Source organism: Lepidochelys kempii, chromosome 6, assembly GCF_965140285.1.
Source record: "Lepidochelys kempii isolate rLepKem1 chromosome 6, rLepKem1.hap1, whole genome shotgun sequence".
Taxonomy (NCBI): Eukaryota; Metazoa; Chordata; order Testudines; family Cheloniidae; genus Lepidochelys; species Lepidochelys kempii.
Genome location: NC_136385.1, coordinates 13520402 through 13660240, shown reverse-complemented (window position 1 = coordinate 13660240; position 139839 = coordinate 13520402). Strand labels below are relative to the sequence as shown.

At 53.8% G+C, this 139839-nt stretch overlaps 5 protein-coding genes and 1 long non-coding RNA gene across 12 annotated transcripts; 3 read left to right on the top strand and 3 right to left on the bottom strand.

Annotated features, from left to right (window-relative positions):
• Positions 1 to 57459: 57459 nt before the first annotated feature.
• On the top strand, positions 57460 to 65035 carry RTN4RL2 (reticulon 4 receptor like 2). Its single transcript, XM_073350585.2, has 3 exons — positions 57460 to 58079; positions 61665 to 62152; positions 63198 to 65035. Exons 1-3 carry the CDS (start codon positions 58049 to 58051, stop codon positions 63987 to 63989), a joined length of 1311 nt encoding a protein of 436 aa, XP_073206686.1. The 5' UTR covers positions 57460 to 58048; the 3' UTR covers positions 63990 to 65035.
• A 17765-nt stretch (positions 65036 to 82800) lies between these two features.
• SLC43A1 (solute carrier family 43 member 1) lies at positions 82801 to 97710 on the bottom strand. 4 transcript variants are annotated; one of them, XM_073346782.2, is made up of 15 exons: positions 97448 to 97710; positions 95391 to 95567; positions 93943 to 94126; positions 93527 to 93582; positions 92843 to 92919; positions 90811 to 90903; positions 90479 to 90612; positions 90037 to 90215; positions 87392 to 87538; positions 85842 to 85877; positions 85210 to 85348; positions 84721 to 84862; positions 84433 to 84506; positions 83881 to 84004; positions 82801 to 83007 (listed from the first exon to the last, which is right to left on the bottom strand). In XM_073346782.2, exons 2-15 carry the CDS (start codon positions 95542 to 95544, stop codon positions 82813 to 82815), a joined length of 1734 nt encoding a protein of 577 aa, XP_073202883.2. In that variant the 5' UTR covers positions 95545 to 95567; positions 97448 to 97710; the 3' UTR covers positions 82801 to 82812. The 4 variants fall into 4 exon arrangements, with proteins under 4 accessions (XP_073202883.2, XP_073202881.2, XP_078709248.1 ...); XM_073346780.2 differs by having other exon boundaries at positions 90479 to 90903; XM_078853122.1 differs by lacking the exons at positions 84721 to 84862; positions 90037 to 90215.
• A 9407-nt stretch (positions 97711 to 107117) lies between these two features.
• TIMM10 (translocase of inner mitochondrial membrane 10) lies at positions 107118 to 109632 on the bottom strand. 4 transcript variants are annotated; one of them, XM_073346779.1, is made up of 3 exons: positions 109516 to 109632; positions 109007 to 109131; positions 107118 to 107432 (listed from the first exon to the last, which is right to left on the bottom strand). In XM_073346779.1, exons 1-3 carry the CDS (start codon positions 109615 to 109617, stop codon positions 107231 to 107233), a joined length of 429 nt encoding a protein of 142 aa, XP_073202880.1. In that variant the 5' UTR covers positions 109618 to 109632; the 3' UTR covers positions 107118 to 107230. The 4 variants fall into 4 exon arrangements, with proteins under 4 accessions (XP_073202880.1, XP_073202877.1, XP_073202879.1 ...); XM_073346776.1 differs by having other exon boundaries at positions 109487 to 109577; XM_073346778.1 differs by lacking the exon at positions 109516 to 109632 and adding an exon at positions 109318 to 109480.
• A 610-nt stretch (positions 109633 to 110242) lies between these two features.
• On the top strand, positions 110243 to 113564 carry LOC140912422 (uncharacterized). The gene is made up of 3 exons (XR_012159285.2): positions 110243 to 110960; positions 111677 to 111781; positions 113312 to 113564. It is a non-coding gene; the product is annotated as an uncharacterized LOC140912422 (long non-coding RNA).
• Positions 113565 to 114126: 562 nt separating this feature from the next.
• Positions 114127 to 118303, top strand: SMTNL1 (smoothelin like 1). The gene is made up of 8 exons (XM_073346773.1): positions 114127 to 114447; positions 114799 to 114955; positions 115157 to 115202; positions 115403 to 115570; positions 115993 to 116095; positions 116593 to 116744; positions 117488 to 117683; positions 118150 to 118303. Exons 2-7 carry the CDS (start codon positions 114841 to 114843, stop codon positions 117627 to 117629), a joined length of 726 nt encoding a protein of 241 aa, XP_073202874.1. The 5' UTR covers positions 114127 to 114447; positions 114799 to 114840; the 3' UTR covers positions 117630 to 117683; positions 118150 to 118303.
• Positions 118304 to 119600: 1297 nt separating this feature from the next.
• On the bottom strand, positions 119601 to 123972 carry UBE2L6 (ubiquitin conjugating enzyme E2 L6). The gene is made up of 4 exons (XM_073346775.2): positions 123819 to 123972; positions 121230 to 121325; positions 120868 to 121054; positions 119601 to 120543 (listed from the first exon to the last, which is right to left on the bottom strand). The coding sequence occupies exons 1-4, from the start codon at positions 123843 to 123845 to the stop codon at positions 120389 to 120391; spliced, it is 465 nt and encodes a 154-aa protein (XP_073202876.1). The 5' UTR covers positions 123846 to 123972; the 3' UTR covers positions 119601 to 120388.
• Between the last annotated feature and the right edge of the window lie 15867 nt (positions 123973 to 139839).

Here is a 139839-nt window from a genome sequence, read left to right as displayed (position 1 = left end):
GACCCAGGGTCCTGTGAAACCTCTAACCTGCTTAAGTATTTAAGCGTCGGCTCCCAATGCAGTCTCTGGGTCACTTCTTACCCTTGAGCCTTCCGCAGCTTTGTCTTCCCTGGGCAGTGGCTTGGCGTCTCCGTAGCTGGTGGATCCCCTGAAGGATAGTCTGGGATACCCACCTCAGCAATCTGGAGAGCTGACAGTTCTTCAGCAGGAGCCTGCAGCACATCCATCCTCCTCCTCAGCCAGCCCCGACTGAACTGACCAATTGCCTTTTATTTGTTCTCTCCACCAGGAGCATGCACAGCAGGGGCGAGCGGGCATGGCCTTCTCTGCCCAAAGTGATTTGTTAACCCCCTCCTGACCAGTGCTGGGTTTATACACCCTGTCGCACATCCTCTCCCTCAAGTTAGGGCCCGATGTTACCCCCTCTCACTCAGGAGAAGTCAGCATTCGCATGAGCCCTACCCAGATGATGAAAGACCTGGAACTCATAGGGCTGGAGGGAGAGGTACCACCTCTTAACCCTGGCGTTGGTGTCCTTTGTGGAGTTAATGCACCGAAGGAGTGTGTGGTCAGTGATGAGTTGGAAAGGGCTCCCCAGCAGGTAATACCATAGGGCTTCGACTGCCCACTTGACTCCCAGGGCCTTTTTCAATTGTAGAATATTTAGTTTCATGGGGGAATAACTTCCTGCTTAAGTAAAGTATGGGATGCGCCTCCCCATCCCACTACTGGGATGGAACAGGACTGGTTCCTGACTCAACCGGCCCTTAAGGACCTGGAAGGCCTGTTCAGACTCCTTTGACCACTGTACTTTCCATGGCCAGGAGTTTTTTGTCTTTCTGTAAGGGGCGCAGCTAGGCGGCAAACTCGGGCACAAAGCACCTGTAGTAGCCAGTCAGCCAGAAGCACTGCCTCACCTGCCTCGTGGTCATGGGCAGTCTCTCAGGGCTTGGATCTTGTCCACAATCAGGTGTAACTGACCCTGTCCCACCATGTACCCTAGGTATGTTACCTCCCTTTGCCCTAGGTAACATTTAGCCAGGTTCACAGTTAGCCTGGCTTCCCCAAGTGTTTGCAGCACTGTGGTGAGGTGTCATAGATGGTCTTCCCAGCTGGTATTGTAAATCACAATATCAGCAACATAAGCCGCTGTGTACTGGTTATGAGTCATCATCATCAGGTCCTGTTCTCTCAGATGAAAGAAGGGTACCGTAACGTGGGTGGACAATGGAAGCTGTCAAGGTTCCTTCCCCACTCTGAACTCTAGGGTACAGATGTGGCGACCTGCATGAAAGACCCCCTAAGCTTATTCTTACCAGTTTAGGTTAAAAACTTCCCCAAGGTACAAACTTTTGCCTTGTGCTTGAACAGTATGCTGTCACCACCAAGCATTTTAAACAAAGAACAGGGAAAGAGCCCACTTGGAGACGTCTTCCCCCAAAATATCCCCCCAAGCCCTACACCCCCTTTCCTGGGGAAGGCTTAATAATAATCCTCACCAATTGGTACAGGTGAACACAGACCCAAACCCTTGGATCTTAAGAACAATGAAAAATCAATCAGGTTCTTAAAAGAAGAATTTTAATTAAAGAAAAGGTAAAAGAATCACCTCTGTAAAATCAGGATGGTAAATACCTTACAGGGTAATCAGATTCAAAACATAGAGAATCCCTCTAGGCAAAACCTTAAGTTACAAAAAGACACAAAGACAGGAATATACATTTCCTCCAGAACAGCTTATTTTACAAGCCATTAAACAAAAGAAAATCTAATGCATTTTCTAGCTAGATTACTTACTAACTTTACAGGAGTTGTAAAACTGCATTCCTGATCTGTTCCCAGCAAAAGCATCACACAGACAGACAGACCCTTTTTTCATCTCCCCCCCCCCTCCAGATTTGAAAGTATCTTGTCCCCTCATTGGTCATTTTGGGTCAGGTGCCAGCGAGATTACCTTAGCTTCTTAACCCTTTACAGGTGAAAGGGTTTTGCATCTGGCCAGGAGGGATTTTATAACACTGTATACAGAAAGGTGGTTACCCTTCCCTTTATATTTATGACAGAAGCATTATAAGGACTTGCTGAAGGACAACCTAAAAAAATGTAATATTGACATTGATACTTGGGAGACACTTGCCCAGGATCGCTTAACATGGAGTGAAGTCCTTCGTGATGGTCCCCTTCATTTTGAACTTGCTTGCTGACAAGCCGAAGAGGACAAGAGGCACAGGAGGACGGAGAGACTGGTCTCCAGTCATGGTCAACAGCCTCCTCCTGAGCCTGAAAACATCTGCCCTCATTTAATAGAACTTGTGGTTCAAGGATTGGCTTTATTAGCCACCTGAGGACCCATAACTCCCACGGAAGATGATTGTACTTGGTAATGAGTGATTGCCCATCTTTGGTTATGAGGTGCAGCAGCTGGTCCGTTAGCCATTGAAAGGTCGCTGTGGCCCCACGGAGTATGAACAGCAAGGTTATAAACCGGAAAAGGAATGGCAAAGACTGTTTTCTCCCGTAATGTTGGGGTCAGGGGAATTTGCCAGTATCCCTTTGGATATATATATAAGCATGGATATAAATTCCCTAGAGGTTTGAGTAGCTTGTGGCATTGAGGTTTGAGTAAGCATCGAAATGCAAGACAACACCGACTTTCATAAAGTCGATGCAGAATCTCATTGACCCAGATACAATGGGGCTCCTGCACTCCCTTCAAGACTCTTCTATGACCCGCAGGGCCTGCATTGCTTTGAGCTCCTCTTGGATGACTACCCACATCTTCTTGGGTAGTGGCTGATGATGGTCTTGAACCCTCTTCCCTGGGCTGGTGGCTATGTGATAGTGCGTTAGGTTCATCCATCTGGGGCAGGACGATAGCATGGCTAGAACAGATTGGACCAGTTGTCGCATCTACTGCTGCTGCTCTCCACTGAGCTCATGTATGATTGACACAGGAGTCGGATCAGATAAGCCTAAAGCTATTGGCACCAGTTCTGGTTCAGAGGGGTAGGGGGCAATCAACAAACCATCGTGGGCCTTCCAGGCCTTCAACAGTTTCACATGGTACATACAGGTCTCTCGTCAATGCAACTGGACTTCATGGTCTACCAGCCCCACTTCGGATCACTTCCAATGGTCCTTGCCACTTGGCTAACAACTTGGACTTGGCTGAGGGCAGCAATAATAGGACTTGGTCCCTGGTGTTTGAAGGTCTGTAATTTGGTCCCATGGCTGTATCTATGCTCCTGGGACTGCTGGGCTCATAGTAGTTTCTCCCGGGGAAATTCCCCAAGCTTGTTAGGAATTCACAAAGTTGTAAGATGCATGGAACCAACCCCACGACTCAGGCCTCCTGTTCCTCCCAGGTCTCATGGAGGAGGTACAGGATTCCCCTGGGGTCCCTCCCACAGAGCAGTTCGAATGAGGAGAACCCCATGAAGGCTTGCGAACAATAAGGCAGGTAGTAGTTTTTCCCAGTGTCATGGATCATCGTCGACGAACTTCCTGAGCCTTAATTTCAGGGTCCCTTTCTACTAGGCCATCCGTTTATGGTTGGTAGACAGATATCTTAAGGCCATGGATGTCCAATAGCCTGGACAGTTCTGCCATGAACTGGGATGAAGAGTTAGTCCTCTTGTCCTTCAGTGTCTCTTTTGGTATCCTGACCCAGGTGAAGATGTTCAGGAGCTCTGCCACTATCATAGGTGCCATAGCCATACGCAATGGAACAGCTTCGGGATACCAGGTTGCATAGTTTACCACCACGAGTATATGGCAGAACCTCAACTCGCTTCTTTCCAGGGGCCCCACTAGATGCATGCCGATCCTTTCGAAGGGCACTCCAACCACAGGGAACGGGATCAGGGGGGCCTTGGGTATACCTTGGGGACCAGCATGTTGGTATGTTGGGCATGAGGCACAAAAATCACTCACCTCCTTATGAATGCCAGGCCAGAACCTAGGTGCCACTCACTATAAGGTCTTCTCTCTCCCGAGATACCAGGTCCAGGGCACCAAGTGAGCTAAACGCAGCAGACTCCATCAGAATCTCCAGGTTACCAGTAGCTGTCGGTGCATCTCTTGGGTTTGCAGGTCCCTGGGTAGAACGGGATAATTGGTTGTTGTGGACCTCAAAGCGGGGCCCTTGGGGTATCTGTCAGTTGGTGCTCCCCTCCTCTTCAGAGTCAGTCACTTCTTCCCAGACTTGACTTAATGTTGGGTCTTCCTTCTGCTCCCTCACAAAATCTCCATCAACAGCTAGTCTGGCTCCACCCGGTATCTCTGTCTTGTCAGGAAGTGGTTTAGGATCTTATCATAGAATCATAGAATATCAGTGTTGGAAGGGACCTCAGGAGGTCATCTAGTCCAAAGCAGGATGAATCCCCAACTAAATCATCCCAGCCAGGGCTTTGTTAAGCCTGACCTTAAAAACTTCTAAGGAAGGAGATTCCACCACCTCCCTAAGTAACGCATTCCAGTGTTTCACCACCCTCCTAGTGAAAAAGTTTTTCCTAATATCCAACCTAAACTTCCCCCACTGCAACTTGAGACCATTACTCCTCGTTCTGTCATCTGCTACCACTGAGAACAGTCTAGATCCATCCTCTTTGGAACCCCCTTTCAGGTAGCTGAAAGCAGCTATCAAATCCCCCCTCATTCTTCTCTTCTGCAGACTAAACAATCCCAGTTCCCTCAGCCTCTCCTCATAAATCATGTGTTCCAGTCCCCTAATCATTTTTGTTGCCCTCCGCTGGACCCTTTCCAATTTTTCCACATCCTTCTTGTAGTGTGGCGCCCAAAACTGGACACAGTACTCCAGATGAGGCCCCACCAACGTCAAATAGAGGGGAACGATCACATCCCTCGATCTGCTGGCAATGCCCCTACTTATACAGCCCAAAATCCCATTGGCCTTCTTGGCAACAAGGGCACACTGTTGTCTCATATTCAGCTTCTCGTCCACTGTAACCCCTAGGTCCTTTTCTGCAGAACTGCTGCCTAGCCATTCGGTCCCTAGTCTGTAGCGGTGCATGGGATTCTTCTGTCCTGAGTGCAGGACTCTGCACTTATCCTTGTTGAACCTCATCAGATTTCTTTTGGCCCAATCCTCTAATTTTTCTAGGGCCCTCTGTATCCTATCCCTACCCTCCAGTGTATATACCTCTCCTCCCAGTTTAGTGTCATCTGCAAACTTGCTGAGGGTGCAATCCATGCCATCCTGCAGATCATTAATGAAGATACTGAACAAAACCGGTTCGAGGACCGACCGTTGGGACATCCCCTTGATACCAGCTGCCAACTAGACATGGAGCCATTGATCACTACCCGTTGAGCCCGACAATCTAGACAGCTTTCTATCCACCTTATCGTGCATTCATCCAGCCCATACTTCTTTAACTTACTGGCAAGAAGAATACTGTGTCAAAAGCTTTGCTAAAGTCAAGGAACAACATGTCCACTGCTTTCTCCTCATCCACAGAGCCAGTTATCTCGTCATAGAAGGCAATTAGATTGGTCAGGCATGACTTGCCCTTAGTGAATCCATGCTGACTGTTCCTGATCACTTTCCGCTCCTCTAAGTGCTTCAGAATGGATTCCTTGAGGACCTGCTCCATGATTTTTCCAGGGACTGAGGTGAGGCTGACTGGCCTGTAGTTCCCAGGATCCTCCTTCTTCCCTTTTTTAAAGATGGGCACTACATTAGCCTTTTTCCAGTCGTCTGGGACTTCCCCTGATCGCCATGAGTTTTCATAGATAATGGCCAATGGCTCTGCAATCACATCTGCCAACTCCTTTAGCACTCTCGGATGCAGCGCATCCAGCCCCATGGACTTGTGCTCATCCAGCTTTTCTAAATAGTCCCGAACCACTTCTTTCTTCACAGAGGGCTGCTCTTCTCCTCCCCATGCTGTGCTGCTCAGTGCAGCAGTCTGGGAGCTGACCTTGTTCGTGAAGACAGAGGCAAAAAAAGCATTGAGTACATTAGCTTTTTCCACATCCTCTGCCACTAGGTTGCCTCCCTCATTCAGTAAGGGGCCCACACTTTCCTTGACTTTCTTCTTGTTGCTAACATACCTGAAGAAACCCTTCTTGTTACTCTTAATATCTCTTGCTAGCTGCACCTCCAGGTGTGATTTGGCCTTCTTGATTTCACTCCTGCATGCCCGAGCAATATTTTTATACTCCTCCCTGGTCATTTGTCCAATCTTCCACTTCTTGTAAGCTTCTTTTTTGTGTTTAAGATCAGCAAGGATTTCACTGTTAAGCCAAGCTGGTCACCTGCCATATTTACTATTCTTTCTACACATTGGGATGTCCCTGTAACCTCAATAAGGATTCTTTAAAATACAGCCAGCTCTCCTCGACTCCTTTCCCCCTCATGTTATTCTCCCAAGGGATCCTGCCCATCAGATCCCTGAGGCTGTCAAAGTCTGCTTTTCTGAAGTCCAGGGTCTGTATTCTGCTGCTCTCCTTTCTTCCCTGTGTCAGGATCCTGAACTCAACCATCTCATGGTCACTGCCTCCCAGGTTCCCATCCACTTTTGCTTCCCCTACTAATTCTTCCCTGTTTGTGAGCAGCAGGTCAAGAAGAGCTCTGCTCCTAGTTGGTTCCTCCAGCACTTTCACCAGGAAATTGTCCCCTATACTTTCCAAAAACTTCCTGGATTGTCTGTGCACCTCTCTCCCAGCAGATATCAGGGTGATTGAAGTCTCCCATGAGAACCAGGGCCTGCAATCTAGTAACTTCAGTTAGTTGCCAGAAGAAAGCCTCATCCACCTCATTCCCCTGATCTGGTGGTCTATAGCAGACTCCCACCACAACATCACCCTTGTTGCTCACGTTTCTAAACTTAATCCAGAGACACTCAGGTTTTTCTGCAGTTTCCTACCGGAGCTCTGAGCAGTCATACTGCTCCCTTACATACAGTGCCACTCCCCCACCTTTTCTGCCCTGCCTGTCCTTCCTGAACAGTTTATATCCACCCATGACAGTACTCCAGTCATGTGAGTTATCCCACCAAGTCTCTGTTATTCCAATCACATCATAATTCCTCGACTGTGCCAGGACTTCCAGTTCTCCCTGCTTGTTTCCCAGCTTCTTGCATTTGTGCATAGGCACTTGGGATAACTTGCTGTTTGTCCTGCTTTCTTAGTATGAGGCAGGAGCCCTCCCCTTTTGCATTCTCCTGCTCGTGCTTCCTCCCGGTATCCCATGTCCCCACTTACCTCAGGGCTTTGGTCTCCTTCCCCTGGTGAACCTAGTTTAAAGCCCTCCTCACTAGGTTAGCCAGCCTGCTTGCGAAGATGCTCTTCCCTCTCTTCGTTAGGTGGAGCCTGTCTCTGCCTGGCACTCCTCCTTTTTGGAGCAGTATCCCATGGTCAAAGAATCCAAAGCCTTCTCTCCGACACCACCTGTGTAGCCATTCATTGACTTCCACGATTCGACCATCTCTACCCAGGCCCTTTCCTTCCACGGGGAGGATGGACGAAAACACCACTTGCGCCTCAAACTCCTTTATCCTTCTTCCCAGAGCCACGTGGTCTGCAGTGATCCGCTCAAGATCATTCTTGGCAGTATCATTGGTGCTCACGTGGAGAAGCAGGAAGGGGTAGCGATCCGAGGGCTTGATGAGTCTCGGCAGTCTCTCTGTCACATCGCGAATCCTAGCTCCTGGCAAGCAGCAGACTTCTCGGTTTTCCTGGTTGGGGCGGCAGATAGATGACTCAGTCCCCCTGAGGAGAGAGTCCCCGACCACCAACACCCACCTCCTCCTCTTCGGAGCAGTGGTCGTGGAACCCCCATCCCTAGGACAGTGCATCTCATGCCTTCCAGTCGGCGGAGTCTCCTTCTGTTCCCTTCCCTCAGATGTATCATCTAATCCACTCTCCGCGTTAGTACCTGTGGAGAGAACATTAAAACGGTTGCTTACCTGTATCTGCACTGATGGTACATGGACGCTCCCCTTTCTTCTTCTGGAGGTCACATGCTGCCAAATTTCTTCACCGTCCTCCTGTCCCCGCAGTGCAGCCTGCTCTGAATCTTCAGAACATTGTGCCCATAGAAGCATATCCTGACGTCTGTCCAGGAAATCTTCAGTTTCTCTTGTGCAACGCAGGGTCGATACCTGTTGCTCCAGACCTTGAACCTTCTCTTCCAATATGGAGGCCAGCTTGTACTTTGTACAGACAAAGTCGCTTCTGTCCTGTGGAAGAAAGACAAACATGGCACATCCAGTGCAGGTCACAACAGCTGAACTCTCCCCATCCACATTACCTTTCTTCTACGAGCTTCCTCAGGAGTTGTAGTAACTACTCAGAGAAGCCGGCAAGATGTAAGCCTCAGTGGGCTCTCCCCAGGTGAACTCCCAGGCAAACTCCCTCTGTTAGCCTCTCTGCTGTTTGCCGCTCAGCTGGTTCACAGCTGACTGGCTTTTTATAACAGTCAGGCCCACTCAAGGCTCACCTGGAACAAAGCACTCCCAATTCACACTTTTCAACCAAACAACCAATCAAGCACACGGTCAAACTGTCCCCACAACAGACACTCAGATACTCACCAACACAGCCTCCCTAATGCAGCCCTTAGCGTACCTCCTCTCTTCCCTCTGTTCCTTCGGTCTCCCTCTGGCCCAGGTCTCAGATTTGTTTCTGCCAGCAGTTGGCCACCCCATGTATGCAAAGCCTCCCCAAACTATCTCCAGTCACATCCCAGGATCACAGGTACGAAAGTACCATGGCCAAGCCAACCCAGCACATTTGATCATGTCCAGGATGGTTGCCTTCATTATAGAGTAATCAAATGTGTCCGTGGGGCCTACTTACTGATAAGAGGTCTGTACAGGCCTGGTCAAGTATGGGGCCACTATGATAGACCAATGCTCTGGAAGCCAGCAGATCGCAGTGGTGACCCATTTGATAGAAACCAGAAAGGCCTCCCCATTTTGGCTAGTCATTATGGTAACTCGGTTGAGGTGTTCTCCATCCCGATACACATCCCTCCCACCACCCAACCATCCCCATACACACCCCTACAGCAACCCATCCATCCCCATACACACCCCTCCAGCAACCCATCCATCCATGTCAATACACAATCTCCATCCACCCATTGTGATGGAATAGGGAGTGGGGCGGATTGACTTGGGAATATTGCAGGGGAGCTTTATTGGGACTGTCTGCATTGGTGATGGGATACCAGGGTGTGACTTCACTTGAGGGACAACACCTGAGCATGTAACCTGAACCCAGAAGGGGGGTTGGGGCCAGGTGACACCTTTTTCCTGGAAAACTGGACAAAGGCTGGAGAAGGAGCCAGGGGGAGGGTGGGTGAGACTGCTGGAGAGAGTTTCAGTTTGGAGCTGGCTGGGGAAATGGAGGGAGGCGTAGATGGGGCTCTGGTCTCCCTGCCCCCAAGATGGACCTGACTGAGGGGTCCTGTTGTCTGTACCTACATGCTCTGTTTTGGACTGTGTTCTTGTCGTCTAATAAACTTTCTGTTTTACTGGCTGGCTGAGAGTCATGGTGAATCGCAGGAAGTGGGGGGTGCAGGGCCCTGACTCCCCCACACTCAGTGACAGCCATCCATCCACATACACTCCCCTCAGGCCACCCATCCATCCATTCACATACATACCATTTCAGCCACCCATCCATCCATCCATCAATCCACATACACACCCCTCCAGCCACCCATTCAACCATCCCCATCCCCAGCCCTCCAGCCACCCATACGTACCCACACACACCCCTCCAGCCACCAATCCTTCCATCTCCATACACACACCTCCAGCCACACATCCCTCCATCCACCCATCCACCCACCCCATCCAACACCCCTCCAGCCACCCATCCTGCCATCCCCATAAACAACCCTCCAGCCACCTATCCATCCCCATACACACTGCTCCATCCCCATAAATACCCCACCAGTCACCCATCCATTCATCTCCATACACACCCCTCCAGTCCCGCATCCCTCCATCCCCATACACACACATCCATCTATACATCCATTCATCTATCCACATCCACACCCCTGAAATGACACATTCATCCATCTCCATACATACACCTCCAGTCACCCATCCTTCCCTCCCCACCCCAAAAGTCACCCATCCACACTCATATATAGCCCTCCATTCAGCCATCCATCCATCCCCATACACTCCCCTTCCACCCCCATACACACCCCTCCGGCCACCCACCCATGCAGCCATCCATCCCATTTTCACCCAGGTCACATGGTCCTCCTCCACTCCATGATTGGGTGAAGGGAACTCAGAGTTGGCTTTCCAGTACCCATGCCCTTCAATGCTATCCTGGCCTGGCCTCCTCACTTGACACTGATCTTAGCCCAACCTGGGCCCCTCCACTCCACACCCACTCCACCCCCTAATTTTCCCAGGCTCCCCACTCCAGGCTGTGCCCAAGGCTGTCTGCTCTCATCTCCCACATCTGCACTGACCACCACCCAACCACCCCCGCTCAGCCCTCGATGCCCACCCCAGCCCACCTGCCCCATCCCCAGCGCTATGTCCCGTCACATCCTGCCCGGTGAGTCCCCCAGCTGCATTGCTCCACCCTGCCCACTCTCTGCCAGCTGCACCCACCTGCCCTGTTGCTGCTCCACTTGTCCTCAGCAAAGCTGCTGCCTGATCCCCTTGCCACCCCCACCCCTTAGAACCTACCTCTACCAATCCCTCCCCCCGGCATCAGCCTGGCAACCAAACCCCCCAGAAACACACACACATTTCTGTTTCCTCGGCACTTGCATCCCTGCTGCTCCTCCCCTCTCCCCCGGCCTGTTTTGTCCTCTGGCATGGACTGTGGGAATCCAGGGCAGAGAGCTCTGCTTTATACCTCTACCCAGCACCTCCAACGGGCTCTCCCCACCTCTAAGCCCCCTCCCTGGTTGGGGCCCTGATGGGCTACTGCAGAGAGGGATCATCCTCATTGTCATTACACCAGAGAGGCAGTGTGGCCTAGTGGACACAGTGCTGGACTGAGGTTCACACAACCTGGGCCCTCTGTCACTCTGCCTCTCTCCCATCCTGTGCCACAGTTCCCCATCTGAAGGGATAATGATAGTGACTTTGGAAGTCATTTTGAGGTCTACAGATGGAAAGCACTAAAGATAAGCTAGGTAGTGTTACAATCTACCTGTCTGTCTCCACACACCTAGCTCTATTTTCATGCTGTGCCCCTCACCATGGCACCTGTGCAGCTCAGCCCCTAGAACTTGCACCCCAGCAGATTCTCCCAGGCTCCAAGCCTCTCTGATGAGACAACCCCCCCTCCACACACACACATTGTGTGTGGCAGTTGGCACTTACCAAAGCCAACTTCTAATCCACAGTGCTGCACTGCTCCCCATTGGGTCAGGATCAGCTAGCCATCCCCTTCTCCCCACAGGTCACTGCTGCTGGTCTCTGCCCTGACACCGGAGCCCGGCCCCATGCCCCACTAGGAGCCTCCTGCTGGGCAAGAGCTGAAATCCTGGACAAGTCTTTGGACCTTAGCCCATGGTTATTTCTGTCAATTAACAACTCTCAGTGAGGGCTCCTTATCTCCGGGGTTGAAATGTCCAAACAGTTACATCCCTGGGGATGCTGGGAGCTGCCACAGTGCCAAGAGCTCGCAAGCTTTTGAGACAGTTGGAGCCTCGCACCTTCTATTTCTCATGGGCTATTTTTAGATAACTCAGTAGGCTGGATGCTGGGGTGAAAGTAATTTTGACCCAGGGTATGAGAGAGATTAGGGGAGTGAGGAGGAAAGTTAATGGAGGAAGAAAGAGACAAGCAACAAAGGTAGGCAGTATGGCCTAGTGGGTGGGGAGCTGGGCTCAGACTCAGAAGAGCAGGGTTCTAGTCCTAGTTCTGTCACTGGGCACGTCACTTCCTCTTGCTATGTGCCTCATTTTCCCTAGCTGTATAATAGGAATAATGCTACTGACCTGCTTTGTAAAGTGCAGTGAGATCGATGCATTATGATTGGAAAGGGTGCATTACCTCAAGCCCCTTCAAGATCTGAGCTCATCCAGCAAGCCTGCCACAACATCCGTGCTGCTAGCTTCAGCATGCTAAAGCGTGTGTCTGCCTTACTTGGGCTGGGAAATTGGCGCCCAGATGAAGCCCAGATATACCCTGTGAGCTCTGGGTAATGGATTTGGCTACAACGAAGGATGTGATCGAGTCACATGGCATCATTTTTCCTCCTACAGAGGGAAAGTCCCAAGCCAAGTTGATCCCATGGGTAACTCACCTGATATTGGTTGGGATATAAGGGATGGTTTCATAGAATCATAGAACTGGAAGAGACCTTGAGAGGTCATCTAGTCCAGTCCTCTGCACTCAAGGCAGGACAAAGTATTATCTAAGTATAATCTTATTATAATATTATATAATATATTGTATTAATTATATATTAAATTATATTTAATATTATAATATTATAATACTATCTAAGTATTATCTAGACCATCCCTGACCGGTGTTTGTCCAACCTGCTCTTAAAAATCCCCAATGATGGAGATTCCACAACCTCCCCAGGCAATTTATTCCAGTGCTTAACCATCCTGACAGTTAGGAAGTTTTTCCTAATGTCCAACCTAAGCCCCCCCTTGCTGCAATTTAAGCCCATTGCTTCTTGTCCTATCCTCAGAGGTTAAGAAGAACAATTTTTCTCCCTCCTCCTTGTAACAACCTTTTCTGTACTTGAAAACTGTTATCATGTCCCCTCTCAGTTTTCTCTTCTCCAGACTAAACAAACCCAATTTTTTCAATCTTCCCTCATAGGACATGTTTTCTAGACCTTTAATCATTTTTGTTCCTCTTCTCTGGACTTTCTCCAATTTGTCCATGTCCTTCCTGAAATGTGGCGGACGGAACTGGACACAATACTCCAGTTGAGGCCTAATCAGCGAGGAGTAGAGCGGAAGAATTATTTCTCGTGTCTTGCTTACAATACTCCTGCTAATACGTCCCAGAATGACGTTTGCTTTTTTTGCAACAGCGTTACACTGTTGACTCATATTTAGCTTGTGATCCACTATGAACCCCAGATCCCTTTCTGCAGTACTCCTTCCTAGGGAGTCATTTCCATTTTGTATGTGTGCAACTGATTGTTCCTTCCTAAGTGGAGTCCTCTGCATTTGTCCTTATTGAATTTCATCCTATTTACTTCAGACCATTTCTCCAGTAGGTTCAGATCATTTTGAATTTTAATCCTATCCTCCAAAGCACTTGAAACCCCTCCCAACTTGGTATCGTCCGCAAACTTTATAGGTATACTCTCTATGCCATTATCTAAATCATTGATGAAAATATTGAACAGAACTGGACCCAGAACCAATCCCTGCGGGACCCCACTTCTTATGCCCTTCCAGCATGACTGATCAGTGAACCACTGATAGCTACTCTCTGGGAATGATTTTCCAACCAGTTATGCACGCACCTTATAGTAGCTCCATCTAGGTTGTATTTCCCTAGTTTGTTTATGAGAAGGTCATACGAGACAGTATCAAAACCTTACTAAAGTCAAGATATACCACATCTACCCACAAGGCTTCCCCCCTACCCAGCTGTTGGAAATGGGCCACATCACCCTAATTGAATTGGTCTTGTTAGCACTGACCCCCCACTGGGTAAGGCAACTCCCATCTTTTCATGTGCTGTGTATGTATACCTGCCTACTGTATCTTCCACTCCATGCATCTGATGAAGTGGGTTATAGTCCATGAAAGCTTATGCCCAAAAAATTTGTTAGTCTCTAAGACGCCACAAGAACTCCTCAGAGTTGAATTATTGTTTGCAGATGAGATTACCCAAAGATATGGTGTACAGGGAGAAGAGAAGAGAATCATGGACACTGCCCTGTGGACCCCCACAGAAGGCTGGAGGGGTGATCCTCTGAAGGATGTGCTGAAGGAGTGACTAGAGAGGTAGGAGGAGAATCAGGAGAGGACAGGGTCATGGAAGCCAGAGGAGCAGAAGATCTCAAGAACTGCGTGGTCAACAGTGTTAAAGGCAGCTGACAGGTCAAGGAGGATGAGGCTGGAGTATGGTTCTGAGCTTTGTCTAGGAAGAGCTCAGGAGAGACAGTTTCAGTGGAGTGCAAGAGGCAGAAGACAAACTGAAAGGGTTCTGGGATGGAACTGGAGGAGAGAAGCTCAAGAAGTGGGAGTGGGATCACGTTTTTTTTTTTCCATAGGACCCCGGCCCTGGTGAAGAATCAGGACTGTGCAGGGAAGGGGGCTGCTGTTTGCAAGACCCCTGCCTCGTTTGTTGCAGAAGCTAGAAGGTATGTTACACAAGAGGCAGGGTATCGGGTCGGGGGGCGAAGGGGGGGCAGAGAAGGGAGGGTCTCATGGCCAAGGCAGCTCAATGCCACCCTGGAGAACTGGATTCTAGCCCTGTCTCTGCAAGTCATGTAAACCAAACTGAGAACTCCCAGCTGCATCGGACATCAGTGGTGGCTGCCCTCTGAACACACAAAGTGGCAACCTAGCACTAAGTGTGCTGGTAAGTCAGGACCAGGCACCTCAAACTGGGCACCCACAATTAGTGGCGACAAATGGGTGACAATTTTGGCTTTGATCTCCATGCCTCCGCACCCCACCTGCAAAGTGGGGATATGCCCACACCCTTGTCTCCCACGGGGACAGTGAAGATGGGGTCACCAGTGATTGTGAAGCTCTCCAATGCTATAGTGACAGGAACCACAGAAACGCCCAAGAGGAAATTAAGAATTCTGGCTTCAGAACTGGGTTAGAATAGAAGGCAGTCAATCAGCTCAGGGGTCATGCACTGAACAATGAGGATACAAAGACATATTGAACAGCTACTCAGTGAACAAGCCCCATCCATCCTGTGCGCTGAATGAGGCAGGGACCCTGTGAAAAAACTCTGTGATCATGTAATTAAAGACCTGATTGTAATACACAAGAGGGGTGAATTTAGATTGCTCTGGCATCCTGAACTCTGGCATTTCCTAACTTGGAAGTGCTTGGCACTGCAACCTCAGTGTTCTTTTAATGTAGCTGTTTCAGACAAAATAGCTCAATCGATACGTTTCTCATGCAAGAGAGTTTGGCTCTTTAGAAAATAACACACAGCTTGTCAGAGAAGCTTCTGATAAAGAGCAGAAATACATTATTTTATTTTGTATAAGAAATGTTTTATTATCTTTTTGATCATATCACCCATGGAAACACAAGGTATTAGCTACATCACACAACGTGCAAACCCAATACCACTAGCAGAAGCTCCGACTACCCCACCATTTCCTCTCCACTTCAAGAAGCTATATTACGGTAATGAATTCAAATCACCAAAAGAAAATATTTTCTGCTGCTCATCAGATTGCTAAGCATCAGTGCAACCTTGTGTGGCCATTTATGCCGGTGAAAAGCAAGTGCAAAGGGGAGGGACATTCACATGAGTGAAATTGACACCAGTGCTATGAGAGTGCTGAGTGGAAATGAATAACTGAGAAGATGATAGCTGAAAAGGCTTACAATAAATAGGAATAATAACAACAGACCAGGAGTTCTGAGGAGCATCTTTGGCTATTTGAAGCTGTCAACATGACTCTCATGGATAGACTTTCTTTGCTGAGCATACAGCCACCACACCACCCCAGAGTGACAAGAATGATTAAGGTTCCAACAAGCACTCATGAAACATACCATCTTATCCAACCAAATTAATGAACAGCGCTCCTGGTACCAAACAAAGTCCCATTATAATCTCTTTGCTGGCTAAATCTCCACTAATCAGCTGGCAGAAAGCACAAGTGTCACTGATAAAGAAGATCTAGGCCCCTGCCACCTTGGTATAGCAGGAAACGTTCACAGTATTCTCTTCCAGCAGCGAGAGACATCAGCGCATTGGAGCCTGCGGGTCTGGACAGATTTGCTCCATCATTTCCTATTTTGTTGCTTTCAGAGTTTTTTGAGAACTAAACAGCTCTCTCCAATCTTGGTCCTTTTGCCTCATTGGCTCAAAAAGGCAAATACTTGTTATGCAACAGTTCATAGATTGCAAGGCCAGAAGGGGAGCCAGCAACTGACAAAGTGGGAGTTGTTTGTAATGTTTTTATAAATGCCGTGCATGGCAGTGGCTCACTTATCTAGGGACTGCTCCCCACTGGGTGCAAAAAGGTTAAATAGCTGTTCCTGGGGCAGAGCAAGGGACAGGAGGGGTGTGTGTCACACAGCCGGGGGGGGGGGGGGCTACAAATGGGTCCTTAAAGGCCCGCTTTGTCTGCAGCCTTTACGATGGTGTTAAATATATTTAAAAGTGTTTTTAATTTATAAGGGGGTTTGCACTCAGAGGCTTGCTATGTGAAAGGGGTCACCAGTACAAATGTTTGAGAACCACTGCTCTAGCTTTACCTTTGCTTCTTTCTGCTAACCCAGGGCCTTGAGATGCTGTGTAACAATCACAGACCCTTATTTGGTTTGCAAAGGCTGCCCCGTGTCCCTGCACAATATATGCTCAGGAGCACTGATCTCTGAGGAGGGCAAAAGATCTCTGACCAGGATGCCCGTCTCTGTTGGATTTGCTGGGCAGAGCTCACCGCATGAAGCAAGAGGGCTAGGTACTTATAGAATATGATCAAGTCACCTCTGAACCATTCAGATGTAACCCTTCTGTCCCTCACCAGAACAAGGGCAGGGGTTCAGTATCTAAGGATTCCATTCCAATAAGACAATGTAAAACAGGCTTGAGCCCCCACCCAGTGACCTGGGACAAATATATACCACCCCCGCTGGGCGCCTCCAAGAAGCAATACTTCCCCTCTCGCAAGCACATAGTCTGAGTGTAGCAAAAAGCCTTTTAATAACAGAGAGAAACAATGTGGCATTATGTCGTGGAAACACCACCAACAGGATTCATAACACAACCCATGAGCAAAAAACCCACCCCAAGCAAATTGGGGCATGTCCTTTCTCTTTGGTTCTTGAGTCCAGCAACCCAAAGTCACAAAAGTCTCTGTCCCTGGTCAGTGCAGCACCAGAGTTCAAAAGTTTATCTGCAGAGTTTCACCTCCCAACCTGAGTGGAGATGGGGGGGGAAGGGAGTTAAGGGGCACCTTACACCATCTAAAAGCCAAACGCTCCACTCTCACTCTGGCAGCTCATCTCACTCTGGCAGCTGCTCCCATGAGCCACTCCAGCCGTCCTGCAAACTGCTCTGCAATATATCTTCAGGCCCCAGCCAGCCTGCAAACTGCTCTGCAATATATCTGCAGGCCCCAGCCATCCTACAAACTGCTCTGCAATATATCTGCAGGCCCCAGCTGTCCTGCAAACTGCTCTGCAATATATCTGCAGGACCCCCCCACTTAACACAGCACTCAGTGACTTCAGCTCTTAACACATTTAGCTCTTTTGTGATTTCAGCTTGTAGTAGGGAGCCTCAGTGCTGGTACACCATTGTCCCATAGTAAATACAGCTCACCAGCCTATAACTAGACTCCCAATAGAATCAAAACACTAAGTTTTGGAACCCATGTCCCTTGCCTAGCGACTGCTCCTTAGTTGATGGTGAGTCCCTCCATCATAACAAAAGGCCAAGTACAGTTCCACTGTCCTTGATTCACACAATTATTTATTTATTCTTCCTGCCCCAATAACAGAGAAACTGGGGATCCCACAGCAGCCAAAGTGACCATTTCAGCAGCTATGGGCTCATGCTAGGCGGGGTGGGTGTGCCTATGCAAATGAGATCAGCCCCTGAAGTTCTTTTCCACAACTTGCCACAACTCACCACCAGATGTCAGGGTGGAGCTCATCCTGACTCTTCTTACACAGATAAGGTTTTGGCTCATTCAGTTGCCCTATTAGCTGTGTGAGTGGCAAAAATACAAAACAAATGGTGCAAAAATTAACGTTTCTCTGGGGTTCCAAGAGAATCCAATTATTCCTCCAGAATCCATTTGATTCTGGCATGTTGCTTTTCTGGGCTGTTTTTAAAGTGTCAGTGCAATTAAGAAGGTGGAATTGGTGCTTTTGCATCTCTTAGAGCGTGAGGATTCTCACATGTGAATTTTGCTTGTTGAGCTTCAGGGTTAGCTGCTAAGATGCTTTGTTAATAAATGGGATTTTGAGTGGAAACTCACCCAGGTGCAAGGCGGGTGGAGATTGGGTGGAAACTCAGGCCGGGAATCCACATCACTGCAATGTGATTACCAGGTGGGTGGAAATACACACTGGTTGAGCGAGGACACAAAAGGGGAGAAATGAACACCAATACAAACGGGGTGGAAGTTCACACCAGTGCAAGACGAGCATGAACTGGGTGGAAATTCACAATGGGGAATCCACAGCCTTGCAAGGTGGGTGAAAATTCACACCAATGCAGGGGCAGTGCAAACTGCTACCAGTTGGGTTCAGCAGCTTTCCATCCCATCTTGCGCTGGTGTAATGATGAGGTGAGGGGCAAGAAATGGTGAACCAGGTGCATGGAGCTCCTCGGGCACGGCTCTCACTTACCCCAGTGTATTTTTGGGAGTGCTTCCCATGGGGCCCCTTCAGATTTATAGCCCTGGATCACAGATCAGAATCTCCCCCTCATTGGGTGAGAGTTAATTCTGGGACATCAGTCCCTCGCTGCCTTTCTACTGTGGGTTGCCATCTGGGAGCACGGCCAAGGGCAGTTAACCCTGCCCTTGTTGAGCTGCAGTTCTTGCTCACTCACTGATCTCCCCCTCTCCTCACATTGACGTTGCTTCCGGGACAGTTCCACCATGCATGTGGGGAAGCATCCTGTCTACTCATGGATGGCCCTTCTTCACAAGGCCATTTTGGATAGTTCTGAGCCAGGAGCAAAACAGGGAGGAATTCTTCACATCCAGGAGGGGGGAAGGGGCTGGACACAGAGATTAGGCCACATCAGAACTTGGGAACGCAGCAACGGCCAGGCTGGATCTGATCCCAGCCCCATCTTGCTCAGTCCCCAACACCGTCCGGCAACAGCTGCTTCCCAGGAAGGCGCCAGGACCCTACAGTCATGAACCTGTCATGATCCCAGTGCCCCATGTTGGCAGCAGATGGGGAAACACAGCTGAGTGTACCCAGGGACTAGCTTAAACAGGCCCATCCCCTGTGAGTGCCACCTTCCTGCTATTTCCCCAAAAGGGGCTGGGCATGGCCTCTGCCGAAAACTCAGAGCCTACTGGTTAAGAACAGGATGGACAGACTGTGTCAGAGCAATGGTCCATCTAGCCCAGTGTCCTGTCTCTGACAGTGCCCAGTGCCAGGTGCTTCAGAGGGAATGAACAGAACAGGGCAATTCCATCCCCTGCTGTCCAGTCCCAGCTTCTGGCAGTCAGAGGTTTAGGGAAACCCAGAGCATGGGGTTACATCCCTGACCATCTTGGCCAATAGACATTGACGGACCTTTCCTCCATGAACTTATCTAGTCCTTTTCTGAACCCAGTTACACTTTTGGGCATCACAGCCTCTCCTGGCAACGAGTTCCACCGGTTGCCTGTGTGCTGTGTGTAGAAGTGTTGCCTTATCTTTGTTCTAAACCTACTCTTTGGTTGTCATGGTTATTGTGGGATGCACACACAGGAAACAGTCGAAGCGTACGTCTATATGTACAGCGCTGCAGCGGCTTTGCTGCTCCATACAGCTGCAGCGTGTCTAGGAAAGATGCTCTATGCCGACGGGAGAGAGCTCTCCCGTCGGCATAAAAACCCACCTCTGCAAGCGGTAGGAGCTGCCTTGGCAGGAGAAGCACTCCCGCTGACACAGCGCTATGCACATCAGTGCTTATGTTGGTGTAACTTATGTCGCTCCAGGTGGTGGCATATTCACACCCCTGAGTGACATATTCTTTCCCAACGTAGGCTGCAGTGTAGACAAGTCAGGTACTATGTAGAATATTGTGGCCAAAGCTGCTGGACGTGAAACTGGTCACCGGACAGGCGGGAGCGTTCTCAGACCTAGCTCAAAATGAGAACTGCCATCTTTTGCCCCAGCCTAGCCAAGTGTTCACAGCCTAGACAGAGGCTGGCTCGGGCCTTTACAAAGCTCCAAAGAATCCAGGGAAAAGGACCCTGCCTAGGGGGCCCAGCAGGGGTGAGCTGAAGTTAATGAAACTCCCTGGCTGGGAAAAGAGACAAATATAAGCTGTATAAGATGGGAAAGGAGGGCACAAAATGACATCTGTTATGGAGGGGCACTGCCCACCCGCATGAGCAGAAAGAATCCCAGCTCTCAACTGGCCAAACGCTGTCCAGATCGACTGACCACTGGATGAGAAATACCTTAGTAGGCAGGGCAGGAACTTGTTCCTAAGGAGGGGCTCTAGAAGGTGTTTTCTATTTTTGGTTTATCTGTAACAAGATGTTTCTGATCCTTCCACTCACTTATATTTGAAGCTTTATCTTAAGCTTTGTCACATAAACTCCCAATTGGTTTTACTGCAGACATGGTCAGTACTGGGTGCCAAGGAGAAGCTAGTGTGCAGGGGGTTCTGCTTCCGCAGGGTTAGCAAATCCATGCACATTGCGGTGTCCAGAAGTCAAGGGCCTGGGCACGCAGTGGGATGCTGGGAGATATACAGACATGTTGCGGAGGCTGACGAGCTCCATAGATTTAGCCACAGGGTATGTCTGCTCTGCCCCAAGGCCCCACGTAGGGAGCCCAGGGGCTGAGGAGTATAAATTGTTAGCCTGAGGCGGGTAAGAGCAGGGCTTGCGGAGCCCAGAGTGGCCACCAGCCAGTGGATTGGGGCCAGTTTCCCCCAGTGGGCACGGACGAGGCTCCCTCGTAGTTTATTCACCCTGAACCCCCTGAGTTACCCCATAAGTGTCACACTTCCCCCTGCCCAAGGGAAGTCCCCTCCTGCCCCCCCGTCCTTAGACTGCCACTCCCAGCACACCACCAGGCCAGAGTCACAGCCACAGCCAGGACCGAAGCAACATGCCATTGTCCAGTCAGGGCCCCGCCCGGCGCGGGCTGGGGGCGATGCCAGCCTGCTCCATCGGGCTGCCTGCTCCATCAGCAGCCCCTTACTTCCAGGACCTTCTCCCAGCCCCACCCCGGTGCCCAGGGCTCCCACCCCCACTTGCTCCAGTCCCCTTCCCCAGCCCCCACATACACTGCCCCAAGCCCCCTCTGTCTCCTAGCCTCCGTGCGCTCCCCGATCTGCCCCCTCCCCCCGGGGCGGCGAAGCCTCCAGCGGCCCCAGCCCAGTGGATCGGCGGGGCGGGCTCCCCCGGGGGCTCCAGGCCGTGCCAAGCACACACCGCCCGCCTCACGCCACGACCCCCGCGGCTCCTGCCATCACCCCCTGCCGCCGTCCCGCGCGGCCACTCGGGCAGCCGCCTGGCCGGCCCGGGGCGTCTCCTCCGGCCAGCTGGCCCCGGCGCGGCGCCACAGCATCGCCTCCGCGGGAAAGGGGTTGGCAGCACAGCGGGGGACTCTGCCGGGCGGCCAGCAGAGGGCGCCCCGGGATCGCCAATGCCCCAGGCGGTAAGGAGGGAGCTGAGTCCGGTCCTGGAGGGACGCCGGGGTCATGGGCGAAGGCGGTGGCAGATTTAGAGTTAGTGGGGCCCTGTGCCCAGCTTCATTTTGGGGGGGGGGCCTCTGGACCCAGCCAAGAAACAGAACATTCCCTCTTATCTTCCCCCCTTCTTCATTCTTTTTTTCTTCATCCTCCTCCTGTATTATAAGTAATAGGAAGTAAATGAAAATAAAAGTGAGGCACCTTGATTGGGGCAGGGGGTTGGGGTGTGGGAAGGGGTGAGGGGTGGGGGCTCTGGGAGGGAGTTTGGGTGTGGGCTCTAGGCTGGGGCAGGGGGTTGGGGTGTGGGAAGGGGTGAGGGGTGGGGGCTCTGGGAGGGAGTTTGGGTGCGGGCTTTGGGCTGGGGCAGGGGGTTGGGGTGCAGGAGGGCACACCGGCACACTCCTCTGGCAGCGGCTTCTAGGTGTGGGGGGAGGGGGTCTCTGTGCACTGCTTCCAAAGCTCAGGGCGGGGGCAACACGTAGAGACACTCCCCACCGCCAGCCGGGACTCGGGGCCAGGTTGTCAGATGAGATTTGTCATGCATTTTGGGGGCCCCTGTCATTGGGGGTCCTGTGCCACCACACTGTTTGTTTCATGATAAATCCACCACTGGGCGAAGGTGACTGTGTATGCCTATCCCCTGAGCACTGGTTCCTAGCCACAGACCTCAGCATCCCCAGAGCATTGTCCGTCTATCTGTCCCCAGACCCACTGGCTAGCTAGCCATCCAGACCCTCTCACTAGCCTTCCCCAGAGCATCATCTGTCCATCTGTACCTATACCCACCAGCTAAACTAGCCATCCAGAACCTCTCACTAGCTATCCCCAGAGAATCATAGAATATCAGGCTTGGAATGGACCTCAGGAGGTCATCTAGTCCAATCCCCTGCTCAAAGCAGGGTCAATCCCCAACTAAATCATCCCAGCCAGGGCTTTGTCAAGCCCGACCTTAAAAACCTCTAAGAAAGGAGATTCCACCACCTCCCTAGGTAACCCATTCCGGGGCTTCACTACCCTCCTAGTGAAAAAGTTTTTCCTAATATCCAACCTAAACCTCCCCTACTGCATCTTGAGACCATTACTCCTTGTTCTGTCATCTGCTACCACTGAGAACAGTCTAGATCCATCCTCTTTGGAACCCCCTTTCAGGTAGTTAAAAGCAGCTATCAAATCCCCCCTCATTCTTCTCTTCTGCAGAGCATCATCCATCCAACTTTCCCCATATCCACCAGCTAGCTAGCCATCCAGACCCTCTCGCTAGCCATCCCTGGAGCATGAACTGTTCATCTGTCCACATACCCACTGGTTAGCTAGCCATCCAGACCCTCTTGCTAGCAATCTCCAAAGCATCATCCAGCCATCTGTACCCATACCCAGCAGCTAACTAGCCATCCAGAACCTCTTGCTAGTCCTGCCCAAAGCATCAACTGTCCATCTGTTCCCATACCAACTGGCTATCTATCCATCCAGACACTCAATAGCCATCCCCATAGCATCATCCATCCATCTGTCCCCATACCCACTGGCTAGCTCACCATCCAGTCCCTCTTGCTAACCTTCCTAGAGCATCTATCTATCTATCTATCTATCTATCTATCTATCTATCTATCTATCTATCTATCTATCTATCTATCCCCATACCTACTAGCAATCCATCAATATATACCCTGTACCTATCTATACCCCATACCTGTCCATCTCCAGAACATCTATCCGCACATACCCAGCTTTCTATTGCTATATATGTAACCCTTCTGCCCGTCAGAGTTGGCAGCAACAAGGGCCGGGTTCAATATCTAGGGGTTCCATTCCAATAACACAATGCAAACCGGCTCGAGCCCCCACCCAGTGACCTGGGACAAATATATACCACCCCTGCTGGGCGCCTCCAAGAGGCAATACTTCCCCTCTCGCAAGCACATAGTCTGAGTGTAGCAAAAGTCTTTTAATAACAGAGAGAAACAATGTGGCATTATGTTGGGGAAACACCACCAACCGGATTCATAACACAACCCATGAGCAAAAACAACCCCACCCCAGGCAAATTGGGGCATGCCCTTTTCCCTTTGGTTCTTGAGTCCAGCAACCCCAAAAGTCCAATGCCCCAAAAGTCTCTGTCCCTGGTCAGGGCAGCCCCAGAGTTCGAAAGTTTATCGGCGGAGCTTTACCTCCCAACCTGGGTGGAAATGGGACGGGGGTAAGAGGCACCTTACGTGATCTGAAGCTGACCGCCCCATAGCTCCATAGCTGCGCTCCGCTCCGCTCCGCTCCGCTCCGCCAGCCGCCCCATGAACTCCTTCGCTCAGCTGCGCTCCGCTCCGCCAGCCGCCCCACGAACTCCTTCACTCAGCTCCACGGCCCACAAGCAGCTCCTGCCATCCACACACTGCTCCGTGTCGAACTGCTTCACCAGCCGTCCGGCAAACTGCTCCACAATATATCTTCAGGCTCCCCCACTACTTAACACAACACTCAGTGATTTCAGCTCTTAGGTGAATTCAGCTTATAGTAGGGGAGCCCCAGTGCTGGTGCACTGTCAGCCCAAAGTGAGCTCAGCAGCCTATAACTAGACTTCTAATGAAATCAAAATTAGCTCTGATATTCCACAGTGGAGAGAGGAGGAAGTGCAATCAGCATGTAAGGCCCTCACCAAGGGGCCCATGCCACCAAGTATTAATACTTGTCCCCAGCCTCTCTCCATTCACACAGTTTTGGAACCCATGACCCTTGCCTAGCGAGTGCTACTTAGTTGATGGTGAATCCCTCCATCATAACAAAAGGCCACGTACAGTTCCAAGCACAGTTCCCATAATCAGGGTAATAACAATTTATTCTTCCTGCCCCAATAACAGAGACACTGGGGATCCCACAGCAGCCAAAGTGACCATTTGGGCAGCTATGGTCTCATTCTAGGCGTGGTGGGTGTGCCTATGCAAATGAGATCGGCCCCTGAAGTTCTTTTCCACAACTTGCCACACCTCACCACCAGATGTCAGGGTGGAGCTCATCCTGACACTGCTTACATATACAACCATCTATCTGCCCCATAAACATCTGTCTATCTATCTATCCCCATACATATAATCTATCTATCTATCTAAAGAAAACACCTGCCTGACCACACAGTGTATATACAGTGGTCAAACTGGTGGTGAGTGCAAGCTGAAGTGAAGGAGATTACATGTTGAGGAGCTCCGTGCTGGGAAGCAGTGGTTCTGAAACAGATTTTGGGTAGGGATAGAAAATCAGCTGAACATGAGCTCCCAGTGTGACACTGTGACCAACAAGCCTAATGCAATCCTGGGATGCATAAACAGTGGAATCTTGAGTAGGAACAGGGAGACTATTGTACCTCTGTATGTGGCTCTGGTGTGACCGCTGCTGGAATCCTGTGTTTAGTTCTGGTGCCTACAACTCAAGAGGGATGTTGATACATTGGAGAGGGGTCAGAACAGAGCCATGAGAATGATTAAGGGATTGGAAAACCTGCTTTATAGTTGTCATAAATATAAAGGGAAGGGTAAACACCTTTAAATCCCTCCTGGCCAGATGCAAAACCCTTTCACCTGTAAAGGGTTAAGAAGCTAAAATAACCTCGCTGGCACCTGACCAAAATGACCAATGAGGAGACAAGATACTTTCAAAGCTGGAGGGGAGGAAACAAAGGGTTCTCTCTGTCTGTGTGATGTTTTTGCCGGGACCAGAGCAGGAATGCAGGTCAGAACTCCTGTAAAAAGTCAGTAAGCAATCTAGTTAGATATGCGTTAGATTCTGTTTTGTTTAAATGGCTGATAAAAAAAGTTGTGCTGAATGGAATGTATATTCCTGTTTTTGTATCTTTTTGTAATTTAAGATTTTGCCTAGAGGGATTCTCTATGTTTTTAATCTGATTGCCCTGTAAGGTATTTATCATCCTGATTTTACAGAGGTGATTCTTTTACTTTTTCTTTAATTAAAATTCTTCTTTTAAGAACCTGATTGCTTTTCATTGTTCTTAAGATCCAAGGGTTTGGATCTGTGTTCACCTATGCATATTGGTGAGGATTTTTATCAAGCCTTCCCCACGAAAGGGGGTGTAGGGCTTGGGGGAATATTTCTGGAGGGAGACATTTCAAAGTGGGCACTTCCCCGGTTCTTTGTGTAACACTTTGGTGGTGGCAGCGTTTAACCTAAGCTGGTAAGAATAAGCTTAGGGGGTCTTTCATGCAGGTCCCCACATCTGTACCCTAGAGTTCAGAGTGGGGAAGGAACCTTGATATGGTGTTAGAAGTGGGATTTATTTGAAATCATTTTGAGATTTTTTTTTGAACCAGAAACACAGAAGGATTTTAAAAGAGTTTAAAGGGTTTTATAAAAGAGGACAAAGTAACAAGCATAACAAAAGGGATTTGTCTTTTGTGAGCTGGAGTTTCTCTACCTAAAGGCAAGGTAGTTAACCTCCTGCAGGGAAATTGCCAAGTTTTTCACAGACCTGAAGAGGTTTTTTTGTTAGTTTGTTTGTTTTAGCTAAGAGAAACTAGAGGATTTTTCTGTCTATTTGCCTGGAGACAAAGATGGTGTTAGGGTTTTTTTTTAAAAGGGTTTTTCTGTTGGCTGACAATCCCTATCCAAGAACATCAGTATCCGGTGACAGCACAACCTATTTTTTTTTTTGACAAGCCAAGTTTTTTGTTTGTTTTATATCTACCTCTCGGGTGTAAAGTTAGTTAAAAGCAGAGAGGCAAACATGACAGAGCCCAAGGCAGAAACAGCCAAAGAGGCTGCCCACAGGAGAGAACTGGAGGCAGCAAAAGAGGCAGAAAAAAACCAAGAGGCTGCCCACAGGAGAGCTATGGAGGAAAAGGACAAAGAACTGGAGGAGAAGGAAAAAGAGGGGAAGCATGAACTGGAGTTGGAGAAGGTAAGGGCTGAGCCTAATCTACTGGATCACCCTAACCATCTTTCCCCAACAATCCACAAATGGGAGCGACTATGTCCACAGTATGATGAATCCAGTGATATTGCTGAATATTTTCTCACCTTTGAGAGACTGTGCACTCTCCATAAAATTCCTGAAGCTCACAAGATGACCACTTTGGTCACAAAATTGACTGGAAGAGCTCTGGACATATTCAATAAGATGCCTATTGATGAGGCTTCTGACTATAATAAGTTCAAGGATTTGGTTTTAAAACTATTTCAAATTACACCTGAAACTTACAGAGTAACATTTCAAACCCTTAAGAGAGGGCCTGGACTAAGTAATGTGGCTTATCTAAACCAGATGAAGGATCTGTTAGATAAATGGGTCCAAGGAAGGGGTGTCACTAGCTTTGAAGGAATGTGTGATTTGATAGCTCAGGAGCAATTCCTGAATATGTCCAAGGAGGAAATAAAACAGTGTTTATGGGATAAGGAATTGGACTCAGCAGAAAGTCTTGCTTCTTATGCTGATTGATACAAGCAGTCCCAGACCGCCAAAGAGGCGAGGCAAGCTGGAACAAAACAGGTGGAGGGAGGAGAGAGGAACAACCCTGGTCGCAGTTGGAGCGAATACCAGAAGGGACACCCTCAGACCACACCCTACTACCAGGGGCAGCCCAAGGCCCCAACTACACACCAAGGAATACTCCAGACACCTTATTGTCCTGCCACACCATTCTCCAGCAAGCCACCTCGCCCCAGTGACCCATCAGCTGGATGATGTTTTAAATGTAACAAAACGGGGCATGTAAAGGCCAACTGCCCCAAGAACCCCAACAGATTATGGTTCATTGCACGGGAATCACACCAGAGGTCCTCAGGCCCAGATACCTCCCAGATATCCTCAGAGCAGAGGGAAACTGTGAGTGTGAGTGGGAAGAAGGTCACCGCATGGAGGGACACCAGAGCACAAGTGTCAGCTATCCATGCTTCCTTAGTGGACCCAAATTTAATCGACCCAGAGATCCAAGTGACAATTCAACCCTTCAAGTCCAACTCTTTCAATTTGCCTAGAGCCAAGTTGCCTGTCCAGTACAAGGGCTGGTCAGGAACGTAGACTTTTGAAGTCTATGATGATTATCCCATCCCCATGCTGTTGGGAGAAGACTTGGCCAACCATGTAAAGCTAGCCAAGAGGGTGGGAATGGTCACCCACAGCCAGGCTAAACAAGCCGTCACGCCTAGCTCTGTTCCGGAAACTTCTACCAGGTCCCAGTCAGAGGTGATGGAACTGGACCCCATGCCAACGTCTGCAACAGCAGTAGTGGATCCAGTCCCAGAGACCCAGACAGAGCCAGCCCCAGAACCGGAACCGACGGAACAACTAGCACCAGACCCATTGCCAGCATTGAATCCACTACTTGCAACCTCAACACCAGAGGGCCCCACCGAACCTGAACCGGCAGCAGCCCATAACTCTACACAAGAGGCTCAGCCGGAGCCTGAACCCCAACACAGTGCACCAGCGGAGAGCGGTTCACAGACAATGGAAACAGCCCCATCACCTACATCGCTTCCAGAGGGACCAAGCCCAGGTCCACAATCCAGTGAGGAACTGATGTCTCCAGCATCAAGGGAACAGTTCCAGACCGAACAGGAAGCAGATGAAAGCCTTCAGAGAGCTTGGATGGCGGCACGGAGCAACCCACCGCCTCTCAGCTCTTCTAATCACTCCAGGTTTGTTGTAGAAAGAGGACTTTTATGCAAGGAAACTCTTTCTGGTGGACACCAGGAAGACTGGCATCCTCAGAGACAGTTGGTAGTTCCAACTAAGTACTGGGTAAAGCTCTTGAGCTTAGCCCACAATCATCCTCATGGCCATGCTGGGGTGAACAGGACCAAAGACCGTCTGGGGAGGTCATTCCACTGGGAGGGAATAGGCAAGGATGTTTCTACCTATGTCCGGTCTTGTGAGGTATGCCAAAGAGTGGGAAAACCCCAAGACCAGGTCAAAGCCCCTCTCCAGCCACTCCCCATCATTGAAATTCCATTTCAGCGAGTAGCTGTGGATATTCTGGGTCCTGGGTCGAAAAAGACACCCAGAGGAAAGCAGTACATACTGACTTTCATGGATTTTGCCACCCGATGGCCGGAAGCAGTAGCTCTAAGCAACACCAGGGCTAAAAGTGTGTGCCAGGCACTAGCAGACATTTTTGCCAGAGTAGGTTGGCCCTCCGACATCCTCACAGATGCAGGAACTAATTTCCTGGCAGGAACTATGGAAAGTCTTTGGGAAGCTCATGGGGTGAATCAATTGGTTGCCACCCCTTACCGACATCAAACAAATGGCCTGGTGGAGAAATTTAATGGAACTTTGGGGGCCATGATACGTAAATTCGTAAATGAGCACTCCAATGATTGGGACCTAGTGTTGCAGCAGTTGCTCTTTGCCTACAGAGCTATACCACATCCCAGTTTAGAGTTTTCACCATTTGAACTTGTATATGGCCGTGAGGTTAAGGGGCCATTACAGTTGGTGAAGCAGCAATGGGAGGGATTTACACCTTCTCCAGGAACTAACATTCTGGACTTTGTAACCAACCTACAAAACACCCTCCAAACCTCTTTAGCCCTTGCTAAAGAAAACCTACAGGATGCTCAAAAAGAGCAAAAAGCCTGGTATGATAAACATGCCAGAGAGTGTTCCTTCAAAGTAGGGGACCAGGTCATGGTCTTAAAGGCTCTCCAGGCCCATAAAATGGAAGTGTCATGGGAAGGGCCATTCACGGTCCAGGAGCGTCTGGGAGCTGTTAATTATCTCATAGCATTCCCTACCTATAACTGAAAGCCTAAGGTGTACCATATTAATTCTCTAAAGCCCTTTTCTTCCAGAGAATTAAAGGTTTGTCAGTTTACAGCCCAGGGAGGAGACGACGCTGAGTGGCCTGAAGGTGTCTACTACGAAGGGAAAAGATCCCCTCTGGCAGTGTCTGGGCATCTCCAGTGGTTGGAGCTCCCAAACCAGAGGGGGAGATACGTTTCTGCGTGGACTACCATAAGCTAAATGCTGTAACTTTCCCAGACAACTATCCAATGCCATGCACAGATGAACTATTAGAGAAACTGGGATGGGCCCAGTTCATCTCTACCTTGGACTTAACCAAGGGGTACTGGCAGGTACCGCTAGATGAATCCGCCAAAGAAAGGTCAGCCTTCATCACACATGTCGGGCTGTATGAATTTAATGTACTCCCTTTCGGGCTGCGGAATGCACCCGCCACCTTCCAAAGACTTGTAGATGATCGCCTACCGGGATTAGGAGAACATGCAGTAGCCTACCTTGACGATGTGGCCATATTTTTGGATTCCTGGGCAGAACACCTGGAACATCTACAAAAAGTCTTTGAGCGCATACGGGAGGCAGGACTAACTGTTAAGGCTAAGAAGTGTCAAATAGGCCTAAACAGAGTGATTTACCTTGGACACCAGGTGGGTCAAGGAACTATCAACCCCCTACAGGCCAAAGTGGATGCTATCCAAAAGTGGCCTGTCCCAAAGTCAAAGAAACAGGTTAGGCTTGGCCAGATATTACAGGCGATTTGTACCTCAATACAGCCAAATCGTCGCCCCACTGACAGACCTAACCAAAAAGAAACAGCCAAATGCTGTTCAGTGGACCGAAGAGTGTCAGAAGGCCTTTAACCAGCTTAAAGCGACACTCACATCTGACCTTGTGCTAAGGGCCCCAGACTTTGACAAACCGTTCCTAGTAACCACAGATGTGTCCGAACATGGTGTGGGAGCAGTTTTAATGCAGGATGGACCAGATCAAGAATTCCATCCTGTTGTGTTTCTCAGCAAGAAGCTGTCTGAGAGGGAAAGCAACTGGTCAGTCAGTGAAAAAGAATGTTACGCCATTGTCTATGCTCTGGAAAAGCTACGCCCATACGTTTGGGAAGGAGGTTTCCACCTGTAAACCGACCATGCTACACTACAGTGGCTTCATACCACCATGGGAAATAACAAAAAACTTATTCGATGGAGTTTAGCTTTCCAAGATTTTGATTTCGACATCCAACACATCTCAGGAGCTTCTAACAAAGTGGCTGATGCACTCTCCTGTGAAAGTTTCCCAGAATCAACTGGTTAAAATCATCCTTCAGATGTGGAAAATATTGTTAGTCTTTATATATTTTGTAGTATATTTAGAGGTGCATGTGTCTTATTAACTCTGTTTTCTCCTAGAGCTCCAGGAAGAAATCACACCCAGCGTTTCACCCTATCTGCGATTTGGGGGGCATGTCATAAATATAAAGGGAAGGATAAACACCTTTAAATCCCTCCTGGCCAGAGGAAAAACCCTTTCACCTGTAAAGGGTTAAGAAGCTAAGATAACCTCGCTGGCACCTGACCAAAATGACCAATGAGGAGACAAGATACTTTCAAAGCTGGGGGAGGGGGGGAACAAAGGGTTCTCTCCGTCTGTGTGATGCTTTTGCCGGGACCAGAGCAGGAATGCAGGTCAGAACTCCTGTAAAAAGTCAGTAAGCAATCTAGTTAGATATGCGTTAGATTCTGTTTTGTTTAAATGGCTGATAAAAAAGTTGTGCTGAATAGAATGTATATTCCTGTTTTTGTATCTTTTTGTAACTTAGCCCTGGTCTACACTAGGAGTTGAGGTCGAATTTAGCAGCGTTAAATCGATTTAAACCTGCACCCGTCCACACGACGAAGCCCTTTTTTTCGACTTAAAGGGCTCTTAAAATCGATTTCCTTACTCCATCCCCAACAAGGGGATTAGCACTGAAATTGGCCTTGCTGGGTCGAATTTCGGGTACTGTGGACACAATTAGATGGTATTGGCCTCTGGGAGCTATCCCAGGGTGCTCCATTATGACCGCTCTGGACAGCACTCTCAACTCAGATGCACTGGCCAGGTAGACAGGAAAAGGCCTGCGAACTTTTGAATTTCAATTTCCTGTTTGGCCAGCATGGCAAGCTGCAGGTGACCATGCAGAGCTCATCAGCAGTGGTGACCATGATGGAGTCCCAGAATCGCAAAAGAGCTCCAGCATGGACCGAACAGGAGGTACGGGATCTTATCGCTGTATGGGGAGAGGAATCCGTGCTATCAGAACTCCGTTCCAGTTTTTGAAATGCCAAAACATTTGTCAAAATCTCGCAGGGCATGAAGGACAGAGGCCATAACAGGGACCCGAAGCAGTGCCACGTGAAACTTAAGGAGCTGAGGCAAGCCTACCAGAAAACCAGAGAGGCGAATGGCCACTCCGGGTCCGAGCCTGAAACATGCCGCTTCTATGATGAGCTGCATGCCATTTTAGGGGGTTCAGCCACCACTACCCCAGCCATGTTGTTTGACTCCTTCAATGGAGATGGAGGCAACATGGAAGCAGGTTTTGGGGACAAGGAAGATGATGATGATGAGGTTGTAGATAGCTCACAGCAAGCAAGGGGAGAAACCGGTTTTCCCGACAGCCAGGAACTGTTTCTCACCCTGGACCTGGAGCCAGTACCTCCCGAACCCACCCAAGACTTCCTCCCTGACCCGTCAGGTGGAGAAGGGACCTCTGATGAGTGTACCTATTAAAATACTATACATGATTTAAAAGCAAGCATATTTAATGATTAATTTGCCCTGGCATTCACGGCTCTCCTGGATGTGCACCCAAAGCCTTTGCAAAAGGTTTCTGGGGAGGGCAGCCTTATTCCATCCACCATGGTAGGACACTTTACTACTCCAGGCCAGTAGCATGTACTCGGGAATCATTGTAGAACAAAGCATTGCAGTGTATGTTTGCTGGTGTTCAAACAACATCCATTCTTTATCTCTCTGTGTTATCCTCAGGAGAGTGATATCATTCATGGTCACCTGGTTGAAATAGAGTGCTTTTCTTAAGGGGACATTCAGAGGTGCCCATTCCTGCTGGGCTGTTTGCCTGTGGCTGAACAGAAATGTTCCCCGCTGTTAGCCACGGGGAGGGGGAAGGGGCTAGCCATGCACTGCGGGAGGCAAAATGCGACCTTGGAACGGAAGCACATATGCTATGTATGTAATGTAAACAGCAAGGTTTACCATGAAAGAGTGTACCCATTGTTCTATAAAATGTGTCTTTAAATACCACTGTCCCTTTTTTTTTCTCCACCAGCTGCATGTGTTTCAAGGATCACAGGATCTTCTCCTTCCCAGAGGCTAGTGAAGATTAGAAGGCAAAAAAAACGCACTTGTGATTAAATGTTCTCTGAGTTCATGCTGTCCTCCCACACTGACAGAGCACAGACGAATGTGTGGAGGCAGACAATGTCAGAGTGCAGGAAAGCACAAAATGACCAGGAGAAGACATGGCAGGCTGAAGAGAGTAAGTGGCAGGCTGAAGAGAGGGCTGAAGCTGAAAGGTGGCGGCAACGTGATGAGAGGAGGCAGGATTCAATGAGCTGAGGCTGCTGGAGGATCAAACTAATATGCTCCAGTGTATGGTTGAGCTGCAGGAAAGGCAGCAGGAGCACAGACCGCTGCTACAGCCCCTGTGTAACCAACTGCCCTCCTCCCCAAGTTCTATAGCCTCCTCACCCAGATGCTCAAGAATGCGGTGGGGGGCCTCCGGCCACCCAGCCACTCCACCCCAGAGGATTGCCCAAGTGACAGAAGGCTGGCATTCAATAAGTGTTAAAGTTTTAAAGTGCTGTGTGGCCTTGTCCTTCCCTCCTCCACCACCCCTCCTGGTGCTTCTCTCCTCCACCACCCCTCCTGGACTACCTTGGTAGTTATCCCCCTATTTGTGTGATGAATGAATGCATGAATGTAAAGCAACAATGACTTTATTGCCTCTGCAAGCAGTGATCAAAGGGAGGAGGGAAGGGTGGTTAGCTTACAGGGAAGTAGAGTGAACTAAGGGGCAGGGGGTTTCATCAAGGAGAAACAAACAGAACTTTCACACCATAGCCTGGCCAGTCATGAAACTGGTTTTCAAAGCTTCTCTGATGCGCACCACACCCTCCTGTGCGCTTCTAACCACTCTGGTGTCTGGCTGTGCGTAACCAGCAGCCAGGCGATTTGCCTCAACCTCCCACCTCTCCATAAACATCTCCCCCTTACTCCCACAGATATTGTGGAGCGCACAGCAAGCAGTAATAACAATAGGAATATTGGTTTCTCTGAGGTCTAAGCGAGTCAGTAAACTGCGCCAGCGCGCCTTTAAACATCCAAATGCACATTCTACCACCATTCTGCACTTGCTCAGCCTGTAGTTGAACAGCTCCTGACTACTGTCCAGGCTGCCTGTGTACGGCTTCATGCGCCATGGCATTAAGGAGTAGGCTGGGTCCCCAAGGATAACTATAGGCATTTCAACATTCCCAATGGTTATTTTCTGGTCTGGGAATAAAGTCCCTTCCTGCAGCTTTTGAAACAGACCAGAGTTGCTGAAGATGCGAGCATCATGAACCTTTCCCCGCCATCCCACGTTGATGCTGGTGAAACGTCCCTTGTGATCCACCAGTGCTTGCAGCGCTATTGAAAAGTACCCCTTGCGGTTTATGTACTCGCCGGCTTGGTGCTCCGGTGCCAAGATAGGGATATGGGTTCTGTCTATGGCCTCACCACAGTTAGGGAATCCCATTGCAGCAAAGCCATCCACTATGACCTGCACATTTCCCAGGGTCACTACCCTTGATATCAGCAGATCTTTGATTGCGTGGGCTACTTGCATCACAGCAGCCCCCACAGTAGATTTGCCCACTCCAAATTGATTCCCGACTGACCGGTAGCTGTCTGGCGTTGCAAGCTTCCACAGAGCTATTGCCACTCGCTTCTCAACTGTGAGGTTGGTATTCTTGGTATTCATCTTGGTATTCTTGCGCCTCAGGGCAGGGGAAAGCAAATCACAAAGTTCCATGAAAGTGCCCTTACGCATGCGAAAGTTTTGCAGCCACTGGGAATCGTCCCAGACCTGCAACACTATGTGGTCCCACCAGTCTGTGCTTATTTCCCGAGCCCAGAATCGGTGTTCCACCGTATGAATCTGCCCCATTAGCACCATGATGCCCACATTGCCAGGGCCCGTGCTTTGAGAGAAGTCTGTGTCCATGTCCTCATCACTCTCGTCACTGTGCTGACATCGCCTACTCGCCCGGTTTCGCTTTGCCAGGTTCTGGTGCTGCATATACTGATGGATAATGCGTGTGGTGTTTAATGTGCTCCTAATTGCCAAAGTGATCTGAGCGGGCTCCATGCTTACCGTGGTATGGCCTCTGCACAGAAACAAGGTGCGGAACTATTGTCTGCCATTGCCCAGACGGAGGGAGGGGTGACTGACAACATGGCTTACAGGGTTGGCTGACAGGGAATTAAAATCAACAAAGGGGGTGGCTTTGCAAGAAACTGAATGGCCCCCTCAAGGATAGAACTCAAAACTGGATTTAGCAGGCTGTTGATTTCATGGAGGGAGGGAGGAGAAAATGAATACAAAACAAATCTCGTCTATTTCTTGCTTTGAGCTACTTCATCTATCTTTATACATCTTGCTGGCAGCAGACTGTGCAGTACGACCGCTAGCCATCGTCATCTCCTGGGTGCTCGGCAGAAGACGGTGCAGTATGACTGCTGGCTATTATCTTCTGCTGCTTAAAAGACAGCGTACTGCTGGTAGGACTCAATTGCCCTGAGACAAAACTTAGAAGGGAAATGACCTGGCTGAGTCACTCCCATGTTTGCCCAGGCGCCCCTGACCTTATTGAGGTTGGTTAAAAGAGCACCCAAGACTACACTGACAACGGCTACCAGTCATACTGCACTGTCTGCTGCCAAAAGGCAATAAATTGCTGCTGTGTAGCAATGCAGTACCACGTCTGCCAGCACCCAGGAGACATATGGTGATGGTTAGCTGAACGGGCTCCATGCTTGCCGTGGTATGGCGTCTGCACAGGTAACTCAAGAAAAAAGGCGTGAAATGATTGTCTGCCCTTGCTTTCACGGAGGGAGGGAGGGAGGGAACGAGGGCCTGACGATATGTACCCAGAACCACCCGCAACAATGTTTTAGCCCCATCAGGCATTGGGATTGCTACCCAGAATTCAAATGGGCAGCGGAGACTGCGGGAACTGTGGGATAGCTACCCACAGTGCAACACTCTGGAAGTCGATGGTTGCCTCGGTACTGTGGACGCACTCTGCCGACTACATGCACTTAGAGCATTTGTGTGGGGACACACACAATCAACTGTATAAAAATGCTTTTCACAAAACTGACTTCTATAAATTCGACCTAATTTCGTAGTGTAGACGTACCCTTAAGGTTTTGCCTAGAGGGATTCTCTATGTTTTGAATCTGATTACCCTGTAAGGTATTTACCATCCTCAACTTACAGAGGTGATTCTTTTACTTTTTCTTTAATTAAAATTCTTCTTTTAAGAGCCTGATTGCTTTTCATTGTTCTTAAGATCCAAGGGTTTGGGTCTGCGTTCACCTATGCAAATTGGTGAGGATTTTTATCAAGTCTTCCCCAGGAAAGGGGGTATAGTGCTTGGGGGGATATTTTGGGGGGGAGACGTTTCCAAGTGGGCTCTTTCCCTGTTCTTTGTGTAACACTTTGGTGGTGGTAGCGTTTAACCTAAGCTGGTAAGAATAAGCTTAGGGGGTCTTTCATGCAGGTCCCCACATCTGTACCCTAGAGTTCAGAGTGGGGAAGGAACCTTGACAATAGTGACAGACTCCAAGAGCTCAATCGATTTAGCTTAACAAAGAGAAGGCTCAGGGGTGAGTTGATCACAGTCTATAAGTATCTACATGGGGAACAAATATTTAATAATGGACTCTTTGATCTAACACCATCCAATGGCTGGAAGCTGAAGCTAGACAAATGCAGCCTGGAAATAAGGGGTAATTTTTAAAAGTGAGAGTAAATACCCATTGGAACAACTTACCAAGGCTCACAGTGGATTCTCCATCACTGACATTTTTTAAATCAAGAGGGGATGTTTTTCTAAAAACTATGCTCTGGGAATGATTTGTGGAAGCGCTCTGGCCTGTGTTAAACCGGAGGTCAGGCTAGCTGATCCTTCTGGCCTTAGAGTCTATGAAGATAGATAGATAGATAGATAGATAGATAGATAGATAGATATGTAAGCAGAGTCAGGATGAGCTCTACCCTGACATCTGGTGGCGAGTCATGATGAGTTGTGAAAAAGAACTTCAGGGGCTGATCTCATTTGCTTAGGCACACCCACCCTGCCTAGATGGTTACTTTGGCTGCTGTAGGAGCCCCAGTTTCTCTGTTATTGGAGCAGGAATAAACTGTTATTATCCTGATTATGTGACTCAAGGACAGTGGAACTGTACTTGGCCTTTTGTTATCATGGAGGGACTCACCATCAACTAAGCAGCACTTGCTAGGCAAGGGTCATGGGTTCCAAAATCCAGTGAATAGAGAGAGACTGGGGGTAGGTATTAATGCTTGGTGGTATGGGTCCCTGGGTGAGGGCCTTACATGCTAGTTATCCTTCCCTCTCTCTCTACTGTAGAATACTAGAGCTAATTTTGATTCCCTTAGGAGTCTAGTTACAGGCTGCTGAGCTGAATTCACTTTGGGCTGATGGTGCACCAGCACTGAGGCTCCCCTACTACAAGCTGAAATCACAAAAGAGCTGAACTGACTAAGAGCTGAAATCACTGAGTGTTGTGTTAAGTAGTGGGGGAGCCTGAAGATAGATTGCAGAGCAGTTTGCAGGATGGCTGGAGCAGCTCATGTGGGTGGCTGCTGGAGTGGAGCCCCATGGAGAGGTGGGGCAATTGGCTTTTGGACCATGTAAGGTGCCCCTTAACCCCCTCCCTCACATCTCCACTCAGGTTGGGAGGTAAAACTCTGCAGATAAACTTTTGAACTCTGGTGCTGCACTGACCAGGGACAGAGACTTTTGGGACTTTGGGTTGCTGGACTCAAGAACCAAAGGGAAAGGACACGGCCCAATTTGCTTGGGGTGGGTTTTTTGCTCATGGGTTGTGTTTGAATCCTGTTGGTGGTGTTTCCCCAACATAATGCCACATTGTTTCTCTCTGTTATTAAAAGGCTTTTTGCTACACTCAGACTCTGTGCTTGTGAGAGGGGAACTATTGCCTCTTGGAGGTGCCCAGCGGGGGTGGTATATACTTGTACCAGGTCACTGGGTGGGGGTTTGAGCCGGTTTTGCATTGTGTTATTGGAATGGAACCCTTAGATACTGAACCTGGCCCTTCTTGCTGCCAACTCTGACAGGCAGAAGGGTTACAGATAGATAGATAGATAGAGGGTGAGTATGGGACATGTGCAGAGTGTGGGGTTGGAAGGTGCAGATGGAATACACGAACAGAAGGGTGAAAGGCTAGCAGGTGCATATGAGATATATAGAGGGCGAGGCGATGGGTGGGTGGGTAGCAGGGCATCCTGTGGCCCCTCTCCCTGGCGCTATGGAAGCACAATCCTTCCCCGCCTTGATCCTGGTCCCTTTCAGTCCCTGGGGCCTCTGCTGGCACAAACAGCTTGTTTCCCAATGGACCCCATCCTAATGGCACTGGTGATCGCTGTGTTCATGCCATATGGCTACATCACATGAGCCCCCAAGTGGGGATCACAAACTGCACTGTGTGGGCAGCCCTGCCTGGATTCCCACCAGCCTCCTGGTCACAGCCCTGCAGATGGATCCCCCGAGACTGGGCCTGATGGAAATGCTCAGAGTAAACGATGGGAACAATTTGTTGGGCTCTGCGGGCATCTGCCGTTTGGCTGTTGTTTCTATTTCAGTAGCACCCAGAGATCAGAGCCCCATTGTGCCATGTGCTGCACAGACATACAGCAAGAGACAGGCCCTGCACCAAGTGAGATCTGGGCCCCTTTGCACCAGGTATTCCCCAGACACACAGTGAGAGACAGGCCCTGCCCTAGCTGAGATCAGGGCCCTGTTGTGCCAGGCACTGCACAGACACAGTGGGAGTCAGGCCCTGCCCCAAAGAGCTCACACTCCAAATAGACAAGGCAGATGGGGAAACAGAGGCACAGAGCAGGGCAGTGACTTGCTCACAGTAACCCAACAGAGGCAGGACTAGATCATAGAATCATAGAATATCAGGGTTGGAAGGGACCTCAGGAGGTCATCTCGTCCAACCCCCTGCTCAAAGCAGGACCAATCCCCAATTAAATCATCCCAGCCAGGGCTTTGTCAAGCCTGACCTTAAAAACTTCTAAAGAAGGAGATTCCACCACCTCCCTAGGTAATGCATTCCAGTGTTTCACCACTCTCCTAGTGAAAAAGTTTTTCCTAATATCCAACATAAACTTCTCCCACTGCAACTTGAGACCATTACTCCTTGTCCTGTCCTCTTCCACCACTGAGAATAGTCTAGAACCATCCTCTCTGGAACCACCTCTCAGGTAGTTGAAAGCAGCTATTAAATCCCCCCTCATTCTTCTCTTCTGCAGACTAAACAATCCCAGCTCCCTCAGCCTCTCCTCATAAGTCATATGTTCCAGACCCCTAATCATTTTTGTTGCCCTTCGCTGGACTCTCTCCAATTTATCCACATCCTTCTTGTAGTGTGGGGCCCAAAACTGGACACAGTACTCCAGATGAGGCCTCACCAATGTCGAATAGAGGGGGACGATCACGTCCCTCGATCTGCTCGCTATCCTGCTTATACATCCCAAAATGCCATTGGCCTTCTTGGCAACAAAGGCACACTGCTGACTCATATCCAGCTTCTCGTCCACTGTCACCCCTAGGTCCTTTTCTGCAGAACTGCTGCCTAGCCATTCGGTCCCTAGTCTGTAGCTGTGCATTGGATTCTTCCGTCCTAAGTGCAGGACCCTGCACTTATCCTTATTGAACCTCATCAGATTTCTTTTGGCCCAATCCTCCAATTTTGTCTAGGTCCATCTGTATCCTATCCCTGCCCTCCAGAGTATCTACCACTCCTCCCAGTTTAGTATCATCCGCAAATTTGCTGAGGGCGCAATCCACACCATCCTCCAGATCATTTATGAAGATATTGAACAAAACTGGCCCCAGGACTGACCCCTGGGGCACTCCACTTGACACCGGCTGCCAACTAGACATGGAGCCATTGATCACTACCCGTTGAGCCCGACAATCTAGCCAGCTTTCTACCCACCTTATAGTGCATTCATCCAGCCCATACTTCTTTAACTTGCTGACAAGAATACTGTGGGAGACCGTGTCAAAAGCTTTGCTAAAGTCAAGAAATAACATGTCCACTGCTTTCCCTTCATCCACAGAACCAGTAATCTCATCATAGAAGGCGATTAGATTAGTCAGGCATGACCTTCCCTTGGTGAATCCATGCTGACTGTTCCTGATCACTTTCCTCTCATGTAAGTGCTTCAGGATTGATTCTTTGAGGACCTGCTCCATGATTTTTCCAGGGACTGAGGTGAGGCTGACTGGCCTGTAGTTCCCAGGATCCTCCTTCTTCCCTTTTTTAAAGATTGGCACTACATTAGCCTTTTTCCAGTCATCTGGGACTTCCCCCGTTTGCCACGAGTTTTCAAAGATAATGGCCAATGGCTCTGCAATCACAGCCGCCAATTCCTTTAGCACTCTCGGATGCAATGCGTCCGGTCCCATGGACTTGTGCACGTCCAGCTTTTCTAAATAGTCCCTAACCACCTCTTTCTCCACAGAGGGCTGGCCATCTACTCCCCATGCTGTGATGCCCAGCGCAGCAGTCTGAGAGCTGACCTTGTTCGTGAAGACAGAGGCAAAAAAAGCATTGAGTACATTAGCTTTTTCCACATCCTCTGTCACTAGGTTGCCTCCCTCATTCAGTAAGGGCCCCACACTTTCCTTGGCTTTCTTTTTGTTGCCAACATACCTGAAGAAACCCTTCTTGTTACTCTTGACATCTCTTGCTAGCTGCAGCTCCAGGTGCAATTTGGCCCTCCTGATTTCATTCCTACATGCCCGAGCAATATTTTTATACTCTTCCCTGGTCATATGTCCAACCTTCCACTTCTTGTAAGCTTCTTTTTTACGTTTACCGTTAAGCCAAGCTGGTTGCCTGCCATATTTACTATTCTTTCGACACATCGGGATGGTTTGTCCCTGTAACCTCAGTAGGGATTCCTTGAAATACAGCCAGCTCTCCTGGACTCCTTTCCCCTTCATGTTAGTCCCCCAGGGGATCCTACCCATCTGTTCCCTGAGGGAGTCGAAGTCTGCTTTCCTGAAGTCCAGGATCCGTATCCTGCTGCTTACCTTTCTTCCCTGTGTCAGGATCCTGAACTCAACCAACTCATGGTCACTGCCTCCCAAATTCCCATCCACTTTTGCTTCCCCCACTAATTTTTCCCCGTTTGTGAGCAGCAGGTCAAGAAAAGCTCCCCCCCTAGTTGGCTCCTCTAGCACCTGCACCAGGAAATTGTCCCCTACGTTTTCCAAAAACTTCCTGGATTGTCTATGCACCGCTGTATTGCTCTCCCAGCAGATATCAGGAAAATTAAAGTCACCCATGAGAACCAGAGATCCCAGTCTCCTGAGCGGCAGGCTAGTGATTTGGACCCTGGGCCATTCTGCCTCTGACCCCCCAGCTCTGTCTCTACAATCCCACCGGGGTTTTGGAGTGCAGAGTCCGGGTCACCCTGCCAAGGGGCTACAGGCCTGCAGTTCCCCGTGGGAGCCAGTCCCATGGGCTCCATATTGCTACCTAACCCTCTATCTATCTCCATATACAATCATCTATCTGACTTTCTATCTAACTCATAAGCCTCTATTTATGGATCTATCCCCCTGCCCCATAGAGATCAATTTACCTATCACACCCCCTTATCCAGCTGTCTGTCTGTCTACTAAATGGCAAAAATCTTTGTTACTGCCCAGTGAGGATTGCCTGTCTCTACTTCTTGCCCTCCTGAAACATCAAGTTCAGCCAAACTTAAACTTTTGAAAACCAGGAGCTACAGCGTGAAGGTAAACACTCATGTAACCTTAACTCTGCCCCCTGGAGCCGGCTGGCGTCACTGGCAGTTCTCTGCATGCACTCTAGCTGCAGTCACTGAGCTAGGTGTACTGAATGGCAGAGGGGTTGGTGAGTGCAGCTTGATAGGGCTGTGATTGTGACCTGCGGGGGCGGGACCTCTCAAGAGGGGTTGGTGAGCCCCTCTCCCTGCCCCCTGTGTGTGATCAAAGGAAAGAGGTGTGTGGGTGGGACACTTTTGGGGGTTAGCCAAGGTTCTGGGAGGAATCACTGCCACCTGCTGACAGCAGGAGGGAGCCCTCTCTGTGCCCACCAAGGGAAACCCACCCCAGTCACCAGCTGCTGGCAGCAGAGTCGCACCGCACCATGCTCCATGAGCCCGGCTCTTTCCCAGTGCAGGCTAGCAATTGACAGACCTCATTTTGCTACACTCGGGTGCCCAGTCCCCTGTCTTCTGGACACCTGCCATGCACATCGATCTGCTGCCCTCAGGCACTGGATTTGATTCAACACTCTCCTTAGCACAGGGCACTTCAACCTGTTTAGAGCAGAACCAAACTGAAGTTTATTAAATAGAACTAGAGGGAAAGATTCAAATAAAAGCAGGTGTAAGGAGTTGGAAACATCAGGTTACAGGAAAAATAAAAATATCAGATGCAATCAATAGACTGTACTTATTAAGTAGTCCTTTTCTTGTTATGGTGCATGGTGTCACGGACTCACAGGTCATGCCCACTCTTGGCCCCATAGGGTCCCTGGGGGGAACCCCCTTCAATGAGACAGCCCTTCTCAGGGGTCCACTCTCTCTCGGAGGTTAAGCCCCCTCCGTCTCCTTGAACTGCACCTCTCTGAGCCTTTAGCACGCCTGTCTCTCACCGTGGGCCCTCTCAGGGAGTCCACTCACTCTGGACCCCTGGGGCCTCCACTCCCAGAGGGAATAATGCAACCCTGTTCTCTAGACTGGAGTGACTCTCAGCCAGCGTAAAGCAGAAGGGTTTATTGAACATCCGAACACAGCATAGGAAACTCTCAGGGCCCTGAGGCCTGGTGTCTCCGGCATCCAGGTGGGCTCTGCCTGCTCTCTCTCCCCAGTCCAAAGAGCCTGTGCTTTCCAGCTGGGCATCTGATATCACCTCCCCCCAAGCCCTGCCTCTGTCCATTGTCTTCTGTCCAGATAAACAGGGTCACCTGGGCCTCCTCTCCTCTCAGCCTCTCCTCTCATCCATCCTTTGTTCCCCACTGGCTGGAACCGGCTGATCAGGTCACCGACAGCCCATTGTCCTCCCACTGGCCAGAACCAGCTGTGGCATCCGAGCTAGTCCTTCTGTCCACTAGTCACCAGTCGCTGGAGTATCCATTCTCCCAGCCATTGGCCGGGGTCCCAAGTTCCCTTGCTGGTCCTCTGTAACAACAAACTCCCTTTCCCATCACCTCATTAAACCAGTAACACCCAGGGAAACAGAGCCCCACCCCTCCTCCATGCAAATCATTGAAAAAACCCAGAAAAAAAACCAAGAAAATCCCCCAGTTCATCACATCTTTCCCCCCTTGGAGTCTGAACTGAGCGTTGTCACTTAGCCAGTGACCTGGGGAAGTTCAGGGGCCCTGCTCCATGATAAAGCATCGGCTATAACATTGGCATTCCCCCTCACATGGACCACCTCCAAGTCATAACCCAGCAGGAGCAGGCCGCTTCTCAGGAGCTTGGCATTAGCCCCTTTCATTTGGTGTAGCCACATTAGAGGTGAACGGTCAGTGTACACAGTGAAGCACCCCCCAAATAGATATGACTGCGGCTTTTAATGGCCAGGCGTTCCTTCTCTATGGCTGCATCATGCTGGTCCCAGGGCAGCAGCTTCTTGCCCAAGTACACAATGGGATATCTCTCCCACTTAGTATCAGTTTGCATCAGCTCTGCATCCAGCCCGGTGTCTGAGGCGTCGGTGAACACCAGGAAGGGTTTGTTAAAATCCGGGTTTACCAGCATCTGGCTTTGGATGAGTGCCCCCTTCAGCGCACAGAGAGCCCTCTGGCACTGCTCGGTCCAGACCTCCTTGTCCAGCTTGTCCTTCCTACAAAGCTCTGTCAGGGGAGCTAAAGTGGGGCACAAACCTCTGGTAGTACCCCACCACCCCAGTGAAATCCTGGACCTGCTTCTTAGTCTGGGGAGCAGGCCAATCCTTGATTGCCTCCACTTTGGCCAGCTCCAGCTTCAGGTGGCTGCTCCCCACCTTGTGGCCCAGGTATGACACCTCTGCCATCCCCGCCTTGCACTTTCCAGCTTTTGTAGTCAGCCCTGCATCCTGGAGGCAACCCAGCACCCTCTTCACGTGGGACACATGATCCTCCCAGGTTTGGCTAAATACACATATCATCAATATACGCTAAAGCAAAGTCCTCCATCCCCCTTAGTAACTGATTCACCAGGTGCTGGAAGGTTGCAGGTGCCCTCTTGAGGGCAAAAGGCAGGACCAGGAACTCGAAGAGCCCTATTGGGATGGTGAAGGCAGACTTCGCCCTGGCCTCTGGGTCCAAAGGCACTTCCAGTAGCCTTTGGTGAGATCCATGGTTGTGAGGTACCAGGCAGCCCGCAACTTATCTAGGATCTCATCAGCCCTAGGCATGGGGTAGGCATCAGACATGGTGATAGCATTAAGATTCCTATAGTCCGCACAACACTAACATCACGGGAGAGGCCCAGGGGCTGGAGGATGGCTGGATCACTCCTGAAGCCAGCATGTCTCCAACCTCTCTCTCCAAGTCCTGGGCTGCTTTCCCAGTGACCCGAAACGGGGAACACCTGATGGGAGGGTTGACTCCCGTCTCCACCCAGTGAACAGCCAGGTTCGTGAGCCCAAGTCAGTTGGAAAACAGCTGCCGGTATGAATGCAGCACCCCTCTGATCTCAGCCTTGTGGGCAGGGATTAGCTTGTCTGATAGGGGAATTGATTCCAGAAAGGGGTCAGCCCCGGCCTCAGGGAGGAGACCCACCGGGGATCCTCTCCCTTCTGCCCACACACAGCCAGCCCCAACTTCTCCCTGTCCCGGTATGGCTTCATCATGTGGTCATGGTACACCCAGTGGTTGTGTGCCCAGTTGGACAGTTCCATAGTTCACCTCATTTACCTGTCTGATGACCTTGAAGGGACCGTCCCAGGCAGCTTATTCTTCCTCATGGGGATAAGAAGCATCACCTGATCCGCGGTAGCATAGGATTGTGCACATGCTGAGCGATCGTACCAGACCTTCAGCTTCCTTTGTGCCCTGGCTAGGTTTCCCCTGGCCAAGCTCATGAGTTCAGCAACCTTTTCCCGGAAGGTCAGTACATACTCCAACATTGACTCTCCATTGGGAGAGGCCTTCCCCTCCCACTCGTCCCTCATCAAGTCCAGGGGTTCCCTCACTCTCCTCCCATACAGCAACTTGAACGAGGAAAACCCTGTGGATTCCTGGGGCACTTCCCTGTATGCAAACAGCAGGTGCAATAAATACTTTTTCCAGTCCTGTGTGGAGCAGGCATGGCCACCTGGAAAGATGCGCTAGACCACTGCACACATCACCAAGCAAACAGGAAGGGGACTTTCAAAATTCCAAAAGAATTTATGGGGTGGGGATGACGGTTGGTCACCTGAGGGTAGAGTTCAAACCGATGACCACAGGGGCGAGAACAGGCATTGTGGGACACCTCCCGGAGGCCAGTCGCAGCGCTGTAATCGACCATGGTGTCTGGCACCGCAGCACTGTAGCCCTGACGCCTCTCGTTGGGGTGGTTTTGTTACAGCACTACATCTGCACAGTTTCTGTGCACTAAGTGGCTTGGCAGTGTGGACACCTCAGGAGTTACAGCTCAGAAAGCTGCTTTACTGCCCAGAAACTTACCAGTGTAGACAGGGCCTGCATCTACTCCAGACAGTAAACAGCAGCTGTCTCCAGGGGTGTCCCTTGTTCTCATGTTGATTGGCTCAGCTCTCAGACCTCCCCTCTTCAGGTGCTAGGTTTCGCTCCCAGGCATCAGATTTGGAACACAAGATCCGAGTGTTCCGTAACTCTACAGGTGTTTCCTGGACAAACATCTTGCAATAACCATGGCAATCAGCTCGACTATCGCTGTCGGCAGAGACCCCACACAATCCCCATTGCAGTAAGAGCGATAAAATCATAAAATCTTAGAACTGGAAGGGACCTCGAGAGGTCATCTAGTCCAGTCCCCTGCACTCAAGGCAGGACTAAGTGTTAGACCATCCTTTGTCCAACCTGCTCTTAAAAATCCCCAATGATGGAGATTCCACCACCTCCCTAGGCAATTTATTCCAGTGCTTAACCACCCTGACAGTTAGGAAGTTTTTCCTAATGTCCAACCTAAACCACCCTTGCTGTAATTTAAGCCCATTGCTTCTTGTCTTATCCTCAGAGGTTAAGAAGAACAATTTTTCTCCCTCCTCCTTGTAACAACCTTTTCTGTACTTGAAAACTGTTATCATGTCCCCCTCTCAGTCTTCTCTTCTCCAGACTAAACAAACCCAATTTTTTCAATCTTCCCTCATAGGTCATGTTTTCTAGACCTTTAATCATTTTTGTTGCTCTTCTCTGGACTTTCTCCGGTTTGTCCACATCCCTCCTAGGGAGTCATTTCCCATTTTGTATGTGTGCAACTGATTGTTCCTTCCTAAGTGGAGTACTTTGCATTTGTCCTTACTGAATTTCATCCTATTTACTTCAGACCATTTCTCCAGTTTATCCAGATCATTTTGAATTTTAATCCTATCCTCCAAAGCACTTGCAACCCCTCCCAGCTTGGTATCGTCCACAAACTTTGTAAGTGTACTCTCTATGCCATTATCTAAATCATTGATGAAGATATTGAACAGAACCAGACCCAGAACCGATCCCTGCGGGACCCCATTCATTATGCTCTTCTAGCATGACTGTGAATCACTGATAATTACTCTCTGGGAACGATTTTCCAACCAGTTATGCACGCACCTTATAGTAGCTCCATCTAGGTTGTATTTCCCTAGTTTGTTTATGAGAAGGTCATGGGAGACAGTATCAAAAGCCTTACTAAAGTCAAGATATACCACATAGAATCATAGAATCATAGAATATCAGGGTTGGAAGGGACCTCAAGAGGTCATCTAGTCCAACCCCCTGCTCAAAAGCAGGACCAATCCCCAATTAAATCATCCCAGCCAGGGCTTTGTCAAGCCTGACCTTAAAAACTTCTAAGGAAGGAGATTCCACCACCTCCCTAGGCAATGCATTCCAGTGTTTCACCACCCTCCTTGTGCAAAAGTTTTTCCTAATATCCAACCTAAACCTCCCCCACTGCAACTTGAGACCATTACTCCTTGTCCTGTCCTCTTCTACCACTGAGAACAGTCTAGAGCCATCCTCTCTGGAACCACCTCTCAGGTAGTTGAAAGCAGCTATCAAATCCCCCCTCACTCTTCTCTTCTGCAGACTAAACAATCCCAGTTCCCTCAGCCTCTCCTCATAAGTCATGTGTTCCAGACCCCTAATCATTTTTGTTGCCCTTCGCTGGACTCTTTCCAATTTATCCACATCCTTCTTGTAGTGTGGGGCCCAAAACTGGACACAGTACTCCAGATGAGGCCTCACCAATGTCGAATAGAGGGGGACGATCACGTCCCTCGATCTGCTCGCTATGCCCCTACTTATACATCCCAAAATGCCATTGGCCTTCTTGGCAACAAGGGCACACTGCTGACTCATATCCAGCTTCTCGTCCACTGTCACCCCTAGGTCCTTTTCCGCAGAACTGCTGCCTAGCCATTCGGTCCCTAGTCTGTAGCTGTGCATTGGGTTCTTCCGTCCTAAGTGCAGGACCCTGCACTTGTCCTTATTGACCCTCATCAGATTTCTTTTGCCCCAATCCTCCAATTTGTCTAGGTCCATCTGTATCCTATCCCTGCCCTCCAGCGTATCTACCACTCCTCCCAGTTTAGTATCATCCGCAAATTTGCTGAGAGTGCAATCCACACCATCCTCCAGATCATTTATGAAGATATTGAACAAAACCGGCCCCAGGACCGACCCCTGGGGCACTCCACTTGACACCGGCTGCCAACTAGACATGGAGCCATTGATCACTAACCGTTGAGCCCGACAATCTAGCCAGCTTTCTACCCACCTTATAGTGCATTCATCCAGCCCATACTTCTTTAACTTGCTGACAAGAATACTGTGGGAGACCATGTCAAGCTTTGCTAAAGTCAAGAAACAATACATCCACTGCTTTCCCTTCATCCACAGAACCAGTAATCTCATCATAGAAGGCGATTACATCGACCACTTCTCCCCATCTACAAGGCTTGTTACCCTGTCAGAGAAAGCTAGCAGGTTGGTTTAACACGATTTGTTCTTGGCAAATCCAGGCTGACTGTTATTTATCACCTTATTATCTTCTAGATGTTTGCAAATTGATTGCAAATTATTTTTTTATTAATTATTTGCTCCATTATCTTTCCGGGTACAGAAGTTAAGCTGACTGGTCTGTAATTCCCCGGGTTGTCCTTATTTCCTTTTTATAGATGGGCACTATGTTTGCACTTTTCCAGTCTTCTGGAATATCTCTCATCTTCCATGACTTTTCAAAGATAATTGCTAATGGCTCAGATATCTCCTCAGTCAGCTCCTTGAGTATTCTAGGATGCATTTCATCAGGCTCTGGTGATTTGAAGACATCTAACCTGTCTAAGTAATTTTTGACTTGTTCTTTCTCTATTTCAGACTCTGATCCTACCTCATTTTCTCTAGCATTCACTATGTTAGACGTCCAATTGCCACCAACCTTTTTGGTGAAAAGTGAAACAAAGAAGTCATTAAGCACCTCTGCTTAATTCCACATTTTCTGTTATTGTCTTTCCCCCCTCATTGAGTAACAGGCCTACTCTGTCCTTGGTCTTCCTCTTGCTTCTAATGTATTTGTAGAATGTTTTCTTGTTTCCTTTTATGTCCCCAGCTAGTTTCATCTTGTTTTGTGCCTTGGCTTTTCTAATTTTGTCCTTACATACTTATGTTATTTGTTTATATTCACCCTTTGTAATTTGACCAAGTTTCCACTTTTTGTAGGACTCTTTTTTGCGTTTTAGATCATTCAAGATCTCCTGGTTAAGCCAGGGTGGTCTCTTGTCATACTTCCTGTCTTTCCTATACAGTGGGATAGTTTGCTCTTGTGCCCTTAATAATGTCTCTTTGAAAAACTGCCAGCTGTCTTCAGTTGTTTTTCCCCTTAGACTTGCTTCCCATGGGATTTTACCTACCAACTCCCTGAGTTTGCTAAAGTCTGCCTTCTTGAAATCCATTGTCTTTATTGTGCTGTTCTCCCTCATATCATTCCTTAGAATCGTGGACTCTACCATTTCATGATCACTTTCACCCAAATTGCCTTCCACTTTCAAATTCTCAACTAGTTCCTCCCTATTTGTCAAAATCAAATCTAGAGCATCCTCTCCCCAGTAGCTTTCTCCACTTTCTCCACCTTCGGACGGAGCTGTAATATCCCTGCCAGCACACACCTGGACATCTCTGTGTCACAGTATGTACCTGGGGAGATCCGGTCTGCCTCATTTCCGTACGTCGTGTCACTAGCAGGGCACAGGGGCGTCTTGCCTTGGGGATTGTCAGCAGTGAGGTAGGAGCTGCAGGTGGGAGGTGGGGTTAATGAAGGTTAAGTGAAGGTACAGTGGTAGATGGCATGGTGCACATAGAATCATAGAATATCATGGTTGGAAGGGACCTCAGGAGGTCATCTAGTCCAACCCCCTGCTCAAAGCAGGACCATTCACCAATTTTTGCCCCAGATCCCTAAATGGCCCCCTCAAGGATTGAACTCACATCCCTGGGTTTAGCAGGCCAATGCTCAAACCACTGAGCTATCCCTCCTCCCCCACCCAAGGATCAGGGAGAAGGACCCGTAAAAGGGGCTGAAGGGGTTGTACATTTCAGCAGCTGTGGGATTCTTCCTGTGGAGCAGGCTCAGTATTTAAGTGTAAGGGGCTCCTCTTTGGTGCATAAGAACGGCCATACTTGATTAGATCCATGGCCTATCTAGCCCAATATCCTGTCTTCCAACAGGGGCCAGTGCCAGGTGCTTCAGAGGGAATGGACAGAACAGGACAGTTATCTAGTGATCCATTCCCTGTTGTCCAGTCCCAGGTTCCGGAAGTTGGAGGTTTAGGGACACCAGAGCATGGGGTAGCATCTCCGACCATCTTGACTAATAGCCATTGGTGAACCTATCTTCCATGAACTTATCTAGTTCCTTTTTGAACCTTGTTATACTTTTGGCCTTCACACCATCCCCTGGCAACAAGTTCCACAGGTCAACAGTGTGTTGTGTGAAGAAGTGCTTCCTTTTGTTTGTTTTAAACCTGCTGACTTTGTTTTAAACCTGCTAATTTCATCAGGTGACCCCTGGTTCTTGTGTCATGCAAAGAAGTAATTAACACTTCCCTATGCACTTTCTCCACCCCATTCATGATTTTATAGACCTCTGTCATATTCTTCCCATTCATCTCTTTTCTAAACAAAGGTCAAAGGCAGAGTGTGAGTCCATATTATGGGTGTTGTGGGGCATCGCTCAAAGAGGGCAGAGTGAGGGTAAGATGGCACATACCTTAACTCTGGATTTCCTCATTTTCAGAGGTTTGAGTTTTGCTGAACTCACCATTCTAGAAGGGCACAAGATACAAAACAGGCAACATTAACAAAGCTTTTTGCCATTTCAGTTCCTAGTTTTCTGAACAGAAAGTGAAACGTTGTTGGTAGGTTCTTTAGGCAGTTGTAATTATTATGTGGATGTGCAATTTGGTCACTTCTCTGGCTAGATCATGATAATAATACCAAGTTCTTACACCGCGCTTTTCATCAGGAGATCTCAAGGAGGGAAACATCATCAACCCCATTGTACAGGTGGGGAAACTATGGCACAGAGAGACAAAGTGTCTTGGTGTCACAGGGCAGGGTCCCACTCCTGTCTCTTTATAAGCAACAAACCACTCATAGACCTTCTGGTCAAACACCTCATGTTCTCCCCACCATCCTCTACAAACTGGTACAGCCCTGTATTTACAATCTCATCCATTCCATAGTTCACTCGGCCAAGGATGGGGGAGACAGACGTTATCTTCCCCCTGAAAGATCTCTCCTGGCTCTGAAGAACCTGCCAGGCACACCCTTCCTGTGCCTTTTCCACCTCTTGCGTAATGGGTAAATGAGCCTTCTGTGGTCTCCTCAGCCTGTCCCAATCCACCAGTCAGGCACAGGTCTGCCAAATCAAGGATCCTCCCGAGCAACTACTTGGAGCTGCAGTGACCAGCATCAGCTGCTGTTGCCCACCCTATCACACATGTGGCCAAAGTCATCCCACGGGCCAGTGGCAGAATCAGTAGCAGAGCCCAGGTTTCACAAGGCCTTATCTACCATTGTCCCCACTAGGCCACACAATTGCTATGTGGCCTCTATGCGCCCCTCCCCTCCCCCCCAACACACACACGGTCCCCCTGTACACGTTGTTATGGTGGGATGGGGATAATGGTCATGCTTTGAAATGTTTGGAGTGTGTAGCTCAGGAGTTCTCAAACTGAGGGTTGGGACCCCTCAGGGGGTTGTGAGGTTATTACATAGGGGGTTGCGAGCTGTCAGCCGCCACCCCAAGCCTTGCTTTTCCTCCAGCATTTACAATGGCGTTAAATATATAAACGTATTTTAAATTTATAAGGGGGGGTCACACTCAGAGGCTTGCTATGAAAAAGGGGTCACCAGTGCAAAAGTTTGAGAACCACTGGTATAGCTGCTAAAAGGCTGGTGAGAAATCTCAGACCTGGTCCATGGCCCAAGAATTTGACAGATTTATTACATGATCGTTACAGGAACTTTAAGCTTGTGAGAGAAGACTGGTGTGGTTCTCTCCTCCCTTCCCCACCCCCACAATCCCTCACAACATATACCCCACTCCCCACAGTTTCAGTTTACCATCCTCTGCCCATCCCATTAAGCCATTAGCCTTTGAGGAGCCAGGTGGGCACCAAAGATGTTGGTAGAACTTTGTGAAATGCTTTTTTTTGGGAGGGGAGCTTTATCTTGGGAACTTCTAGCTCAAAAGACCCCAAGTTCGGCTCACTAACCCTAGCCCTTGCCCTCGCCCACATGAGGCACATCAAAGGTCAAGGCAATCTGACTATCTGGGCAGATTTTAGACCACTTAGGAGAGCCAAGCTTTAAACTGAAAGCTGATTGCGGATAGAAATATACCTGGCAATTTACTATACTAGTGGGAGATCTGAGGGAAGGGGCTGTACACAGCTCTCCACAGGACAGCAGGCTCAAAGTGGTGGGACAGGGCCCATCTCCCAATGTGATGCTCTCAGCTGAAGGAGAACACTCCGTGGAGATGAAAACAGCCTGAAACAATAGCTCGGAGAGGTCTCAGCTGCTCCATGCATGTCAGTAGGTGTTCCCATCCCCCTGCGCCAGACCTGGAGAGCCTGTAATATGCATCAAGCATGTCCAGTCTCAGTTCCTCAGCACTGTGTCCTTGGGGCATGCTCCCAGTTTGCTTGTTCTCAGCTTCATACCCAGAGGGGCAGGGCATCCCCAATCCTGGCACACATGGGGGTTAGGGAGACAGGCTCAGACCCCCATAGTGGGACAAGATCCCCCCAGATCCCAGATGATCCCCAGATCCTGGGACACACACAAAGATAGGGAGAAGAAAAGGAGTACTTGTGGCACCTTAGAGACTAACAAATTTGTTAGTCTGTAAGGTGTCACAAGTACTCCTTTTCTTTTTGTGGACACAGACTAACACGGCTGCTACTCTGAAAGATAGGGAGAGATGCTCAAAGCCCCAAAGAGAGATACCCCCTATGTCCTGGAACCCATGGGAGGGTAATGGGGGGCTGGCAGCTGCCCCTATTATGCTCCAGCCCCCTATCACTCACCCCCATGTCCACCTTCCCAGTGCCTGACCCCACACTTCCATCTCCATCTAACCCCCCTCCCCCACCCACCAACTCTCTCCTACCTACCCAGCTCTATGTATCCCACTTCCTAGTGTTGCCCTCCCTTCACTGAAGCCCAAACCCTCTCCCCCTATTCCCACCTATTCCTCCACCCCCAATCACCTCCCAGCCAACATTTGCATGTTTTTTGGGGGGATCAAAAATAGTGCCAATGCCTTCTGAATATTTAGCAGCCTTCCAATTACATTCCCCCCCCCCCCAGTCAAAACCCCTTGGCCATCTTGGAGCAAGGTGCCTCCTTTCTTCATTTCAGATTTCTGCCCTGGGCAGATATGAACTGTTAGTGCCTGGGTGACACTGAGATTTAGCAGCAACAACAGCCCCCCCCTTGAACCACTCACACCCAACAGATCACAGCCACATTTCCACCCCCACAGCCGCTCTCTCCACAAATGCACAGCACTATCCATTTAGGCCATGCCTACACTAGCATTTATGTTGGCAAAACTTTTGTCACTCAGGGATGTGAAAAAAACACAGACACACCCTGAGCGACATAAGAGTTGTCGGCATAAACACTTGTGTGCACAGCACTGTGCTGGTGGAAGATGCTCTCCTGCCAGCAATGCTCCTGCTGCTCATTGAGCTGGTTTTATGATGTCGACAGGAGAGCTCTCTCCTGCTGGCATAACATGGCTACATGAGTGCTCTTACTGCGGCACAGCTGTGTAAGCTTGTAAGTGTGGACATGGCCTTAGCCCTTCTAACTGGAGAACCACACCCTTTGACTCATAACATTGTAATTTGATTCCCCCCGCTCCTCCGCCCCCAGGGATGGGGGTACGGTGAACTCAGTTGGGGTAACTCTAGAGCATTTGAGATCCTGGTGTGACGATCTCAACTCTGGTTTGATCTCCAGCTATCTACAAAAAAAAAAAAAAAGACAAAACATGTCAATTTTTTCATGATTTGTGTGTATAAAAACAAACATCTTCTGTATTTTCCACGGTATGCATCCAATGAAGTGAGCTGTAGCTCACAAAAGCTCATGCTCAAATAAATTGGTTAGTCTCTAAGGTGCCACAAGTACTCCTTTTCTTTTAACTTTAAGACAAGATTTTTTTTGCCTGTATCTCAGGACCCCCAGGGTCAATCTGCCACCACATTGCCTTTGTGGGGAGGGATAGCTCAGTGGTTTGAGCATTGGCCTGCTAAACCCAGGGTTGTGAGTTCAATCCTTGAGGGGGCCATTTAGGGATTTGGGGCAAAAATTGGGGATTGGTCCTGCTTTGAGCAGGGGGTTGGACTCGATGACCTCCTGAGGTCCCTTCCAATCCTGATATTCTATGATTCTTGTGATCTCCTTAGATCTCACAAACTAACCAGCCATGGACCTGGCTATCCTGGAACGGCAAACCTCTAACAGATGGGGCGAAATTGGAGAGGGGTTAGAGAAGAGCCCCAAGAATGATTAAAGGATTAGAAACCTGCCTTATTAAATGTCTACTGTATCACAATGGTTAGATAGCAAATGGTTAATATATTATGAGAAGTTTATGTATGTTTTGTTATGTTTGTTTTTTCTACACATCTTTCTAAAAAATAACAAACACTTGAAAAGAAAAGAAAAGAAAAGAAAAGAAAAGAAAAGAAAAGAAAAGAAATGTTATAGTGGTAGACTGAAGGAGTTCAATATAGTTTAACAAAGAGAAGGTTAAGGGGTGACTTGATCACAGTCTCTAAGTATCTACATGAGGAGCAAATATTTAATAATGGGCTCTTCAATCTTGCAGAGAAAGGTCTAGGATAATCCAATGGCTGGACGTTGAAGCTAGACAAATTCAGACTGGAAATAAGGTGTAAATGTTTAACAGTGAGGGTAATTACCTGTTGGAACAATTTACCAAGGGTCCTGGTGGATTCTTCATCACTGACCATTTTTAAGTCAAGATTGGCTGTTTCCCTAAAAGCTGTGCTCTAGGAATGATTTTGGGAAGTTCCCTGGCCTGTGTTTTCCAGGAGGTCAGACTAGATGATCACAGTGGTCCCTTCTGGCCTTGGACACTCTGAGTCTATGAAATAACCCCCAGTTTGGCTCAGTAACTGAACTCTGCCCATGCGCCCCCCCCCCCCCAGGGGACACCAAATTTGGAGGCCATTTGAGGCTGCGTGGCCCTCAGAGCACTTACAAATGTTGAGCTGTAAACAGAATGCTAGTCTTAATATTAACGACAGCAGCGCTGGGGCGCCACGACTGTCTGTCTGCCTATTTATTAAATAGCAAAACTCTTTGTTAATGCAGAGTGATGCATGCCCGGTGCTATCTCATGCCCTTACAGAACATCAAGTTCAACTAAACTTAAATCTCAGAAAACCTGCAGCTACAGTATGAAGGTAGATGCCGCCGCAACCTTAACTCTGACCCCTGGAGCCGGCTGAAGTCACTGGCAATTCTCTTCATGCACTCTGGCTGCAGTCCCTGGGCTAGGTGTTGCTGTACTGAATGACAGAGAGGTTGGCTGAAGCAGCTTGGCAGAGCTGTGATTGTGACATGAGGTGCCCTGGAGGCTGTGCCCCTCTGGGGTTGTATGTGAGCCTCTCTCCCAGCCCCCCATGTGTGTGGTCACAGGAGCGGTGCACGTGCACCTGGGGAGATCCGATCTGCCTCATTTCAGCACTGAGTTGTGTACGTTGTGTCACTAGCGGGCCACAGAAGCATCTTGACGTGGGGATTGTCAACAGTGAGCTGGGAGCTGCGGGTGGGTAGTGGGGTTAATGAAGGTTAAGTGAGCGTATGGTGTTAGAGAGCACCATGTGCATAGGCAATCAGCTATCTGTCCACCAATCCATCAATCTCCATAGCTATACATCAATCAATCTTTCTATCCAACTATCTGTCACGTGCACATCTATCCATCCCTCCATCTCAAATACGACAATAAATATATCTACCCATACACACCTGTCTAGTTGTCTTTCTATATGAACTTCTAACTATAGATTTCACCCCACATCCCCTACAGCACCTCTGTCTCTACCTATCTGCTCACATCCACATCTATCCCATACATGTCTGTCTGTCTGTCCAGCTCAGGTCCTGGGGGACAGCTCTCAGGGATAGCTCAGTGGTTTGAGCATTGGCCTGCTAAACCCAGGGTTGTGAGTTCAATCCTTGAGGGGGCTATTCAGGGATCTCCGGCAAAAATGGGGGATCAGTCCTGCTTTGAGCAGGGGGTTGGACTAGATGACCTGCTGAGGTCCCTTCCAGCCCTGATATTCTATGATTCTATGAACTCATGTTGACACGGTGGTCAGAGGTCAGTGCCATGGATCCTCTCAGGGGCATTACTCCTCACCCCATGATGCTAGAGGGATATTGCACTTGGGCCTTTCCCATTCATGCAGAGACCAGGCCATACCTGCCCTGGTGCCAGGGGAGGGGCTACAGTGCCAGAGGCTGCTGGTCCCCACCACCACAGACACCCCACCTTGCCCCTGGGGTGCCCAGCTCCACAGCCTGCTCCTCTCTGGTGGGCGGGGGGCAGGCAGCATGAGGCTCTGCATGTGGGGGTGAGGACATCTCTGCCCCACATAAGGCTCCCAAAAGATGCTGGGAAGCAAAGGAATTTTACCTCTCACTGACAATTAACCCTTTGGGGCCCAGACATGTAATGGGGGTGTGTGGAGAGGGTGGGTAGCTATGTGGGGTGGGGGTTGGGTGTGCTGGAGGGGCGGGTAGCTCTAGGGATGGGGGGCACAGTGGGGGGTTGGGTATGCTGGAAAAGGGGGCATGGAGGGCATTGGGAAGCACCCAGACTCTGCATAGCCCATCCCTGCTTGGGTCCCCGGTGCATTTTGGGTCCCTCTTGGGCACGGAGCACATGGCCAGCAGCGGATGACAGCCCCCTGAGTCAGCACCCACCGCCCACCCGCACCCGCAGCGTCTGTCTCTCCATCTTGTGATATTTCACTCCCCGGGAGCTGCACCGGAGGCAGCGCAGCAAACAAATCCTGCGCCAGCTTGTGCCGCAGCAGCCTGGCATAGCCCACCAACCCAGGCCCCCACCCCCCTGTCCAGCCCTGGGCAACATGGCCATGGTTGGGGCACACACAGCCCTGCCAGCCACAGGGTACAGCTCATTTCAACCCCCCGGGGCACAGACTGCTGGGCTGGTGGGGGGCTGGAAGTGTGAATCCTGGCGCTGGTGCCCCGGGGCACGGACCCTTCGTGGGGGGAGGGGGGGCTGGGAGTGTGAATCCTGGTGCTGGTGCCCTGGGGCATGGATCCCTCTACTTTCAGCTGGGCATACGGCTCCAGAACTGCCCCGACATGGCAAGATGAGCAGAGAAGGGGGGCAGGGTGGGCACAGGGCCAAAGTTGCTGGTTGGTTTCCTGGGAGTGTGTTGCCTGCTGGCAGATGAGTCCCTGGCAACGCCAGCACCAGCTGGTGCCCATTCCCAGCTCTCTGGCAGCGGCTCCTCCTCCCCCTCCCACCCGGCTCTGCTCCCAGATGTGCCCGTCAGAGCCCCAGAGCAAGAGAGGGGTTGGATGGGGAGGATCCCTCTCTTGGCTCCTCCCACTTCCCACCTTAAGCCCCGCCTCAGCCCCCAGCTCCCTTGCCCTGCTAGACGGTGAGCCAGCCCAGCCCCCAGGATGGCTGGCTCAGGGGGGCAGGGGATGGGGCACAGGGCCTTTCCCCTCTCGGGGACGCTGGATCTGATCCCACCCAGAGCAGGGGACTGGCTGGCTCAGGGGGGTGGGGAATGGGACGTGGGGCCTTTTCCCTGTGAGGGTGCCAGATCCCATCCACCCCGCGGTGATGCCCTCCCAAGGGTGGCGAGGCTGGGGGGCGGTGTCCTGCCCACTGATCTCGCCTGTTGCAAGGGGCACTGGCTGCCCCGCTCCCCGCCCTTTGTTGGCATCTGGAGCCCAGAGCCCTTGGGCTGCCCCCGGTGGGGCGGGGCGGGGCGGAGCCCGGCCCTAAAAGCGGCGGCCCCGCGGCAAGGGGAGGAGCCGCCGGGCCGGGATAAGGCTCCGCGGCTCGCAGAGCTCACTCCTCCCCGCGAGCTGCCGGGAGCGCAGCGTAGGGTGTCCGGAGCGCAGCGCCCCCAGCCCCGCCACGCCCCGTCCCGTTCGCGCCCCCACCCCCACCGGCATGAGGCCGCCGTGCGCTCGCTGTCGCCGGCGCAGCGGGGGCTAAGGTGCCCTCCAGGGGCGCAGAGAGAGCGCCGGGTGCCAGCATTGGAGAGTGCTGTGCGCTCAGCGCCCCTGCCCAGGCGCGGGCACTGGACTGAGTCCCCCCGAGCGCTGGAGAGCACCGCAGGCTGAGCGCACCCGGCACTGGCCTTAGAGAGTGTTGAGTGCCCTCTGCCCAGGCGCCAGCACCAGGCTGGGCACTGGCACGGAGCCGAGCACCCCAGGCACCAGCGAGCACTGTGGCCTGAGAACCCCACGCCTGGGCACCAGTAAGCCCTGCAGACTTGGCAGTGGCCTGAGTCCCCCGTGCATTGGTGTTGAGCCCCTGCAGGCTGGGCTTTGGCAAACACCGCATCCAGCTGGATCGGCGCTGGGCACCTGGATGCTGCTGGCCGAGGGTCACTGAGGCTTGGATCTGCCCCTGCCCTGCTCCGTCCATCTGCCCTTCTTCGCTTACCTTGGCAACATGCTGCCCCGGCCGGTACACCTTCTGCACGGTAAGCGCCATTGCCAGCTGGCTCCTAGGCTTCACCCCGGGGCCCGGTGGGACCGGACGGGAGCTGCTGCTGGCTTGGCAGCATGAGGAGGATAGGATGGTGCTGAGGGGTACTACCAGGTGGAGGGCAATGCGGGGGGGGGGGCACAGATGGGGCGGTGTTAGGGTTGGAGGACACAGTGTCCTGGGTGAGGGGAACACGGACAGGACACTGCTGGCAGGGGGAGAGGGACAGTGCTGGGGGGGTACAGATGAGACATTGCTGAGTGGGGGACACAGCACCCTTGGGGGGGGTGTCAGGGATGGAGGGAACTGTGACGGGGCACTGACAGCACAGCTCCCTGCGGTGGTGCTGGGGAGAACACAAGCACCCTGGACGGGCATGGAAGGGGATAGCGGCGGGGAGGATGGGAGGGTACAGGGCAGCTGTGGACAGGAGGGTGCCAGGGGGCAGCAGGACACACAGCATTGGGTGCATGAGCAAGACAAGCCCTGGGGTGGGTGGGGACTGTTCATGCCCTGGCCTGGGGGGTGCAGGGCACTGCAATGGGGGAGGGGGAAGCCAGAGCAGTGCAGGCCACACTCTGTCTCCCCCCACCCAGCAAGCACAGGGACAGGGAACGGGGGAGCTGAGCACCCCCTGCTCCCGAGGCCAGGGGTGGCGCCACCCTCCTCGCCACACACCCAGCTGCTTAGTTACCTGGGGTAGGCCAGGGAATGGGCCATGGGATCTTCCCCTGTAGGGGGTGCTGGCTCTGATTCAGCCATGGAGATGAGGGGTGGGTTGGCTGGCTGGGGGGGGTGTTCTCCCAGACCCCCAAATGCACGCATCTTGTGAGAGGCGTTCCAGCTGTGCCCCCTGCAGGACAGGGCTGGGGTGGATGGGGGGGCATGTTCTTCTCTAGGGTATTTGGTGCTCAGGGGCTGGTACTCCAGAGCTGACTCAGCTGATGAGAGGGGGAGGGAGACAGATGGGTCGAGGGAGGGGGCAGATGGGGAGGGATTGGCAGGGGGGATATGAGGGGGCGAAGCAAGGATCAGAGGAGCTGAGCACATAAGGGGTGGGTCTGGTGTTGCTGCTCCCCTGGCACTGGGGGTAGGCTTGGCAGTGCTGCCCCCTGCTGGCCTGGTCCTGGTGCCCCAGGCGACCGGTGCCATTTATAGCCATTGCATTCTGCAAGAGCTCCTGGCGTGGCTAGCAGCTTATTTTGGGGGTCTTAAATTATGGACAAGCACAGAGCAGCTCCCGGCAGCACGGAGCCCCCTCGCCTGCATCACACGTTGCGTCACCACCCCACAGCCTCCCTGCCAGCCTTCGCTCTGCTGCGGAGTGTGGGAGGCTGTTCTTTAGGTATTGCCCCCTGCCCTTTTGCTCCCCAGAGCCTTCATCCTCACCCCATCTTTCTCTTCGGGGGCTCCCTCAGCTGTGGAGCCTTCTTTGCCAGCCAGCTGCCTCCTCTTAGGGCTCCCCACTCCACATCTGTCTGAGCATCTGATCCTATGGGGACCACCCCTCACCTTCGTTCCCATCAGTAGCCATCTCTGCACTGCTCCCACCCTCCATCCCCACCATCCTCTTCCTCTGTGGGAGGCTGGACTGCTCCCCCAGGCTTTAGATCTGCAGTTTCTGCCCCTCTGCTTCCCCTCCCCTTCTTCTGATCCCCCCCTTGATCTCTCCTTCCCCCAGGGCTCACTGCCCTGGTTTGCGGGGGGGGGGGGGGCATGCCCACCAGATTCTATACCCACCTCCCTGCTCCCCTCTTTCCATGGCCACGTGCCATGTCCTGGGGACCCCACTCCCGCAGCTCTGCCTCCTGGGTCAGTGGTTCCCCTGTTGGTTGGTCAGCTGCTCAACTGGGCATAAGCTGGGGTGGCACAGACACTGCCCCAGCCCTCGGCAGGAGGGAGAGGGGGATGGGACAGCCCCAAGGGAGCTACCTACAGCCGGTGCCTGGGTCACTGCAAAGAGCCAAGAAAGTGGCTGGAGATCTAGAAAAGGAGGGACTGCCACAGTCCTGGGGGAGGGCATGGGGAATATGCCTGGGCAGGGTTCTGGGGTGCTGGCAGGGGGCCCACAAGGTAAGCGGGAGGGGAGAGGTGGCAGCTGTGCCAACCTCCCCACCCTGGGGCCAGGTGCTGATAAGGCAGGAAGGCTGGTGAAATGCAGACTGGGTGAGGGGTGCCATCCCGGCCTCTCTTTGGGGAGCGGAGTCAGACTCCAGTAAGGGACCCCTGCCCACTGGCTGGTAGCAGGGAGTGAATGGAGCGGCAGCCCAGCTAGGGCAGGTACAGGGCCTTGGGAGAGGGGGATCTGAGGGGGGAAGGGTTGGAGCAGGGAGAGAGAATAGGACAGGCCTTGTGGGAGATGAGCCCAGGGGCACAGGCAGAGCTGCCCTGATGGCACAGACAATGCTGATATGGCCATACAGAATTGGGAGGGTGGGTAGGCTGAGAATCTTCCAGCCCCCCTCCCCCTCCCTCAACCTGCACTTAGAGAGAGCCACAGGCCTGAATTATGGATGAGGCTTCTTGGGTTACAGCTGCTCTACCAGGGGTGGGGGCCCAGAACAGCCCCCCAGGCACTGGGCATTGCTGGACTCCTGCCCATCCCCAGAGGAGTGCTAAGGAGGCACTGCTGGACCAGTCCTAAGGGGACACTGCTTAATCCTCTGAGAAGGATTAAGGGATCAGAATTCAGCTCCTGAGATTCCCAGAGAGAGACAGGAAGTGCCCTATACAGGGCCTGGGGGAACTTTATCAACACCCCTCAGTGAGAGACAGGGAGTGGAGTTAGCAAGGAATGCTCCTAGGAACTACCACACTGGGTCAGACCAATGGACCATCTAGCCCAGTATCCTGTCTGCTGACATGGGCCAATGCCAGGTGCTTCAGAGGGCATGAACAGAACAGGGCAATTATTGAGTGATCCATCCCCTGCTGTTCAGTCCCAGCTTCTGGCAATCAGAGGCTAGGGAAACCCAGAGCATGATGTGATTGGGATCGTCCTTGGGTAGCTCTATGATTGTCCTATACCTGACTGAGCCTGGGGGGTCTGAGTGTGGGGATCACCCCCTGAGTAAGCCCCACTCACACGCACATACACACACTGGGTGTGTGGCTGGAGCTGCTTTGTGGGGAGAGGAACACGTGTGGGTCCTGAGTGGGGAAGGGGAGAGGAGGAGGAGGAGGTGGTGTGAACAGGAATGGCAGCAGCTTGTGTCACTCGCTCTGGCGTCAGCCGCCCACCTACACATGCTCTGGGCACATGCATTTGCACATGGGACACACGCAAAGAAGTGTTCACACGAGAACACACGAGCGCATTTGCCGCCTGGGATCAGGAGCACCCATGGCCCCAGGCCTGGGAATACTCCCCCATCCCCCTGGGAATGGAGACTCCATATTGGAAGGTACCCAAAGGACACCCCAACACACACACACACACCAGGATCACAATGCTTGGGTAGGAGAGCACATGCAAGGCAGGGGCGTGGGGGTGGCCCTGGCTGGGTGGAATTGGGGCTTTAGTGCACTGGGTGGTATTGGTGCAACAGCCCCTCTCACCTCCTGCCTCTCTGTTTTCCAGGCTCTGTCACCCCCCTCTTCTGCCTTCTGGCACTGATGGCGGCCCTGCCCCTGGGGGTGCCCACCTGCCCCATGCTGTGCACCTGCTACTTCTCCCCACCCACGGTCAGCTGCCAAGCAAACAACTTCTCGTCGGTGCCCCTGGTGCTGCCCCCCAATGCCCAGCGCCTCTTCCTGCAGAACAACCTGATCGGGGCACTGCGGGCGGGCACCTTCGGGCCCAGCACCATCACCCTCTGGCTGTACTCCAACAACATCTCCTCCATCCAACCCGGCACCTTCCGCCACCTGTCCGCCCTGGAGGAGCTGGACCTGGGGGACAACCGCAACCTGCGCAGCCTGGACCCCGACACCTTCCGGGGGCTGGAGCGTCTGCAGTCCCTACACCTCTACCGCTGCCAGCTCAGCAGCCTGCCCAGCACCCTCTTCCGCAGCCTCTTCAGCCTACAGTACCTGTACCTGCAGGAGAACAACCTGCTCTACCTCCAGGTGGGTGGGGGCAGGGATCCTGGCCACAGGGATGGACATACAGATGCCTGCGTGCCAGCAGCTCGGACTGGGGCACTGGCTGGCTCCAGGGGTGGGGAATGTGACATGGCCTTTCCCCTCTAGGGGGCGCCAGTTCCCACCCAGCTCCAGGGCGGGCACACTGGCTGGCTCAGAAAGTGATGAGTGGGACCTGGGAGACTTTTCCCTCCTAGGGGGCACCAGCTACAGTCCTGCTGAGCTGGGGGCTGTATTCCCTGGGCTTAGGCTGAGATCCCCACCTGTCGTCTTGCTGGGAGTCGGGCTTCCCGGCCGATGCAGCTCCCCTCCCCCACTCTCCTGCAGGCAGGCTGCGGGGAGCAGAGGGGCTCTTTGGTGCCTTGCCAGCCAGCTACTCTCAAACCACAGTCCATCCGGCCCCAGGCGTTGCGGCTCCTCCACAGAAAGGAGCAGCCCAGCCCCTGCAGCTTGCACCAGGGTGGGGGGCAAGGAGAGGGAGGCCCTGCCAGACAGCACTGCCTTCAGCATAGCGTGCCCTGCCCTGCAGAGATCACAGGGCTGGGAGCTGGGTGGTTAGGTGGCAAAGCTTGTGTCATGTCATCTGACTTGCCTGCCATCCGTCCCTCCCTCTCACTGTCATCTCGCCCCTCTTCCCTTCCTCCAACCTCTCTCTCTCCATCCCTCTGTCATCTCTTCCTCTCCTCCTGCTTTCCTTCCACCTCCCTCTATCATCCCTGGATCCTTCCTTCCATTCCTCCCCCTCTGTTCCACCATCCACCCTTCCCTTCCTCCATCCACCTTCTACCCCCATCTATTCCTCCATCCATCCAACTCTACCACTCCTCTCTCCCTTCTTTCTACCCCCTCTGTCCATCTGTGCTTCATTCCATCCATCCACCCCCTCTCCATCTATTCCTCCATCTATCCATCTCTACCCCTTCTCTCCTCTTCTCTCCCTTCCTTTTTCTTTTTTTCTACTCGGCTCTCCATCCGCCCCTCCTCCCCTTTTTTTTCCCCACTCTCCATCCTTCCCACCTTGATCTCTCAGGACGACCTGTTTATGGATCTGGCCAACCTGAGCCATCTCTTCCTGCACGGGAACAAGATCCGGGTGCTGTCAGAGCACGTGTTCCGGGGGCTGTGGGGGCTGGACCGGCTGCTGCTGCATGTCAACCGGCTGCACTCAGTGCACCGCTGGGCCTTCCGCGACCTGGCCAAACTCACCATCCTCTACCTGTTCAACAACAGCTTGGCAACGCTGCCAGGCGAGACGCTGGCCGAGCTGCCCTCACTGGAGTTCCTGCGCCTCAACAACAACCCCTGGGCCTGCGACTGCCGCGCCCGCTCCTTGTGGGCCTGGTTCCAGCACTCCCGCGTCTCCAGCTCGGCCGTGGCCTGTGCCACCCCGCCTGAGCGCCAGGGTCGTGACCTGCGCCACCTGAGCCAGGCTGATTTCTGGGACTGCCTCCCGGCCAACCACGGCCCGGCCCAGCCTGCCGGGGGCACCAAGCCGAAGTGGGGTGGGGAGGCCGAGGCAGGCCGGCCCCGCAGCAACAGCTCCTCCAACCACCTGTATGGGCTGGGGGAAGCTGGGGCGCCTGCCGCCGACCCCTCCTCCTTCTACCGGGACCTGCCGGCCAGTGACATCCGCAGCCCCAAGTACGACTCGCCCACCGAGGTGGACTACTGGGCCGGCTATGGTAGTGAGGAGGGCCGGCTCAAGGAGGGTTGTGCCGGGCCTGGCTGCTCCCCGCTGGACTCTGGGGCCTGCCAGCCAGGCACACTGCCCGCAGCCCTACCCCCACTCCTGCTGCTGCTGTTGGGGCCCCCCGGGCTCTGACCCAGCCCCACCAGACTGCCCCGGACTGAGCAAGGACAGCGACTGTGGGAGGAGGGGAGGACAGACCCTAAATAACCCCCCATGGCACTGAGACGGGGGGCAGGCCCTCAGCCCCCATTCTGGGACTGAGCCTGCCTTGTTTCTCTCTCACACTCACTCACACACACCTGCCCTTGTGGGCAGCTGGCTAGTGGGGAATGTGGAGTTTGAGCAACGGGTGCTTTCTCGATGCCCAGTGGATTCCTGCTGCTTGTCTGCTTTTGGATGGGAGCCTATCAGTGCAAACAGGACCCCCAGAGAACCCCCTGCTGGCACCCCAGCTTCCCTCCCCATTAGGCCCTCACACCTCCAGGGAACACCCACATAGGACCCCAACCCCAAGGGACCATTCCATGCTAGCCCCCAACCCCATTGATGTTGCTCACTGGACCCCCCCCCACCCACTGCACCATCTCTCCCACCCTGGCTAGAGCAAACTGTGCAGGGGGACCAGCTGTTGGATGCCTCTTCCCCATGCAAAAGTCCACAGCATGGTCCCTAGGAGTTATAGCTCCCCTCCTGCTGAAGAGAGAGGGGGATCAGTGTCCTTTTAATCCCCTACTGTCCCTTCTAAGCCACACCACCCCCTGCTCCCACATGCCCACAGCTGCCCCCCCAGCCCATTCCCCACATCCCTATAATCTCCACTCCAAGCTACTGCTTTCCCCCCCACACACAATTCCCCCCCCCACTGCCTCCTAATGGAGAGAGAGAGAGGGAGCAGCGTCCCCTCCCCTACAGTACTCCCAGCCCCTTCTTTCCCTTTCCCACATGACACCCCCCCCCTCATCCCCACCCACCTCTCCCTTCCCCCATCTCCGTGTTCCTGGACTGGCCCTCAGGGATGAAAGCTCTTTCCTTCTCCCCTTCCCTCCTCTTAGTCTGGTGGGATCTCCCCCAAGCCCCGCTCTGCGGCTCTGACCCCCCCTTTGCCGACACGTCTGATGCTGGATGTTTTTCTGCTGCTCACCCCAGCCCCCTTCTAACAAGCAAAAAAAAAAAAGGGGGGGGGGTTGGAAAATTATTTATTAAAAAAAATTCTATTATTTTAGGCCAGTTTGTTGGACTTAGTCACTCAAGCACGTGGGCAGCAGCTGCCTTGGAGTCCAGTTCCTGAGCTTGCCTGCTCTTGTCCGGGCAGCACAGGGGTATTCAGATTGCTGGCTCCTGGCTGGCTCTCTGGATCCCATCTCAGGCCAGGAGGGTGCCAAGCCTGGTGGGTCTGAGTCCTGATGGGGTAGGTGCCCTCATTACCAGCTCCTCATGTCAGCTGGCACAGATTCCCATCCCCGCAGAGCGGGCATGGACTCAGCAGGCAGAGGAGGTGAGCAGCAGCAGCTCTGGCAGCTTTTGGTCTCTTGCCCACAGAATCTGCTCTCATTTCAAAACAGCAGCTTCTGTCTCCTGAAGCTGGCAGTGATTTGGGGGAATCCTGGTGGCCCAACCTATTGGCCCCACGCCTCCCTGCCCCTGATGACTATCCCCATTGCAGGCTCTCGCTCTCAGCATCGTAGAGAGAACCCCACAGAGGCGTGACGTGCATGCTGCTGCCTGAGTCTGCAGCCAGCGTGAGCCGATGGCCTTGGGGGTGTCCCTTTCAGCTGAGTAGGCTGTTAACTCTGGAACCCAAGGATGGTGATCTCACTGAAAATGACATGAACTTGTGGGTTGCTGCCCAAAGCCCCTTGCCCAGCATCTACCTTCAGGGGCCTGGCACGCTTGGACCCCATGTTCACTCGTGTTCTCTTGCCCCCCGCCACTTCTGTCTCCCCATTATTGGGGTTAGGGTGGGTGCAGGGTGAGCATGAGGTTGATCATGGGGTGGAGGTGAGGGATGGGGTGGGGTGGTCACATGGGGATGGGCGTTGGAGGTCAGTGAGGGGGGTCAAGGCAGGGTCTCACTGGAGCCCTGTGCTGTGGCGGCATAGGCAGATCTGGCGCTGTGCCAGAGGGGGTGGCTCTGCCTTTCCAGGTCATGTCATTCTCCTCTTGAAATATTCATGGCCTCTCTTGCAGAACAGCAACACAAGCCAGTGAGCACGGCTGCGTGAAAGAGCCTTCCCGCAGGGCAACCCAGCACTCCCTTCCCCCATCAGCATCCAGGGGTCGCCTCATGCCACATGAACCCCAGTCCCACCCCTGCCCCTTCTACCCCAATCCTCATGAGGCTCAAGGGGGCTTGGCCAGCCATGGGGGGAGAACAGAGCCCAGGACAGAACAACCACCTGCCTGGGGACACCAGGGAGGCAGGAGGGACGGGTCTGGCCATGGTACAGCTTTTGTGTTTACAAGAGGAGTTAAAGCCACACAGGGCAGGAACTGGCTCAGCCTCCCCTCAGCAGGCTGGCTGGTGTGAGCCACCATGTGAGGGGCTCTAGCCCAGAGCTATCTTCTCCCCTCCCTCCCTCTCTCAAAAAAAACCACTTGGCTGAGGGGCAGCTAAGGTAGCTCAGTGCATCTGTATCTCAGCACTTCTCTGGCCCCCTCCCGTCTCCATCTGTAATGTAGTTACCAGTTGCCCCATGCAACAGGGCTATTCTCCCCATCGTACAGAGGGAAACCAAGGCACAGAGCGACTCTGTGTGCTGACACAATTCCCCTTCCCCCCAAAAAAAGTTTTCTGAAATGATGCCCCTGGGTGGGAAGCTAATGGGAACGGAGTCTAACCAGAGGGAGTGCTGCATGCCTGAGTCTGCCCGCAGCCTGAAACAACAGCTCTAGCATGGGTACTAGCCACCCTTATTCATCACATGGAGCTGTCAACTCTGGAGTCTACTGGTGACCCCTGTGGTGCCAACCCAGTGAAACATGGCTCTGCTGCTGATCAAAGTGAGTGAGGAAGCAGAGGAAGGATGGAGAGAGATTTGTACTCCTGGGGGTGGGTCTTGGTTTGGGGGACAGGGCTTGGGAGGCTGCAGCTCAACCACAGTGCAGCGTGGTAGGATAGTAAGGGAGGTCTGCCCAGCCACTGCCAGCCCCAAATTCACACCCCCCCTCCAGTGTCACACTCTCCTGCACAACAGCTATTGTGAACACACTTGCAGCTGAAGGTGGGGAAGCAGCTGAGGGAACAGGGCTGGCCCTTTAAATCTGGTGGGGGAGGAAGGCACCTGAAGGCAATGTGGCTGGCCCTTTAAAGTAGGGGGAGTGCATCGGCAAGGCAGCTGGGAAGAATGGGGCTGGCCCTTTAAACCCTTTAAATCAGTGAGCCAGGATGGAGCTTGCAGCTGGGGTCAAGGCCAGGCCCAGTGCCTGCCAACAGGGGGCACAGCCACATACCATGGGGAGCAGCAGCGGGGCTCTGGGGTCCCTATAGCACCCCAAAGCTGCCCTCCGCAGATCTTCATAGCCAGTGCCCATTGCACATCGAACCCCCTGCCACTCAGCCACGCAGAGCCCGGCTCAAGCCAGTAACCGCCCAGCTGGCTGGCCCCTCTTCCAGGCTGCTACCTTGTTCTCCAGCAACTGGGCCAGGCGCTGGCTGTGCGGAAGCACCTGGGAAAATATCGAGGACAGGGAGACACGTAACACAAGGGTCCAAGGCAGCTCTCTGTGGCTATGTTCTCTGGCAGGCCAAGCCCCGGGAATAACCTCACTGCAGAGCCATGAGATGGGAAGGTGCGGCAGAGCTGTGAGCATTCAGGATCAGCCCAATGGGCAACATGGTCCAGTAGCTAGAGCATTCCTGGGTTCTATTCCTGGCTCTTCTGCATGACTTCAGGCAAGTCACTTTCCCTTCTGGGCCTCAGTTTCCCCTCCCACTCCTCATCTATTCAAGCTGTGAGCTCTTTGGGGCAGGGGCTGTCTCTCATTGTGTGTCTGTGCAGCCTCCAGACAGAGGCTGGAGGACTCCAACCCTGGTGGGGGTCTGGGCAGCACCTGGCACAATGGGGGCCCTGTGGAGGGCTGTGGAGGGCCTATCACTGCACGGTGGCCTGACATGACAGGGGCCTGATTTTGGTTGCTGCCTGTAGGTGCTACAAATAGTAATGTTCTCTCCCACTCCCTGTGCCAGGAGAGAGCTGGGAAGCCTCTACTGGGGGTCATCAGGGAATTGCCACACACAACCTATTGGGCAGCCATGCGATCTCCCATTAATGAAGTTCCAATTTAATGGCCTGAACAGCTGTTCACCGCGGGATCAGGGGATTAAGCGGCAGGAAAGCAAAAGATAAACATCTTCAATGGTTTTATATCTTAAAGCCATAAGGCTATTAGAAAGTACGGGACACGATTCAGGGAGCCAGCTGCACCGTAGGGATCCCCATAGCCTGGCAGCTGGTGGGACCAGCCAGGGGTGCTGATCAAAGCTACAGTCTCGCTGCCTGATGGGACCAACCCCCCTGTGGTAACGCCAGGGGGGTAGATCCACCCTGGTGGGGCTTGGCAGGGGGAACATGAGCCGTAGCGCAGGCCCAGCACAGACAACACCCCCTCATGCCCCAGAACATCTCCTCTTGTGAATGCAGCCTGGTGCCTGCCCACCATGCTGGGGTGGGTCTCCCCTGCCCTATGGTGGTCTACAGGGCCAGGGCAGAGGGATGACTCAAAGAAGGGGGCAGATGGGCGGTTCTTAGCCCGGCAGCATGGGGCCATGCTGGCAGCTGTGGGGCGTGGGTGCAGAAAAGTGGCCCAATGCACTCAGCTTCTGAGCTGGAGAGCAAGCACATGGGGCTGCGGGCAGCTGATGCCCATACAGGGATCTGAGGAGACAGGCAAAGGAAGAGCAGGTATTTAGCTTAACAAAGAGCAGGTTATGGGGGTGACTTGATCACAGTCTAAATGTATCCACATGGGGAACAGATATTTACTAATGGTTTCCTCAGTCTAGCAGGGAAAGATCTAACATGATCCAATGCCTGGGAGCTGAAACAAGACAAATTCAGCCTGGGAACAAGGTGTAAATGTTTAACCACTGGACCCACTTAGGAGCCTTGTGGTGGGTTCTCCAGCACTGGCAATTTTTCAATCAAGAGGGGCCACTTTTCTCCACTCTGCTCTGGGAATGATTTGGGGGCAGGTCTCTGGCCTGTGTTACACGGGAGATCAGACAAAAGGATCACAATGGCCTTGGCATCTAGGAGGGAGCCAGGAGTCCAGGGAGCCAGGCCTTGGAATGATCAGGTATCAGAGTCTGGGCAGGAGAAGAAACGAACTGCAACTGGACAGCGCATTGTGTGTGCCCATGTCTGAGGGTGCTGTGCCCAGTGTAACAGGCTGAGGGGTAGGAAAGAGACAGGCCCTTGGGGCAGACCGATTCCCCCTTCCCCGACCAATTCACGCTCTGCAATAAGAGTTGACCCCCCTGCCTCCAGTGATCCTCTCTGTGATCATGTGTCCCAGGATTGCATCTGCTTTCCCCTCCTCAATTCTGCAGAGGATCCGTTGCATTGGGAAGAGCCCCTTGGTTAGCCCACCACCGCCCTCTGCTGGAGGGGAGCATAGATGTGTGTCATGGGCCCCATACTGCTCCCAAAAAATGACAAATCCCGGATTGTCCAAGTGCTGGGGTGTGGGAGGGGTGCTGTCTGGGCAGGAAGTCTCTGGAGAGGCAAGGCTCTGCACAGTACAGCAGGGCGCACTCTCTGTGCAGGGGGCACTGGCAGGGCAGGTTACAGCCACGCTCTCCCTGTGTCTGGCCCAGATTCCCGGGCCCCCGGTGCCCAGAGCACAGCACTGCGTGTGACATCACAGCAGCTCACTGACCCACTTTCCAGCCAGTCAGCGAGCCCCACGAGCACAGGATCCTTGGGACGCGGGGCACTTCCCACACGCACTGATGCACACATGCAATGATACACACTCACACACACACACACATAGAGTGACATGCACACACACACCAATGCACACGCACTCACAATACGCACAGAAACATCAGATACATATGCTCACACACAGAAAGACACGCAATGGGCACTGCTGCGGGGAAGCTCGCAGTGCTGCAGGCAAGCTAGTACTGTTGCAGGGAAGCTTGCAGCTCTGTGCTCAGGCTGGCACTGCTGTGGGAAAGCTCGCAGCACCATGGGCAGGCTGGCACTGCTGCGGGGAAGCTCGCAGCGCTGTGGGAAGGCTGGCACTGCTGTGAGGAAGGTCGCAGCACCGTGGGCAAGCTGGCAGAGCCGAAGTCTGTAAAGTGACCCATGCCAGTGGCAGTGCAGACAATGCAGCGGGTCAGGTTACCAGCATGAATGTTTAATACCCCACAGCCCTGTCAGACCTTCTGAAACCCTAGAGGTGCCACTCACCTTACGCCCCCGCCCCCCACTCCAGCTGGGCCCTTCCCCCCACAGCCAGGCAGCTGATCCCCTCCCTCCCTCCCACCTTCAGCTGCCTCCGTGATTCATTGTCCCTCCCGCAGCTTCTGGGCTCTCCAGATCCTGTCTCTGTGGTCCTCTCCACTGCCTCTGGGCCCCAGCTCCTATCTCTGGGGCCCCCACTTCCTTTGGCCCCCAGATCCTGTCTCTGGTTCCCCACCACCACCCCCCACTGCCTCTGGGACCACAGATCCTTCTCTGTACTCCCCCCCAACCCCACAACCTCCCTACACAGGGACACAGAGAAACAATTTTGCCCCAAGTAACAAGGGGGCGGGGGACAGTAGGGTCCAGCCTGCCCAGAACATAGCCAAGGGCCCCTCTATCCCCCCCTTTCTGTCTCTCTTCATCCTCTGTCTCTCTCCTGCCCCCCCATTGCGGGGGTGACCCCTGGTCTTGCGGGCTCAGCTCTTTCTCTTCCCTGGGGACAGTCCCTTCATCATCCTGCCCAGATCTGCACACCAAGCCTGGCCTGTCGTCCGCTGTCCCAGGCACACACCTGCCTGCCCTCCTCCCCGCAGGGGGCACAACTGACCAGCCCCGCACCCCCCACCCCAAAGCAGATGAAGGGGAGTTAACCCTTCCCATGCTGGGGGGGGCATACCCGGAAAGAACCCTTCCCCCCAGGAGTTGGGGGAGCAGTCAAAGAAGGGGGGAATCCCTTTGTGGGGAGGAGGACCAGACTCAGTTATTGGTGCTATTAAATGCCTGACCCCCTCCCCCGCCATGATCTTCGGTGCTCACCCCATGCACCCCGCACGCCCCTTGCCAGTGTGGACCTGACTGCTCAGTGTGGGGAGGGCGGGAGGAGAGGCATAGGCTGGGGAAAGGGGGACAGGCACAGGGGGGAGGAGAGATGGCCCTAGGACACTGGAGTTAACACCCCAGAGTGACCCATGGGGCAGTTCACCCCTCTCAGAGAGATCAGCTCAGGCCCTGTGCAGAGTCAGGCAGCGTGTCAGTTACACACGGGGCTGTTCACACCCCTCCCAGTGATGGGTTCAGGCTATGTGCAGCCCCAGGCAGGATCACTGCAACGCTCACACCAGGGTCACAATTTGATGTGTTTTCCGAAGGCAAGAAACTTGCTGCTGCTTTTTTAACTGCCAGCGGAGCTGGATGCAAACCCGGGAATCCTGGGCTGGGGCTGCGGCTTGGGGTTAGTGCAGGGTGTGCTGGGCAGGTGGGGTGAACCCAGGGCATGCTGGCGGGCGCTCTCGTCTCCCTCCCCCCCATGGCCCCATGCGGGTCGGAGGGGGTTGACAGCCCCTGAAGTGCCCACCTGGCACACACAGGCCCCTGCCCTCCTGCTGTGATACTGCCTGGTCCCTATTGTCTCCCCTCCCTCCTTTTGTGCCCCTCCCCCTGCCCTCCCCCAGCTCACGCCTCTTCCCTCCTGTGGTGCAAGCCCAACACCTTGCCAGGCGTTTGCAGCCCTGACTAAGCGAGAACCTCCCACTCACAGTGCCTGGCCTTTGTTAACCCTTGCCTGACCCCACTCCAGCTGGGGTGGGGGGGGAGGCTGCCCTTGCTGGGAAGGGGGTGCAATGACAGAGAGCTCGGAGGGGGTGCTGCACCCCTCTTCCCAATCAGAACAAGGTACGCTGGGGGCATGGGCAGAAAGCATCCTTAAAACTTGGCTGGGGAGCCGTGGAGAGGGCGGGGGGAGCCATGTGTATGTGGGGCAGGCTTTTCCTCCTGGCAGAGCTGCACCAGGGGCCCCCCACTGCCCACTGGCAGGGCAGTGCCCAGAGGGCACAGATCCCCTGCTCAGGGACCCCTATCTCAATGGCCCTGGGGCAGTGAGGATGCTTGGGGGGCAGCCTCACCCCCTGGATTCTTGGGGGCGCAGAGGAGTGCTGAGGGGACTCAGCCCTGCTCCCTGGCTTCAACCCTCCTCCATGATCCCTTCGCCCAACACGCAGCCCTTTCACAGCATCTGTTCCCTGCAAAAATCGGGTTGTTTTCCCTTTTCTAGCCCCTCCCAGCACCTTTGTTTACTCATCGCTGCCTCCTGCCCCCATGCCAGCTTCGGGGGGAGGAGTCCAGCCCTCACCCCCAATAACATCTGGGCCCCTCCCCACATGTCCAAGACCCTCCTCCTCAAGCCAGCCCTCCCCTCCTGGCCCTGCAATGAGCAATCGGGGGTCCCTATGGGAATGGGGTCCCCTTTCCACACCAGGGCATGGGTTGAAGGCAAACAGAGTGGGGTGTGTGGGGCATGCTGCTGTGGGGGAGATCCATCACCAAGGATGATCTGACCCTCAAGGGCACAGGGGCCTGTCCTGATGCCCTAGGCATTAGTGCCCAGTGCTGCTCGTCTCTCCCTGCCCTGACCGCAGCCAGTGCCCATCTACACAGCAGCCAAGTGGGAGATGGCATTCCTGGTCCCTGCCTGCCAACACCCAGCTCTGCTGGGCCTGACCCCTCAAGGGTTAATACTGGAGGCTGCCTTCCCAGGGAACCAAGACAATGGAGGGGGGGGCGGGGGCCCTGTGGCCTGGAGACCCCAGCCTGATTGCCCCCTCCCCAGGAGGGTCAGGTCCCTCGTGCCCCTGCTTGGGGAAGAGACCACCCCAGGCATGTGGCTGTGCTAGCCCCCACACTGACCCCCCCAGCCCCTCCCCACCTGGCCCATGACCCCCCCCCTCGGGTGCCGGGATTAGAAGGGGCGCAGTCCGGCTTCTTCTAATAATCTTCCCTGCAAGGGGAATTATTTCCTCCTGCAAGGATTAGCATGGGCAGGGAGAGGGAAGTGAAGGGCTCTGGCTGGGCCCGGGGTGGGCCTGCCCTGATTGCCTGGCTGCCTCCCCTGCAGATCGGGGAGGTGTGGCATAGTGCCACACCCTGGGGTGGTCCCTCCCGACAAGCAGCATGGTGCTGCCACTGCCAGGTGGATGGCCCTGCTCTGGCCACTTGGGCTGCGCCTGCGGCTGCCGGGTGAGACCCCTCCACACCTTCCCCAACTGGTGTCTGCGCTCCCCAGGGCTGCAGAATGGCGGCCCCCTGTGCCCATGGGAAGGTGGCCCACACAGGATGGGCAGCATGGTCTGTCTGGTCATGGTGCTGCAGCACCACCGGCTTGGCATGCGCCTGCTGGCACCCACAGCTTCACCCATGGATTGAATGGGCACCAGCCAAGCCTCTGCCCCCGCCCTGCCCGGCTGATGTTGTGGGTGGAGATCTCACTGGGCAGCCAGCCACACATGGGCCATTGCGCCGCTCTCCTGCTCCCGCTGCCCCCAAGGTGGCCTCCTCTGCCCCCGGGCAGCTGGCTCTGTGCCCCACCCCCAACGGGCTTTGTGTGCAACTGCCCTGGGAAGTACTGGGGCGGGGTCCTGGCATCTCTGCCCATGGAATAACCTCAGTGAGAGACAACGGTGAGAAAGGTCGTATAACACAAGGGGTCGCTGTGGGGGCAGCCGCCCCTAGTGTGGGGGCACAAGGCCTAGTGAAACCCTACCAGTGGGAGAAGAGTGGTGTCTAGTGGTTACAGCGGGAGGGGGGGCTGGGAGCCAGGATTCCTGGGTTCTATCATTAGCTCTGGGGGGGTCTAGGGACAGAGCAGGGGTGGGGGGGGGTTGGGGGTCTAGGGACAGAGCAGGGGTGGGCCTGGGAGTCAGAGTCCTGAGTTCTATTCCTGGTTCTGGCACTGACGTGCTATCTGGCCTTGGGTAAGTCACGTCGCCTTTCTGGGCCTCAGTTTCCCCATCTGGCCCATGAGGAGATCAATACTTACCCACCCCACAGGTAGGACGGGGAGGCTCCTTTCATGGGTATTTGCCAAGTGCCCTTTGTGTCACCTGCCCTCCCTGCGGGTGAGTGCATTAAACCCAGCGGTGGAGCAGGCTTTGCCCTGGAGCCCATCTTTTAATGGCAAACTTGGATCTCACCCCGGGCTTATTTCCTTGAAGCAGTGTCGGAAAGGGGAGCAGAGCGTTCCCTTCTTGCCCCTGTGGTTGGGGAAGCAGCCAAAGAGTTAATAGGGCCTGGCTTTCCCTCTTGCCTCTGCCCTTTTCCTGCCCAGCGTATAGGAGCACCCCCACCTGATGGAAGTCTACCTGCTGCATCTCCCTGCCATCCGTTGGCATGAACTGAGATGGCAGCCACCAGCGTGGCGCTGGGCCAGAGGAAAGACGTGAGACAAGAACATCAAAGAAAGAAAGAGAAAAAGAAACTCTGCGTTTATTAACATAAATGGCCTTTAGATTCAGCCCTAGCCGATAAATCATATTTCCCTTTTCCCCTCTCTAGCCTGTTCCAGCCCCAGAGGTCAAAGTCCTTTGTCATTAACAAATTAGCCACATGACCCTCCCATTACTCCCTTTCGACAAATGGGGAGACTGAGGAACAAAGCAGGGAAGGGACTTGCCCAGGGTCACCCAAAAGGTCAGAGCCAGGAATAGAACCCAGGAGTCCTGGCCCCCACCCCAGTGCTTTAATCTTCTTCAGTGTATCACATCCTTGCACCTGGATGTGATACATACTCTTCTGGCAATGGGCAAGCCCCTCCCCCCCCCCCTTTTTTTTTTTTTAATTTAGTATGTATGGGAGGATTTGGTACCAGGCAGGAGAGGGGTCTGGGATTGCCATGGGCACAGGGCGAGGTGGTCTCAAGGCTAGGGTGACCAGATGTTCTGTTTTTAAAGGGACAGTCCCATATTTAGGCCCTCCTGCAGGCGTCCCGATTTTTTCTTAAAAATGCGCAAATTGTCCCATATTTTCCGTCTCCCCCCCATCAGTACTGGCAGGTCCGGCTGCTGGTCAGATCGCTGCTCGCCAGCCACCCGCCCACCAGTGGAGTGGGGGGAATCCAGTGGCCGCTGATGTGGGTGGGTGTGCAAGGCTGGTTGGCGGGGTGAAGATGCAGCATGCGGGGCTGGCCACTCCCCCTGCTGGTCCGTCAGCACAGCCCCCGCTGCATGCTGGCTTTGGGCCTGCAGGGCCCCAACCCCTGTCCCGCTTCCAGCTGGCGCTAGCTGCACACTGCAAACTGCCGTGGCTGGTGAGTGTGGGCAGGAACCAGGCAGTGGCCAGTTACGGGTTGCCTCTGCTGCCCACCCATTGGCCCTTTACGTGCTCCCCCTCTCGCTGTCCTCTCCCTGCTTTGCCCCTTCACCCCCCCCCAGCCCCGCTGCTCCTCCATATCCCCTTGGTGGGGCACGTCCCACTTCCAGCGCTGTGTGGTGCTCCCCCCTCCATTGGAGCACTCAGCTCACTAGCAGCTGGGCCAGCAGGCTCCTTCCTGCCTTAAAGATAAGAAGGTAAATAGCAAGAATCCAACTAGGCAGTATTTCTTTTTAACAGGAGCTCAGTCAACTTGATGTTAATTTGAATGTTTGTACTATATAGTTCTGATTGATTACTGTTGAACTCACTTGAATATTAGTAATTTTTTCAGGTTTCCCATATTCAGTGTAAGCAGTGTCAGGATGAGCTCCACCCTGACATCTGGTGGTGAGGTGTGGCAAATTGTGGAAAAGAACTTCAGGGGCCAACCTCATTTGCATAGGCACACCCACCACGCCTAGAATGAGACCATAGCTGCCCAAATGGTCACTTTGGCTGCTGTGGGATCCCCAATGTCTCTGTTATTGGGGCAGGAAGAATAAATTGTTATTACCCTGATTATGGGAACTGTGCTTGGAACTGCACGTGGCCTTTTGTTATGATGGAGGGATTCACCATCAACTAAGTAGCACTCGCTAGGCAAGGGTCATGGGTTCCAAAACTGTGTGAATGGAGAGAGGCTTGGGACAAGTATTAATACTTGGTGGTATGGGCCCCTTGGTGAGGGTCTTACATGCTAATTGCACTTCCTCCTCTCTCCACTGTGGAATATCAGAACTAATTTTGATTTCATTAGAAGTCTAGTTATAGGCTGCTGAGCTCACTTTGGGCTGACAGTGCACCAGCAGTGGGGCTCTCCCTACTACAAGCTGAATTCACCTAAGAGCTGAAATCACTGAGTGTTGTTTTAAGTAGTGGGGGAGCCTGAAGATATATTGTGGAGCAGTTTGCGGGATGGCTGGTGAAGCAGTTTGACGTGGAGCAGTTTGTGGATGGCAGGAGCTGCTTGTGGGCCATGGAGCTGACCGAAGGAGCTCGTGGGGCAGCTGGCGGAGTGGAGTGCAGCTGAGCGAAGGAGTTTGTGGGGCGGCTGGCAGAGCGGAGCGCCGCTATGGGGCGGTCAGCTTCAGATCATGTAAGGTGCCTCCGACCCCTGTCCCATTTCCACCCAGGTTGGGAGGTAAAGCTCCACAGATAAACTTTCGAACTCTGGGGCTGCCCTGACCAAGGACAGAGGCTTTTGGGGCATTGGACTTTTGGGACTTTGGGTGATTTGGGGTTGCTGGACTCAAGAACCAAAGGGAAAAGGGCATGCCCCAATTTGCCTGGGGTGGGGTTGTTTTTGCTCATGGGTTGTGTTATGAATCCTGTTGGTGGTGTTTTCCAACATAATGCCACATTGTTTCTCTCTGTTATTAAAAGGCTTTTCCTACACTCAGACTATGTGCTTGCGAGAGGGGAAGTATTGCCTCTTGGAGGCGCCCAGCGGGGGTGGTATAGATTTGTCCCAGGTCACTGGGTGGGGGCTCGAGCCGGTTTGCATTGTGTTATTGGAATGGAACCCCTAGATATTGAACCCGGCCCTTGTTGCTGCCAACTCTGACGGGCAGAAGGGTTACATCAGCATAGGGAAATATGCTGAAACCCTACTAAGGGCTGACTGTTCGGGTCACTGGCTGAGGGCACGGCCTGCATTACCTCACTGAATTCTCCTTTGATTTTTGAAAAAAAGAAAAGCAAAGGAAATTCTCTCCTCCTTCCCCCCAGGCAAAACACCTGCTGTTAACCCCAAACTTCCTGCAGGGTTCGGCTGCTCTGACCAGGGCACCATCCAGCCTTGCTTTGCATTGCATGAGAGAGAGCATGAGAGTATGTGAGAGAGAGAGCCCTGCCCCACCCCACCCCGCCACACATGGCATCAGCAGCTGGTCCCTGCGTAGGGGAAGAAAGGGGCCAGGGACCCCACATAGTGTGTACAGGCTAATACGTGACTGACCCCAGCACCAGCCCTGCTGGAGCTGGCTCCTATGGAGACACGAGGGCACCAGTGTGTGGTGGCACGGGGGAGGGCAGGCGGGGGCTGGACCCACCAGAGTCGGCAGGAGATGGGCACTAGGGCACAGGGGCTGGGATTTCCCCACAGAGCTTGAAGAGACAGAGCCTGGAGGCTGCACCCTGACACAGACCCCTGTAGTTGGAGCCTAACCTCCTCTTCCACTCATAGGTGCCCCCCAGCCATTAGCCCCTCTACCCACCCCATTCCAGGAATCTCAGCTCATGAGGGAGCCCCCTCCCAGGAGCCTTGCTCCCCCCACTCTGCTCCTTCCCTTACCCTGCCTGCTGGCAAGCCTCGCCCTCAGTCAGTGCGTCCATCATGCTTGCCAGCGGGTCCCTGGCACTGAGAGACGCAGCCCATCGAGCGGCAGAGTGGGATCCAGATGCCACGCCTATCGTGACTGGGAGCACACTGTGCTGCCAAGATATTGAGGGGACAGCAACAGGGGACAGTCCCCCTAAATACAAACCCAGCTCTGGGCAATCATGTGGGTCTGGGCTTCAGCTCCACTAAGAAGAGGATGGGGCAATAACATCCATGTCACTGATACTGCAGTCCGAAGGACCCCCCACAGCCCTTTCCAGGGGCAAATGCAAATGCAGCCACCTCTGGGGGGGAGGCGCAGCAGCTGTTATTAACACCACAGCAGAAGCATTTAGGCAAAGAAACAGACCAAAGCGCTGCCGAAATGAAACTCCATGGGGCAGTGAGGGGAAGCAGAAGATAAATACAGGGCTGGAGTTGTGGGGAGGGGGGAGCGAGGAAATGCCCCTGTGCTTTTGGAAAGTAAACAGGCTCTTCTGTTATTGCACCTAAGCCAGGCCTCATTTGTCAGTCTCATCTGAAAGCTAGAACCTAAAACAGCACCGAGCCCCTTAATGCCACATTGGGGTCAGCACTGACTGTGAGGGGAGAGCACCCCCTATCTAGTCCCCCACTTCCTGCAGCACAGTGTCCCCGAGTGCTGCGCTGGGGCATTGGAGGCTGCACTGACTGTGAGGCGAGATGAAGCCCTACAGAGCCCATACCCTGCTCTTTGTAGAATGGCATGCCCAGTACTCCAGTGGGGCATTGGGGCCAGTCTGGAGTGGGAGGGAAGAGTGCCCCCTACTGAGCCCCGTGACAAATTTAGGAATTTTTGTCATATTTGTATGACTCAATGCGTGCCTCAATTTCTCTTAGTGCTCCATGCGGCTGGCTATACACGGAGTGTAAAGCACAGGAGACCCGAGGCGTCTGGCATGTGTAACTGCATGGGGTGATCTGAAGGACTCATTAAGGGCAGACTGGCACCAATGCCAATCACTGGCAGAGCCTACAGAGACAATGGCAACCCCAATGACCACCACCAAAGAGCCGCGATTGCCAGTTGTTTCGCTGCACACACCGTCCCCAGCAAGTGAAGCTGAATGCCTCCCTACAGAGGCAGCTGAACATGTCAGCGCAGCCCAGTACCATCCGGAGCAGAGCAGTAGCAGGAACCTGCAGTGAATATTGGCCTCCCAGAGTCACTGGTGCTCTCCCCTGGGACCGAGACGAAGCCAGAAAGCCAAGGATGGTTCCTAGAGCAGCATGGCTCTAAGGAGCCCTGGCATAGACCAGGCTGAGCTCTGTCTCACCCTTTGCCTCTCCCTGCTGACCTCAGGCCTTCCCCATGCGTGGGGCCAGGTGACTAATAACCCTGGAGATGGCAGCCTGGGATCACTGCAGATAAGTGTAGAGGCGCGCTGGTCACTGGCCAGGCGTCTGGCTCAACTGGACATGCTGGGCGCAGTTTGCGGGATGAAGGAGGAGGGCTGGAGACAGAGGCTTGGTCTTGGAGGCGTTGAAGCCACATGGCCTGTCCTGGTGCAAAGGTGTGACCCTTTGGGGGTCTGGCGTGTTTAAAGGAGTCTTCCCAAGTGAGGGCTTCCAGGGAAGGCATAGCATAGAACCTGTAGATCCGTGACACCCCACCCTTGCTCCCTACAGCACAGCGCCCCCTGGCACCACGCTGGGGCATAGAAGCCAGCACTGACTGAGGGGACAGCACCTCCCACCACAGTACTAACCAGACCCAACCCTGTTCTGACTGGGTGATCACAGGGTGTCATGAGGCTGCAGCGAGTGGTGCGGCCAATCACCATGGAGGACACGGAGCCCAGCCAACTGGAGCAGAGCCCAGGGCCATCTAGCCCAGTTTCCCATCTCCAATAGTGGCTGGAACCAGCGGCTACCCTGGAAAGTGTAAAGAATCCCATAGGATCCGATGTGGGATAATCTGCCCACCCCACACACACATTAGGTCTCATCATCATCACTAGTAATCAGAGATTGGCTTAAACCTCACAGCCGGAGCTCTAATATCCCTGCCCCAACGCAGGCAGCATTCACTAAAACTCAGCCTAATCTTGTTACTCACAGAAATGGCCAGTCCCTTTTTGGAGCCCTGCTGTTGGCCTCACTGCAATCTTGTGGCAGGCAGTTCCCCTGGCTAATGGTCTCTTGTATAAAATAAGACTTTCCACTCTTGAGGTGGGAATTTGCCCCCTTTCCACATCTCCAACTGTCCCCTTGTATCAGGAGACAAGGAAAGCAGCAGCTCCAGCTCTCCCTTTGGTATTTTATAGACTTCCATCCCGTCTGCGCCCACATCCCTTCTAAGGTAACAATCCCCCATTTCTTCACTCTCTCATTGTTGGAGCATGTTTCCAGGCCCTTGGATCATTGTCACCCTTCCTTGAACCCCACAAGATCTGCACTATCCTTCTGGGGATGAGGCGACTTGTGCAGCGCATGGTGTCCAGAGGAGACTGCGCCATCCACTGATAGGAAAGCACTATAATATCCTCACTATTATTCACCATCTCGTTCCTTCGGCATCCTCACAGCTTTGCTGCTCCGACCGTGGCTGCACATTGAGCAGAGCTCTCCACTGATCTGTCTGCAATGACACCCAGGCCCCTTTCTGAGCTGCAACAATTATTTCAGACCCGTCAGGTGGGACGTGGGGTTCAAATTCTTCCATCTCCTTGCATTGAGCAGACACTGAATTCCAGCTCCTGGCATGTCGCCCGTTCCTGTCCCTCTGGGCTCCCTCGCTATGCCTTGACTGACCTCACGCCCTGGGTGTGCTCTCCACTGCAGCTGCTGCCGCTTTGCCACTAACCTTCTCTGCCAGCACTCTAAGCGCTTAGACACAGGAACCGGTGCAGAGCCAGCAGACCTGGCATTAACCCGCTGCCAGGATGATCTTGCTCTCTGATTCCTGCCTCTTGGCCCGTTTTTGATCTGGGGCAAGACTTGAGCCCCTGTTCCTTAGATGCCACCTCCCGAGGAGCCTTGTCCTGAGATTCCTGGAAGCCCCAAGAGAGATGGGATATCACTGGGGTGGGGCCCAGATCCCCTAGACACAATCACCACCAGGCCTCATATTTGCCTTTTTATTTCCTCTGAAACATATGAGCAGAACAATAAATTAAATCCCCCCCCCCCGGCTGTGGAGCACCAGCGATGGGGGAGGAGAGAGACAGTGGGGCTTACAGAGAGGAGGGGGGCAGGGGCCCATTCCCACCTCTTCCTGGCCAACCCCTTTACTGGCCCCCGGGAAGGGGATGCAGCACCACAGAGAATGGATGCAACGCCTCCATGGATGTCACTGGAAGGTGGCCAACTGTGGTTGCTCCCCAATGCTGCCCGGAATGACAGAGATAGCCTATGATTTCAAGCACCTCCCTTCAGTACTGCCAACCCAGCGCCTGCACCCATCCCCCGAGAAGGCCGCAGCCAGACTCAGAACCCACTGTTGGATCTGATCCACCCTTAGTACTATTTGTGGACATGGACGTTTGCTCTCTCCCAAATAAGAGATGAATAGGAGTACCTGAGAAATATGCACCCGGCAGCCACTCACCCCAGACACCTCCCAGGGACTGGTTCTGCTGGGGTGGGGTGGGATCCACAGCCACCATACACAGCGAGATAGCTTATAAAATAGGGGAGGGGAAACCTGATCAGCACTCCAGTGTCAGGAGACAAGAATCATAGCTACCATTGAGAACAGTCTAGAGCCATCCTCTTTGGAACCCCCTTTCAGGTAGTTGAAAGCAGCTATCAAATCCCCCCTCATTCTTCTCTTCTGCAGGCTAAACAATCCCAGCTCCCTCAGCCTCTCCTCATAAGTCATGTGTTCTAGACCCCTAATTATTTTTGTTGCCCTTCGCTGGACTCTCTCCAATTTATCCACATCCTTCTTGTAGTGTGAGGCCCAAAACTGGACACAAAACAGAATAGGTAACCATCAAGTGATCCATCTCCTGCTGCCCTAGGGTGACCAGATGAAATGAAGAAAATATCGGGACACATGGGGGAAGCAAAAAAAAAAAAAAAGCGGCCGGAGTTGATGAAGCAAAAAAAAAACGCCAGAGCGGCCAAAGCCGCAATATCAGGACAAATGGCGTCCCCACCGTGCATCGGTCGGAATGCGGGACAAAGACCTAAACATCGGGACAGTCCCTGTGCTGCCCATTCCCAGCTTCTGGTAAGCAGAGGCTAGCGACACCATCCCTACCCATTCTGACTAATAGCCATTGACGGACCTACCCTCCATGAATTTATCTAGTTCTTTTTTTATTAACCCTGTTAGTCTTAGCCTTCACAACATCCTCTGGCAGAGTTCCAGCAGGCTGACTGTGTGTTGTGTGGAGAAATACTTCCTTTCATTTGTTTTAAAAGAAACTTTATCAACAACCCAGTGTGAGCCAATGAGGGACATCCTAGCAGGGTGAGGAAATTTTTTGACCCCTCCATGTTAGCAGATAGGTGAAGGCTCAGTCAGGCAGGGCAGAGAGGGGGAAGTTGTGATTCAAACCCAGGACCTGGCAGCTACACAGTTTCCCCATCTATAACATGGGGGGAGGAGGGGAATTCTGATACTCACCCATCAGTTTGACAGATGAAAGTGGCTAGGTAAGTGCTAGAAATTATTATCCTGAATGCCCTGATCCAGCACCCCTTTCCATGGGGCAGATCTTTATGGGAAGGCGCGTCCTGATTTGGGGCTTAGGAGTGCACCCCGATCTTTGGTTAGCTATTTACAGCCATAGAGCTTTATAAAGTTCACTGCAAAAATATATAGATCTCTCTTTCTCTCTCTAGATATATATAAAAAAACTATTAGAAATTCGACGCAGCTCGGCTATTTCCATGGCTCCCGCGTATTGAAACCTACAAGTGTTTCTTTTTCCTGCTCTTAGTGTCTCATCCCATCTGTTCGGCAATCGTCTGATGAGCGGATCTGGCATTTTGTTCTATGTCACCCACGCTCTCCCCCCCGCCCCCCCCCCCCGTTCTCCAGCCCCCCCTATGCCTCAGTGTCATCAGCGCTCAGCATGCCATTGAGGGCCACGCCATCCTGGAGTTTGACTTGGGCACTCTCAGCCAGGTCCGGGATCTCTCTGAGCGTCGTCTGGTCCTGGAGCAGGGTGCGCCGGAAGTAGCAGAGGTAGAGAGGCAGCAGAAAGCCCAGGAGAGAGAAGATCAGGAGGCCAAAATTGACCTGCGGGGAGGAGGGGGGGTGCAAAGCAAGTGGGAGAGATTTGGAGGGGGGGAAAATCAGTGATTTCATCTCACAGCTGAGCTACCCACTCAGTGATTCAGCCACCAAAATATGTTCCTTCTCCACCCCCTATTAACTGCATGGCATGCTGGGAAAGGGGCCCGCTCCACAGCCCTGCACTCCTCCCCTGGGGGGGGCAAGACCTTTTTAGTGCCAACTGGGCAGCTTTGCCAATCTGGACACAGGCACCTGCCCCACCAGGGACTGTCCCACTCCAAGCCAGCCAGGCGCAGGGGCCAGCACTCCCTAGAGGGCAAAGACTCTGGGTCTTACCCCCCAAGCCAGTCAGTGACCCCATCCTGGGGTCAGATCAGAGCCAGTGCCTCGTAGAAGGGAAAGGCCCTATGTCCCATTCCCCTCTTCCCTGAGCCATCCTGTTCCTTCCACCCAGTATACCAAAAGATGCTCCTTTTCTCCAAGGGCAGGGAGGTCCCTGTGGCCCCTTCCAGGATGGTAGGAGGAGCCTGGGTCTAGCCCCACCCCTTACCTCTCCAGTGTCAGCTAATGCATTCAACTGGGGCAAATGGCAACCTCTGGTCTAACGGGGCCAGGTGCTCCACAGAGCCCCCTGCCCAGCCAGGGGAAAGGGCACCAGATCCAACCCCCCGCCCCAGCCTCCCTCACCCCTTGGTGGATCAGCCCCAGAGCAGGGCAGAGTCTAAGCCCTTGGGGGTGGGGTCAGGAACTGGTATTGCCCTGCCCCCTTGCCGTATGCTAGCTCCATGGGGTGGGGGCAGGGGCTCCCCAGCCTGAGGCCTGTGGGAAGGGGATCCCAGGACAGGGTTGGCCCCGGGTCATGGCCCTCTCACTTACCCAGAAGGGGTCGCCGGCCAGGGGCCCCACCACAACCATGAAGAGTGGCTGCTGCAGCAGAGCAAAGACGGCGCTGATCAGCGACTGCAGGCCAGTTAGAGTGCCAAAGTGACTGGACGGGAACCTGCAACCACAGGCCAAGCGGCCAATGAGGGCTCTGCCCACCTGGCGCTCCTTCCGGGTAACCAAAGTCCTAGGAGTGAGGCCCCCTTGATTAGTGACCCCCAAACCTCTCCCCTTGGCCCCAGCAGACAGGAGAACGAGAGGACTCAAGGGGGCAACCCCCCATCTCCCCTCCCGCCTGCCCCACATCCCAGCTGGTTTGTATCCCTCCCCCCATATATTTGGCCATCAAGAACAACTAACCCACACCGAACTCCATCAACCTTAGCCAGCTGGGCTTGGACCCCCAGGAAGATTAAGGAGGGAGGGAGACGGGGTCCCCAGCTACTGGGTCATGCCCCTGTGGGCATCCCCGGCCAGTGCTCCAGGACTGGGTGTGGCGGGGTATGCAGGAAGGTCGGGGCGGAGCTGGGGGGGGGGGCGACTCACACAGCCGCGTAGAGACCCCCGCAGGCGGAGTGGAAAAAGCCTCGCACCATGGTGTGAAGGACAAAGGTCAAAAACTGCAGAGAGAGAGAGAGAGAGAGAGAGAGAGATGGGGGCATCAGAACAGGGGATCAGCAGCAGACAATGACCATTGGGCCTGGGGCACAATGGGAAAGGTCAGGAGACTCAGTGCGGCACCAGCTCTGGCGGGCCATGGGGTGGGAGGGAGCAGGCCAGGGGCGGCACCTGCCTGGGGCACCATGGGGGAGCAGGGCAGAGTGCCAGCGGTACCTGCAGAGGTAGGTTGTTGATGAGGCAGGTGACCCCAAAGCCCCCCAGCAGCAGGTTGGTGAAGGTGAAGGCCCGGATGGCGTTGGTGAGCTTCTGGATCTTGCGGTAACGGGGCCTAGCAGGTGACTTCTCGGCCCTGGCGCTGGGAATGGCAGGGGAAGAGTCACCAGCCAGCCCAGCGGGGTCAGCGCCCTGGGGCATGAGCACCAGGATTCACACATACACACACCCGTCCCCCCAGCAGGGTCCATGACCCGGGCCACCAGTGTGAGGATTCACCCCCCAGCTTCCTCAGCAGAGTCCATGCCCCCGGGCATGAGAGACAGGATTCACCCCCCAGCAGCCCCACTAAGGTCTGCGCCCTGGGGCACCAGCACCAGGATTCGCACCCCCAGACCCCCAAGCTGGGTCTGCACCCCGAGGGACTAGTGCCAGGATTCACACTCCCAGCCCCTCAGCAGGGTCCATGCTCCGGGCACACACTCTCACCCAGCTGCTGCGATGGCACCCATGCCCAGCGGCCCGTCCACACAGTCCTGCATGCGCCAGTCCATCACGCAGCCGATGAAGGGGCAGGTGACGAGGCAGAGCAGCTGCATGACCCCGAAGACGGAGGCGTAGAACCCAACTGTCCATCAGGGAGACTGTGAGAACCCGGTGCCCAGGCCCCGCCCCCAACCCCACTGCCACGGAGACTCCCAGGCCCTGACCCCACGCCCATCAGAGCGGAGACCCCTGTGCCCAGTCCCCACCCCCAGTCCCTGATCAGAGAGGAGACCCTTATGCCCATGCCCATGCCCTTCCCCATCAGGGGGAGAACACCACACCCAGACCCCATCCTTCTGCCCTATAGGGGAGAACCCTGCCTGCAGGCTCCGCCCACACATCACCTGGGGAGGGCATCAGTGCATCGGCCACCCCATGTGGGAGACCCCACTTCCACTTTTTGCCCCACTGCGGACTGGGGCTCCCCAGTCTCTTGGCAGCTCCATAACTTGCCAGAGCTGGGGCCAGGGACAGGACTCTGGGATGCTCCACAGCACTGCCTCTCTCTCCACCCCGGCCTGGCTAGCAAGGCTGGAAGGGCAGGGCTGGCCTTGGCTACCCCCAGCCGCTCCTACCTGTGTCCTCGGCCTGCTCCATCCGCTCCTCCGGCACTAGAGTCAAAGAGGGGGAGAGACACAGACAGGGGATAAAGGGCCTGGAGAGAAGGTCCCCTCCCTCATCCTAGCTTATGTCCCTCCAACATCTTCTCCTCCCCACACCCAAACCCAGCTCCTCCTGCTGGCCTCTGCCTCCCCCTCCTACCCCAACTCCCCACACACACAGCTCCCTCTGTGCTCTATGCCCTCCTGTGATGAAGTGATGATTTTCTGAGATATTTTTATGCATGACTCAGTTTCCCTCGCTACTTGTGGGCACAAAAGGATTAAAAGAGGTTCTGGGGACAGGAGGTGTTGGGTCCCATAACAGCCTGGGGCCTGGCTCCACATCGATTGAGGGTCTGTAAAGCCAGTGGGAGCCCCAGCGATCCCTGGGATCCTCCTGCAGGTGGATGGACGAACTCAGCCCTTGGACAACAAACTGAGAGCCAGCTGGGCTGAGAGTTAGGGCAGGTTTGTGCTGAAAATCACATTGGCACAAAGAGTGGATGTGTCTGTGGCCAGAAGCCTGGCTTGCGCGGCCTCACTGAACAGAGCTCCCGGTGGAGCCAAGAGGCAGGGAGGCCGCGTGACTGGCCCTTAAGGAAGAGTGGGGCCCTCTGTGGGGCTCCTCCGAGGGACAGGGGAAACGTCAGGGCACAGTACGCACCCTGTGGGTCCATGAGAGCAGGCCCCCACCTAACGCCTCCACCTGGCCTATGTCCCCTTGTGACCAAGTGGAAATTTTGTACTATGTTTATGAGCCCTATGCATGCCACAGTTTCCCTGTGCTTTGATTGCTCTGCACAGGAGTACAAAGGATTAACCAGCTGTTCTTGGGGCAGAGCAAGAACCATGAGGTGTGGGTGTGTCCCGTGGCTGGCTGGGGTGGTACAAAGGGTAGGCAAAGGACTGGCGAAAACCAACCCACATCAATGGAGAATCCAGCAAGAGAGCGAGAACCCCAATGACCGTGCTGTTCACCCCAGCAGCCACCAGCCAGGAGGAGGGAGATATTCCCCTGGCCCTCAGATGGGAAGCAGCGCAAAGGCCCCAGAGGGAGAACAAAGGGGAAAGGAGGCTGGTGGCCAGGCCTCGGGGCTGACAAGGAGCCAGATGGAGATCGAGGCCATAACAGCTTGGCTGGCTAATTGCACCGGCGCTGGCCAGGCTGGACTATAGCTCAACCTTTGCCTCTCTGTGTTAACCCAAGGCCTTTCCGATGCCATGGGCAGGCGGGTAATACGCTGTTCCCCCGTGCCTGGGAAGGCTGCTGCTGTTGCTGCAGATATCACTGACAGTACAGCGCCCCAAAGGGCACAAACCTCCCGCAGGGGACTGGCTCAGCTGGATTCGCTGCAGGGAGCCACGGAGACAGACAGGGCTTGCTGGGGCCCTAGAGGCCATGGGCCTGCCCCTGTGGAACGAGGTGGGGCCTTGGGGGCCAAGGACTGGTGAGAGGTTGGGCATGGAGCAGAGCAGAGCCTGTGGATCCATGACACCCCACTGCACCCCTCTGCTCCCCTCACCGTCTTGGCCGCCGCCTGTCACCTGGAACTCCAGCATCTTGTTCATCGCTGCCATGTAGAAGATGACGCGCAGCTGGGTCATGCCCATGGTGATCAGGCTCCACAGGAAGATGGGGGAGCAGACACTGCGGCGGAAGGGGATCAAGTCTGCAGGTGGGGGCGGGGGCAGGGGCAGGGAGAAGGCAAGGAGGAGATGTCACTGTCTGCCCCAGACAACCCCCACATCTCCTCCACCAGACATGATAGTACCCACCATCAGAGACACCATCACCGCCACAGCCTCAGCCAGAGCCATCCCCACACTCCCCTCCCCGCAATTCCCGTCCCCCCGACAGCCTCACCCAGAGTCATCCTTACGCTCCCCTGACCGCAGCCCCCATCCCCCCAACAGCCTCAGCCAGAGTCATTCCCATGCTCTCCTCACCGCAGCCCCCATCACCCCCCTACAAACAGACAGGGGTGTCTGTCACAGCCCACCTCTTCTCTTGTATGTGGGAAAGGTGAATCTCAACACTGCTGGATTCTTGGCTTCTACTCCCAGCTCTGTGAGAGGGAGGAGTGGGGTCTAGTTACAGGGTGGAAGTCAGGACTCCTGGTTGTAGCCCAGCTTTGGTAGGTCAGTGGGATTTAGTGGTTGGGGCGGGGGGAGGGTGTTGTTGGAGCCAGGACTCCTGGGTTCTCTCCAACCTTGAGCCCAGTCTAGCAGCTGCGCAGGAGGCTGGCCGCGTGGGTGACTGCATGCTCCGTTCCCCCTGTGGGTTAGGGCCGCCCCAGATCCCGCAGGCAGAACCCAGCGCAACTTATCGGCGTCTGGCATATGGCCAGGGAAGGTCAGGCTCCCCGATCCCTCCAGCAGGTGGAGTCAGACACCCAGGCAGCGCCCCTTGGCCTGCAGAGTCACTGCCTGATGCAGTGGCCTTGCGCGGAGCAGCTGCCGGGCCATAAATTGGCAGGTTGGGGGCATAGCTGGCACCACCCACACACAGCTTGGGGAAGCCCCACGCACACACCACCTGCTGCCCCAGGCTGCACCTCCCAGCCTGGGAGAGCCCCTGCAGCACCCAGCCTGTTAGAGCTTGGCACCTCCCAGGCTGGGAGAGCCCTGCACCTCCCTACGGTGCCCTGTACCCCCAGCCTAGGAGAGCCCTGCACTCAGTGCTGGGTTTACAATGGAGCCGGGCCCATGCTCAGAAGGGGCCCTGGCCTGCTCCATTTGCACTGTGCCCCGAGACCCCACTGGCTCCCTGCCCACCACTTGCTCATTTCAGCCTGCCCACTGGCTGGCCGAGGGCTCCTCTCCATCCTCATCCCCAGCCCCCTGCTTCTCTCTGCCCCCGGCTGGCCTCCAGTGCATCTCTGGCTCCGAGCAGTCTCTGCTTCCCACCACCTGTGCGGCCCCGCATGTCTCCCCACAGCTGAGCCGCCTGGGACTGGTGCAAAAGCCTGGCCAGTCTCAGGTCTCAGCCGGTGCGGGGGGATGACAGTGGTGGGGAGAGGGGGTCTGGTGGGCCTCTCCAGGCAAGTGGGTCCTCAGGGAGCCCAGCCGGGGCAGGTCCTGTTTGGCTGATCGCGCCACTCCCAAGGGGCCAGAGCGATTCCCGGACCTGGGACCAGCTCTGGCTGAGCTGACAGTTCAGCCTGGCAGACAGCCACCTCCCAGCAGGGCTGGTGAGCGCGGCCAGAAGGCAGGGCGTGGGGGAGTGGGTCTCTCTCTGTGGCGGTGCTGGGCTGTAAGGGGGCAGGGAAGATGTGTGTGTTGGGGCACTAGGAGTGGGGGTTCTACGGGGGGTGCAGGGCACTTGTGATGGGGTTCTGGGCAGGGGTGGTGTTGTGCAAGGCGCTGTGCATTTATGGAGGGGTGGAGAGGGCACTGGGCATAGTGGATCCAGGGGAGCCCTGGCCATAGGGAGTCGGGAAGTGTTGGTTGGGGGGGGCTGTGTGGCACAGCATGGGCCCACCCCACGAGGAAAAGGGGTATGCTGGCAGCACAGGGCCAGGCAGGCCACTGTGCGCCTGGCAACTGCTGGTTTGTAAATAGTGCCCTCGCACTGGGCTGGGTGGAGCAGGGCCGCCCCTGCCATGCCATGTCCCATTGCCCATGGCTGGCCTTGCTCTAGGGACTGACCTCCCCGCGCCATGCTCCATTGCCTTCATGGGGGCCTACAGATATGTTTGGTGCTGGGCCCACAAAAGGTTAATCTGGCCCTGCCTGCACTGCACCCCCATGCAATCCTAGCCTGGGAGAGCCCTGCAACTCCCTACAGTTTCCTGTAGCCGCAGCCTGGGAGAGCCCCGCACCTGCCCGCACCCCCCAGCCTGACAGAACCCCTTCACACACACTGCTCCCCGTGGGGGTGTCAGACCCTCAGACACTCTTGGGTGGCCCTGTCATACTGCCGTCCTCAGGAAGCGCTGCCTCCCACCTTGGCAAAGCCCTTCCCCCTTAACACCTTGAACCTCCCCCCCACACACTCTGGGGAAGCCCAGCAGCCCCCAAACCCTGCCCACCCGGGGCGCACACAGCCCAGCAGGGAGCGCTGCAGCAGGACTTCCCTCACCCAGAGACCCTGCCCTCTGCAAGGTACCCTGAGATCTGCCCCCATGGGTGCTGGGGCCACCCCAGGCTGGGTCCAGCTGGCACTCACACTCGGCAGGCATCGTGGCCCCATGGCACAGGTCCTGCGTGGATGGGCAAAGCTCCTTGCCCTCCTGCGGGCACAGCCCCTTCTGGCTCAGGCGCTGCCCCACGGTGGTGACATGGGTGTAGAACCGATCGCCTGTCACCCTGTGATCCAGTGCCAGCCCGCTCAGCTTGATCTTCTTCCTGACCCAGGAAAGGGGGGGTGAGAGGAGAACCAGCGCCCCCTGCTGGGGGAGACCTACCACTGCCCCCCATTGCACCCCCTGCTGCAGGAGACCAGCCACTGTCCCCATAGCGCCGCCTGCTAGGGGAGACCTGCCACTAACACCTGGTAGGAGAAGCTGAAGCTGGAGTAGCCGGGAGCTCCCCCCATAGCCAGTGCCCCCGCCCTGCTCCCTACAGCGCCCCCTGCTGGGAAAGGCTGGAGCTCCCCCACCCTCACTCACGTGTAGTTCGCCTCCTCGGGTGCCGGGAAGGACTCCTTGGGCCAGTTGACCAGGCAGTTGAGGAAGATGAGGCAGGCCAGGCCTGACCAGGTCAGCATAATGGCAATGAAGGAGACGCCAGCGTCGTAGATCAGCTGGGAACAGGGGAGCAGGAGGTTAGGGGGGCGGATGTGGACAGGGAGGATCTGGCTGGCCTCTTGGGCAGGGGTCACCCCGATACCCCTGATTTCTCCCCACGTAACCCAGGGGTGCTGATAGCTCTCTGTGAGCCCCCCAGTCCAGCAGCCCAGGCCACCCACTGCTCTAGGGCAGGAAGAGGGGGTTGAACCTGCCTTGACTGCGGGGAAGGTGACGGCCGAGGAGGCGTAGGAGCCAATCATCAGTGCCATGAAGGTGGAGCGCAGGTTCCCAAACATGTTGGGCAGCTGGGGAGGACACAGAGCAGAGAGGTTAGTGGGGGGAGAGGCACGGGGGGGTGAGGGACAGCTCCCTCCCCCTCCAGCCCATGGACACCACTTCTCCCTGCTGTAGGCCCCTCCCCGGGCCCGGCTCAGGCCCACTTGCCCTGAGGGGCCCAGCTCTCCTCAGGCCTGGGGTAGCCGTTTCCCTTTGACCCCCGGTGAGGGGGGTGTCTCACTAGGGGAGCAGCGGGTGGGGGAAGGGGAGAGGAGATCTGGATTCCCCCTGGGGAGGGATCCTAGATACAGGGTTAGGGTGCCATGGGGGAGGGTTAGGGCTGGATCCCACTCTGGACAGTGTCGGGGCCCCATGGGGAAGGGGATCAGGGCTGTTCTTCCCCTCCCACAGATACAGCTGCAAGCAGCAGGGCACCTTGGTTTAGTAAACAGGCCAGCACGTGGTTGGGGCCCTAGCCCAGCTCCAACACGTGCCCTGCCTCCCATCCCCTCAGCAAGGGGGTGTGCCCCACGATCCTGCCTTCCTATTGGCTGCCCAGCTACCTGCCCAGGTCACGTGACTGCTGGCAGGTGGGGGGGCGGGGCTGTGCCTGTGCCAAGATGCAACATGACCCCACAGGGGTGGGGAGTGTGTAACCCCTCATATGCTGGATGGAGAGATTCCCCTCCCCTGACCCAGGCAGTGCCCCATGCCAGAGGCTGCAGCACTGCCCACTCTGCTCTGCTCTGCCCATATAGAGCAGTTCCCATCCCTTTGCCAAGGTCACCTGGCAGCCCGGCCTTGAGAGCTCGCTGGCACCCAATGCTGCCACACTTCCCCACTCAGAGTGCTGCATGCAGCGTGTGCACAACCCCCAGGTCAGACCCCATCACAGAGAGGGCAGCGTGCGGGCTCATGCTGGCAGCTGGCATGTGGATATGGCCCCCAAGAACACCCCAGACCAGTTCCACCAACTGGGGACCCAGCCCCGCCCCCAATGGAAACCCTGCAGCGACATTCCCGCCAACCGGCCTTCTCTGTGTGCCCAGAACCGCAGTGCCCAGCTGCGCACCCCCCAGAAACCAACACAGACAGGAGCATTCAGCATGGGGCGAACACAGCCCCAGCTGCCACCTGACCCAAGCGGGCGCACAAGGCCCTCCTGTGCCAGGCTCAGAGCTTGGCCCTGTCCCCACCCCACAGGGCAACCAGCCCCACCCAGCCACGCTGGGTGCCGGGCCAGTGCCCCTGCCCCACCGGACAAGCCACCAGTCGGGCCCATGCAGAGGAAGCCAGGAGGCAGATGGCTCAGAGCCTGGCCCAGAGCGATGGGAGCCGTGGACGTGGAAGGCAGGCGAGTGGCACATCAGCCCGAAGCAATGAGGGGAGAGCATGCTGAGCCTGGGAGATGGCGAGAGACAGCACAGAGCCCCCTGCCAGTGAGCACGACGTTTCGCACTCCCCCACACACACACACACTGGGGACCCAGGCTGGGCCCCACCCTGAAAGCTGGGTGCTTCGCCACGCTCCTGAACCAAACCTCACATGGGGCAGGAGTGGCTGAGTGAGCTGTGACGCCTCCATTCTTGGGCACAGGCCTCCTCAGCGGGGCAGGGCACAGCAGGGAGTCGTGGAGACCCAAAAACAGGCAGGGGAGCTAGTCACTCCCCTGCCATGTGACTCCAGGCCAGGGTCCTGTCATGCCACCTGCCTCCTCGGTACTCAGCTGTGGGGTTCAGGCCCCCACGGCAAGACCTGGGAGGAGACCAGGGCACTGACCCCTGTGGGCATCAAAGGGGGAGCCTTGGGACCAAAGATATTTTGTGCCCCTGGGGAGGGCTGGCATGCTACCTCTTCCTCCCCTCTGCTCCCCCCAGCCAGCCTTCCCAAGGGGCTCAGCACTCCCTCCTGCCCCACAGGGACAAGCACAGCCCCTCTTCCCAGGGGGGCACAGATCCCACACTCACCGTCAGCGAGGTGAATGTCAGGCAGATACCCCCGAAGCCATTCAGGGACAGGCCGAGGAAAATCAGTGGGGAGAGAACTGGGGGAGAGAGAGATGGGGAGAGTAGATGAGTCTGAGCTGGAGAACTTGAAAGACTGGAGAGCAGAGGACCACAGGGCTGGGGGAGGGATAGCTCAGTGGTTTGAGTATTGGCCTGCTAAACCCAGGGTTGTGAGTTCAATCCCTGAGGGGGCCATTCAGGGATCTGGGGCAAAAATTGGGGACTGGTCCTGCTTTGAGCAGGGGGTTGGAATAGATGACCTCCTGAGGTCCCTTCCAACCCTGATATTCTATGATTCTATGACAGGAGTGCGGGGCTGGGGATTTGGGGAGAAAGGAGAGCAGGGCTAGTGTTTGGCGGGGGACAGGAGAGCGGAGGAGCGTGGGGCCGAGGATTTGGGGAGATGGGAGAGCAGAGGGGCACAGAGCTGGGTGTTTGGGGCATGGCAGAGCAGAGGAGCACAGGGCTGGGGTATTGGGAGACTGGGGAGCAGAGGAGCGCAGGGCTGGGAGACTAGGGGACGGCAGAAAGCAAGATAAGCAGTGGAGATGGGGGGACTGTGTCAGTGGAGATATGGATCGGCTTCAGGAAACAGGTTGGGGAGACAGAGGGGTGGGGAGCTGTGGGAAGGGGCCCTCACCTCACCTGGGGGGTTGTAGGCAGCCAGGGCCATCACAGCACAGGAGACAGCAAAGCTGAAACTACAGGGACACAGGGTAGTAATCAGCATCCCCTATGGCCCTTCCCCAACCCTGGGATCCCTCCATCCCCATGGCCATCTCCCACAGTGCCCCCAACCTTGAGATCTAGCCACCCTAAGCATATCCCTGAGCCCCCCCCCCCTCCCCCCGACAGGACCAAGCCTCCCCCATGGGCACCTCCTGCACCCCCCACCTTGGGACATCCCCAGTAGACACCTCCCCCTCCATTTACCTTGTCCCAGCCACTTCTCCCATCTTAGGACCCAGCCCTGTTTCCTCAGGGCCACAGCTCCCAATCCATGGGCCCCGCTTCCACACACCCCCACCCAGGGGGTTCCTGACCCCCAGACTCCCCCGCACCTGCCGAGGAGGCGGAGGGGCCGGGGCCCCAGACGGTCCATGAGCACCCCCAGGGGCAGGGTGGCAGCGCTTAGCAGGAAGGACCCAATGGTGAAGCCCAGGTTCAGCATCTCCTCCTGCTCCACGCAGCTAGGCCAGTGGTTGGGGGGCAGCTCCAGAGCCGAGCCGTTGGTTCCGTTTTCACCTGGGGACATTTGCAGTGTCAGACCAGCCCCCCCCCCACTCACCCTGACCCCCCTTGCCCCAGGGCCGTACCCACCTCTCACTCCATGACTGAGGCAGGGGCCCCTGGCGGAAGCTATTTGGGGGGAAGCACAGAGTCTCGTCAGGGAGCAAGAAGGCTCATGCGGGGCAGGAAAGCTCTCAGTGGAGGAACAGGAGGCAAGAGGTTTCATGAGATTTAAGCAGAACTCTCAATGGGGGCAACAGAGTCTCTATGAGGGTTGAGGGGGCCCTATGGGGGATAAGGGGCAAAGGGGGAGCAGGGGGCTGTCAGGGGGAGGGTCAGGGTTCCCATGGGGAAACAGGAGGCAAGGGGGGATGGGAGGGGCAGGGGTTCCCATGCAGGGAGCAGGATCCCATTGGGGGCAGGAGTGAAGTAGAGGTGTCCCTGCGGGTCTCCAGCCTCCCAGCCCTGGCTCAGGAATGCTGTACGGCATCACGCCTGGCAGGGTCTGTGACAAGCGCCGGTCTTGCTGTCACCCTGTCCACAAGCATGCTGCAGCCCCATGGGGTGAATGTCAGGGGGGCCAAGGCAGGATGTGTCCCTGCACAGCCTGGCACAGGGCAGACATGTACATCAGTGCCCAGGGCCCACTGAGGGGGGCCTGGCCTGGCCTGGCCCTAAGCAGCTGGGGTCAGTGGGAGGAGCCAGAGGCATGGTGCCTGTCAATCCCCCACAGGTCCGTCTGTGCCTCCCCGGGCTGTGTCTGGCTGGCTGTGCCTCGTGCCAGGCAGAGGACCCAGACCCTGTCAGATCCATCCACCCCGCCGGGTCTGCCCACCCGCCTGCAATGAGGGGCCAGAACCAGCCCGGCTGATCTGGGGAGGAACCCAGCTATGTGGGGCCTCTGGCAGGGACTGAGCCCCAGCCATGCCCCAAACACACCCACATTCCCCCATTCCACCATCTTCCTGTGGCTCCTCCCACCCCATCTCAGCTCTGCCCCATCTCATCTCAGGCTCTACCCGTCCCCTGCTTGGCCACACCTGTCCACATCTCAGCTCCTCCTCGGATTGCCCACTCCCACTGCTTCCCTTTGCCCTCCATTCCTCATATCATCCCCCACTCCTCTGCTGATTGGCCCCTCCCATTTTATTGTTGTCCTTCCTTTTTCATGTTTGGCCCCTCCCACTTTCTCTTTGACCTTCCTCTCTCGTCTCCAGCTTGGTCCCTCCCACTCTCTCACTCAACCCCACTCACTTTCCCTGGGCCCCTCCCCTCTCACCTGTGCACATGTGGGAGTAGAAGCCCTCATGCTTGAGCATGATGAGCAGGGAGCCCCAGCCCAGCAGCACGGCGGAGAAGAAGAGGTTCTCCAGTACGGCGGTGCATGCCATCCACCAGCGCCGATGGTACGCCTGCTGCAGAGTCAGTGCCATCCTGGCTCCACTGGGGCCACAGGCTGAGGACACAGAATGACTGGCTCATTCTTTGCCCCTCCCGTCCCCTGCTTGCCCGCTCCCACTTTCTCTCCTTGCCCCTCCCCTCTCTAAATAAATGGTAAAGCATAGGAGGGGGGTGCTGCAGAGATCTGGTCTTATTTAACCTCTGCCGTACCAGTCTGGAAGAGGGAGTAAACAGCATAGTATCCATCTGTCAAAGAGACTTACCTGGCCTGTAGTGTCTGAGCCCCTCAATGCCTTTGTAGCCTCACACAGACAGGCCAATTATCCATTTTGTACAGATGGGGAAAACTGAGGTACAGAAAAGCCAAGTGACCTGCCCACGTCTGTGGCAGAGCAAGGAACTGAACCTAGGTCTACTCAGTCCCAGGCTAGCACCCTAACCACTGGGCCATCCTTCCTCCTATTGAAAGTAACAGATGCTATGAGCCAGGCCAGGGAAATACCCACCAGGCTGGGAGAGCTAGTCCACCTGGGCAGGAAATGGAGACTGGCTGTTTTTATAGATCTGCTCTAGCTCAGCAGTGTTTGCAGGGTCGTTGTAGCTGTGCTGGTCTCTGTAGAGCTGGAAAACTGGACAGAAGTTGATCCAATGAGCGGGGTTACCTCACCTACCTGGTCTCTCTCTTTCAAACACAGACTCAGTCAAGGCAGCTGGAGGTCAGACGAGCGGTTCACAGTGGGCCGGTCTGGCCTTGGGATCTGTGACTCTCAAATACCAACACGGGATTTCACATGGGAAAGCCAGTGCTTGATTTGTAACGAAAGAGTTGCCAGGCTCAAGCAATTGTTTTGCTTTCTTAACTGACACAGCAAACTCAGAGGTGTGGGGGCTATGATCTGCCAAGCCCAGCAATGTGGGGGCTATGATCTGCCAAGCTCTGAGGTGCCGGGGCTGAGCCCTGGCATAAATTAAGCACTGGGGAAAGCGGCAGCCAATCCAGTTGGAACAACCCGATCCCAAAGCCAGGCGCCCCCCCACCGGGGCTGAGGGCAGAGACTTTGAAAGAGACCAAGGTGGGGGAGTGGGGCAGCGCTCCCCGAAATGAGGCACAAGTTTGGAAGCTGGAGTGAAGAGGCCGGAGCAACATGGGGCTGGAAACCACGCCATCCCAGCCAGGCTTGCCCTTGGCCTGGTGCTGGGGCTGATCCTACATGGGGCTCATTTCCAAGGGGAGACAAAATGTTTGGAACTCTGTTGAGTTTGCAAATCTCCAAAGGTGGGATGAGAGAACATTAAGAAAGAGGAATTTAGGTGGGAAAATGGCTTCAAAGGGGAATAGCCCCCTGGGGGAAGAGCCAGGAGCCCTGTCGCTCCCTTACAGGGGGATGGATCCAGCCAAAGATTTGTTCCCTGGGGGAAGATCAGCCCCTAGACCAACCCGTGTACCTGAGGGGCTTGCCCTGCCCCTGGGCTGTCCCACAACCCCCTGGCGGGAGTGGAGGTGCTAGGCCTTCCCCAGCTGCCAGGATTCTCATGTCAGGCTTCTCTGGCAGCACTCTGGGGTACCCCCATCGCAGGGGTCTCCTCTCCAATGCCCCTGTATCCCTCCAACATCCCAGCTCTGTAATCGACTCAAGCATCCTCTTCAGCATGGCTTCCCACCACCCGGCAGCCTCCGTGAGTCCCCCTCACCTTCTCTTCCTGTTCCAGCACAGCCAGCCACATGGCCCTACCCCTCCCCAAAAATAGCCCAGAGTCAATACAGGGCTGGGCTGGGCCCGGCCTGGCTGACCTGCCACGTGGACCGCACAACGATCGCTTTGCCCCAGTCTCACACGTGTGACACACTCCAGTCCCCTTGGCCCAGCTGGCCCCCTCCCCAGCCACCACCTCCCCTCACACCGCTCCCCCTTGGCACCTCCCACCCAAACTTACCCTCCTGAAGAAAAGGGTCGGGGCTGGGGGGAGGCCCAGCTCGGTGATCCCGGGGCAGGGAGAGGTTGAGCAAACTCTCCCTCTGCCTCAAGCCACTGGCTAAGCGGGTTGTTTTTTTTTGCCTGCTGTTTGCTAACAGCTGGGGTTACAAACGGCTCCGGAGTTGAAGAGCGCTTGTGTGTGTCTAGCAGTGCAGGAAGTGAAAAGAGCATGTGCCTGTCTGCTTTATAAGGGCATCAACTCTGCATATGTGTTTGAGAAAGAGAGAGCAAGAGCCAGGAGATGGATAAGAAGAATAAGGAAATATGAAGGAGCTAAAAAGGCAAAGAACAAAATAAAGAGGGAATTGAAAAATGAATAAAAGAATGAATGAGTTAAAGAAAGACTGAAAGAATGAAAGAACTAATGAGCAAAGAAAGAGTGAATTAAAGAAAGACCAAATTAAAAAAAGAACAGGCAAAAAATGAATTGAAGGAGGAAAGAAAGAATCAGTGAAAGAATTAAAGAAGGAAACGTGAAAAAAAGAATGAACTGAAGGAAAGAATGTATGAGTGAAAAAATTAATTAAAGAAAAAAACAGCAATGAAGAACAAATTGAAGGAGGAAAGACAGAATGAGCGAAAGCATTAAAGAATGAATGAAAGAAGAAATGAAAGAACAAACTAAAGAAGGAAAGAATGGGTGAAAAAGAATGAATTCAAGAAAAAACAAGCAAAAAATGAATTGGAGGAAATTCAGTGTTGATAAATGCAAAGTAATGCACACAGAAAACATAACCCCAATTCTACATACAAAATGATGGGGTCTAAATTAGTTGTTACCACTCAAGGAAGACCTTGGAGTCATCATGGTAGTTCTCTGAAAATATCTGCTCCATGTGAACTGGCAGTCAAAAAAGCGAACAGTGTTAGGAACTATTAGGAAAGGGATCGATAATAAGACAGAAAATATCATAATGCCACTATGTAAATCCATGGTAAGCCCACACCTTGAACACTGCCTGCAGCTCTGGTCGCTCCATCTCAAAAAAAATGCATGAGAATTGGAAAAGGTGCAGAGAAGGGCAACAAAAATGATTGAGGGTCTGGAACAGCTGGCACCTGAGGAGAGATTAAAAAGACTGGGACAGTTCAGCTTGGAAAAGAGGTGACTAAGGGGTGACATGACAGAGGTCTATGGAATCAGGACTGACATAGAGAAAGCGAATGAGGACGTGTTATTTACCCCTTCACGTAACAGGAGAACCAAGGGTCACCCAACGAAATGAATAGGCAGCAGATTTACAACAAATGGAAGTACTTTTTTCATACAATGCACAATCAACCTGTGAAAGTCGTTGCCAGGCGATGTTTGGAAGGCCAAAACTACAACTGGGTTCAAAAAAGAATTAGGTAAGTTCCTGGAGGACAGGCCCATCAATGGCTATTGTCCAAGATGGTCAAGGGTTCAACCCCATGTTCTGAATGCGCCTAAATATCCAACTGCCAGAAGCTGGGACTGAACAACAGGGGATGGATCACTTGATAATTTCCCTGTTCTGTTCATTCCCTCTGACACACCTGGCATTGGACACTGTTGGACAACAGGACACTGGGCTAGATGGGCCATTGGTCTGACCCGCTCTGGCCATTCTTATGTTCTTGTGAAAGAATTAAAGAATAGACAAAAGATAGAAGAAACAAAATACAGAATGAACTAAAGAAGGAAAGAAAAATTAGTGAAAAAAATGTTAGAAAGAACAAAGGAATGAAGGAAAGAACTAAAGAAGGAAAGAAAAAACAAGTGAAAGATGGAATAAATGAAAGAAAGAAGGATTAAGGAAAGAAAACAGGAAAAAAATGAATGAGAAAAAGAATTAAAGAATGAACTATAGAAATAAAAGAATGCATTAGAGAAGGAAAGAAAAATTAAAAGGGGAAAGAAAGAAGAAAAGAATGAAAGAGTGACAGAAAGGAAAGAATGAACTGATAAAAGGTGTGGGAGAGGAAGGAAAGTCATGCCTGACAAATCTAATTGCCTTCTGTGATGAGATAACTGGTTCTGTGGATGAAGGGAAAGCAGTGGACGTGTTATTCCTTGACTTTAGGAAAGCTTTTGACACGGTCTCCCACAGTATTCTTGTCAGCAAGTTAAAGAAGTAGGGGCTGGATGGATGCACTACAAGGTGGGTAGAAAGTTGGCTAGATTGTCAGGCTCAACGGGTAATGATCAATGGCTCCATGTCTAGTTGGCAGCCGGTATCTAGTGGAGTGCCCCAAGGGTCGGTCCTGGGGCCAATTTTGTTCAATATCTTCATTAATGATCTGGAGGATGGTGTGGATTGCACCCTCAGCAAGTTTGCGGATGACACTAAACTGGGAGGAGTGGTAGATACGCTAGAGGGTAGGGATAGGATACAGAGGGACCTAGACAGATTAGAGGATTGGGCCAAAAGAAATCTGATGAGGTTCAACAAGGACAAGTGCAGAGTCCTGCACCTAGGACGGAAGAATCCAATGCACCGCTACAGACTAGGGACCGAATGGCTAGGCAGCAGTTCTGCAGAGAAGGACCTAGGGGTGACAGTGGACGAGAAGCTGGATATGAGTCAACAGTATGCCCTTGTTGCCAAGAAGGCCAATTGCATTTTAGGATGTATAAGTAGGGGCATTGCCAGCAGATCGAGGGATGTGATTGTTCCCCTCTATTCGACATTGGTGAGGCCTCATCTGAAGTACTGTGTCCAGTTTTGGGCCCCACACTACAAGAAGGATGTGGAAAAATTGGAGAGAGTCCTGCGGAGGGCAACAAAAATGATTAGGGGTCTGGAACACATGAGTTGTGAGGAGAGGCTGAGGGAGCTGGGATTGTTTAGCCTGCAGAAGAGAAGAATGAGGGGGGATTTGATAGCTGCTTTTAACTATCTGAAAGGTGGATCCAAAGAGGATGGATCTAGAGTATTCTCAGTGATAGCAGATGACAGGACAAGGAGTAATGGTCTCAAGTTGCAGTGGGGGGAGATTTAGGTTGGATATTAGGAAAAACTTTTTCACTAGGAGGGTGGTGAAACACTGGAATGCGTTACCTGGGGAGGTGGTGGAATCCCCTTCCTTAGAAGTTTTTAAGATCAGGCTTGACAAAGCCCTGGCTGGGATGATTTAGTTGGGGATTGGTCCTGCTCTGGGCAGGGGGTTGGACTAGATGACCTCTAGAGGTCCCTTCCAACTCTGATATTCTATGATTCTATGAGTGGATAGAGGAGAGAGACTGGGAGAGAGCAGAGGGAGAAGGATGTGGGGAAGAACAGAGTGGAGATTTCCAAATGGGACAGAAGAGAAGAAAGTGAGGCAGGGAGAACAGAGGAAAAGACTAGGTTGGCTGGAGCATATATTGGGAGCACGCAGATCTCACCAGTGGGGGTCACCCTTGGGAAACACCAGCATCACATTTGTGCAGGGCGTGTCTCACCCTTTCCTTTATGTCTCCCACAGGTCTCTGGTGCAGTTGGAGCCCTTCCCCCTCCCAGTTTCTCATTGGCCAGCGACCAGCCTTTAGCTGCTGTGATGAGTCCAGTTGCGCTAACACAACCTACAACTCAACCTTTAACTCCCTGGGTGCCACCCACAGGTGCCCCCTCCCCTGGCCGGCCTATGTGTTTGTGCTGCATGTGCACATTCATATGTGTGTATAGTTGTGCCTGTGGTTGTGTGTACAGATGGTTGTGCATGAAGAGTGGGTGTACATATAGTTGTGCACAGTGGGTGGTTGTACATGGTGTAAACATGCATATGTGGCTGTGTGTGTGAGGTTGTGCATGTGCGGCTGTGCCTGGTGTGGTTATGATAGCATGTATGTAGCTGTGCAAGGTGTGTGTCTGTCCCTGTGTGGTTGTGCATGGGGTGATTATGGTTGTGTGTGACACTGCATGGTGTGTGATTGCATGTGTGGTTGTGCATGGTGTATGTTTGTCCCTGTGTCATTGTGTGACGTGGATCCACAAGATCAGTGCTACACCCCCAGCTTTGGAACAGTCTCTTGGAGGAATCCTTCAGTGTGCCAGACCCCCGAAGGGTCTCACCTTCCTTCAGGGCAGGCCGTCGGGCCTCACTGCCTCCTGTGACTGACCCTCCTGCCTCACCCCATGAGCTCAATTCAGTGGGCCCAGCTGGGACAGACTCCCGGCACAGCCTTATCTGCTCTTAATGCCCCTCAATAAGTATTTGCAGTGAGGCTCAGTGTTGTCCAAACAGCCAGGTTCAGTAGTCAGCTGTTGCAGAGCACAGGAGGACCGTAGGTGAGCACAGAGAAACAAAGGTTAAAGCATGGCCCAAGTCCACCCTGCTCAGCCCAGAGCCCAGCCAAACTGTGGTGAACCCCTTGTTCAGGCTCTGTTTCAGTCTGACCTCCGTGGCCAGTTCCCAGGTGAGAGCCCCGACCCCTTCCCACAGCCAACTCCTAACCCCACCTGCCGCCTTCCTGATCTTTTGTTCTCCAGCTGCGGGGTTTGCTCAGCCTCCAAGCTGAGAGGTGGGGAAATCCATCCCCCTCTGGGTCACAGGCTGCTAGGCATTCACGTCCTGGTGTGTGGATTTGTTGTCTTAGGGGGCCAACCTCAGCCAGTCCTTCCTTTTTAATGATCCGCTCAGGCAGCCACATAACATTCACACCGAGGTCTCCCAGCCTGCCCAGAAAGCAAACTGTCCTTTTTCCCCACTGTGGTAACAATACAACATAAAAGGGGGGGTTTGTGACATTCTATACCTAGGGGGAGCCTGCTGTAACCCCCATATTCCTCATTTTCATATAATCATGATCTTATGTATAAAGCATGCCTTGGAAGGTATCAGGGGAACAGTTATGATCTGCTGAAAGTCATTTCTCTGTCCATATATGTGTATAATTAATGCATATGAAGTTATGAGAATTATGTTGTATGGGGGTCACTAAAGCATGCTGTAACTTGGGGGAATCAGCCAGATATTAGCTCCCCAGAGGCAATGGCAAGGAAACCAATGCCCAGGCGGGATGTCAAACAACCCATCAACAGCCATTGTCAGCAAGGGGGCTACAATGCAGTGACTCACCTGCATTAGGCCACACCAGAAGAACTGCTCAACCTTGCTTGGAGAGGTTCCAAGTAATACTCACCTGACTCTGAAGGGGGTGGCAAAGCCAAGAGGGAGGAAAGAACATGACAAAAGGAAGAGATGTTTGCGATTCTCTTCCTCTATCTTCCACCTAGATCTACAGCAGGGATCTCAAACTCAAATCACCACGAGGGCCACATGAGGACTAGTACACTGGCCCAAGGGCCACATCACTGACACCTTTTCATACAAAGATACAAAAGCCCCCCCTTCCTGCCCCTGGCTCCGCCCCCACTCCACCGCTTTAATGAGGCCCTGCCCCACCTCTTCCCACCCCTTCCCCAAAGTCCCCACCCCAACTCCGCCCCCTCCCTGCCCCTATTCCGACCCCTTCCCCAAATCCCTGCCATGGCCCCATCTCTTCTCTGCCTCCTCCCCTGAGCATGCTGCATCCCCGCTCCTCCCCCCTCCCTCCTGGAAAGTCCTATGCACCACCAAACACCTGTTTGGCGGCGGGAACCGCTGGGAGGTAGGTGGAGGAGTGGGGACGCAGTGCGCTCAGGGAGGCGGGGAGCTATGGCGGGCCGCAGGAAATAACTCTGCGGGCCACAAGCAGCCCGCGGGCCACGCGTTTGAGACCCCCTGATCTACAGACACCACCACCAAGCAACTGAAGCGCTGACCAAAGGGGAGAGCCTGGCTGAAGAGCAACCAGCCAGTCTGTGGTGAGACGCATCTAAGTTTGTAAGGACATTGAAAGTGTTAAGATCAGCTTAGAACGCATTTTGCTTTTATGTCATTTGACCAAATCTCACTTGTTATGTTTTGATTTATAATCACTTAAAATCTATCTTTATAGTTAATAAATTTGTTTGTTTATTCTACCTGAAGAACTGTGTTTGGTTTGAAGCATGTCAGAGACTCCCCTTGAGATAACAAGCCTGGTACATATCAATTTCTTTGTTAAACTGACAAACTCATATAAGCTTGCAGCGTCCAGCGGGAATTACTGGACACTGCAAAACTGAAGTTCCTAGAGTTGTGTCTGGAACCGGAGATACTGGCTAGTGTCATTCAGTTGTAAGTAGCTGGGAGCAGCTTACATGACAGAGGCTGTGCATGAACAGCCCAGGAGTGGGGGTTCTCACAGCAGAGCAGGGTAAGGCTGGCTCCCAGAGACAAGGATTGGGGTGACCTAGCAGATCACCAGTCCAGATAACACCAGAGGGGAATGTCACAATGCTAAAGGGGGCCGGTTCCCCAGTTCCATGACCAGAGACACTCAAGGGTATTAACTGCTAGGAAACAGGCAGCTGTCCTTCCCAGGACAGCCTGTGGATCTCCCCGCCACTGGATGTCTGTGGGTTAAACGCTGTGGTGGGGTTTGTGGAGGGGCTGGGGAACGCTGGGAGCAGAAAACTCCTGGCCTGTAGCCTCAGCTGATGGCTGGGTTCAAGTGGGAATGGCCCATGGGTGGCATAAAATAGCTGGCAAGGTGCTCAGCTCCCAGATGGCAGTCTCACCTGCAGGCATCAGCGTGATCCTGCAACAGTTCATGGCTCAGAGAGCACCTCAGGGGCCATGCTGGGAGACCGCTCCTCCCCAAAGCCCACTGCACTAGAGCCAGTTAGTTCTTCTTCCCCCTCTCAGGGTCTGTATGAAGTCACCCTGGGGCACAGCATCCCCAATGCACCAGGGAGACTCAGAGACTGTCCCCATTACTGGGGCTGGCTCCCACAGCCGCCCACTCCTGTTGGGGCCTGGCCCTCTGTCCCCTGTTCCCTACCCCCTCCACACACACACAGCCCCCCACCCTCCAAAGTAGACTTGTTTCCCTTGGGCTCCCCTCCCCACCACTGCAGCTTCAAAGCCCCGCCCTCCTCCCTCCTGGGTCTAATGCCAATGGCCTGAAGCCAAAGCAAAAGAGGCTGGAACTAAGGGGCTCGTTTTAGGCCATTAACCCTTGGGGCCCACTGTGGGACGGGGCAGATTCTCCATCACTCTGAGCTCTCTCTTTCTCTCTCTCCGAACGCTCCACTCGGGCTCCACCACGCAGGCCGCTCTGGCCTGGGCTAGCCAGGTCACACTCGCTGATCACACTGCTGGCCTGGGAATCTAGGAACTCTGCCCCTCCACCCATCCAGCTTCATGCTGCTCCCCTGCCCCCAAACTGCCAGCCGTTGGCATCATTCCTGCCGTGCCTCCTTCTCTGTCCCTCCCCACAGCTGTTGCCCTCCTAGGCCGGCTCCTATACGTCCCGGGATAGAATAACCACAGCCACATGGCTGCCAGTATTGTTAAACCAGCACTACCCTCAGAACAGAGAGGTGCCTTACACCTGTACAACTTAGCACCCTTCCTCTATAGCAGAGGTCCCTAAACTGTGTGGTGTGCCCCCTAGACATTGGGGGGGGGCACAGTGGGCTAGGCCAGCCCCCATCGGGGACAGCGAGGGAAGGTCACTCAGCCCTGCCCTCAGCTCTGCTCCAGCCCCGCCCCATCCCAGCTGCATGCCTGACCCCATCACCAGCGCAGCTCCGTACCTGGCTGGGGCCCAGCTGCTGCCCCGACTCCAGCCTCAGCCCCTAGCCACAGCTCCAGCCCTCTTATCCCGTCCATGCCCCACCCCCTCTGTCCGTGCACCCCCTGCTCCTGGCTGTGGCTCCAGGGGTGCACGGACAGAGGGAAGGGGAACATGACCCTCAAAAATTTGGAGACCACTGCTCTCCAGGAATCCTATCCCAGTCTAAGCATCTTTCCACCACTGTAACTGCGTCCACCCATCAGGGCTTTGCACCACTTGAAGCCTGGTCTACACTCAACGCTTGCACTGGCAAAGCTATGTCAGCAGGGGGGTGGGGCAAAATTTTACTGCCATCGATAAGCCTTGGTGTAGACACACACAGACTGGGGAAAACATCCTTTTGCCAGTACAGATTGAGGATGCAACCCTGTGTCATAGAGTACCTTGAGATCCGCTGATGGCAAGTGCTACAGACGAGTTAGATGTTAGGATTATGTTACACCAGCAAAAGAACGCTTTTGCTGGGAGAAGCTGGGTCTCAGCCAAAGCTCCACCGGTTTATCTATCCCAGCAAACCTTTTCTAGTGAAACAGGGATTCACTCTACGGGGAGAGCTGAAGGGGCAAACGGGGTGTGTGCAAACAAGACTGTTTCTGCTACCACTATGAATGCTCGGTTTGTCTGGCTGTCCTCCCACCTCAGGTGTGTCTGTCTATCTGCAGACTGTGATCAAAGTAGGGCAGGGACTATCCCTTCCTGAAGGTCTGCGAAGCCCCCAGAACACAGGGGTGTTTCCACAATCTAGCAGCCAAAGATCTAACAAGATGCAGTGACTGAAAGTTGAAGCTAGATAAATTCAGACTGGAAACAAATTACAAAATGTGAACGGTGAGGTAACCCCGGAAACAATCTACCAAGGGCTGCAGCAGATTCTCCATCACTGACAATTCTTCTGTCAAGATGGGATGTTTTTCTAACAGATCTGCTAGTTCAACCAGGAGCTAATTCAAGGAAGTCCTCAGGTCTGTGTTACGCAGGAGATCAGACTAGATAAGCACAGCGGTCCCTTCTGACTTTATAATCTATGACTCCTCATTATTACAGCCCATTCCTCTAGCATTTTCCCCACCAGAGAGGCCACCACCCAGCCAAGATGAACAAAACCTCAAATCAGTTAAAAATAACTCCCAGCTGGTGCCTTTTAATCCAATTCTGATCTCTAAGTAGCTGGGATGGGAGAATTCAGCCTCTGGCAAAACAGAGCTGCCATGTAATTAACCTGCAGTCAGAACTCTGAATGAGACAAAGGCAGGGAAACAACCCAATTAAAATCCTGGGTTGTTAAACATGTAGCACAGCCGGGAGCTGTTAGACCAACATGGTTATTAAGGGCAATGTGCTCTGCAGGGAGCAGCACGCCCCCTGGTGGGCACACAATGCATCATCAGTCCACTGTGCTTGCCAGGATGAGTTGACTGAAATAAGAGACAAACGCTTCACACATGCATGCATGGATCTGCAGCCACCTCCGGGGTGGGCGGTGATTAAAGGAGAAGAGTGACATCCCTCTACTAGGAGTTTGGGACAGGAAGTGAAAGGTTAACTGCAGGGGAGGGGAGGTTATCCAAACTTGATCAGGACCCTGCCATTCACACACCGATCCCAGTGACAGTACCAAGGATATTTAGTGTGCACAGCAGAAGAGGAGCTGAGCTTTACAGCGCACCAGGAAGATAGGCCCCTGCCCCAGCAGCACAGCGCCCCCTAGAGCTACACTGGGGTGCTAGCAGAGGAAAAAACAGCCAGATGTCAACCTGGCCTCCTGCAGAACTGCTCCCCATGCAGGAACTGACCTCCATTAACCCTTTTCTCCCATGAAGTAGTAAAAGGACAGAACAGGGCTCTTAGCCCCCGCCCCCGGACTGGCCTACTAAATGGGAGGATCAGCTGGACAGGGCAGAACTGGGATCCTATCCACTCAGGGATGGAGCAAGGTGGGGGTGGGAGGGGGAAGCGGAACATCCCATTGGTGTATCCCAGCCCCTGCTCTTTGAAATGTCCTTGCAGGAAAAGACCTAGCTTATACACAACTGCAGAGGTTTTATTGATGGGGGGACACAGGGTTGAGTCCAGGATACAATGCTGGGGCCACTGGGCCAATCATGCATGCTGTCCATGTTCAAGAGGAAGCCCCTACACTGGCCCTGCCCCCTGCTGCATCCTCTTCATCAGCTCCTCATCCTGCATGGAAAGCTCTGTCAGTTTCTTGCCCATGCGCTCGTGGATGTCCAAGTACTTGGAGACACAGCGGTCCAGGCACACAGACTCCCCCTTGGAGAGCTCTGCCTCCTTGTAGTGGGGAGGGACGCACTTCCGGTGACAGGCGTTGGTCATTCTGGGCCACAGAAGGGGAGAGCATGAGAATCCACAGGCGCCCCTGTGACCCCAGTCCTGCCTCCTCCCCACAGACCCCCTACTATCCCAGCCCTGAGATCCCTCCACACCCTGCCCACAGTTCTGCCGGTGCCCCTGAATCCCAATCCACAACCCCTGCTATTGCAGTTCTGGACTCTGCCAATTCCTCTCAATCCCAACCCATGGACCTTTGATGTTCCAGTCCTCAGCTCCAGCACACCCACAGCCCACCAGTTACCCTTCATTGTGACCCACATCCCATCTTGATTTAAAACTCATCACTGATGGAGAATACACCATGACGCTTGGTAAATTGTTCCAATGGTTAATTAATTTCACCATTAGAATCTGATGCCTTATTTCCAGTCTAAATTTATCTAGCTTCAACTTCCAGCCATTGAATCATATTAGACCTTTCTCTGCTAGACTGAACACCCCATTATTAAATATCTGTTTCCCATGTAGGTACTTACCAACTGACCAAGTCATCACCTAACCTGCTCTTGGTTATGCCAAATAGATAGACTCCAGAAGCTCAATCACTAGGCAAAAAGAAAAGGAGTACTTGTGGCACCTTAGAGACTAACCAATTTATTTGAGCATAAGCTTTCGTGAGCTACAGCTCACTTCATCGGATGCATACTGTGGAAACTGTAATGTCTGTAATTGCGTGACCAGAGAGATTGAAGTGATTGAACATTGAAGTGTTCAATCTCTTCAATCTCTCTGGTCACGCAATTACAGACATGAAGGTCGCTATCTTAAAACAAAAAAACTTCAAATCCAGACTCCAGCGAGAAACTGCTGAATTGGAATTCATTTGCAAATTGGATACTATTAATTTAGGCTTAAATAGAGACTGGGAGTGGCTAAGTCATTATGCAAGGTAGCCTATTTCCCCTTGTTTTTTCCTCCCCCCGACGTTCTGGTTAAACTTGGATTTATGCTGGAAATGGCCCGCCTTGATTATCATACACATTGTAGGGAGAGTGGTCACTTTGGATAAGCTATTACCGGCAGGAGAGTGAGTTTGTGTGTGTGTGTTTGGGGGGGGGGGGGGGTGAGAAAACCTGGATTTGTGCTGGAAATGGCCCACCTTGATTTTCATACACATTGTAAGGAGAGTGATCACTTTGGATAGGCTATTACCAGCAGGAGAATGGGGTGGGAGGAGGTATTGTTTCATGGTCTCTGTGTATATAATGTCTTCTGCAGTTTCCACAGTATGCATCCGATGAAGTGAGCTGTAGCTCACGAAAGCTTATGCTCAAATAAATTGGTTAGTCTCTAAGGTGCCACAAGTCCTCCTTTTCTTTTTGCGAATACAGACTAACACGGCTGTTACTCTGAAACCTATCACTTGGCAGCATATTTTCTAATCCTTTAATCATTCTTGTGGCTCTTCCTTGGACTGTCTCTAATTCTGATGAAGACAATGATCCCTGCTGGCTTTCAAACCTAGGACACCCCAGCAAGCTGCACTCGGGCGGGGGGGGGGGGGAGATGGGATGCAACCCTGCCCTTGACAAGGAGCTGCCGCGATGGGGTCATTACCTGTTGTACATGTCAGCCATCATCTCCACCTCCAGCTCAGCTGCCAGCTGCTGGGCCCTGAGCGGATCCATTGTGCCCCAAGTGACCAAGTCCCCAGCGTTGGGCTGGGAGGCAGCGACTTGCTCCTGGAAACACACAGAGCCTGTCAGAGCTGCCACTCCCGCCCCCTAGTGCAGCCCCCCCATGCCCCAGGGTCGCAACACCCCCTGCCAGGGCACCCTTGGCCCCCCACCACTACACAGTGCACTTCCCCCACCCCCCCAGGGCGGCACCCAGCCCCCCAGCACCACCCTGCGCAGTCCCCTCCATACCCCAGGGCGGCAGCACCCCCCGGGCAGTCCCCCCAGGGCGGCCACCCCGACACGCTCCCAGGGGAACACACCGCCCAGCCGGGCCAAGCGACCCCAGCCAGCGCACTGGGGGGCTCGCGGGGAGGGCACGCCCCACACCGCAGAGCTGCCCCCGGCGGGGACCCCTCACCCTCCGCGCCCCTCGGGGGATCACTGAGCCCCGGGGTCAGAGGTCAGGCCCAGGCCGGCCGCTTTCTCCCGGACGTAACGTGACTTTCCCCCGCCAACCGGAAACACGCGAGGAACAGGCGCTTCCGGCATAATGGGCCCCTCTCCCCTCCAAGGTACAATAGAGTCAGGTTTGGGGGAGAGAGCGGTCCACTTCCGGTATGTGGCGGACTCAGCTACCACAGAGTTACCTGCAAGAGAGCAGGAGGAAATAGGCAGGAGACTGGGGGGGCCAGTTCCAAACCATAGAGATGAGAAGGGACTGGAGCTAGAGCGGAAAGGCGCTGACTCCAGAGGAAGGCGGGGAACCCAATTAGAGCACAGAGCTGGGGAAGGACCTAGGCTAGAATATACCGGATGGGAAACGAAATGATGGACGCAGCCATGTTACCATAGAGATCTAGCTGTTGCTAGACAGGCTAGGAGGTCTAATGACCTTAGAGTAGACGGAGGGTCAGTGTCCCACCACGGGGGGAGGAGGGGGTGTAGGGGCTCAGACCCAGAGGGTGCAGGGGAGGGAGAGAGGCCCCTGGGTCACCTGCCTCAGGTTGGGATCCCGCAGGGCTTCGGGGACAGCAGGGATGAGAGCAGCTGGGAGAGTGTGGGGTTGGGGTGATCGCAGTGGGGCCTGTCAGGTAACAAGGGCTGTGGGAGACACGGGGTGGGGTCTGTCAGGCGGTGGGGTGACAAGGGCTGTGGAGGTTCCAGGGGTGGGGGCTGATCACAGTGGGGGCCAGCAGACAGTGGGGCTGTGCTGTTATTTGCAGTATGCCCCCAGAGTCCCCTGTACCTGGAGCAGGAACAGGACAGGAGCAGAGTTGCCAGAACCCAGGCACAGCCTGGCTCCGTCAACCACTCTCTCCATTTGACCCCAGGCAGCACCTCCCGCCATAAGCCCTTGGGAGAAGTGGCAGCACCGCAGTGTGGGACCTGGGACTGACCCCACAGCCAGTGGGGCTGGAGCGGGCCCTGCCCGATCGCTCCCCAAACACATCACAAAAACGTGCCCTACCCTGGCTGCCAGTCTTACCACCTGCCCGCCACTTACGAACGCCCTGGGCTCAGTGTCCCTGTGGCAGTGCCTGTCTCTGCTGCTGCCGATTTTACATGGAAAGGGGCGTCTGCCTCTGAGCCAGTGACGGTCTGAGCCTCCTGCTAAACAGAGTCAGGCAGCTCGTCCTAGGCAGGGTGTGTGCCCAGTTTGTCACACCCCACCACCATATTATACATGGGGAAATTGAGGCACAAAACGAGGCAGGGACTTGCCCAAGCTCAGAATCAGGACAGAACCCAGCTCTCCTGACTCCCAGTTCCTGGCTCTACCCACTAGAGCATGTAGCTTTTGCCTTTAGAAGGGAGGCAGCAGCACAGTTGAGCCTGAGATGCCAGGGGAGGCAAGGAACAGCTGCAGGGGAGCCACCCAGGGCCTGGATTAGGTGAGACCTACCCTGTCTTTTCCTTCTGCCCCATAGATGGTGCCCATGTGACTGCCTAGCTGGCTGGGTTGGCATGCCAGGCCCCAGAGGTGCCCTGGGGACTGAGACAGGTTGTATTACATGGAGTGGCCTAGATGCTCCACAGAGACATTCATGAGGATTGGGAGGTGGGGCAGTCTCCTTCCTGATTGGCTGCCTGTGCAGTGGGGAGTGACCCCCAAATCCCTGATGCTCCAGCAGCCAAGTGCCTGCATCTCACAGGCTCAGGAGGGGGACCCTGCCCAGTGTTTGAGCGCCCCCAGCAGTGCAGAGAGGAGGAGATGCCCTGTGGGCCCCCTTGCACTCCCCCATGGCTCTGTTAGCTCCAGCCCTGGGGTGCGAAGCTGAATGGCTGGTGCCCCCTGGAGCAGGGGCAGTACCCTGGGTTGGAGGAGGGAGAGGCTCCAGGAGCTGTCAGGGTGGGATCCCCTGTGGCTGTTTGTCCTTTTGATTCACTCCCCATTTGAGACCTCTCAGCACAAGAGTCCCCTGCCAGGGTTAGTGGCTGCACTTTCTGCCTGGTGAGGTCCCCCCTTAGCCCCTCAGGCTCATCCCAAGGGGTCTCACCAATGTGACCCTGGGAGAGTGGACCCCCCCCGCCCCGGAGGACCAGGGGAGCTGGCATTTTGGAGGAGTATAAATGAAAGTAACATCTGTTCCTCTCCTGGTAAAAATAGGCTGTGCTGCCCTGGGAGAGGGGCTGTGCCAAGGGCGGTGACACAAAGAGCGGGACAGACGGGGACTGAGCCCAGAACCAGCCTGCCCCAAGGAGCAGCCAGCAGGTGGGTGCAGCCCTAGCCAGCACCCCTATGCCAGGGAGGGCCCAGAGCGGGGGAGGGGGGGGAGTGGGGCATTGAATGAACCCCTCTGGTAGGGGGAGCTGGGTCGGGCTGGAGACACCACCTACCCTGGCTTATGGTACTCAGGGTGCAGAGAGGGTCCACTGCCCATTGCCCCAGCTCAGGATCCCCCAGAATCACCCCAACCCCCTTTCCTCTCTCAGGCACTGGGGGAGCCCCTGGAATCACCCCAACCCCCTTTCCTCTCTCAGGCACTGGGAGAGACCATCTGAATTAAAGGCAGCTCATGGGAGCCCAGGTCTGGAATAACAGGGGCTGCAGGTTGGGATTGAGGGGCACTGGCAGAGCAGGGGGGAGCCCTGGGCTGGACTAGCAGGGGGAAAGGGGGTGGGACTGAGGGGCACTGGAAGAACTGGGGGGAAACTGGGGCTGGGTAGCAGACAGAGGTGGGTCAGGATAGAGGGGCACCGGAAGAACTGGGGGAACTGGGTAGCAGGGAGCATCTGGGTGGGATTGGGGGGCACTGGCAGAACGGGAGGAGCCCAGGGTGAGGTAGCAGGGGGCAATGGGGCTGGATAGAGAGGCCCTGGCAGAGCTGGGGTGGAAGCCCGTGGCTGCAGGCAGTTTACCATGAGGAGGGTGGCAGAGCCGTGATTGGCAAATCCCCCATTCTCTGGGTCTGGCAGAGCGGTAAATGTCAGGGGTATATTTAGCTGCTGAGGAGGGGGGTCACCTGCCCCATCTCCAAGGTGCCCTCCCCCCACTGCAGGTTTGGGGCCTGAGTCAGAGGCCTGTTCCAGCCCCTGGAGATTGTTTAGGAGGGGATGGGGGGTGGGGCATCTTGCTTTAAAGGGCCAGCATTCAGCCTGGCCTCCTATTCCACTTGAAAGGGTTGACAGCGCAGCCAGCCCAAAAGGGCTCTCTCCTTGGCTGCCTCCCCAGCTCTCTCAGGTTTAGGTAGGTCCTACAGTATTACTGCATAGTCATACCTCGCTGGTGTTCATTGCATGAACCAGGGGCTCCCGGCACCCCTCCATACCCTTCCACAAGGTCCCTGGGTGCAACCCTCCATTGGAGGGACACCCTGCAGCTCCCCCACACTGTGGGCTGTGTGCGCCCCCATTTCCTCTCCTCCCAGGTTTCCCCAATCTCTCCCCAACACCAGGGTGTCTGTGTACCCCACATTCTCCCTCCCCCGCTCAGTCTCTCCCCCAGGCTGCATTCCTTCCCCCCACCCCCGAGAAAAAGAACTGCATTGGAGCTGATGTAAGCTCCCTATTGCAGGCCCCACAATGCCATGGTATGGCCTGCAGAGGGTGAGCCGATGCCTCCTGCCCTCTCCCCCACCCCCAAACTTGGCAATGATGGGGCTCAGGGGTGGGGGTAGACAGAGCGCGGGGGGGGATCTGGTAGGCTGGTTCCTAGGCAGACCAGTCGGGGGGGGTCTCTCGCAGCCCCTATCCAGGTCTCTGCTGCCCCCATCTGACCCACATGCCTCTTGTCTCCTTCCAGAGATGGAGGCACAGGAAGGCACCCCTCGCCCCAAGCCAACAGCAGAGGTCCCCGGGGCCACGGCTAAGGAGACTGAAGGGGTGGCTGGGACTGGAGCCAAGGAGGTGGCTCGGGGTGGTGATGGGCTGGGGGAGAAGGGGAGAGCTGGTGATGCTGGGAGCGATGCTAAGGAGGGCGGTGAGGCCAGGGGAGCAGGGGATTCTGGGAGAGATGCTAAGGAGGGCGGTGAGACAGGGGGAGCAGGGGATTCTGGAAGAGATGCTAAGGAGGGAAATGAGGCCGGGGGAGCAGGGGATGCTGGGAGTGATGCCAAGGGGGATGGTGAGGCCGGGGCAGCAGGGGATTCTGGGAGTGATGCTAAGGGGGGCGGTGAGGCCGGGAGATCGGGGGATGCTGGGAGTGATGCTAAGGAGGGCGGTGAGGCTGGGAGAGTGGGGGATGCTGGGAGCGATGCTAAGGAGGGCGGTGAGGCTGGGGGAGCAGGGGATTCTGGGAGCGATGCTAAGGGGGGTGGTGAGACAGGGGGAGCAGGGGATTCTGGGAGAGATGCTAAGGAGGGAAATGAGGCCGGGGGAGCAGGGGATGCTGGGAGTGATGCCAAGGGGGATGGTGAGGCCGGGGGAGCAGGGGATGCTGGGAGTGATGCCAAGGGGGATGGTGAGGCCGGGGCAGCAGGGGATTCTGGGAGTGATGCTAAGGGGGGCGGTGAGGCCGGGGGATCGGGGGATGCTGGGAGTGATGCTAAGGAGGGCGGTGAGGCTGGGAGAGCGGGGGATGCTGGGAGCGATGCTAAGGAGGGCGGTGAGGCTGGGGGAGCAGAGGATTCTGGGAGCGATGCTAAGGGGGGTGGTGAGACAGGGGGAGCAGGGGATTCTGGGAGTGATGCTAAGGGGGGCGGTGAGACAGGGGGAGCAGAAGATTCTGGGAGCGATGCTAAGGAGGGTAGTGAGGCAGGGGGAGCAGAGGATTCTGGGGCTGGAGCACAGGAGAGGAAAGACAGAGGGCAGGGGGCTGGGGCAGAGGAAAGGGAGGCAGTAGGTGGGTCTAGGCCTGAGCCGCAGGATGGGGCTGGAGGGGCCGAGCCAGAGACGCAAGGGACTGAAGCCGAGGAGGCCAGCAGTGCCGTGGCCAGAGAGGTGAGTGTCCCCCTGGGTCAGATGGGGTAATGGGAGGGAGGAGGGAAACCCCCACACACACACCTCCCCACAGGGCCAGCTTGCCCAGAAGGTGCTGCGGGTGCCCATGTTCCCTCCCTGATGCTGTGGGGGCACAAGCATGCCCAGGCCATTGCAGGGAGCGGCCCAGGGCTCGGGATGGGCTGTGGGACTCAGCCCCAGTGGTAACCCCCAGGGGAGGTGGGTTCAAATCTCACCTGGGGGGGAGGGGGGGCAGGGAGGCCATGCGGGGGAGGACAGGAGCTGGGGCCAGCAGCAGGGGTCTGGGATTTGGGAGGCAGGGGCCTGTTAAAGGGCTTTGTTCCCTCCCAGGGGCATGGTGGGAGCACCTCAGAGGAGCCGCTGTCCCCAGAGATGGGGGGCGAGGAGGAGGCGTGGGGTGAGCCTGCACCCAGCTCCCCCGACGAGGGGCTGGCCAGCCCCACAGGGGACGCTGCCTTTGGGAAGGAGACTGGGGCCCCCCAGCCGGGTAAGGCCAATTGAATCGGGGAATGAGGGTGGGGGAAGAATACAGGGAGGGGACACCCCCTCACCATAGCCCCGCACAGCCCCCAGTCCCTCCTCCCACTCACACAGGGTCACCCCCCCCAGCACAGCCCCCCAATCTCAGATACCCAGTTGAGCTTGTGGTGACTGTTTTTAACATCAAAACTTCGTAAATTCCTTTCAGGAGGCACCTCCCAAGGCCGAGAAGCCACTCCAGGTGGCAGCACCAGGTGAGAACACCCACAGGGGTCCCCAATACCAGGATAAGGGACTCCTACCCCCAGCACAGTGCCCCCTAGTACCAGGCAGGGAGGTGGAGGCATACAGCCAAGGATGAGGAGAGCCTGCCTCCCCCCTCCCCCGCCCACCACAACATACCACCCCCTCTCTTCCTGGCCCGTTCTCTGATCCGCTTCCCACCTCTTCGCAGCACTGGAGGGACAGCCCACCAGGACAGTGCGCAGAGCCCTGCACCTGAAGGAGCTGCGCCCCCCAAGGAGAAGCCAAAGAGACCAGCGCTGGATCGGAGGGAGCTGACCCGACCCCGCCTGGCACCCAGGGCCCAGTCCCGCAAGGCCCTTGTGGAGAAATTTGGGGGGTGCGCAATCCCATATTAACCTCCCCCAGGGGCTACGAATGAGCTGGCCTACACACGAGAGGGCGGAGCTTGGAGGAAAGGCCCTGGTCGGTCAACCAATGGAGAGTGCCCAGTGCCATTAAAGAGAAACACGCCAAGAGAGGGTGTAGGGAGGGGCACCTAGTCACTTGTGGAACTCACAGCCACTGGACATTAGGGGCAAAGTGCTCGGGGCAGCTCTTGTGGCACCAAGGGTACCATGGGGGTTAACCCCTTCAGCTCCTGACCCACGCAGGCTCAGGGGCTGGTGGGACAGGGAGGAACGGCCGAGGGATGCGGGAGGGAGGGGACCTGGCCAGTCACTGCCCTAGCTCTGGGGCTCTGCAGCAGAATGCGCATTGTCCCTTCTCTCTGTGACACTGGCCCCTCCATCCCCCCTGCAGGGCAGCCAGCGGCCCTGCCCCCAACATCAAGAAGACTGGAGGTGCCAATGCCATCAAGAACATGCTGCTGGAGTGGTGTCGTGCCAAGACGCGTGGCTATGAGGTGAGAGGCTGGCAAGGGTGAGGTAGGTGCCTTCATGGGCGTGACTAGACCTGGCCCCGGCGGGAAAGATGGCAAGGGAAGGCAGCTGGGATAGCCCCTGGGAAGCATTGGGGTAGGTGGCTGGCCCAAGGGGTACAGCATGGGGGGTTCTACCATCCCCAGGTAAGCAGCTCTGCCCCAAGGCCCTGGGTCACCAGTGCTGACTACAACACGGAGAGGAGGAAAAGCAGGAGACCGCCTGCTGCACCAGGCAGGCCTCTGCCACGCTGGACACAGCGCTGCCACCCATCCACTGTGGAGATGGCCAGAGAACATAGCTGCCAGCTTTCTGCCCCAGCCTCTCTTCCTAGTGCATGGGAGGGGTGGGCAGCCCACAGGATCGGGCACCCCCAGACCCTGCAGTGTCCGCAAAGAGACGAGGTGGGAAGCCCACCCAGTGCTAGTGGGGCTGACTGGCTCTCCCTCTCTGTGTCCCTACTCTACTGCCCGGCTGCCAGCATGTGGACATCCAGAACTTCTCCTCCAGCTGGAGTAGTGGCTTGGCCTTCTGTGCCCTCATCCACAAGTTCTTCCCTGATGCCTTCGACTACACGGCCCTCGACCCAGCCAACCGCAGGGAGAACTTTGCCCTGGCTTTTGCCACTGCTGAGTGAGTGCACCCTACACCTCACCCCCCCCCCCCATGGCCAGGGTAGCCAGCCCCACCCAGGGAAGGGCCCCTGCCACCCATCTGACATGGGGCTTGGAGGCAGAGTAGGAATCTGCAGTTGCCCAGTAGGGGTGCTGTGACACCAGAGATGGGGAGGAGCCTGCACTGCCCAGCCCCACCCTCCCCAGCAGCGGGCGTTGGGTGTAGCACCCCACCCTATGTCAGCTGGTGTAGGAGGCCCTGCCGGGTACTGCATCCAATAATTGAGGCTGTTAGCTAATTAGCGGTACTCCCTCTGCAGCTTGGCCACCCTGTGGCTCCTGGTAGCTCTGCCCTCTCCCCTAACCAACTCCCTGAGGCCAGAGCACAATGACCCTGACAGTGTGGGCCCAGCCAAATGCAATCAGGGCAGGGCATGACCCTGCTGGGACGGGGCTGGAAGCAGCTCCAGGGATGCACCCTCCAGCCTGGACTGGACACTGAGCCCTTCCCTAGGGCACCAGCTCCGCGGTCCCTTCCCATCCCCTGTCACAACAGGCACATCCCGGGCCACTTCCCCTTTGCCCACTGGCATCAAACACTGCCTGGTTTGCAGAGGGGCCATGGCTCAGGGTATGGGGTCTTTGGCCAGAGAGGTCAGTGGGACAGCCATGCTCAGGGGACACACAGAGCAAACCAAGGGCGCCGAGCCGAGTGGCCGAGGGCAGCACTGCTGTGCTGACCCCTTGCCTCTTGCCCCACAGGCAGCATGCTGACTGCGCCCCACTGCTGGAGGTGGAGGACATGGTGCGCATGAGCTTCCCGGATTCCAAGTGTGTCTACACCTACATCCAGGAGTTGTACCGCAGCCTTGTGGACAAGGGGCTGGTGAAGACCAAGAAATAGGTGGAGGGGGAAAGCAGCCGGCTGGGGAAGCAAAGATAGCGCCCGGTGGCATAGGTGAGGAGGGGCTACCCAGACATCCAGCCTGGCACAGGGGGGCATGGGTGAGGAACTGCAGGGGGTGCTACCCTCCCTCTCACTGCCCACATGGGAGCGAGGGGCTCCCCGGTGCCTGGACATCACCTCCCCTCAGAGGGGCAAATCAGGCTAGGTATGGGGGGGTGGGGTGCTGTGCCAACCCCAGCAGTCCAACCCCACCAGGACACCACTATGGGGTGTACGTGTTCTTCCTGCAGGCCCATGCAGGATGGGGCACCTCTCCCAGCCCATGGAGTCCTTGGCTGAGGATGCCCCAGCTGGTGGGAGAGAGAGTGAGCTTCCAACAGGTGCCACCAACGCCTCACTGGGGTGTGTGGTAGCTGGCAGGGACCCCTCCAAGGCAGAGTTCCTGAAACAAGGCCCCCGTCAGGCATTCTCCTCGGGCATTTGACCCCCACAATACCTGCTCCCACTCTCCCAACAGGTCTGTCCTGGAGCTCTCCTCAAATGTGGCATCTCTTCCACTGGTAACCCTCCACAGCCATCTCCTGCCTGCCCCCTTCCCAGTGCTGCAGGAGCCCCCGGCTCAAGCGTGCACGAGAGACCCTGGCAGATCCAGTAAAGCAGAACTGCTCCAAGCTCAGGCAGACCCGGGCAGTTTCTTGTGGTTCGCTCGGGTAGGTCAAGGGCTCCATCAGCATGGGCCACATTCCTTGGCCAGGGCACGACAGCTGTGGCTGGGGCTGCAGCCCAGTCAGGAGCGATGCTCATCAGCAACAGGAAGTCACCTCTGCCCCCTGCCAACGCCAGATGAGCACATTTCACCAATAGGGCTGGGGCCAGCGCCCCTCATGGATCCCAGCTGGCAGCAGGTGTCTGGAATGTGTCTTTGGCTGACTGCAGTAGGGCTAGTTCTCCTGGCACTCCCAGGGTCCATTAGAACCAAGCGCCCCACAGGAGCTGCCTGGCTCCAAGTGACAGTGAACCAGGGCTGCCTTCCTGCTGGTGCCAGTGTGACACCCAGCTGGGTACCAATGATCTTCCAAGCTCTGAAGGGCCTTGTCCAAGTGCAGGCTTCTACTCTGGGCCTTGGCTCAGCTCTGCCAAATCGCACAGCAGATGCTCAGCAGAGGGCCTGGAAGTCTCATGCTTGTGCACAGACCCCTGCTCCCTTCCAGCCCATAACTACAGGCCCCATAGCTCTGTGCTGCCCTCTGGTGACAGAGTCTTGTTAGTGCTAGGTTGTGGATGGTCCAGACTGATGACAGCACCAACAGCAGCCACTTCTCCCAGCTCCAGGGCACGAGGCAGCAGCTGCTCAAGGGACATCAGAGATGGCCCTGGCCTCTGGAGGTGCAGGTCAGGGTGCTGAGGTGACCTGCATTTAGGACAATGTGGAGGAGTGGACCGTACCAAGGGAGGAGAGAGAGGGGTAGGGTGTGATCACCCGCCTGTGGGATTTTTAATGGGCACAAGCAGCCAAAGACCTCAGTTTTATGTCCCCTGGGGATGCAACCCCCCCCCATGCGCTGTCCGGAGCGGCCCTATAGGATCACACACATGGCATTGGCAGCTCTCAGCTGGGCAACTTCATGGTCTGAACCTCAAGCCAGCTCATGGTAACTGGGGAGGGACGGGCTGGGGAAAGCTGACTAGGAACAGCACCCAGCTCCATGGGAACATGCTGGCCCAGGGAGCTGGGACAGGACTCAAAGCCCTTCCCCTCCAGTGCGAAGCGGAGATCAGAATGATTCATCCTCAGGGCATCTGCTCCAATCCCACCTCAAAGGGGGAGGGTGGAAGTGGCTGGGGCAGGAACAGCAGGAAAGAGGAAGAGTCTAGAGATAGTCCAAGGTCCCCAGAGATTGGCCCCACACCAGGTTGGGGCAGGAAAGGCAGCTGCCTGGGAAATCATCCAAGGGGGGGATCTGCACATGGGAGTGGAGGGATCACGGTCCATTTTTATTGACCAGAAAAAGGAAGTTATTTCACACACACAACCCCCCACCAACAAAGGGTCTATTTTAAAAAAAACATTTCTCATCACACTATTCCAACCCAGAATCACCCTCCAGCCTGACACCCGCCCCCCACGCAGCCCCAGTTACCTGCCCAGCTGCAGGGCTCCTGGGGGGAATTCCTTCCCCCCCCATCGCTCCCTGTCTGCATAGGCTGGGTGCAGGGAAGGCATTTGGGGCCGCTCTCCCCACCCCCCCCCCTCCCCTCCAGTCTTTGCAGCTGAGGTTTTAAAGTGCCAGGCGACAAACCAAAATAAGATCAACAAAGGAAGTGGGGTTCGTGGCATAAAGCTCAGTGCCCAGGGAGCAGCCTTTGGCCCGGCCACTCCTGGCAGGCCTGGGGGCCACCCAGTGAAGACAGGGTGAGCAAAGGAGTCAATCAATGAAGGGAAGGGGAAAGCCCACGCACCCAACTTCAAAACCCCCTGGGGCTTCAGTGCCCCCTCACAGTTGAAGGGCTCCTACAAGTGACAACAGTGCTACCGTGAGGTGCTGGGTCCCCCCTTAGTCTGGGCAGAGGTGGGGCACATGCCCCAGAATTCCATGGGGTGCATCGCCATGACAGCATGCAATGGTGGGAGAGGCCATTTTGGCCCCACCCACCCACTAGATTTCACCCACTAAGTGCATAGGCACCACCCCTGCCTGGGACAGCGAGTCTTCCCCACCAGGAGTCGGCAGCAGGGTGCCAGAGCAGGAGCAGGGTCACTCGCAGGGCCGCTTCTCGCTGAATTTGCGGGTGTGATCCTCGGCGTTGCGCAGGAACCTCTTGTAGTCACGGGTGAACTCCTCGGCCAGGTCAGCGCGCAGCGGGTGGCCCGGCTCAGGCTCGTTCACCAGCGCAATCAGAGCCTGGATCACTGCACAGAGGGGCAGGGAGGGGGTGAGCATGGCATGGAGTGGGGCAGGGTGTGCCTGCTCCCACACACTGGCCCCGGCCCCCCAGACACCCCATACAGTAGCAGCCTCACCCACCCACGCTGCCGGCACCACCAACTGCCCCACAGGATACCAGCCTCGCCCACCTGCACTGGTCCTGGCACATAAACTGCCCCAGCCCACCATCCTCACTCACCCCTACAGCCACATCACTGCCACCCTTGTAACCCCCCAGACTCCACAGGCCCAGCGCTTCTGGGCACTGGCTCCCTGGAGGCATGTACATGTGGCAGGGGGGCATGTACCTTGATCCGTCTTGGTGGCGGGTTTCCAGTTCTCAGCACTGATGATGGGCAGGCAGACCTGCCCCTTCTCGTCCACATTGGGGTGGTAGATTTTAGTTTTGAAGGTGACCTTGGGGGGCTTGAAGGGGTACTCAGCTGGGAAGCTGATCTCGATTCGGAAAGCACCTTTGTTGTACGGAGGATTGTCCTGGTCATAGGGCAGGAGAGAGAGGGCAGAAAGCTACAGAGCCAGCAAACACTGATCCCTGGGAAGAACTGGGGGCTTGCCCCATCTGCCTTGGGCAGCACAGATCCCTCTGGGGCAAGCAGCCTGTGCTGAATCCCCGCCCCCACCCCTCTAATCTCCCAGTCCCCACACTCACCGGCACCAGGAGCCCTTTCCACAGGAGAACATTGGTGTCGTCCACCTCAATGTCCTTCAAGCAACGGGACCCAGACCTCTTCAAGTCATCCAGCTCCTGCAGTGGGAGAGAGCCGAGTCATCAGGGACCACACCCCACCCCCACCTCAGAACTGCCCCCCAATTGGCCCAGCCTTCTGCTCCCTAAAATTGCCACCCCAAAAGGCCTCAGACTCCCACTTCCCCATCTGCCCCCATGTAGCAGCACAAATCAAACCACCAGTGGCACCAATTCAGATCTTTTTGAGGGGAAGGGAGGGGTGAATTCCAGTTCCTGACACACATACACACCAGGAACCTGGTCTAGTCCCCACTTGTCACCCCCTCCACTGGGTAAATTTATAAGTGCATTTGTATGACAAGGCTGCTTGTGATGGCAAGGACTGGGTTCAGCAGCACTGGGGCTCAGTTCCAGTTTATGTCTTGTGTTCCCGATGCTCATGCTTCAGGATTTCAGCCACAGCCACCCACAAGAGTAAGGAAGGGATTTCCCATCTCTCAACATACTCTGGAAGAGTTTTTTTCTCTCCTTTGAAGCATCAGGGATGGCCACAGCTGGAGATGGGATATTGGGCGGTCAGGCATCTACCATTCTCTCTCAGAGGTGCTTGGCAGGCTGGATCCTGCTCACATGCTCAGGGTGTAACTCAGGTGTGGGGAACTTCCGGCCCGCAGCAAGTCTCCACACTGCAGGCCAGAAGCCCCGAGCCTCAGCACGCCCCTGCGGGGCTGAAACCGTGAGCTTGCCCCGCTGCAGGGGAGAGGATCGCCAGGCTCTTAGAAGTCCGGCTGGCTCTGCGCAACAACCGGAAGCATGCCCCTGTGGCCCCTAGGCACAGGGGTGATCAGGGAAGCTCCCCGTGCTGCCCACGTGCCCAGCACTGACTCCGCAGCTCCCATTGTCCAGGAACCACAGCCAACGGGAACCACCGCCTTTGGATGGAAGGGCAGCTGGGCCAAATCCGACTGGTACTGTGACCCTATGTGCCAGGTTGCAACGTCACTCACTGAAACGTGACCTGGCCACTCTCCCGTGAGGACAGAGGGACAACCGGGGCAAATCTGAGCACTGCTGAGACCCTGGCAGCCAAAGCGACGCTCCGGCAGCAGCTGTACTGATTTGGTATGGGACCACTGCTTAAAAGTGGTTGGCCATGGCACTCCCCGGCTCTGGGAAGTATGGAGCATTGAGCAAACGCAAACACCCTGGGGCGGTGTTCACCCATCCCGTAAAGGCCACACAACTGGGACGGCTGCGAGCCACCCTCTCTCGCCCATAGTCTCCCCACACCAGGGCTGCAGCAACCAAGAGCTGGACTGAGCTCTGCCCAGGCACATTTCTCAGAAACTCATTGAAGGGGGAGGGGGGGTGCGGGAGACAAACTCACTTCCTGCTCCCAAAGGCAAACAAACAGAGCCTCCTGCTGCGAGCAACCCAGCTGCTCACCTCCCCCTAGTGGGGCATCCCAACTCCCAGGGACTGGAGGGAGCCTTGGGTTACCCAGTCCCCCCACCTCACCCTACTCTAGGGCTCCCCTCCCCATGCCCCTGAGAAACATCACTCCAGAGAAGAGAGTCCACTCCCTCAGCTCAGCCCGCACCCCCTGAGGCTCCCCATTCATCCTCACCCTGCGCTTTTGGTTTCCAAGAAACCAGAAACCAGCCAGGGACTTTCCGAGGCAGCAGCCATAGAAAGTGAAAGCACCTGCCTGGTCCTGACACTTACTTTTAGACATGCCTCCTAAAATTAAATGCCTCCTTTCCTCCTGCTTCATCCTCACTTCGACCTGAACCACCCCGCCCTCCCCTCCCCCACAGCTCCCCCTCCATGGCAATCTGGCCTGGATCCTTTATAAAGCTGGCACCACCAGGGTCAGCATGGTGCATTTGTCCGAAGTTGGCCAGGACACAAAGGGTGAACTTCTGTGTCAGCCCCCATCACCTCGCCCTAAGGGGGTCCAGAGCCCTACTTTTTTCTGTAGGTCACTCCAGCCACCCCACCAGCGTGATTTTGATACATTACGAGTCATTTTTTTCAATCTGGGTTTTATTCCCGTCTGGTCATGGGGTTGGGCAGCCAGATGCTGATCAGAGCTGGAGACAACCGCCCAACCCCCTTGCACAGGGGTCACAGCTTCACCTTTGATCCGGCTCCAGGCACATGACAAGCAAAGGGCAGGGGCAGGTGTGACGGGATGGGGGGGTGGAGGGAGAGACACAGGAAGGGGTTAACCTCATTGCAGGGGGCCTTTGGAGCCGCAATGGGACCGGGAGCCACAACAGAGACCTGGGGTGGGTCCAGCACCCCCCTGGCTAGCCACGGGCACCCAAACAAAAGTGAAAGTAATGCAAAGCTCCCACCGCAGCCTTACCTTGTGTCCCACAACCACCCCGCACCCGGCCTCTCCCCAGCCCCCCAACTCACCCGGCCCGGTCCCGCCATCATCCTCAGCCCCCCCGCACGCCCCGCCCCGCCCCGCCCTCCCCCCGGGCCGGTGCCATCAGCCCGCGGGGGGCTGCGAGGGCCAGAGACCCGGCCCGGCCACCGCACCTTGCCCACTCTCCTGCTCGCCGCCATCTTCCCAGCCCGAGCCCAGCCCGGCCGGCTCAGCGCGGAGCAGCGACTCTGCGGGGCGGTGGCGAGAGAGGAGCCGCCCCCGCGGCCGCGCACCACCGCCCTCCCCCTTCCCGCCCCCCGACCAGGGCGAGGGGCGGGGCCAGAACGCTCCCTCTCCCCCGCCTCCTCAGGGATCACAGAGATAGGGTGTGGAGGGGCTAGAACTCCCCCACAAGGATCATAGAGAGGGGCTGGGGGCTAGAGTGCCCCCAGGCCTTCTCCGTAGGGCTGCCAACGTTCCAGTGTCACGAAACCGAACACTCTAGCCCCGCCCCTTCCCTGCCCCCCGCTCATTACATTCCCCTCCCTCCCTTTCACTGGGTGGGCAGGGGGTTGGGGTGCGGGAGGGGGTGAGGGCTCCGGCTGGGGGGGCCGGCTCTGGGGTGGGGCCAGAAATGAGGGGTTCAGGGTGCAGGAGGGGCTCCAGGCTGGGGCAGGGAGTTGAGATGCGGGAGGGGGTCTGGGCTCTGGGGTGGGGCTGGAGATGAGGGGTGCAAGAGGGGGCTCCCAGCTGGGGGGTGGCGCCTAGGGATTCAGAGTGCAGGAGGGGTTGAGGCAGGGGTTGGGGTGCAGGAGGGGATACAGGCTGTGGGTGTGGGCTCTGGGATGGAGCCAAGGATGAGGGGTTTGGGGTGCAGGAGGGAGCTCCAGGCTGTGGGGTGGGGCCGAGGGATTCAGAGTGCGGGAGGGGGCTGCAGGTTGAGGCAGGGGGTTGGGATGCAGGAGGGGATACAGGATTCAGGCGGGATCTGGGATGGGGCTAGGGATGAGGGGTTTGGGGTGCAGGAGTGTGCTCCAGATTTGAGGGAGGGCTCAGAGTTGGGGCAGGGGGTTGGAGCACGGGCTTACCTTGAGCAGCTCTCGGTCAATGGTGCAGCGGGAGGGGGGCTAAGGCAGACTGCCTGCCTGTCCTGGCACCGTGCTGCATGCGCCCTGGAAGCAGCCACCAGGGCCGGGTCCTAGGTGGGGAGAGGGGGCAGGAGGCTCCATGCACTGCTCTTGCCCACAGAAACCGTCTTCCCCAGCTCCCATTGGCTGGTTCCTGGCCAATGGGAGTTCAGAGCAGGTGCTTGGGGCAGGGGCAGTGGATGGAGCCCCGTGACCCCCGCACCTAGGACCCAGACCTCCTGGCCACTTCTGGGCACAGCATGGTGCCAGCCAGGACAGGTAGGGACTAGTCTGCCTTAGTGCCACAGCTCCACCGACCAGACTTTTAACGGCCCGGTTGGTGGTGCTTACCAGGGCCGCCAGGGTCCCTTTTTGACCGGGTGTTCTAGTCAAAAACCGGACACCTGGTCACCCTAGTTTCACTGGGAGTCTCCCGGAATCGTGCTCAATCTCCCGGAGGCTACTGAAGCCAAACCAGGAGATTTTAGGCCACTAATGGTCTGGCAACTCAGTGGGGCTAAAGCAGGCTCCCTGCCTGCTCTGGCCCTGCGCTGTTCCTGGAAGCAACTGGCACATCCCTGTGGCCCTGGGGAGGGGCAGGGGGTCTCCACACACTGCCCCCCCCCCCCGAGCACCGACTCCGCAGCTCCCACTGGGGCCTTTAGGAGCTACCAGAATAGAAATAATGTACAACGGTGGAAAGTGAAGCCAAGAAGAAATGGGCTGTGTAGCAGAGGTTAGCTGGGGAGCCAGCAAGTGAAGGAGTTTATTGTAAGACATGTTGGTGGTGTAAGGATAAGGCCTTTGTCTGCAGCCAGATTAAAAGAGCAGCCAAGCAGCAGCCATTAGCTGAGAAGCAGAAAGTCACATCCTCACATTTCATCTAAATTACATTAAAACAATGTAATATCAGGCTGTTAAGAAGGAGACCCTGTCCTAATGGCCCCCACTATCACCAGGTAAAGAAACAGATCTTAAGATGGTTAACGAAAACTTAGTTTGATATCATTCTGTCTGTCAAGAAATCACTTACAAATAGTTATGGTTGTGAAATCCTCATTTTTTTATTGTTTTGTCATTATGGTCCTCACTTGCCTATTGTTTATCTGTATGAAGAACAGGAGTACTTGTGGCACCTAAGAGACTAACAAATTTATTAGAGTGTAAGCTTTCGTGGTCTACAGCCCACTTCATCAGATGCATAGCATGGAACATATAGTAAGAAGATATATATATATATATACATACAGAGAAGGTGGAAGTTGCCATACAAACTGTAAGAGGCTAATTAATTAAGATGAGCTATTATCAGCAGGAGAAAAAGACTTTTGTGGTGATAATCAAGATGGCCCATTTAGACAGTTGACAAGAAGGTGTGAGGATACTTAACTTAGGGAAATAGATTCAATAACTGTAATGACCCAGCCACTCCCAGTCTATATTTAAACCCAAGTTAATGGTATCTAGTTTGCACATACTAACCCACAGAATCCTTCCTACCAACACTACAAAAAGAAGGATTCTGCGTGGACTCCTCCTGAAGGTCGAAACAACAGACTGGACTTCTACATAGATTGCTCCCGTCGACGTGCATGGGCTGAAATTGTGGAAAAGCAGCATCACTTGCCCCATAATCGCAGCTGTACTGAACACAACGCCATCAACGTCTCAGGAACAACTCTGACATCATAATCAAAAAGGCTAACAAAGGAGGTGCTGTCATCATCATGAATAAGTTGGAATATGAACAAGAGGCTGCTAGACAGCTCTTGAAGGGTATGTCTACACTACGAAATTAGGTTGAATTTATAGAAGTCAATTTTTTAGAAATTGCTTTTATATATCGATTGTGTGTGTCCCCACACAAAATGCTCTAAGTGTATTAAGTGCATTAACCCGGTGGAGTGCTTCCACAGTACCGAGGCTAGCATCGACTTCCGGAGCGTTGCACTGTGGGTAGCTATCCCACAGTTCCCGCAGTCTCCACTGCCCATTGGAATTCTGGGTTGAGATCCCAATGCCTAATGGGGCAAAAATATTGTTGCGGGTGGCTCTGAGTACATGTCGTCAGGCCCCCCACTCCATGAAAGCAATGGCAGACAATCGTTTCGCACCCTTTTTCCTGGGTTACCTGTGCAGACACCATACCACGGCAAGCAAGGAGCCTGCTCAGCTCACTGTCACCGTATGTCTCCTGGGTGCTGGCAGACGCAGTACTGCATTGCTACACAGCAGCAGCTCATTGCCTTGTGACAGCGGACGGTGCAATAGGACTGATAACCATCGTCATCATGTCCAAGGTGCTCATGGCCGCCTCAGTAAGGTCAGTCAGGAGTGCCTGGGGAGACATGGGCGCAGGGATTGAAATAGGAGTGACTCGAGCAGGTCATTCTTTTTAGTCCTGCCGACAGTCGTATTGCACCGTCTTCTGGTGAACAGCCAGGAGATGAGGATGGCTAGCAGTCCTACTGCACCGTTTGCTGTCAGCCAAAGATGTAAAAGACAGATGGAGTGGATCAAAACAAGAAATAGACCAGATTTGTTTTATGTTCATTTGCTCCCCCCTCCCTCCCTCCATGAAATCAACGGCCAACAGTCATTTCGGTGAGGTCTGTCAGGGGCACCTTGAAAAGTTTAATGGAGATTCAGTCCTGCCTGGAATAGTGGCAGGAGGGATAGCTCCGTGAGTTGAGCATTGGCCTGCTAAACCCAGAGTTTTGAGTTCAGTCCTTGGGGGGGGGCCATTCTGTGTGACAGTTGTTTCTGTTTCTCCTTGATGTAAAGTCACCCCCTTTGTTGATTTTAATTCCCTGTAAGCCATGTTGTCAGTCATCCCTCCCTCCATCAGAGCAATGGCAGACAATCGTTCCGCGCCTTTTTTCCATGCAGACGCCATACCACGGCAAGCATGGAGCCCGCTCAGATCACTTTGGCAGTTAGGAGCACATTAAACACCACGCACATTATTCAGCAGTATATGCAGCACCAGAACCTGCCAAAGCGAAACCGGGCGCGTAGGCAACATCAGCACAGTGACAAGAGTGTTGAGGACATGGACACAGACTTCTCTCAAAGCACGGGCCCTGGCAATGTGGGCATCATGGTGCTAATGGGGCAGGTTCATGTGGTGGAATGCCAATTCTGGGCCTGGAAAACAAGCACATAGTGGTGGGACTACATAGTGTTGCAGGTCTGGGACGATTCCCAGTGACTGCGAAACTTTCGCATGCGTAAGGGCACTTTCGTGGAACTTTGTAACTTGCTTTCCCCTACCCTGAAGCACAAGAATACCAAGATGAGAGCAGCCCTCACAGTTGAGAAGCGAGTGGCAATAGCCCTGTGGAAGTTTGCAATGCCAGACAGCTACCGGTCAGTCGGGAATCAATTTGGAGTGGGCAAAACTATTGTGGGGGCTGCTGTGATGCAAGTAGCCAACACAATCAAAGATCTGCTGATATCAAGGGTAGTGACTCTGGGAAATGTGCAGGTCATAGTGGATGGCTTTGCTGCAATGGGATTCCCTAACTGTGGTGGGGCCAAAGATGGAACCCATATCCCTATCTTGGCACCGGAGCACCAAGCTGGCGAGTACATAAACTGCCTGGTGTACTTTTCAATAGTGCTGCAAGCACTGGTGGATCACAAGGGACGTTTCACCAACATCAACGTGGGATGGCCGGGAAAGGTACATGATGCTCGCATCTTCAAGAACTCTGGTCTGTTTCAAAAGCTGCAGGAAGTGACTTTATTCCCAGACCAGAAAATAACCATTGGGGATGTTGAAATGCCTATAGTTATCCTTGGGGATGCAGCCTACCCCTTAATGCCATGGCTCATGAAGCCATACACAGGCACCCTGGACAGTAGTAAGGAGCCGTTCAACTACAGGCTGAGCAAGTGCAGAATGGTAGTAGAATGTGCATTCGGACATTTAAAAGCGCGCTGGCGCAGTTTACTCTCTCACTTAGACCTCAGCGAAACCAATATTCCCATTGTTATTAGAATCATAGAATCATAGAATATCAGGGTTGGAAGGGACCCCAGAAGGTCATCTAGTCCAACCCCCTGCTTGAAGTAGGACCAATTCCCAGTTAAATCATCCCAGCCAGGGCTTTGTCAAGCCTGACCTTAAAAACCTCTAAGGAAGGAGATTCTACCACCTCCCTAGGTAACGCATTCCAGTGTTTCACCACCCTCTTAGTGAAAAAGTTTTTCCTAATATCCAATCTAAACCTCCCCCACTGCAACTTGAGACCATTACTCCTCGTTCTGTCATCTGCTACCATTGAGAACAGTCTAGAGCCATCCTCTTTGGAACCCCCTTTCAGGTAGTTGAAAGCAGCTATCAAATCCCCCCTCATTCTTCTCTTCTGCAGGCTAAACAATCCCAGCTCCCTCAGCCTCTCCTCATAACTCATGTGTTCCAGTCCCCTAATCATTTTTGTTGCCCTTCCCTGGACTCTCTCCAATTTATCCACATCCTTCTTGAAGTGTGGGGCCCAAAACTGGACACAGTACTCCAGATGAGGCCTCACCAATGTCGAATAGAGGGGAACGATCACGTCCCTCGATCTGCTCGCTATGCCCCTACTTATACATCCCAAAATGCCATTGGCCTTCTTGGCAACAAGGGCACACTGCTGACTCATATCCAGCTTCTCGTCCACTGTCACCCCTAGGTCCTTTTCCGCAGAACTGCTGCCTAGCCATTTGGTCCCTAGTCTGTAGCTGTGCATTATTACTGTTTGTTGTGCACTCCACAATATTTGTGAGAGTAAGGGGGAGACGTTTATGGTGGGGTGGGAGGTTGAAGCAAATCGCCTGGCTGCTGGTTACACACAGCCAGACACCAGGGCGGTTAGAAGAGGACAGGAGGGTGCGGTGCACATCAGAGAAACTTTGAAAACCAGTTTCATAACTGGCCAGGCTATGGTGTGAAAGTTCTGTTTGTTTCTCCTTGATGAAACCCCCCGCCCCTTGGTTCACTCTACTTCCCTTTAAGCTAACTACCCTCCCCTCCCCACTTCGATCACCACTTGCAGAGGCAATAAAGTCATTGTTGCTTTACATTCATGCATTCTTTATTAATTCATCACACAAATAGGGGGATAACTGCCAAGGTAGCCTGGGAGGGGTGGTGGAGGAGGGAAGCACCGGGTGGTTGGTGGAGGAGGGAAGGACAAGGCCACACAGCACTTTAAAACTTTAAAAATTATTGAATGCCAGCCTTCTGTTGCTTGGGCAATCCTCTGGGGTGGAGTGGCTGGGTGGCCGGAGGCCCCCTCACCGCATTCTTGGGTGTCTGGGTGTGGAGGGTATGGAACTTGGGGAGGAGGATGGTTGGTTACACAGGGGCTGTAGCGATGGTTTATGCTCCAGCTGCCTTTCCTCAGCTCAACCATATGCTGGAGCAAATTAGTTTGATCCTCCAGCAGCCTCAGCATTGAATCCTGCCTCCTCTCATGACGCTGCTGACACCTTTCAGCTTCAGCCCTCTCTTCAGCCCGCCACCTCTCCTCGCGTTTATTTTGTGCTTTCCTGCACTCTGACATTGTCTGCCTCCACACATTCGTCTGTGCTCTGTCAGTGTGGGAGGACAGCATGAGCTCAGAGAACATTTCATCGCAAGTGCATTTTTTTCACCTTCTAATCTTCACTAGCCTCTGGGAAGGAGAAGATCCTGTGATCCTTGAAACACATGCAGCTGGTGGAGAAAAAGAATGCGACAGTGGTATTTAAAAAGACACATTTTATAGAACAATGGGTACACTCTTTCACGGTAAACCTTGCTGTTAACATTACATACATAGCACATGTGCTTTCGTTACAAGGTCGCAATTTGCCTCCCCCACCGCTTGGCTAATCCCTTCCCCCTCCCTCCTCTCCCCACCGCGTGGCTAACAGCAGGAACATTTCTGTTCAGCCACAGGCAAACAGCCCAGCAGAAACTTGTGGCGAATGGGGGAAGTCCCAGATGACTGGAAAAAGGCTAATGTAGTGCCAATCTTTAAAAAAGGGAAGAAGGAGGATCCTGGGAACTACAGGCCAGTCAGCCTCACCTCAGTCCCCGGAAAAATCATGGAGCAGGTCCTCAAGGAATCAATCCTGAAGCACCTACATGAGAGGAAAGTGATCAGGAACAGTCAGCATGGATTCACCAAGGGAAGGTCATGCCTGACTAATCTAATCGCCTTCTATGATGAGATTACTGGTCCTGTGGATGAAGGGAAAGCAGTGGATGTATTGTTTCTTGACTTTAGCAAAGCTTTTGACACGGTCTCCCACAGTATTCTTGTCAGCAAGTTAAAGAAGTATGGGCTGGATGAATGCACTATAAGGTGGGTAGAAAGTTGGCTAGATTGTCGGGCTCAATGGGTAGTGATCAATGGCTCCATGTCTAGTTGGCAGCCGGTGTCAAGTGGAGTGCCCCAGGGGTCGGTCCTGGGGCCGGTTTTGTTCAATATCTTCATAAATGATCTGGAGGATGGTGTGGATTGCACTCTCAGCAAATTTGCAGATGATACTAAACTGGGAGGAGTGGTAGATACGCTGGAGGGCAGGGATAGGATACAGAGGAACCTAGACAAATTTGGAGGATTGGGCCAAAAGAAATCTGATGAGGTTCAATAAGGATAAGTGCAGGGTCCTCCACTTAGGACGGAAGAACCCAATGCACAGCTACAGACTAGGGACTGAATGGCTAGGCAGCAGTTCTGCGGAAAAGGACCTAGGGGTGACAGTGGACAAGAAGCTGGATATGAGTCAGCAGTGTGCCCTTGTTGCCAAGAAGGCCAATGGCATTTTGGGATGTATAAGTAGGGGCATAGCGAGCAGATCGAGGGACGTGATCATTCCCCTCTATTCGACATTGGTGAGGCCTCATCTGGAGTACTGTGTCCAGTTTTGGGCCCCACACTACAAGAAGGATGTGGATAAATTGGAGAGAGTCCAGCGAAGGGCAACAAAACTTATTAGGGGTCTGGAACACATGACTTATGAGGAGAGGCTGAGGGAACTGGGATTGTTTAGTCTGCAGAAGAGAAGAATGAGGGGGGATTTGATAGCTGCTTTCAACTACCTGAGAGGTGGTTCCAGAGAGGATGGTTCTAGACTATTCTCAGTGGTAGAAGAGAACAGGACAAGGAGTAATGGTCTCAAGTTGCAGTGGGGGAGGTTCAGGTTGGATATTAGGAAAAACTTTTTCACTAGGAGGGTGGTGAAACACTGGAATGCGTTACCTAGGGAGGTGGTAGAATCTCCTTCCTGAGAAGTTTTTAAGGTCAGGCTTGACAAAGCCCTGGCTGGGATGAGTTAATTGGGGATTGGTCCTGCTTTGGGCAGGGGGTTGGACTAGATGACCTCCTGAGGTCCCTTCCAACCCTGATATTCTATGATTCTATGAATGGGAACCTCTGAATGTCCCCTTAAGAAAAGCACACTATTTCAACCGGGTGACCATGAATGATATCACTCTCCTGATATCCTAATGATATCACAGAGAGATAAAGAACGGATGTTGTTTGAACGCCAGCAAACATACACTGCAATGCTTTGTTCTGCAATGATTCCCGACTACATGCTACTGGCCTGGTGTGGTAAAGTGTCCTACCATGGTGGACAGAATAAGGCTGCCCTCCCCAGAAACCTTTTGCAAAGGCTTTGGGAGTACATCCAGGAGACCTTTATGGAGATGTCCCTGGAGGATTTCCGCTCCATCCCCAGATACGTTAACAGACTTTTCCAATAGTTGTACTGGCCGTGAATGCCACTGCAAATTAGTCATTAAACACGCTTGCTTTTAAACCATGTATACTGTTGAAAAAGGTACACTCACCAGAGGTCTCTTCTCTGCCTGGCGGGTCCAGGAGGCAGCCTTGGGTGGGTTTGGGGGGTACTGGCTCTAGGTCCAGCGTGAGAAACAGTTCCTGGCTGTCGGGAAAATCAGTTTCTCCGCTTGCTTGCTGTGAGCTATCTACAACCTCGTCATCATTATCTTCCTCGTCCCCAAAACCTGCTTCTGTGTTGCCTCCATCTCCATTGAAGGAGTCAAACAACACGGTTGGGATAGTGGTGGCTGAACCCCCTAAAATGGCATGCAGCTCATCATAGAAGCGGCATGTTTGGAGCTCTGACCCAGAGCGGCCATTTGCCTCTCTGGTTTTCTGATAGGCTTGCCTCAGCTCCTTAAGTTTCACGCGGCACTGCTTCGGGTCCCTGTTATGGCCTCTGTTCTTCATGCCCTGGGAGATTTTGACAAATGTTTTGGCATTTCGAAACTGGAACGGAGTTCTGGTAGCACGGATTCCTCTCTGTCAAGGTTCCTTCCCCACTCTGAACTCTCGGGTACAGATGTGGGGACCTGCATGAAAACCTCCTAAGCTTATTTTTACCAGCTTAGATTAAAACTTCCCCAAAGTACAAACTATTTTACCTTTTGCCCTTGGACTTTATTGCTGCCACCACCAAGCATCTAACAGATATATAACCGGGAAAGAGCCCGCTTAGAAACATCTTTCCCCCCAAAATCCTCCCCAAACCCTACACCCCCTTTCCTGGGGAAGGCTTGATAAAAATCCTCACCAATTTGCATAGGTGAACACAGACCCAAACCCTTGGATCTTAAGAACAATGAAAAAGTAATCAGGTTCTTAAAAGAACAATTTTAATAGAAGAAAAAGTAAAAGAATCACCTCTGTAAAATCAGGATGGTAAATACCTTACAGGGTAATTAGATTCAAAACACAGAGAATCCCTCTAGGCAAAACCTTAAGTTACAAAAAGACACAAAAGCAGGAATATCCATTCCATTCAGCACAGCTTATTTTCTCAGCCATTTAAATAAACAGAATCTAACGCATATCTAGCTAGATTACTTACTAAGTTCTAAGACTCCATTCCTTTCTGTTCCCGGCAAAAGCATCACACAGACAGAGAGAGCCTTTGTTTCTCCCCCGCTACAGCTTTTGAAAGTCTCCTCATTGGTCATTTTGGTCAGGTGCCAGCGAGGTTATCCTAGCTTCTTAACCCTTTACAGATGAAAGGGTTTTTCCTCTGGCCAGGAGAGATTTTAAAGGTGTTTATCCTTCCCTTTATATTTTTGACAGTCTCCCCATACAGTGATCAGATCCCATACCTCCCGTTCGGTCCATGCTGGAGCTCTTTTGCGATTCTGGGACTCCATCATGGTCACCTTTGCTGATGAGCGCTGCACTCACCTGCAGCTTGCCACACTGGCCAAACAGGAAATGAGATTCAAAAGTTTGTGGGCCTTTTCCTGTCTACCTGGCCAGTGCATCTGAGTTGAGAATGCTGTCCAGAGAAGTCACAATGGGGCACTCTGGGATAGCTCCCGGAGGCCAATACCATCAAATTGCATCCACACTACCCCAAATTCGACCCAGCAAGGCCGATTTCAGCACTAATCCCCTTGTCGGAGGTGGAGTAAAGAAATCGATTTTAAGAGCTCTTTACGTGGAAAAAAAGAGCTTCATCATGTGGACAGGTGCAGGGTTAAATCGATTTAACGCTGCTAAATTTGACCTCAACTCCTAGTGTAGACCAGGGCTAACTACATATTCTACAGGCCATTATCCTCTGATCCCACTGAGGATTACCAAAAGAAACTACACCATCTGCTCAAGAAACTCCCTGAAAAAGCACAGGAACAGATCTCTGCAGACACATGTCTAGAACCCCGACCAGGGGTATTCTATTTGTTACTCAAGATCCATGACGCCCCATCATCTAAGGCATTGGCACCCTAGCAGCAGGATTGTCTGGCTATGTGGTCTCTCTCCTCAGGCCCTACTCCCAGCTATCTTCGAGACACCACTGACTTCCTGAGGAAACTACAATCCATCAGTGATCTTCCGGAAAACACCATCCTGGCCACTATGGATGTAGAAGCCCTCTACACCAACATTCCACACAAAGATGGACTACAAGCTATCAGGAACAGTATCCCTGATAATGTCATGGCAAACCTGGTGGCTGACCTTTGTGACTTTGTCCTCACCCACACTTATTTCACATTGGGGACAATATATACCTTCAAGTCAGCAGCACTGCTATGGGTACCCACATGGCCCCACAGTATGCCAGCATTTTTATGGCTAACTTAGAACAATGCTTCCTTAACTCTCTTCCCCTAACGCCCCTACTCTACTTGCGCTACATTGATGACATCTTCATCATCTGGACCCATGGAAAAGAAGCCCTTGAGGAATTCCACCATGATTTCAACAATTTCCATCCCACCATCAACCTTAGCCTAGACCAATCCACACAAACGGTCCATTTCCTGGACACTACTGTGCTAATAAGCGATGGTCACATAAACACCACCCTATACTGGAAACCTACTGACTGCTATACTTACTTACATGCCTTCAGCTTCCATCCAGGACACACCACACGATCCATTGTCTACAGCCAAGCTCTATGGTACAACCACATTTGCTCCAATCCCTCAGACAGAGACAAACACCTACAAGATCTCTATCAAGCATTCTTAAAACTACAATACCCACCTGCTGAAGTGAAAAAACAGATTGACAGAGCCAGAAGAGTACCCAAAAGTCACCTACTACAGGACAGGCCCAACAAAGAAAATAACAGAATGCTACTAGCCGTCACCTTCAGCCCCCAACTAAAATCTCTCCAGCACATCATCAAGGATCTACAACCTATCCTGAAGGATGACCCATCACTCTCACAGATCTTGGGAGACAGACCAGTCTCGCTTACAGACAGCCCCCCAACCTGAAGCAAATACTCACCAGCAACCACACACCACACAACAAAAACACTAACCCAGGAACCTATCCTTGCAACAAAGCCCAATGCCAAGTCTGTCCACATATTTATTCAAGTGACACCATCATAGGACCTAATCATATTAGCCACACCATCAGGGGCTTGTTCACCTGCACATCTACCAATGTGATAGATGCCATCATGTGCCAGGAATGCCCCTCTGCCATGTACATTGGCCAAACTGGACAGTCTATACGCAAAAGAATAAATGGACACAAATCTGACATCAGGAATCATAACATTCAAAAACCGGTAGGAGAACACTTCAACCTCTCTGGCCACTCAGTAAAAGATTTAAGGGTGGCAATTTTGCAACAGAAAATCTTCAAAAACATACTCCAACGAGAAACTGCTGAGCTTGTGTTAGGGGCTTATTCCTTCACCCACTTACTTCCCTGGTCCTTCTCGCATGAACAGAGAGCAACAATACCTGAAGTCCAAAGGTGCAAACAATTCAATGTTTATTGGGGTGAACTTCCAGCAAGCATAAATTCAGTTTCCTTCCTTAGTGTCCCCCTTCCCAGCTCTGACACCACAGAGCCTTACCTGTGTCCCTGTTCCCATTCCACCACTTAGCAAAACATGATTCCAATTTTCCCATCCCCATTCCCTGATCCCATTCCCTCCCTTTCTTCCTGATTGACTGCAGACTATACAGTAAAACTTAAGTTCTGCTTAGCTATACCTTAACCAATCATTTTCCTGAAATTTAACTAGCCAATCCTAACATATTGTAACATGATTATTTAACCAATTATATCCCACCACCGTAATTAGTTTACACCCAGCAAACTTAATTATACAGCAGACAGAAACAATCACAGAACCAGACAGAGATTATGCAAATAAACAATAGCAAAGTGGGAACTATAATGACAAAACAATACAGAAGTGAGGATTTCACATCCCAGCTATTGATTAGTGAGTTCTTGCCAGACAGGATGCTATTGAACTAAGTTTCCTTTTACATGGAATCACAGAATATCAGGGTTGGAAGGGACCTCAGGAGGTCATCTAGTGCAACCCCCTGCTCAAAGCAGGACCAATCCCCAACTAAATCATCCCAGCCAGGGCTTTGTCAAGCCTGACCTTAAAAACCTCTAAGGAAGGAGATTCCACCACCTCCCGACGTAACCCATCCCAGTGCTTCACCACCCTCCTAGTGAAAAGTTTTTCCTAATATCCAACCTAAATCGCCCCCACTGCAACTTGAGACCATTACTCCTTGTTCTGTCATCAGCTACCACTGAGAACAATCTAGATCCATCCTCTTTGGAACCCCCTTTCAGGTAGTTGAAAGCAGCTATCAAATCCCCCCTCATTCTTCTCTTCTGCAGACTAAACAATCCCAGTTCCCTCAGCCTCTCCTCATAAGTCATGTGTTCCAGTCCCTTAATCATTTTTGTTGCCCTCCGCTGGACTCTTTCCAATTTTTCCACATCCTTCTTGTAGTGTGGGACCCAAAACTGGACACAGTACTCCAGATGAGGCCTCACCAATGTCGAATAGAGGGGAACAATCACGTCCCTCGATCTGCTGTCAATGCCCCTACTTATACATCCCAAAATGCCATTAGCCTTCTTGGCAACAAGGACACACGGTTGACTCATATCCAGCTTCTCGTCCACTGTAACCCCTAGGTCCTTTTCTGCAGAACTGGTGCCTAGCCATTCGGTCCATAGTCTGTAGCGGTGCATGGGATTCTTCTGTCGTAAGTGCAGGACTGTGCACTTGTCCTTGTTGAACCTCATCAGATTTCTTTTGGCCCAATCCTCTAATCTGTCTAGGTCCCTCTGTAACCTATCCCTGCCCTCCAGCATATCTACCTCTCTTCCCAGTTTAGTGTCATCTGCAAACTTACTGGGGGTGCAATTCACACCATCCTCCAGATCATTTATGAAGATATTGAATAAAACCAGCCCCAGGATGAACCCGTGGGGCACTCCACTTCATACCAGATGCCAACTAGACATGGAGCCATTGATCACTACCCGTTGAGCCCGACAATCTAGCCAACTTTCTATCCACCTTATAGTCCATTCATCCAGACCATACTTCTTTAACTTGCTGACAAGAATACTGTGGGAGACCATGTCAAAAGCTTTGCTCAAGTCAAGGAACAACACGTCCACTGCTTTCCCCTCATCCACAGAGCCAGTTATCTCGTCACAGAAGGCAATTAGATTAGTCAGGCATGACTTGCCCTTGGTGAATCCATGCTGACTGTTCCGGATCACTTTCCTCTCCTCTAAGTGCTTGAGAATTGATTCCTTGAGGACCTGCTCCATCATTTTTCCAGGGACTGAGGTGAGGCTGACTGGCCTGTAGTTCCCAGGATCCTCCTTCTTCCCTTTTTTAAAGATTGGCACTACATTAGCCTTTTTCCAGTTGTCCAGGATCTCCCCCGATCACCATGAGTTTTCAAAGACAATGGCCAATGGCTCTGCAATCACATCCGCCAACTCCTTTAGCACTCTCGGATGCAGCGGATCCCGCCCCATGGACTTGTGCTCGTCCAGCTTTTCTAAATAGTCCCAAACCATTTCTTTCTTCACAGAGGGCTGGTCACCTCCTCCCCATGCTGTGCTGCCCAGTGCAGTAGTCTGGGAGCTGACCTTGTTCGTGAAGACAGAAGCAAAAAAAGCATTGAGTACATTAGCTTTTTCCACATCCTCTCTCACTAGGTTGCCTCCCTTATTCAGTAAGGGGCCCACACTTTCCTTGACTTTCTTCTTGTTGCTAACATACCTGAAGAAACTCTTCTTGTTACTTTTAACATCTCTTGCTAGCTGCACCTCCAGGTGTGATTTGGCCTTCCTGATTTCACTCCTGCATGCCCGAGCAATATTTTTATACTCTTCCCTGGTCATTTGTCCAGTCTTCCACTTCTTGGAAGCTTCTTTTTTGTGTTTAAGATCAGCAAGGATTTCACAGTTAAGCCAAGCTGGTCGCCTGCCATATTTACTATTCTTTCTACACATCAGGATGGTTTGTCCCTGTAACCTCAACAGGGATTCCTTGAAATACAGCCAGCTCTCCTGGACTCCTTTCCCCCTCATGTTATTCTCCCAGGGGATCCTGCCTATCAGTTCCCTGAGGGAGTCAGAGTCCGCCTTTCTGAAGTCCAGGGTCCATATTCTGCTACTCTCCTTTCTTCCTTGTGTCAGGATCCTGAACTCGACCATCTCATGGTCACTGCCTCCCAGGTTTCCATCCACTTTTGCTTCCCCTACTGATTCTTCCCAGTTTGTGAGCAGCAGGTCAAGTTGGTTCCTCCAGCATTTGCACCAGGAAATTGTCCCCTACACTTTCCAAAAACTTCCTGGATTGTCTGTGCACCGCTGTGTTGCTCTCCCAACAGATATCAGGGTGATTGAAGTCTCCCATGAGAACCAGGGCCTGTGATATAGTAACTTCTGTTAGTTGCTAGAAGAAAGCCTCATCCACCTCATCCCCCTGGTCCGGTGGTCTATAGCAGACTCCCACCACAACATCACCCTTGTTGCTCACGCTTCTAAACTTAATCCAGAGACACTCAGGTTTTTCTTCAGTTTCCTACCGGAGCTCTGAGCAGTCATACTGCTCTCTTACATACAATGCAACTCCCCCAACTTTTCTGCCCTGCCTGTCCTTCCTGAACAGTTTATACCCACCCATGACAGTACTCCAGTCATCTGAGTTATCCCACCAAGTCTCTGTTATTCCAATCACATCATAATTCCTTGACTGTGCCAGGACTTCCAGTTCTCCCTGCTTGTTTCCCAGCTTTATGCATTTTTGTATAGGCACTTGAGATAACTTGCTGTTTGTCCTGCTTTCTTAGTATGAGGCAGGAGCCCTCCCCTTTCGTGTTCTCCTGCTCGTGCTTCCTCCCGGATTCCACATCCCCACTTACCTCAGGGCTTTGGTCTCCTTCCCCCGGTGAACCTAGTTTAAAGCCCTCCTCACTAGGTTAGCCAGCCTGCTTGAGAAGATGCTTTTTCCTCCCTTCGTTAGGTGGAGCCCGTCTCTGCCTAGCACTCCTCCTTCTTGGAACACCATCCCATGGTCAAAGAATCCAAAGCCTTCTCTCTGACACCACCTGCGTAGCCATTCGTTGACTTCCACGATTCGACGGTCTCTACCCGAGCCTTTTCCTTCCACGGGGAGGATGGACAACACCACCACTTGCGCCTCAGACTCCTTCTTCCCAGAGCCACGTAGTCTGCAGTGATCCACTGAAGGTCATTCTTGGCAGTATCATTGGTGCCCA

Excerpts from the sequence above, each read along its gene's own strand:
- RTN4RL2 (XM_073350585.2), top strand. The coding sequence starts at position 58,049 with ATGCTGCCCCGGCCGGTACACCTTCTGCACG. Across the intron at positions 58,080-61,664 it reads GCCGGTACACCTTCTGCACG|GCTCTGTCACCCCCCTCTTC; the intron begins GTAAGCGCCATT and ends TCTGTTTTCCAG. Across the intron at positions 62,153-63,197 it reads ACAACCTGCTCTACCTCCAG|GACGACCTGTTTATGGATCT; the intron begins GTGGGTGGGGGC and ends TTGATCTCTCAG.
- SLC43A1 (XM_073346780.2), bottom strand. The coding sequence starts at position 95,544 with ATGGCACTGACTCTGCAGCAGGCGTACCATCGGCGCTGGTGGATGGCA. Across the intron at positions 92,920-93,526 it reads GGCTGCCTACAACCCCCCAG|TTCTCTCCCCACTGATTTTC; the intron begins GTGAGGTGAGGG and ends TCTCTCCCCCAG. Across the intron at positions 83,008-83,880 it reads TGGCCGGCGACCCCTTCTGG|GTCAATTTTGGCCTCCTGAT; the intron begins GTAAGTGAGAGG and ends TCCTCCCCGCAG.
- TIMM10 (XM_073346779.1), bottom strand. The coding sequence starts at position 109,617 with ATGCCGGAAGCGCCTGTTCCTCGCGTGTTTCCGGTTGGCGGGGGAAAG. Across the intron at positions 109,132-109,515 it reads GCCTGACCTCTGACCCCGGG|GAGCAAGTCGCTGCCTCCCA; the intron begins GCTCAGTGATCC and ends GTGTGTTTCCAG. Across the intron at positions 107,433-109,006 it reads ATGGCTGACATGTACAACAG|AATGACCAACGCCTGTCACC; the intron begins GTAATGACCCCA and ends TCTGTGGCCCAG.
- SMTNL1 (XM_073346773.1), top strand. The coding sequence starts at position 114,841 with ATGGGGGGCGAGGAGGAGGCGTGGGGTGAGCCTGCACCCAGCTCCCCC. Across the intron at positions 115,203-115,402 it reads ACTCCAGGTGGCAGCACCAG|CACTGGAGGGACAGCCCACC; the intron begins GTGAGAACACCC and ends ACCTCTTCGCAG. Across the intron at positions 115,571-115,992 it reads CTTGTGGAGAAATTTGGGGG|GGCAGCCAGCGGCCCTGCCC; the intron begins GTGCGCAATCCC and ends TCCCCCCTGCAG.
- UBE2L6 (XM_073346775.2), bottom strand. The coding sequence starts at position 123,845 with ATGGCGGCGAGCAGGAGAGTGGGCAAG. Across the intron at positions 121,326-123,818 it reads CGAGCAGGAGAGTGGGCAAG|GAGCTGGATGACTTGAAGAG; the intron begins GTGCGGTGGCCG and ends CTCCCACTGCAG. Across the intron at positions 121,055-121,229 it reads GGAAAGGGCTCCTGGTGCCG|GACAATCCTCCGTACAACAA; the intron begins GTGAGTGTGGGG and ends CCCTATGACCAG.